The sequence below is a fragment of the Anas platyrhynchos genome, chromosome 1 (genome assembly GCF_047663525.1).
Source record: "Anas platyrhynchos isolate ZD024472 breed Pekin duck chromosome 1, IASCAAS_PekinDuck_T2T, whole genome shotgun sequence".
NCBI lineage: Eukaryota > Metazoa > Chordata > Aves > Anseriformes > Anatidae > Anas > Anas platyrhynchos.
In genome coordinates, this window is record NC_092587.1 from 121884885 (window position 1) to 122006298 (window position 121414).

The 121414-nt window shown below is 40.1% G+C and overlaps 2 protein-coding genes and 1 long non-coding RNA gene across 10 annotated transcripts; 1 reads left to right on the forward strand and 2 right to left on the reverse strand.

Annotated features, from left to right (window-relative positions):
* Positions 1 to 11156: 11156 nt before the first annotated feature.
* Positions 11157 to 18129, reverse strand: DYNLT3 (dynein light chain Tctex-type 3). The gene is made up of 5 exons (XM_027449018.3): positions 17982 to 18129; positions 17523 to 17564; positions 15646 to 15769; positions 14595 to 14672; positions 11157 to 13480 (listed from the first exon to the last, which is right to left on the reverse strand). Exons 1-5 carry the CDS (start codon positions 18009 to 18011, stop codon positions 13404 to 13406), a joined length of 351 nt encoding a protein of 116 aa, XP_027304819.3. The 5' UTR covers positions 18012 to 18129; the 3' UTR covers positions 11157 to 13403.
* Positions 18130 to 32439: 14310 nt separating this feature from the next.
* SYTL5 (synaptotagmin like 5) lies at positions 32440 to 119499 on the forward strand. Of its 8 annotated transcripts, none has more exons than XM_027449013.3 (18): positions 32440 to 32643; positions 59460 to 59944; positions 70593 to 70808; positions 81702 to 81814; positions 83280 to 83412; positions 85165 to 85290; positions 88623 to 88779; positions 90391 to 90523; positions 92361 to 92467; positions 96578 to 96670; positions 100779 to 100844; positions 101761 to 101939; positions 102824 to 102926; positions 105006 to 105167; positions 108111 to 108219; positions 109752 to 109887; positions 112447 to 112655; positions 113245 to 119499. In XM_027449013.3, exons 2-18 carry the CDS (start codon positions 59826 to 59828, stop codon positions 113385 to 113387), a joined length of 2304 nt encoding a protein of 767 aa, XP_027304814.2. In that variant the 5' UTR covers positions 32440 to 32643; positions 59460 to 59825; the 3' UTR covers positions 113388 to 119499. The 8 variants fall into 8 exon arrangements, with proteins under 8 accessions (XP_027304814.2, XP_027304816.2, XP_012949991.3 ...); XM_027449015.3 differs by having other exon boundaries at positions 59464 to 59944; XM_038170763.2 differs by lacking the exon at positions 32440 to 32643 and adding an exon at positions 33522 to 33784.
* LOC119714461 (uncharacterized) lies at positions 55650 to 59044 on the reverse strand. Its single transcript, XR_005261692.2, has 3 exons — positions 58642 to 59044; positions 57736 to 57803; positions 55650 to 56933 (listed from the first exon to the last, which is right to left on the reverse strand). It is a non-coding gene; the product is annotated as an uncharacterized lncRNA (long non-coding RNA).
* Positions 119500 to 121414: the final 1915 nt, after the last annotated feature.

Consider the following 121414-nt stretch of genomic DNA (forward strand, 5'->3'; position numbering starts at 1 on the left):
GGGAGCTGCACATGGTATTCTGCACTGTGGGCAACGCTGCCTGCCACCCTGACCTTAATGTGAAGCACCAGCAAGGACTTCTGGAAGGCAGCGACATGTCAGGGTTGTGCCCGTGGACAGCTGAGGGGAGCAGTGCCAGGGAGGATGGGGATGGCAGCCAGTGGGAGAAGACAGGACTTGACAGAGCTCCATGTTTCACTGACAAGGATTGATTCCCACCCCAAAACTCTTCCCCCACCTTTACCAAGTTCCCAACTTGCTGGCTGCCGAAGTAAATGAGCAACTAGGGCTGCTGGGGCAGAGCTCTGCTGCTGCCCATGCTCGTGGAGGTCTCGGGGCCCCCTCCAGAAGCACCCTCCCTTCCAGTAGGGTCTGAACACCACAAGTGGCTCTCCCTCTAAGGCCGTCCTTTTACAGGAGCCTTCAGTCCTAGCGCGGCCTCTTCTGTAGAGATGACTCTAGAAGAGGTAAGGTTCTTACACAATATTTTGTCTTCCACATGTAGTCGTCTGAACTAAGATGTTAATGAATTCATCAGTGTCCTTGGTTTGCAGGCCACTGGAGTTTGTCTCACTCTTAAAGACCCTGATCCTCAGGGGTGCTGGGCAGCTCCAGTTTCCATTGCTCCCATCCTAATTTTGGAAGCTGGACGGTGGTTCTGGAGGGTGCAAGGCACCTGCTCATATCCAGATAATACATTTGAGACCTCAGTATGCTCTGGGATTCATCTCGCCCTCCTTCCTTCCCTGGTAAACACTTGCAAAATTGCAAACATGGAAAGGAAATCCAAGTTTTCATAAGTTTTAACCTACGATAAGAATGCTACTCTGCCTGTTCACCATCATGCATGTCCCGGGGGAAAACCACCCCGGTTGCAAAATAGGCCTTCCTCTTTTCAGCCTTGCAAGACTTTCTCTGCTGGGTGGGGACTTTCTGCACTTCAGTCCTCAAATGGTGGGTTAAACCAAATTAGAAACAGAAAAACAGCCAAAAAGCTGCCTGTCAAACACAAGACACTTTTGAACAAGCAAGTGACTAATTTAGGGTCTCGTTATGGCACTTTGTCACAAAATCCTGCTCTAATTTGGGTATTCTTAATAAACTAATGGTGTATTTTTTCCATCTTGCAGTGGGTTTTGTTTGCTTGTTTTTGCTGTTGTTTGTAGAACTCGTAGCCAGGTGTAAGCTCTCGCACCTCAAACACACACGTATAAATGCTCAAAGGAAGTTAGTAGCATTTATTAAGATGTTAATGGTTACAAGAGCTCGCAGGATCAAGATCCTCGTGTCTGACTGTGTACAACAGCGACAGCTCCACAGATGCAAACCAGAGCAGTCATTTCTCATGAACCACACGTTAATTTTTGCATTTCACAGAGACCCCAGCAAGCCACTGCGCTCATTTACATTCACAACACACAAGCCAGCCCAGATAAGCAGAAATTAATAGCAGGAGAGTGGAGAAGTCGTGAAAGAATTGCTGAAAGCTTACAAACGCTTTCCAGTTGTGTTCTGCACATCTGCTAACTCCAGCCCTCCTTTTCCACTGGTACTCCTCTGTCTGACTAATGTGAGTATCTCTGCCCGCTCAGCTACCAGCGATTTATCCCCATTCATCCTCTTGTACCAGTTGCTGCTGCTGCACCTTCACTCGCCCACTCCTTCCTGCTCCCCAGCTCTGCAAGTTTCTTGAGAACCTCCAGTTCCCTCAGGCTTCCTGGTGCTTTTGCAAGTGCTCGGGCCCACCTACAAGTGCAAGGAGAAGCACGGGGTGCAGTGCGTGCTATGCATCACGCATAATGTGATCCAGCTGCCACCTTCCCTGTCACTGCAAAGAGACCAAGGCTGCAGCTCTGAATTGCCTAGACGGACAGCTTCTGTAGGCTTTTCTCCACACATTTAACTTTTTAAATTCTACAGTGAAGGAGGTTTATGAGCTGCTCTGTTCTAGCATAGCAGCCTGTGTGAGTCAAATTCTGCACTTTTGCCTCATAAAACACATCTGCATTTAGCCCTGCATTTCATTTGCATTGTTCAGAAATGAGGGGAATGGGGAAAAAAGAACAATACTTGCTCCCATCCCCAACACCCACACACCTCACTGAGCACTATGGTAGAGGGAGGGCAGGAAGGTCAGCCAAGGCGGGGAGTCAGACCATCTCTCTCCCTTGGAACAGACACTTCGTAATAATAAAAGCAGTTCACAAAGCAAAGTGCCCTACAAATAACTCATTGGTTGATTTTGTTTTGGACTTCTTAAAAAACATATGTAGGTCAATTAGTAGTGTTGTGGTTTAACCCGGCAGGCAGCTAAGCACCACACAGCCGTTTGCTCGCTCCCCCTCAGTGGGATGGGGGAGAGAATCAGAAAAAAAAAAAAAAAAAAAGGCAAAACTTGTGGGTTGGAGATAAAAATAGTTTAAGGGGTCAGAAAAAGAAGAGAAATATTGATAATAATAATAAAAGAATGCACAAAACAAGTGACGCACAATGCAACTGCTCACTACCCACTGACTGATGCCCAGCCAGTCCCCAGGAGTGGTTGAGCAAGCAGTCCTCCCTGACAACTCCCCCAGTTTTATTGCTGCCCGTGATGCCACATGGTACAGGATATCCCTCTGTCCAGTTTGGGCCAGCTGTCCCAGCTGTGTCCCCTCTCAGCAACTTGGGCAGCCCCAGCCTCCTCGCTGGCAGGGCAGTGTGAGAAGCCAAGATGTCCTTGGCTCTGTGTAAGCACTGCTCTGCAACAATCAAAACATCAGCGTGGTATCAACATTTTTCTAATCCTAAATCCAAAACAGGGCACCATACCAGCTACTATGAAGAAAATTAACTCTGCCCCAGCTGAAAGCAGGACAGGTGTTAAGACCAGAAAATGCAAAAACACCATTGACCGTGACTTTCATGGCCTTCAGAACAAGTGGACTGCAGAGACATCTTTGGTCAAGTAACTTTGAAACAAAGTGCAGGTGATTCTTACACTGATTTTGCCATTTTACATGCCTGTGAGTTAGAGTGAACCATGAAAAAGTCCAGGGTCTCTATACTGTTTTCTCTTTATATGACTGAGAGTGCTGAAAAAATTCAGGTGGAATTTTCCTCAGCACCAGCTGGGTGCAGAAATGGCATAGGGAAGAACTGGGACAGGGCAATTGCCATCATCTCTTTGCAGCTAAGAGGCCAAAACATCACCAATACCAGTGTTAACACCAAAGCACTTCGGCACAGCAGGAGTCTGGTTTCATATCGCAGCCTTCCCACCTTTCTAAACTGAAGAGATTTCTACCCTACAAGCCCAAGGAGCCAAGGTGTAAGTGAATGCCTCTGCAGGATGACCCAGGGCTGGCAAGATCCCACAAGCAGCTAGTGAAGACAGTTTCTGCTGCGGTTTTACCACCCTCTTGGCCTTTTTCTCATACTTCCCTTTCATCTGTAATGCTAGGTCAAGCCTATTTTCAGGCGGCAGATTCACTCAAGCCCTCAGAGACGTGAACCTTCCTCAGACAGCAGCAAGGATATAATCAGAAAAGGTTGTCAAACCAATTGTGGGAAAGTTTTTTTAGAGCAAATCCCCACAAAAATACAGGTAAAGAGCCCTGTAGGTCAGCAGCAGGTACCTTCTGCTCCAGAATTATTAAAGTTTATCTTGTCTGTTAACAATTCATGAAATACTTTCACTGTACTAGTACTGCAAATGGTTAAATAAATATTTGGATCATTTTCTATCACTGTTGTCTGTCTCACATGTGCATAAAGTAATGCAGTCAACAGCAAAACCTAATGCTACAAGTCAAAATAAAAAATAAGAAGTGTGTAAATAACAGCAACACGGGTTGCAACAAAATGCTATTTGCAGAGTACTAACTGATGCCCAGTCACCCAATATTGCTGTGCTTTCAATTTACAGGAAACACTTCAAAGATTTTAGCTTCTGCCACAATTACTGCTGCAGCTGAAAGTGAGTCCTTTCACTGCTATTTCACACCCTCAGAGACTGGCAGCAAAACCCGTGTTGTAAACAGCTGGGGAATCTTGCCTCAAGTTACTCGTTGTTGTTGTTGGGCTAATAAATGCCCCGATGCCTTTATTTGCATTAATCTGTCAGACGTTCAGCTGGTACCAAAGCAGAAGCCATCACAATGAATGAAGTTACTGTCGGAGGACTGCCAGCCACATCACCGCCTGGGGCCCTCCAGCAGCTCTGCAATGTGTGATGAGCGTTTCCCCAAGCAACTGCTCTGAATATATCGTCTCTCCTCCAGGATAACCATAGGGATATGAGTGCTGGTCTCAGTTTTTCATAACAAGGCCAATACGTCAGCATATTTACAGGATTTAGCCAGTGTTCTTGTTGATTTCTTGCAAGAAGGCAATATCCTATTTAAGTCCTTTAGGTACTGATTCCCTCTGCAGGAACCTGTATGCCCTAAATCCCTCTAGAATGATGTTGGTGGTGGTGAACTATAAGCTATTAAAATTCATGTATTAGTGATAGACTAGAGATAAGATTTCTCTAGCAACATCTGGGGAGAGGATCTTGAGGCTGGAGGAAAGGGACCAGTAGTATTCAGGAAGGGAGTTGAAGAGAGTCCATAAAAGAGTCTTGTCTTGTGAAGCTAGATGGGAAAAACATCAGCCCAAAGCTGTTAAACTCACTCACTCAATCAATAAATGAAATATCTGCATTTCTCAGAGCTAGACAGAGGGTAATACAGCTTACTATGAGGAAGATCTAATAGGTACACTTGCATTTGTGTAAGCAACAGAAACTAGCCCCAAACCCAAGAAAATTATGAAAGTCCTCCTGTTATTTTCAAGTCATTTGCAAAGACTCAGCTGTACCACATTAAGGTTGCCACTTCCCCTTTAGAAGTAACAGATGTTATGTCGCTAATGTCCACAGCCACTTAGTTTGTTTCAAGGTGCTGGGACTTCCCTTCTCCCTCTACCAATGGACGAAAACACTGACCATCACCAGCTAGAGGGGACAGCATCATCAGAGAAAACGCTGCGGGGCCAAGCTAGCAGGTATTGCAGCTTTACGTGCAGTTTTACTCATCAGAGAAAGTGTCAGTGGGAAAGGCTGCACAGGACCAGCTTTGTTTATAGTGAAAATGCCACTGTCTTTCTCTACCCAACCCATTCTCATCTTTAAAAAAAAAAGTAATCAAAACAAACTTTTGCTAATATAACTACCAGCCCTCCTTCTCTTCCATCTTTTACCAAGAAAAAGTATTTTAAACAATTGCTGGTGCTTCCAATTTCACCTTAAACATTCTCTGCCCTGACTTCTAACTCAGTGTGACTCTCAAATTGTGACTGAACTTTTTAAGCAGGCAGATCCCCAGCCCTCTGGTGTTGTTTTCTTTGATGTATCAGTCAGCACCAACATGCTCAGCCATGACCTTTTTCCAAGATCTTCATTTCCCTTTACCTGGTACCAACCACATCAATATTGTCTGGTGTAGTGGGTTTACATGGCAAGATTTTGGTAGCGGGGGGCTGCAGGGGTGGCCTCTGTGAGAAGAGTCCAGAAGCTGCCCCATGTTAGACAACGTTCAGCTCCAGCTGCCTCCAAAGGGACCCACTGCTGCCCAGAGCCAGGCCAATAAGTGATTTTGTTTGTGTCTCTGTGAGAGCAGATAGAAGAAAGTGAAAAACAATGCTGTGCCACAGTGGCTGGGAGACAGGCATGACAACCAGCCCTGCAGCCCCCCAGGTGAGTGCAGCAGGAGGTGCTGCAGGCAGGCAGCAGCAGTTTCTCTGCGGCCTGTGCAGGGAGAGGCCCCTGGTGGAGCAGGCTGTCCCCCTGCAGCCCATGGAGCAGATCTCCACGCTGCAGCCCCCCCATGGGTGGAGGAGCCCCCGTGGAGCAGGTGGATGTGGCCTGGAGGAGGCTGCGGCCCATGGAGAGCCCCCGCAGGAGCAGGCCCTGGGCCGCAGCTGCAGCCCGTGGAGAGGAGCCCCCGCAGGAGCAGGGGGTCTGGGGGGAGCTGCTGCCCAGCCGTGGGGGACCCGTGCTGGAGCAGTTTGCTCCTGGGGGATGGATGGATGGATGGACCCTGTGGGACGGAGCCGTGTGGGAGCAGTGCTTGAAGAGCTGCTGCCTGTGGGCAGCCCCAGGCTCAGCTGGGGAAGGACGGCATCCCGTGGGAGGGACCCCACGGGGAGCAGGGGCAGGGAGAGACCCTGAGGAAGCGGTGGAGATGAAGCCTCAGGGACTGACCGCAGCCACTATTCCCCCATTTCCCTGTGTCACTCACTGGGAGGAGGTGGATGGAAGGAAGGTGTTTTTAGTTTGCTTTTAGTTTCTCACTGCTCTAGCTTGTTTGTTATAGGTAATAAATAGCATTAATCTCCCTATGCTGAGTCTGCTTTGCCTGTGATGATAATTGTTGAGAGATCTCCCTGTCCTTATCTCAATCCTTAAGCCATTTGCATCATATTCTCTGCCCCTTTTCCTTTGAGGAGGGGCAGTGAGATAGCAGTTGTGGTGGAGCTCAACCGCTCAGCAGGGTAAAACCACCACATCAGGTTAGCTTGGGGTCTGTGCTTGACCCCCAGCCCAAACTCCCTGATATCCATGCTACCTGCCCACTAACATGCAAGTTGAGCTGAAAATCAACTCATTTACCAGGTAGGGTAACTTGGCCAGAGGGATGACAACATCAGTGGAGCTGAGTCTGTCTCATCAGGGCCACTGTGATGGCAGATGGCTTGAACTGTGGTGTGGATGACCTCAAGCACAGGCACAGTTTCTCCTGATTTGTCACCACCGCTTCAACCTCAAAGTTACTAAAAGAAGAGCTCTTGATTCAACCCCAACCACCGGCACCACCACCTTCCCACTCACTGACTGCAGACAAAACCTGTAACTCGGTGGTATCTTTGAGTCAGACCATCTAGTATTTCATCTTGTAAGCCTGAGACATGCAGATTATTATTTTTCCAATGTAAGTATGGGGACATGGTTTTCCTATCCAGCTTCAAAAGCCAGGACTCATATATGGGCTCTCATCATCCCCCTCCCTGATTACTGTCATTCCCTTTCTTCCATCTTGCTGAATCTCGCCCCCATCATATCCCTCCCACACACTGCTGCAGAGGTCTTACTTCTAGTCCATCTCTGACAGTTTTACATCTTCCTTTAGGTCTCCTTTCTCCAGTGTGGCAAATACACTCAATTCGCATTAGCTTCACAGCTGTTCATACCCTACCTCCTATTTGCCTTCAAAAGTGAGAGTCAGAAACTCTCAGATCATGACACCATCCTCCCAGTCCCATGTTTTAAACTATGAGCAGGTATCCTTTGATGCTCTGATCACTTTTAAGTTCCCTGTAAACCTCTACAAAGCTCATTACCTGCTTCAAATACTCCCTTACCGCTCTGGCCACAGCTAGGCTACTGGCTGTTTTCAGCAGTTTTCTGGAGACAGTCCAGCTGCAATTAGGAGAACCAGACAAAACCACCAGCCAGCTTCAGAACCAGCTGGGCCTACCCAATTGTTGCTGGTGGGTTGGCCAGGAGGCCCTGTTCTCTCCTCCGCTCTCCTCCCTGCTGCTATGATGTGCAGCCATCTCTTTCCATTTCTGTCCCCATCTGCATACTCTCTGCCCTGGTCCTGAGATGGCTGTTGGACCCAAATTCCTCTCTAGGAACCCCAATTTTGGGGGGTAATATTGCTTCTCTGTGCCCCTAGGATTGTCTGCATCCATCAATTGCCTCTTGTCTTCTCAGTCAATCTGAAGAGCCTTCAGACAATGGATATGCTTTTGTTTTACATGCGAATAACATACAGTGGGGCACCATTCCCAAATTAATGCTTCTAGGTGGAGCAGTGATAATGACATAGTAACAGCGGTGCTACCACTACTGTTATCATTATTATGGAGAACCAGGATCACACATTCCAACTGCTACTGTTCAAGTAATTCTTAAGCTGGATTTCCAAAATGACCTGGTTAATCTGTTTTTCCTAGAGAAATGAGATAGGAGCTACGGGAAAGAACAGATATTGAAAAGGGTTTTGTAAATTCAGCTGCATTTCAGGTTTGGCCCAGTGATTTGGAGTTTGCCTCTCATTTAAATTTGCCCATGAGAAAAATCAAAAATAAAACAGCTGGAGTCCTGTCTTCTTTCTCAAGTTTCTGTTTCAGCTGTTGGCATTTCCCTTGCCCTCTCACATCACTTTTCTTCTTTGCTTTTCTCCATTTCAGCTTTGACTTCTCATTGAGAAAACATCATGCAAATTTTTACAACATTGTACAGCCCCTTGACCAGCTCCAGCAGCTGAATGAAGGAGGCTGGCAATACGTGCACCTAATGCCAAGGCTATTTTTACTTCCCCAACATCTGTTCGCTATCAATAGATATTGCTACTATTGTGGTGTAATACAAATATGTCAGTGCTGTTTCTCTGGTCACGGAGAAGTATTTTTAATGGTAGCAACACTGGGATTAAAAGTCAAATAGAGTTGAACGTGTACAAAAAAGGACCTATGAGGCCAGGAGGGCATTACGGACGGTGTAAAAATAGCTGAAAGCAGAGCACGCAGAGGCGATTGCAGCTCGCAGAGCCCGCAGCAGCTGCTGCAGCAACTCCTGCCTTCCCAACGGGGAAGTGCCCGGGGGGGCTGCTATCTGCAGGCTCGCAGCGGTTTGCAGCCTCATGCTTCCTGGAGGCCATGACAACTTCACAGAAAACACACATTTCGAGAGGGGTGACATAACCCTAACTGCCCGACGCTGTTTTGTAAGAGATCTGCTGTTACGTGGTAGTGCTTTTAAGACTGCACGGGGAGGAGGGAAGGGGGGGGAGGGTTATATTTTGTTATATGGTGACAGGGATCGCTCTCCCCCACCTCAGATCCCCGCGGGGAGCTTTGTTAAGGGGGGATCGGGGCCGAGCCCCGAGGGGAGCCCCGTGGCTGCCGGCAGGGCCCTGTGCAGGGCCGCTGAGGCGAAATGCCGGCCCCACGGCCCGCCCGCCATCCCCTGCCCGCCCGAGGCGCGCCCCCTGCCGGCGGCCGGGCGGGAAACCGCGGCGTGAGGCAGGCGGCGGGCCCGTGAGCGTTGGTTTAGAATTAGTCCTAAAATACTCAAACACTATTTAGCTCTAAGGATCCGTGAGGTCCTTTACATGTCTCTGAAGGCATTTAGTTATAAACTAACAAACAACATCGCTTGAAACCCTGCAGTAGGTTTTATGTGCCGTTTGCTCAGACCAGTTTCAAAGCCACTGTAGAAGCCCATACAGAAAACCAGCCCCCAGAGTTATGGCATGAAATTGGATGAAGTGATGACCACCTCAAAGAGGAGTACCGTGAGCTACAAAAAGGCAAGGGTACCGCTGCTGTTACCTCACCCTCCCACTTCTGCTGGCTTGCTGCAGCTAGGATCCAGATGCAAAATTGGGTTCCCTCCAGTCAGGAGACTTACGTGTACGAATGCTGTTGGAACCCTTGTTTTGATAACTTGACATTGCTGAAATTGAAATAAATAACAAGAGACGAAATCCTAAATGAAGATTATTAATGTATGATCCCTAATTATAAGGGAAGTGGGTAAACAGAAAGGATGAATGTATCTAAAAAAGTACACGTGTTGTGTGTGCATGCACGAGCCAGAGTATATATAGAAAGATTACCCTTCTTTTTGGTGAAAACTGAGTAATTGAATAAATTATCACTGAACTGAATAAAGGTGGCCCGCCCCAAAAACTTCAGCAAACTACAAGTTAGCAGAGAATGTATAATTTCTTCCTGAGGGGGTTGCAAAAATGTTGATGCTTGTTTCTGATTCAACAGGAGCTGTTCAGAAATTATTCTGATCATAGCCAGTAAGAGAACCTGCTGAATAGAAAGAAGGTTGAGTTTCTTGCAGCTAAACAGTCCAACTTGCCACCTTAGGGGCAAGTTAGGGGATTTTAATGGTTTTTGATTCTGAGCTGTGTGGTGTCCACATTGTGAACCTACCTAGCATGGATTACAAACTTTGTGATCAAGTTTCAGACACAGTAAAAAATAAAAATAATTAAAAAAAAATCATTTATTTAAAATCATGTCACTACAAAACTCAGCTGTCTTTCCTTCATTCACTGGTGCTATCTGGCCCAGTAAGCACGTCTGTCTGCTTGACTCGAACTGTAACTACCAGTGAGGTGTGCTACTGTAACCCTGATTCTTGTTTTCAAGTAATTGTAGGTTAGGCTGTTGAATAGGAGTTACATGGAAGCTTGTAGTTGTCACTCTAGCACCATTTTGTTCCCTTTTTAAAAGCCTTTTGTGTAACAAACAAACCTGCTGTCACAGTATTCTTCCCGTGTTTAAAAACAAATGCTCCAAACAGATGAGCTAAAGGCTCCTGTTACTCAATAGTAACTTAGACATACCAGAGTAGAAAAATCTTCAGCGGTGTTAGACTGCTGCCTTTCTTCTTTCATGAGGGAAACAGAGAAACTGTCACATCTACAAGCCAAGGCACGCAGCCCCCTCACCTTGCATAGGCTCCACGGGCTACAGCAACTCAAGTGCAACACAATGTAAATCCCACTACATAATTTTGGAGCCACTCTGCAGCTGGGTTTATCGCTGCATTCACAGAACACATAACTCATCCCCATGATTGCAAGAACTAAGGAAAATATTGTACTGATAGAAAGCACTATTGAAATATTATTGCACTTTTTCATATTCTACAATCCAGAATTTTATCCTTGAAAACAAACTGCTTGGAAAAATCTACTGGGAAAGCACTGGTGGTCAGAATTCATTTTGAGAGTTATATTAAATACAAGTAGTTGTTTGTACCACAGATGATGGGGGAACAGAAAGACGGAAAATTAGTTAAATTTGCTAGAGTATGATGCAGAATGCAAGTACTTTTCCCAGTGTTTCATAATAATCTTTCTGGACTAACAAAAACTGTAACTTGCATCATAATGCCAAACAGTACAAGGAATCAGTATGATCAGAGAAGAGACGTGGGAAATGAATCCAAGTTTGAGAATTAGCCTTTGATTAGTCTTCTCTCTAAAATGCTCACAAAACTTGAATAAATTTTCCAAGTTCTCACTATTGTATAAAAGTGAAGGAAAGTAAGAGAAATACTGTTCTCAGTTGCTATTTGTATTGATCAAGCACACATGAGGCAAAAATACAACTAAGGCAAATCTTTATTTGTTTTTGGTAGAAAGAAAAATGAAGCAGTCTTACAGTTAAGCAGTATTTTCCAAGTTTTTTTCTCAGTGGAAACTTCACCAAGTCTCATCGAACTGATAGCCTTGCTCAGTGCATCGTATTTTCAAGAAAAGCAAAGACACCAAAAGAGTTATGAACAGCTATTTGGAATATTCCTTCTAACCATGGCACCCATTGAACAGGGATAACAACCACAACTATTTTTTACTCGCTCATATCTTATGCTGCATCAAACCTACCAAAGCTTGTTCCAGCTGCTACTCCACTTATATTTTCCACTTTGTGCAATCCCAAACATCAGTGAAACTCTGTCCCCATCCCTAGAAGTGTTCAAGGCCAGGCTGGATGGGGCTTTGGGCAACCTGGTCTAACGGAAGGCATCCCTGCCAATGGCAGGGGGATGGAATTAGATGATCTTTACGGTCCCTTCCAACCCACACAATTCTATGATTTTTGTCAGTTTCACAACTCAGCTCTTAAAAGTCAGGATCTAGTTCAGAAATTGTTATCCTCACCTAAATAATGTTGAACTACTACGCACCTGAAGGTCAGTACAACATACATACACATCTTTGCACTACACCTGCCTGTAAGGCAAAGGCAATGTTACAGTGCTTAGTTTCACTTGCACTTAGGTAAAAGCAGAATTCTATTTGTCTGCAAAGCAAGAGATTTTGAACAGCATTGTACATTACACCTACATGTTCCTTCTACTTGTACTAGCTATGTGTATACACAGTTTAAGCAATGACATAGTTTTCAGTTTGTTCTTTGTACAGGACATTTGCTACATGTCCTCATAGTCAGTTATCAGAAAAACAAACAAAACTGTGTAATAGTGCTTTAATACTCATTTGTTAAAATTGCAGCCTTACAGTAGCTGTAGGTAGTCACCAGTCTCTTCCAAAGACATGCAGTAAGAAAGAAAACATTCTATCCTTGAGCAGCATCTGATAAAACAATGTAGCTGCCACTTAGTGGCAGCAATCATTTAGGCATTTTCGGTATTGATACATCTTTATCATATAACTTGTGCATTAATCAACAAAAAGGTAGGCCCCAATCCAGCAAATACTTGTGTGTGCAAATGCTTTCCTTCCATGTGGAATAGTTCAAGTTAAAACTCATCCAATGAGCAAAGACCTTGCATAAATCTTTATAGGATGGGAAATCTTAGTGCTTAAAACTGAACTGTATTTTTTCATAGGATTAAGGTCTGATTCTAGATTCAGGGAATATAGGAGATACTCCTATAAAGGGCAGATATGTTGCTTCAAGATAAATGGTCTCAAAGGTAACAGGAGCCTCTACAAATGTGCGTGCCTTCTCTTTGAACAACTTACTCCTACTTGGAGAAACATGGGCCCAGTCTTACTGCCCCAGCTCCTGGCTACTCTTGCATTGCAGGAGGAATCAATAAAGTGCTTGTCACAAATTTGTACTCATGGAATAAAATCAGATACAAGTCTTTTCAGAATGCTTTAGGAAGTAATTATGAGTTCAGTGCTAATGTCTGACCCATGACATTCCCTGAACTGACAATAAATATGATCTTCATTCTGAAGGAAAACTGGAATTCTAGTTAGGCCCAGGTATATTGCACCTTTGCCCTAGTGAAGTCATCCTCTGTCTCAAGGGGAAAAGCTCTAACGGATCTAATTTCAATGTAGAAGCTCACACTTGACTGAAGTGCAATGCTTGTGCAATTTCAGAAGCACCAGCACCCAACATGACAGTTAGCTTTGTTTAACCAGACACGAAGCGCTGATCCTGCTTACAGCACATGCACTCAGAGTTGTGTTCATAATTTGTTCCCAAATGCACCACAATCCCGAGAGGTCCTGCTTGCCCTTTGACCTTTTCTTTGATTAGATATTTTATGTTCCTCTTGAATAAAGTGTCTTTGATATTAGCTTTGATATAAATTCTATTGATCTTTGTGGCATCTTCTTATTAATATATTTCTGAATATTTAAATTATTAAACTTGCTTTCTCTATATATAAATATTTTTTTGCTTGATTTCAGATAATTAATCTATGAGAACTGGCTAAGACTATGCTCTCTGTAGAGAAGTTCCATTTGCTACAACTCCTCATAAAGAAAAAAATAAAAATATAACTGTCTGAAATATTTTGCCATGTGTTTGGAACTTTTTTTTTTTTTTAAAGGCTTCGGTGTTGCTTGTTTTTATCTTCCAGTCAGCTACAGGATAATAGCAACAGCAAACACATTCACAATGCAGTTCATTGTTCGGTTTTCCCATCTCACTGTACAAGTTCCTAAAAGAGATTATTACAAAAAAAATAAATAAAATAATTCCGGTCTCTTTATTATATTCATTTTACCTCTAAGTAATCTAAGTCAAATTAGTACAAATAATTCAGCTATGATTTAAGGTGATTACAACTATATCATCATGGCTATAAGCAGACTAAATTCCTCAAAACATTTTCATTTACTTGGACATTGATTACTACCTAACGTGAGCCTCAAAACAATTTGAGAGAACCAAACTATCTCAGTATCTTTTTTAAAAAGCTGGATTTGCAAAAATCCTTGAAAATCTGATATTGAAATTGTCAAGATAATCTCACAAAAAATCAAGAGGAAAAGTCTGGATCCAATACATTCTAGTTTATTTACTTTCTGTATTTTTCCTCTTATTTCAATGTATATCAATTATCAACATATCTTAGCTTTACAAACCAAGAAAACATGAAGATTAAACTACTTGTTCACATAATTTCACTCAATGATTTTTGTTTTAACCACAGTTGACTTTCTAATTCAATCTCTATTTTTAAGTTATATATTGGTATCCTCTTCTAAACAGACCATTCTGAGTCTATGACAGACAGAAGACTATTTTAATCTATTTTCCTCATGATACCCTGAACCTGGGAAAAATGCATTTAGAACTATTTTAGATACACTGAAGAGCATCAAAAGCCTATAAACTACCTGATAGTTAGGCAGTTGAAACACACACTGTAGTTAAACTTTTTTTTTTTAAACCAACTTCTGTTCTCCTTCAGAGTAGCACTGTCTGTTTACAGCAGTCAGATATGTTTAGGACTACATGCTTACATTTACCTTGAACATTTTATTGCCTCTTCAACTGATCTACAATTACTGAAGAGATTTTTTTTTTTGGTTTGTTTCACAATGAAGGCATTTCTACATTTGCTTCGTACCATCTGCAAAGCAGTCACTCCTAATGCAAGCGCTGATTGTTAACAAAACATTTCCCCTGGGATCGTAAACAAGGGTCTAGTTCTGGAAGCTACTGCTTCTGTAAACACTCCTCCAAAACATTCAGCTGAACTATTACAGTTGAGCAACAGGTAGCATTTCTTTTGCCACAACTTTTTTCATCTGAGTGAGGAAGCTTACCATCAGTTGTGGTATCCCAGAAGCATGAGCTTGCTGTGTGTAGACCAGCTCCACTCCTCTGCATCACTGCACAGGTTACTGAAAAATACAGTCACAAAATCAGGACTTTAAAGCAGAAGAGGTGAATTATTTACAATTTCAAGCTCACACTATGATTTTAAATGACTGGCAGTCAGCGTTCAGCTAAGTCAACACCTATTTTGACAATTCTGTCACTCCCAATGTTCTCCTCAAGAACTTGGTATTCATTTCATGATTATCTTTACTCATATAAAGACAATAGCTTTAACAAAATGCTTCTTAATAGGATTATGCTTTTTATCTTTTAAACTGCTTAGACATGGCTCATGTCAGGTGTGCCTCAGAACTGGATTGCATGTGCTGTCCTCACAGGTACAACAGAAGTCACACCTGATGAGAATTGTTTCCCAAAATTACTTTTGTCTGTTCTCTGAAACCACGCTCCAGTGATAAAGCATTTCTAAACTGACCTCTAATTGTTGTAAAACCAATGACAGTCTGAATTCATGACTTTCAAAACCAAAACACAGGGCAAACTTTTGCTATTATATCAACACTCCAAAAAAGGACCAGAGCATTTTGAACCTGCAATTATCTCAATTTCTCTTCTGTGGAAATGCATATAAAAATAATGGGACATGAAGTACCTTACAGAACTGAAAATCTTTTAAATGTCTGTATTTTTAAGAAGCTTAATCACATTAAAATTAACTGAAGATAAAGCAATTATTTCCTGAACTGATACCAAAATACTGATATAATTGTTCTGGGGTTGCTTAAGAGTCAGGGAAGACCATGTAACACCTTAGCATCTTCTGTGCTAAGTGTTGACAGCATCCTTAGCACAAATAAAACTGCTGTAGTTTTACCACAGCAATTAGTAAAAATCTGTATAACAGAAGAGTTCAAGTATCTGTTCTTTGTTTACAGGTTATGTTATTTATTGAATATAGCACTACATTGGAACAAACCTTTCCACAATTACTGACTGTGATTGTATGGGGATAAAAGTATGGTTACTTCTACTTACCAATGTACTTGTATGTTTTCCCAAGCTTTACCAAATGTGTCAGCGACTGTTCTACTATAGCTGCAGTCCACTGGTTGACTTTGTTGTGATTATAATCTGCCTTGCCTAAGACACTTTCTATGCACTGTAATAGAGAAAAAAAAAAGTTACAGTAAATATATGATACTTAAAAACGTAAAGGTTTAAAAGGCCTCACATAATCTGAGAATTTTATCTGGCAATTGGATTACTTTAAATCACTTCAGCTCATCACATATCAGTTACTGAATGGGAAGTAAAATGAGCCTTCTTGGAAAATTATTTTTAATATACATTTACTACATTATTATGTGGAGAAAAATGAGGCTCTGACTGAAAATTTTGTGTAGGAAAGACCTCAGCCATATGCTTTAAGTGCCAAGTTAAGCCACTGGATCCATTTACCGATGAAAATACCAACACATTCCACCATTCTCAATGACTGCCTACTGCAGCTCAGCTTTCAGATGCTGCTGTAATGGAAATTGTACTACCCTAATCAATAATGTCACTAGGGCAGGCCAACCTGTCTGAGTCTCTAAGCAATATACTTGCTTAAACTTAAAGTGACCAAACAACAGAATACCTGCACTATAAATGTAACTCTTAAATTTCATTCTTTACTCCTAAAGAAATTCAGAATTACATGCTGGTGGAAAATGAATTTCTCAATATGAAAGTGTAAAGAAATGTACATCTGTAATAGGTATGTAAAATACAACTATGTTCTCCTTTGATTCAGTAGCATAAATCGTGTGCATTCACCACCCACTAACAGGCTGTGTAAGAGATTTGTGCCTCAGATCCCACAAACCTCAATTAATTCTGATCACATTGTATAAAGCTAGACAATGACTCAATGGAAACAAACATAGAGCAGAAGGTAAGAGAGGAACAAGGATGCTTAGTGATCCCTTCAGGTATTTTGGTCTTTTCCAGAAATGTATCCAATGCCAGAACTCTCCAGCTCCAGTTAAGCCTTAAATCAGAGGTACAAACACTTGGCTTTACTCCCAGCATCAGATGTAAAAATAAAGAGAACCTGTCTGGCCTTTCAAGGCAGGGACAGTTATATAAGGGGTTGAACTGTCATTTACCTGACATCTAAGAGCTTGCTGTTATGACCCGGAGCAGCTCTAGAAATACAATCCTTTCCTTTCCTGACAGGGCAGGTAGGAAAGGACCTGCAGGGTCCCTCTAGAAATTTCTTTATAAAAATGGTATTTCCCTGTAAAACCTGACAATCATCTGTATGCCAAGGGCTCTTCATTACTCACTTTCTAGTTACCTGGCATTTATTTTGGACCATCAGGCTACTCATTCTCAGCCTGCTCTTTTCGTGTAAAAATATATATATTTTTTAAATTGATAGTTAACAACCTCATGTAGACCAACCTGTTGCTCAAGCCAAGGCTAAACTTCCAAGTTTCAGCAGGTTGATGAGGCTTTGTCCAGTCACGTTTTTATAGTATCTAAGGATGGAGACTTCACAAGCTCTGTGCATCCTGCCCTAGTGATTATCTACTCTCTAGCTGGATAAAGGAAAACAAAAAATATAATAAATTTCCCCATGCAACCTGTGGCTGTCATCCCTTGTCTTTCCAATGTAATGCAAACTGTTTCTCCCTTCTCTCTGCCACCTTCTCCCCACTAGGTAGTTGGGGATGGTAACTAGATGAAGCTTAAAGCAGTTCCAAATGAAGCTCTGCATAATTTGGTATTAATAGTAGTTTATGTTTTGTGTAAATTTGAATTTATCTGGTGTGGTTAATTGACAGTTTCTCTTTTCACTGTATTGTGAAGTAAGGGAAAGAGTCTCTTTGAAATCACAACATGTTGGTTAAATGGCTAACACCTACCTCCTTAACTATGTTGTGGGCCTCGTCAGCGTTGAAGATCATCTGTAACAGAAATTAATTATTTTTTATTTCTGACAGAGAAGAAAACACATAATGCAGTTTTAAAGCCCCACTTTAGTCCCAGCACTACACGCCTGTTATTTAGCGTTGTTTTGCCAGCGACCTTTGAGTGGGTCCAAAAAGCTCCTCAGCGTGCCCACAAACCACTTGATTTTGCGCTTCCCACGGAGATTAAAGACCACCACTGCCTATGCCATATGTCAGGATATTCCCCAAAACAAGAAGTTAGGTGGCAAACCGGGCGAGGGCAGAAGCCTCAGGGCCAGAGCGGCCGTAATGGAGGCGGGCGGCTGCAGAGAGGCGAGAGGGGACCCCCGGCAGGGCAGCCCCAGACCCCAGCCGGCACGGGCAGGGCCGAGCCGAAGCCCCAGCCCCGAGCCCCGGCAGGGGGACCCCTACCTCGTCGTTGTGGGGGTGAAAGTCCTCCATGGCCCCGGCACAGGCGGCGGCTGTTCCGGCAGCGGCGGCTCCTCCGCGTCCTGCGCGGCTCCGCCTCGGCGGGGCGGTGCCGGCGGCGCCATGAGGCGGGCGGCGGGGGGCGCTGCGGGGCCGGCGGCATGGCGGGGCGGGGCGGGGACGGGGCCTGAGGTGGCTGAGGGGCTGCAGGGGCACTGCGTGGGCGAGTTGGAGCTCTCCTGCTCTGTCCTGCCCTCCCATGACATATCACGACATATCTCGACATATCATAACATATCATGTCCTGCTCTGCCCTTCCCTGCCCTGCCCGGCTGTGTCCCCGGCGGCCATACAGGGCGGCAGCACGCCTCATCCTGGTGCCTTCGCCATAAAGGCAGTGAAATACTTGTTCCTAGCTCTAATATTATATATATTATATCCCCCTTGTGGTGAACATAAGGAGCTCGAGGCACAGGGCATGCAACAGGAGAAGTTCCTGCTGAGGAGCAATCGTGTTTTTATGCCCCCTCCCTGTTTGTGGATCAGTGCAAAGTGTCTGACACAAAGCTGTCAGTACGTTTTAGTAATGGTGACTTGCAATGAGCGGTTCTTCCACTTTATAATAAAGAAATACTCACTATAAAAACAGGTGTAAAAAAATAGGGTCTTCTCTCTCCCCATGAAGTTGCCTGGGGAACACGAAAGAGGCCTACTATCAGTGCAGATTTTTCAAGTTACGGGGGGTTTATTCTGCCATTTGGGGGGAAGCTCTTTGTTTTTTTATTGCCCCCTCTGATACTGTTCTCGTCTTTCTAAACCAGACTGAAGGTGAGATAGGAGGCCAAGGCTGCATCCTTTCTACTTTCAGTTTTGGTGGCATATATTTGGAAATATACGTGCATAAAAGAGTGCCTCTTGTTCAGTGTTAATTGTACGCTAATTGGAAAAACTCTGAAACATGGCAGTACAGGGGGAAACAAAGCTAAACGTTTTTATATTGCCTTGTTTTGAAGGTGGCTTTCACATTTAATTTTTGCTAATGGGTATAGTAGGATGAGAAGGCTGAACATGAAGAGTAAATCTCTTTAAAAGCAGATCTTTATGAAGAAGCACACATGGATGTAATCATTGGGGAGGGGGGGCATAAAAAAATCTCCTTCAGTATAAAGTTTTTTCTGTGCTGACTTGCACAATATTTTCCTGGGCTTTCACGATATGCAGCTATTACAAGTAAAACAAAATATCTTTTTATGTGTTATTGGTTCAAAACTAGGGATAAAATTTTGTGTTTATTTTTAAAAAAATAAAAGCTAGTGGAAGCCCATGTTGTATTTGCACTGGCAACCAGGAGAAAAAGCTAACAGCACTAAAAAGGACTTAGCCTTGGATCTTGTTCATTTTTTTTATCCTCTGTATTTTCAGAGATCTTTGTATCTTTGACGTGCAGTACACTATCAAATGAAACCAGCTGCTAACCATTTTCAGCTCTCTTTAGAAATACTCAGAGAAATACCTTCTTTGTAACAATCATCTTAGCAGATTCCATGAAAAATCAGGTTCCTGAATGACTGACGTGTGTGTGCATGTTTGTGTTGATGTCCCAATGCAAAAAAAAAAAAAAAAAAAAAAAAGGCCCGTTCTTCCCCCCCTCTGCCATTTACAGACAGAAGGACAGCAGGAGATCTGTCAGGCTCAGCTCAATACCCAGGGAGCTATTAGGTTATAAAATGGCAGAACAAGTTATTAATCCAGGAAGTGTTTACAAATAAACACCCAATGTCACCCCCAAACAGCCAGCACAGATTTATCAAGAGTATATGTCAAACAATCTGATTGTAATCTTTGGGAGGACAAATGGTTTAATGGATGAGGGGGAAGTAAATAGTAGGCATGTTATTATGTAGTGAATGTGTCTTGTTATGCTCTCACACGTAAATTTCACTTGAAGTAAGAATCTATCATCTAGGGAAAAGGTAACCCTAATGAAGGGTTATCAAAGTAAGAGAAATAAACACCAGAAGACCTTTTATTTTTTTTTTCCCCTCCCCAAGAGCTAATCAGCATTAGCAGCAATAACTGGAATCATGCAATAAAAATGATGCTTATGAAGGCTTTTTAATGACAGCATGTTGAAAGAAGTTACAAGCATGTTGACTGACAGGATCAAAATTACGAATACTGAATAGGCTGGAGAAATCAACAAGAAGGAATCTCATAAAAAATAAAAACTACTATCTAAAACCAACATCAAACGCACAGATGCAAAATGGGGACTAATTGGCTAGGCAGTAATGTTGCAGGAATTTCAGTAAATGGGAAGCGAAGTATGATGTTAGAAAAAACTAAATACATTGAAGAATATCATGAAAGGCACAGAAGGCAATTATGTGGTTCTCAGTGTTTGCCAGGCATCAAATGTAATTCTCTGCCCAGTGTGGTGTCAGGACAGAGACACAAAAACAATTCCTCCTGAAGGCAGCAAGACTGAAAGGAAGCTTAGAAAATGTGATTTGTGGAGGAACTGCATTTGGTTTATATCTTTTCCCCAGTCTTTCTTGTAGGTGTCCCAGTGTGTAGCAATTTAGTGAAAAATGATTAACAGGCCAATATATGACAAAAGATAGGACAAGAAATAATGGGTTTAATTTGAACTAAGAGAGTAAGAGAGGTTTTTGTTAAATATTAGGGGGGGAGGAAATCCAAGTATGAGTAATAAAGCACTGAAGCAGACCTGGTTTTGGAATCACCTTCTCTGGATCAATAACACATTAGGTAACATCTACCAGGCATCCAGCTAGCCTGCATTCTCCTTTAGAGAGCATTAAATCAGCTTTTGAGATAGTTATAGACTTACATTTTTTTAGCTTTCATAACAATTGAGTGGTTATTTTCCTCTTCTTTCTTTTCTTCCTGTTTTTTTTTTTTTTTTTTTTTTTCCTGAACCAATTCATTTTTCACCTAATATCAATTACCAAAAGCACCAATATTTTTCCTTTTCTTTTTTTCCTTGGGAATGACTAATGCTATTACTGATTTTACAAGAGTAATGCTAAATTGTAATAAGGAGCCGTACACTTCTTTTCAAGGGGAGTTACCTGATTATGTTGCTCAATTCTTTATTACACTGCTGCAAAATGAAAGCTGGAAAATGCAAATGGCTTGCAGTGTAATTAGTTCTGTGAACTGTGATAGGAAATGTGAAAAGTGCTGAAAGAGATGGCTCAGAAATGCAACCCGAAATTTGAAAGCACTGAAGCCTTTCATCCAAATGCTGAACAGGAGCTCTTAAAAGACTGGAAATAAACAGATCAGCTCAAGACATTTTTTGATTAAAAGCAAATATTTGAAGAAGATTTGGACTGCTGGAAAGAGGGCAGGCTGTGCAGGCTATGAAGATTCACCGCTGCTTGTACAAAGGCAGTAAAAAATGTGAATACCCATACAGCTAAAATTGTATGGCTTCTCTCTCACTTCCAGCAAATTTTTCCTTCAGCTGTTGTAAACATCTTAAACCTTCATCTACCTTAAAACACTGATGTCAAAATCAGTTGAATACTGGTATTTAATTCTTCTGACTGAGTTCCTAAGCTACATGTGGCTGGATGCTGGAGGGAGAATCAGCATGTGCTGCTCTTGTTCTTGCTCTCTTCCTACGCATTCGCTACTCATTACTGCAGGAATGGAGCAGTGGATCAGATGGACGTTTGGCCTGATCTCTACAGCAGCTTTTATGTTGGACAGATCATGGGTACTTGGTCCTAGCTGTAGTTTTAATGATTCACTTTCCTGATTTTTTTTTTTCCTGAGAGCTGTTTTAATGATAGCTGCAAGTGACTTACTCGAACTCCTCCGGAGAGCTAAATGCCCACTCAACAATTGTTTAAAAAGTTCTCAGTGAATTGTCAGAGACATCACTATTTCCATAGCTACAAATGGTCTGTCAAGGCGGATTCTGTATTTTTGGAATCTTCGGGGTACTGGGAGATCATGTTGTGATCATGACTGAGAACATGAGTGCAGTGCAGAGCTTGGCAAGCTGCTTCATGCAGCACAGTAGCAACAACTGCTACAGGTGGAACTGCTGCTGCTGCATCAGCCTGCTGCTGGCTGCTGGTCAGCTCAGCTGCAGAGAGCATGGCGTTTGCTGGCACAGCTGAGTTGCAAAGGCTTGAGTAAAGTGGCTGCATTGCAATCACTTGCTGGCTCCCTTGGAGACTGATTTGAGTTCAGATGAGCTTTGTAATCTGACAATGTACACGGTAAATTTTAGGGTTAACCTCGACCAGCTGACACTGTGTTATATGCATTAAGTATTTATTGTTTGTAGTCTGTGTTTAAGATACACATCAAGGTAGAATAATTTTCCAGTGTTGGTAAGTGTGTGTAGCACCCACTGTAGAGACTTACCCATTTAAATGATCCAGAACAATAATATTAGCATTATGACATCAGATAAATAAATGCATATGACGTTTTAATTCTGTTTCATGGTTAATATTATCTGTATTTTTGGAAGCTTTTTTTCTGTAGGCAAAGTTTACATGATGTATTTGGTGTGAGAGTGAAGCAACAACAGTGTACTCAAGTTAGATTTCCAAGTACATAGAATTTTCTGATGCTACACATTTTTTAAATGTGCAATAACAACATACTTGGTAAAAGTAAATGGTCAGCCAGCTAATTATGTGTCTTCAAAAGAACAAACTAAAAGCACAAACTAAAGTAAATGCTTACCTGCATCATGCAGCAAGTGTTGCTTTATGTGCTTCTTGGCTTTGAAAGTATGGTACTACGAGCTTTTGAAGGAATAACAATTTCTTTCTTAATGAATTCATATGAAAAATGTTCTATTTTTTTTTTTTATGAATCATTTGGTATCAAACAACTGCAAGTTGTTTCGGAGTTTTAGCTGCAAGACTCTATTTCATTATTTAGAATGCTTTAAACTTCAGTTATTTGGTCAAATACTGTCTGTGTAATTGTCTACTTCATGTTCAATATTTTTGGAAGATTAGAGCAAAACTGTCTAGGATATTTCCTAAAATGAGCTACATGAAAATATTAGATTTTCACTGGAGTGGAAATATTGACAGTTTTTACAGCATTTTATTTTTAGAATGTCTAACACCCTTCTATTCTAGAATAAAAAGAATGATTTGGCAAGGAGTTCATCCTAATGTTAAGAGCAAATCTTATGAGAATTTTATGAAAACCCACCCAAATGAGTCTAATTATAAATCTCAGGAAAATTGTTTGCACAGTTTTTTAGAGTAAGTTTGTTAGAGGTCACCACCGTAATTTAATTAAAAATGTTATTTGCACCGAATATGCTTCCTGTCTGTGCTACATCCTTTAGCAACATGAACACAGCAGGGCTTTGCATTCAGCTGCTGCTTCTGATGGCCACCAGGGCTGTGTCTGTCATGGGAATGCTTTTTGCTTTCCAGATACTGATGTGTAGTTGGCAGCATCCTTACTTCATCTCAGGAGAAAGGGAGGGCCTTCCCTCATCTGTCCCCTGCTGAGATGCCCTGGCTGCCAGCACCATGGACACGCTGCCCAGGCAAAACTGTGGCAATCATAAATGGGGCAGTGGTCTGTGTATTTGGTGGACTGGTGCTCCTGTGAGGTGCTGCAACTCATCAACAGGGCGCTGCTGCATCTGTGGCACTTTGTCCTAAAAGAGACCACTCAGAGTTCTGATTTTCTCAAGCTCTCCTGGAGACTCGAATGTGTTCAGGCAGCCAAGAGGGAGTAACCTGACTGGTTTTAAAAGAAAATCCATCAATCAGAGAAACAACTTTGAGGGAGTGTTTCACCTCTGAAGATGGTATGGACAGGGTAGGTCTGAGGCAGACAGACAAAACAGGAGCCATGAGAAGAGAGGAGAAGCATGGTGAGGATGAGACGAGCATTTGACAGCCTGTATGGGGCATTTTGGAGCAGGAAGCCCACCATAACGTGAATTTCAAAATGTCTCTGCTGCCAGCAAATACCTGTGAAACCCACTGGTAAAATGAAAGATGTTCTAGCACAGAAAACAAGTTGCATCCCTTCTTGCAACCTGTTCTCAGCTTAACAAGGGTATCCGTCTTGCTGTTTTGTTGCACACTGTACTGCCACAGAGGTCCCTCAAAATGTCACAAACCCACTGTAATAGGTTTATGTGGAAAGATGTTGGCAGCAAGGGACCTGTGGGGGTGGTCACTGTGAGGAGAGGCCTGGACCTGCCCCCACGCCAGTTCCAGACAGCTCCAGAAGGGACCCACCTCTGGCCAATGTAGAGCCCACCAGCAAAGTCAGTGATGCCTCTGTGAAAGTATTTGTAAGAATATGTAAAAAACACTGCAGCGGCTGTGAGAGAGAGGAGTGAGAGAATGTGACACCAAGGTGAGTGCAGCAGGGCAGGAGGTGCTCCAGGCAGGCAGCAGCAGTTCCCCTGCGGCCTGTGCAGGGAGAGGCCCCTGGTGGAGCAGGCTGTCCCCCTGCAGCCCATGGGTCCCACATGGAGCAGATCTCCACGCTGCAGCCCCCCCATGGGTGGAGGAGCCCCCGTGGAGCAGGTGGATGTGGCCTGGAGGAGGCTGCGGCCCATGGAGAGCCCCTGCAGGAGCAGGGGGTCTGGGGGGAGCTGCCGCCCACCCGTGGGAGACCCGTGCTGGGGCAGGAAAAAGCCTGAGCAGGAAGAAGCAGCACAGATGAGCTGTTAAGGATGGACCCCAACCCCCATTCCCTATCCCGCTGTGCTGCTGGTGGGAGAGGAGGAGGTAGAAGCCTCGGGAACTAAGTAGTGATGTGTACCTGGAAGAAGAGGAGGTTGAGGTAAGGCGTTTTTAGATTTGTCATTGTTTTCCCACCATCCTACTCTGTTCTAAGTGGCAATAAATTACAATTCTTCTCACCAAGTTGTGTCCCTTTTGCGCATGACAGTAGTTGTTAAGGGATCTCCCTGTCTTTTTCTCGACCCACAGGCTTTCTCATGGTATTTTCATCCCCCATACCATTGAGTAGGGGGAGTGGGAGCCTGGCTGGGTTGGAGTCTGTCAGCCCGCCAAGGTCAGCTGGCTACAGCCACAAAGACCCAAATGCTGCTGTCAAGGCTTCCCCTGTAAATCTGAAAGCAACATGTTTCGAGCTGCTAGCTATCTTTGAAAGTGTTACAGAAAAACTGTCAGCATGGTTTTATTTAATAATACTCAGCAATTAGAGGCAGAACACACAGGAGGGTTGACAGTGTTATTTGGAAGCCTTTGAATTTTGACTTTCTCTGAGCAGGAGAGGAAGATACATGCTCTGTTTATCATTTCTTCCACTTCAGTCATGTTTCTTATGATTTGATAAATACACAGCAGTAACAGCAGGAACAACTGAAGAGCAGAAAGCTGAAGCAAAAAACTATTATAGATGATATGACTAGGCATTCTCCATCCTATGTCTTTTTTTTTTTTTTTCCTCCTTGTTTTGAAAGTGATGCCTTTGTTCCAGTAAGATAACAAAATGAGAATATATCTACTTGGTCAAAGGCAATGTACCCACCCTTGGATATTAGGCTCTTTAGGATGTATTACTAGTTTTTTTACATTGATTATAAAGCTTTCTTTATTAAGATCTTTTTACAGCTGTAACTTAGTGGGAATTGCTAATGATTAAAATTTCAAAATAAATACCCAGAAGCAAATAAACTGAACAAGCTTATTTATTTATTTATTTTTAATCAGAAATTGGTTTTAGTTTTAGAATGTTTCCAGAACTATTTGTTCAAAATGTATTGAATGACTTTGTCCTACAAAGCAAAATCCACTACAGATGGTTCATGAACAGTGTGTGATCCCTTTCCTGAAATTCTCAACTCCTATTTGGTTTACATGGCTACATGGGTAACCTTTTAAGTCAGATAAAATCTTTTTGTATTCCATGACTAGAACACCTATCTTTTAAGCTGTTATTTGGTTTTCTAAGGTGAAAATATCAATTACAGTACTGCAGGGATGCATTCCTGATACTGTACTTAATAACAGCAGCTTACAGCAGCTGTAAAATGCTATACTACTAGATGATGAATTAAAAACTATCAATAATCATAGAATCATTAAGGTTGGAAAAGACCTACAAGATCATCTGGTCCATCCATCACCCTCCTACCCATGTCATCCTTTAAACTATGTCCCTAAGTACTAGATCCAAACATAGATAAATTTGCATTTTGGTGATTTTATTATTTTTTGTTGTTTGGAAAACAAACAAACACAAAAGCACCAAACCACATTATTTTTAAGGTGGAGCAAACACCACAAGGCCACAGGACAGCTGACCTGATGGCTCAGTGCTGGCCTAAGGAGCACTCAAGCCTCTCTTCCCTCAATGTTCTCCCTCAGCAGCACAATCCTGCCTTCCCTGGCAGAAGCTCTGGTGCTGCTCCAACTCCTTGCTCTGGGGACGTGTGCTGAGTCTGTCTGGGATGGAGTTAGCTTTCCCTGCAGCAGCCCACACAAGGCCTTTTGTTTGTTTGTTTGTTTTTCCCTTCTCCCTTTTCCCTTTAATTAAATCACCCTTATCTCAAACCTTGAGCTCTTTGTGTCATATTTTCTCCCCCTTCCTCTCTGAGGAGGGGGAGTGAGAGAGCGGCAGTGGTGGAAGTCGGCTGCCCACCCGAGGAAAACCACCGCAGGATGTACCTCACTAAATCAACAGCAACAACTCAGTAGCTTTCTGCCGGTTTGCTGGACTGAGCTGCCTTACTGAGAGGTCTGACAGGTAACAGAGCAAGGGAGAAGGCAGAGCACCATGGAGGAAAAAGTAATGATCAGTGGGTTTCATTTTTCAGTGGCTGCAAGTTGTGGTACTAACATTGCCTTTTAACCAAACATAAACTCAAACATAAATTCTTTTTCCCTTGATATCAGGAGATTATTATTATTATTTATTTATTTTTAATAAACTTTGTATATTGTAATTGTCTATTTGTACTAGAAGCTACTTCAGGCAGCAAGAAATCTTGATGATTCTTGTCTGTCAGAGTTGTGGTTTAAGGTAATGAACATTTACTCCAGCTAAAAAGAAAGAGACATTGATAATACCTTTTTGTCATTCTGGCCAAGACAATAAAAACATCTTCCAAAGTGCTGTCCAACATACTGCAGAAGAGCATGGAAATAAACTTTTTTTTTTTTTTTTGACTAGAGGGCTTCTCTGAACTGGAAATACAGGGACCAGTAGTGCTCTTCATATGCTGAGGCAGGGATAGCCAGAAGACAGACGTGATTGTGCCCTAAGGACTCTAAGCAGCAGAGCTTATTTTGGTAAAAGTGCTTTCTACATGGAGAAAAGTGGATCTCTGCATGGAAAAGTACCAACAGAAAATACTATCTTTCTATAGTGTTCAAGGAAACACAGTTGGGCTGTGTTTGTAAGTCACTTAAACCATGTTGGAAAAACACTTCATTTGAGATGACAGCTCTTCTCTTATCAAGAGTAACCGTGTAAGACTACAACCATGAACAAGCACTTTGAGCAAAACATAATGCAAATGAAAGAAAGACAAGTTAGTGACTCTCACTATGACACTGAGCTTCCGAAGGGTGAAGAATTCTCTTATTAAATACATGGCAGGATTTTTGCTTGATTGTTTTCTGTGAAGATAGAAGTTAGCCTTCCAAGGTGTTTTTCCAAGCCCTGTTTCAAATGCAGAATGCAGCTTTTCACTTCCCAAGCTATTTTCTTGTCAAGGACAAGCTGAACCAATGTATTTGATCTAAAATGTCCTTCCAATTTCTGACCAGACTGCTTCTGCTTATTCTGTATTGTGCAGAACTTTAAGGGTGTTTTTGTTTTTCCCTCTGCATCTCTTAAAAATTCCTACAGTTTCTCTATTAATAGATGATCAAAACCTACTAGGTGACATAAGCTATCTTCTTGCTGAACTTCACAAATATATTTTGTATAGGAAATGGATTGATTTCATGAAATCAATGAAATGTTTCAGTATTTTTTAGGGGCCATTCATTAAAATTATTTGCAATAAAACATTCATAAAAATATAGATATTTACAGATGGATTTGCTAACTGATAGAACTGTAGCTAGCTATTTTGAAGTAAAATGGTAATTAATGTTAGAAGTATCTTGGTACACTTAGGATGAAATTATTTGTTGTGCTACCACTTTAGGCTTTGCAGGCAATTCATAATTCATACATTTTCAGATTCCTTTAACAGTTTCTTCGCTGTTCCCTCATAAAATACTTCTGAATGTCCTGCAGAGGAGCACAGCATGCCTGGATATTAACTTAACATTTCTTTATGCAAGACATCATTCTACGCCTTTAAGTCATTTTGCATAGTTTTTGTTCATGCGAAGAATGCCTTAGCTAATATCAAATATTTGTCTAGAGTAAATAGTTCACTCAGTAATGGAGGCTCTAAGACCATTACGTTAGCTCGTGTGAATTCATTCTAGGCCGTGAGTAATTCAAGTACTGGCTTAACGTAGCACAGTGAGACACCCATAACTGTATTCTTTTATTCTTTTTGTTTTAGATGTACTGAAGCAGGAGCAGACAAATTCCTCATTTTATGGTGTTTGAGAGAGAAAGCTCAAATGTGTTGCTGCATTCAATATGTCTCTAAGTCTGCCTTCTTTAAAAAGAACTGGAGGCACTGTAATTACCCTGAAAAGCTTTTTGTAAATACCTGCTTTTCTAAATCTTTTCACTGGATGAAACAGAAATGGCCTTGTCTCAGAACAGCTAATGACAGCAGTTCCCCCTTTTTCACTTCTAAGCCTGTGACATGTAATTTTGCTGTTCCTGTAGTAACTAACATTAAGAAAAACCCTAAATAATTGCCTTTTCAAAATATTGCTCTTTTGTAGAAGAGAAGGCTTTATTCTTCTTGTAGAACACCTTTTGTATGTCCATCCTGCTTTTGATATCACTTGCTCAGCATGGAGAAGAAGAGAAAGCTAGGAAAATTGTGGATAAGTGGAATGAAGCTTGAAAAATATTATTTTTCTCTCAGAGGAAAGTTTCTTGGCTTTGTAGTAAGAAAACCTCTTTGTGTCACGTAAGTAAAAATGGTAGGGCAAGAAAGGTCAGGAATAAGACTCTGACTTGCAGCCCAATACTATTGAAAAAATAAAATCCAATTCTTAAGAAAGGCAGGTGGGTCCAGATCGGGTGGTTACTTGTCCACACTGATCTCACAAACGTTTCTGATGCACGCTGAAGACACCATAGCTTACAGGGTGATGTGGAATTCCATCCAGCCTTGCATGTCATACACCTACCAATCAGGAATTGAAAAGGAACAGGCTCAGTGTAAATAATATGTGTGCATGTTTTAATAAAATTCGTAAGACATGGCTTATTAATGTTGTTTAAATAAATCTATCTTCTTTTCAGGAGGAATGCCAAAAAAGCCGATGAACAGTCTAAACAAACATAGCGATGCTATTGCTTCTGCAGAAGTTTCTGTATTTCCTGAAGTGTTATTTTGCCTCATTATTCATTAGTGCATCATAACAGACATTTTTTCTTTTTTAAAATTAAAATATTTTCCCTCATCTTGTACTGGCTACAGAGTGAAGCACATCAGTGTCACAAACACCATTAAAAATTGACCAGGGACCCTTTTTTACAGAAATACCAAAAAGTTCATCATTTAAAATGCAGACTGTACAAGAACTCAAACCACTGAAAAAAAAATAATAGGCAGAAATAAGAAACTGCAAAATCAGTAGCTTCTATAACTTTCTGAGCACTGAAAGGCATTGCTGATTATTTATTTATTTATTTATTTATTAATGAAGACCTATGATGGCTCAAAACCTTGAGCAAAGAGAGTTGGTAAACAGCAGTTGTCCCTCTTTGTTGGAGATGCAATTTCACTTCTGGAAAATAGCCCAGGGAATGATCAACTGGATGATGGGAACTTGCACATTTCAACTTCCTTGACCAAACTTTCTTTTTCAAATTTGTCTTGAAATTCTGCTCCTTACATGTATGTTATTTAGGAGTGAAATGTATGTAGTTTATGAGGACCTTAAAGAAAGCTACAGTGAGGTAGGGACTGGGCTCTTCTCCCAAGCACCAAGCGATAAGAAGACAAATGGCCTCAAGTTGCACCAGGGGACGTTCAGGTTGAATATTAGGAGAAATTTATTCACTGAAAGGGTTGTGCATCATTGGAATAGGATGTCCAGGGAAGTGATTGAGTCAACATCCCTGGAGGTCTTCAAGAAATGTGTAAATGTAGTAGAACTTCGTAGCATGACTTGTCAGTACTAGGTTAAAGGTTGAGCTGGATGATCTTAGAGGTCTTTTCCAACCTGAATGATTCTATGATTCTAGTTATCCCACTGCAGCTTTTACTATTAACAGCTATGAGTGATTCTCAAAAATTCCCTTTTCTATCCCATGCCACATGATCTCTTACTCAAAACTTTTTAGTCTGGCAAACTGCAGCAGTAGTCTACTATTCTGATATTTACTGATAGATTAGATTCAGGTGAGGAGAAATAAAAGCTTGCAGAGCACTCCAACTGAAACGCAAGAAAACTAGGTTTTCTTTATTAATGCTATTGAACTGTGTTTAGTTTGTGCCAGTTCTGTGAGTTTAGAAGATGTTGTGGCTGTGTGAACCAGGATATCAATAAATGTCAAAGTTCGTTGATTTCTGCTGTGTGGAGTTAGCAGTTGCTTATCCAGAGAAGAAAACCTACCAGAAAACCACTGTCCCAGAGGGCAAGAGTGTTGCCATAGCACTCTGGAAAAGGGCCGTGAATACTAAGAGTCATTCCTAACAAAGCTGCAGCTAGGGCCCCTAGTGGGGTAATTCCTTACGGTGATGTGTGAGCAACTGAGATTGAAGTCACCAATGAAATCATAGCACAAATACTTTATGTTTCTTCTAAATAGGCCTTGTGGTGTATTTAGAAATCTATTTTCTGTAAGTATGATTTATAAAGCCCTTTGTTCATGTGGTCTGTTACAGATCACGAAGGGCACTTAATAATTATGAATATGGATTTGCATGGGGTGGTGCTACCAGAATACTATGGTTCTCCAGTCTTTATGGACAGCTGCTTTCTATCGCAATGGAAACACAAAAAGTCTTTGATATTTCTCAGAAATTCTCCTTTTACTTGGTTATTCTGGTGGGTATGGCTGTATGTCAGCCATCAGGCTGTTGTGCAAGTGGTTATTAGCCCTTCTTTCCATTCACCAGCCCCCCAAACAGTATTTACAAGCTGAAGCTAAAAAAATCACATAAATCTGAAGCTTGTGTTTTAGTATTCAAAAATAAGAATTACAGAATATATTTGTTTGTGTATCTTTTTTGATACCAATTCACACTGTTATAAAGACCAGTGTATTATGGTTAACACAGCCAAATGATGTACCTGAGCATTTAATTTAGAGCAGATCCATTCAGAGCTTTCCAGGAACAAGGGAAAGAATGCTGGTGTGAGTCTAACAGGCAGCAAACACCAGTTACTTTTCAAAGGAGTTATATTTGTATACCAAGCCAGCAAACATTGTAACTCCTTAGTATAAACTTCGCAACATATGTGTTGTTTGGGTTAACACTAGCACTGTAGTTTCTTAAAAACAGGACTCTAGGAATTTGAAGGTAACAAGTAACATTAAGTCGCTGTTGTGCACAAGCTGCAATTTTTACACTGCAATTTTACATGTGAGAACAGAGCGGGAGATTTTGGTTGCGCGTGACAATTTTTTGAAAGCGATGAATGTCGGCATCATTTCAAAATCAGTTAAAGCTGTGAAAAAGATCTGCTCTTCAGTGTTTTCCTGTGGCCCACCTCTGCATATGGTAGGAGTTTGAAACCCTGTTGTAACACACTAGGCAATACACACAGGTGCAAGTTTCCTTGTCTTTTTTAGGCACCTGCTACATGTGCTCTTTGGGTGCCTGGGGATGCCAGCAAGGGCTAATGAATAGTTTGATTCACGAGGATGAACCCAGATACCATTTTGCGTGGTTCCTTTTGAACTGGGGGATATTTTGTAAGACCTGTAGCCACTTGATAAACCTCCCTCACTCGAACCCTTACAATAAAACTGACGAACTGCTGCCCACAGCCGTGGGGAGGGCAGCTGGACTTCCATTACACATTACGCCCTGCAGTGCTGTTTCACCCCTCGGACACTTCCCTCACCCACCGCCCACAACAGCACCTCTTTCTCCCTCCCGAGCCCATTTTGGGCTCAAAACCCAGCTGCAGACGAAAACTGGGGGCTGACAGCCAGGGGAAGGGGGCTGCCCCTGCCCCATGCCGGCGGCCGGCTGAGGCGCCCCGACATGGCGGCCCTTCCCGCCGCCGAGGGGCGCTGAGGGGCGGCCGGGCTGGGGCTGGCGGCGAAGGGGTGAGGGAGGCGGGCCGCGGGGCTGCACCTGCCGCCGTGCCCGCCCGTCTCCCGTAATCGCAGCTGCTGCTTTTTTTTTTTTTTTTTTTTTTTTTTTAATTTTCTAGATCCCTGGGTTTCCTTCTCTTTCGCCATCCCCGCCGTGGACCGCGTGTGCCCGTCTCTCGCAAGGCGGACAGCGGGAGGCAGCGGGGAGCCGGTCGGCAGGAGGGGCGGCGGGGAGCTGCGTCCCCCATCTCCCCTCATCTCCCTCCATCTCCCCCCATCTCCGTCTCTCAGCCGGGTGAGTGGCGCCCGGGTGGCCCCTCCAGGTTTTGCTTCGTCCCTTGTGGCCCTAAGGGACGTGGGGTGGCGATGGGGGTCGGGAGGACAATCAGTCACCACGACCGGGAGGGTCTTTCCCCACCTAGATGACCCCATGAGAAACGGATTATTGGCTGTTAGATGTAATAATATTTATATACAGCAGTTTGGGTTACTTGGTAGTTGCCCAGCGTGCCCAGCCAAATACGTGCCTCGGCACAGCGAGCGGGGACTCGCACCACGCAGTGGGGCTGGGGACCCTGCACCTCAAGTGACTCGGGAAGGGTGCGGGGAGTTTGGTGGGCGGCAGCCGGGGGTGACCCCTTCACTGGGTGTGGGGACAGGGGAGGCTGCCTGCGGGGTCCGCAGGTATTGCTGCATGCCCTTCAGGTGCCAGGTGCAGCCCACCCCGCTGTAGGAAACATTTGCAGACCCCTTGTCGTTTGGCCTCTCGGAGCATATGGTCCTGGGGGGATCCAAAAGGGTGAGGGAAGTGATCGGCTCACTGCCTGGGAGTGTAAAGGTGAGGAATAATGGGCTTTTAAGTCAAGCTGGCAAAGGTTTAACAACATCCAGTGTTGGAAATTGGAAGTTTGACATCGGGAGACTAGAAAGGGAGTGCAGTTTCTTCAAATAACAACACTCGTTAGACCAGTAATTTCTTCTTCTTTTATTATTCATTTTAAAAATAAATAAATAAATCAAAAAAGCATCCTTGTTTTAAAGTCATGTCTGTTTTTTAACAGTTCTTAGTATGGGGAGATCTTATAGGCTGAGTGTGGGGGGAGGCTGGAACAGGTGATGGTGACAACCCCTTATTGCCTGTTGGACACGTAGTCAGGAGAGCTGTGCTGTCTCAGAGAGCACGCTCTTTATAATTCCCTTGCGTTCCCTTTACTCCCCTAACTTTCTTTGTTTTTGCTCAGGTAACACCGATGGCTAGCTTTTGGCTGTATGTTTGTCTGTGTGTTTCCGAATCAAATTATCCCCCATGTGCAATTACAGCCAGGGGACTCTGTGCTTGATTTGCATCTACGTGATTCCAGTGAATTTCTGACGATGAGAGTTGTTGCCTGTGGATCTGAGTAAGGTTTGAGGAACACATTTTGTCTGGCTTGGAGGTATGGTTATGCTTTCTGGACAGTATCAGTGTGCTTAAACATTTTAGGGAACTTAATATGTTAATGTTTCTAAGCTGCCTTTAGTGCTCTGTGTACTCTGAAGAGATGCTTATCAGCATGCTTTGACTCTTATACATTTCACGGTAGTTGAAGTCCTAAGTTCTTTTGGGATGGAGGAATAATTCAATCAAAATTCATTGTGAAAAGCCTTTTTTTTGGGTTGGTGCTGCATTCCTAGAGTAGAAAGACAGTAGGTATGAAGGATCTTAATAAGCAGTTCACGGTGTGATGTTGCAGTCATCTTGTTTGCATTATCTACAAAACATATTCTTCTTACATAATGCTATTTTTTCCAAATCTCCTTATCGGGGAGAGGTGAGTTTCCTATCTGATGATTAACTCTGTTAGTAAGATTCAGCTTTGGGGAGGTGAGGAGAAAGGGAATCTGCTGACAGAGCGAAGGCTGAAGTCAGCTGCAGTGCAGGATTGCTGAGTGACTGAGCACGCTGTTTTCCCAGTTCTTTATTGCTGCTGCCTTGCCTACACTTACTCTGCCTTCTTATCAAACTTTCTTGATAGCAGGGATTAATGTATTGATGTGTTATCCTGGAGCCTGGTAAGAAAGCAGAATAGACAAGAATGGCTGGAAGAGTGAACCTTGAAGAACAGCATTGCTCTGGATCCAAGGGGAGTAGTAAAAGGTATAGGCATAGTAGATATAGGAAGCTGATACAGGTATATTTCTCTTCGGATCCTTAGAGCATTTTTTCCATCTATTTATGCAGGACAACCACATATACATGTAGTGTATGGCAATGAAGCCTTCTGTTCAGAGCAACCTTGCTCTGCAACAGGAAAGATCTGTCTAAGCTTGTATCTTGGGCTGTCCTGGGTTGTGACAAAGTGGCCCAGTTCTGTGGCGTATCTATTTATTTATTTATTCTTATTGTTGTGTGTTGGGATTTTTGTGTCCCTCCCAGTATGCTGAGGCATAGCTGCAGAGCCAATTGTGCAGGAGCTGAATTTGTCTGTGTGTTCTTGGTTGTGTTTTTTTCCTTCAGTCTTTACCTTGGCCTGCACTTCATAATGCAATTACTGTAATCTGCACCTTTTCATTTTCACTGTAATTCTTCCCTGGGTATGCTTTTTATGTTGCTTAGAAATTTAGAGATGAAACAAAATTCCACAGTGGTTCACACTACGTTCTGCAAATGAGTATTAACAGGAATGTCCTTAAATGAGCTGCTTTTGTTGTTGTTGTTTGTTTGTTTGTTTGTTTTCTTTATTTAAGAGACTAGCTCTGCACCCTCACTTCAATGCATCTCTGGAATATTTATATTCTCAGGGGCATCTCTTGCTGTTGACATGTAAGTTCTTGTTTCAGTTGGTCTGTGTCTTGGTTCCAGATGAATTTGCCATAGGTTTTTTTTGTGTGTGTGTGAGAAATTACCTTTCACTGCAGACTTCTATTGCAAGGAAGACTGCTTTTAGGATTGATTGTATTACGCATTGGGATGACTTGTGATCTGAATGCAGCTGAACTTATTAGTACCTCTTCACTGAGACTCCGCTGGGTTTAGGGTTAGACTAATATCCTTCACCTGTATGCCTTATGAATAGTGGAAGCAGTGGTGCATCAGCAGATGAAAGCAAAACATGTCCACAGCATGAACGTACCTTTTTTTTTTAACGTATATTGTAGAGATGGAGACAGTGTAAGGATTGTACATAGCACCAATGCGTTTCTATGGCTAGAACAGCGGAGTCGAGCTTGAGGGAATTGCTTTTTGTACATATGGTATTGAACTTCCAGGTTGTTATCTGAATACCATGGAAGCAAATGTCCATGACCATGGGAACGTTGTTTCCAAGGATTCTATTATTTGACAGACTTAAGGGAGAAAGCACTGTTTGAAAGCAAGCCATTTGTCAACCATATTTTTCATTTGCAGTTACTACACGACAGGATTGATTGCTTTTTGAGCAACTGTGTACAAGTTGAAGCTGAGCTTGGTTCCTCATTTCAGGGGCATTTCAGAACTATGGAAGAGGTAGGTCAGATTTAAGAAGAGACAATATCTAAAACCTCATTTCCTTTTCTTGAATTTCAACACAAAATTGCTAGGGCTTGATAGGCTTGGGGGGAGAAAAATGGAGGAAAAGGAAATGAATTGTAGTTCTCAGAATATTAAACCTGCTTAAAATAATAAACAGGCTTATGAACTGAAACATGAAAGGTGCTTACAAATGGACATAACTTCAGAAGGATAAGAGAAGTGTAACTCAAACATACTGTCAATTAAATAAAGATCTGGTGATGAGATTACCTTCCATTCATGTTAGTGCAGAAATAGTACTAGCTGCGTTATGGAGTCTGTTAAGAGGGATGGAAGAGAATGAGTTTTATATGGGGGGAGGTAATATCAGAAATCTCATCTTGTGTAGAGTGATTTAAAAGACATAAATATAATGAAAGTGAGTATTCTTCAAAGCAGTAGGTTCAGAGAATTTTTGGAGATAAATAATAATAATAAAAAGGCAATATGGCTGGCTTAAGTGTTATGTAACATCGCAGAATGCGCTTTTTTTTTTTTTTTCTAGCAGTTTTTTGTACACTGACTGTTGTACCTGCAAATTTTCTCACGGCTGCTAACTATGAAGCCGGTTCCTTGACATTTGTCATGCTCTGAAGTTAAGGTATAAATATATGCTTCTCTCCAGGAGTATTGCTGTCCCTTCAATCTATAGATGTATTTTAAGTAGGCTTAGGTGATATACTAGTGAGCACGTCTGTTAACTATCGGCATCTTTGTCTAGAGTACAGCCCTCTCCATTGTTAGTGTAACCAGTGTTAGAGGGTGGAAAAAGAAAGAAGCCAAAGCTAAGGTTATAGTGGGAGTGTTGTATAAACACTGTCTGGTTTTGAAGCTCTCACTCTCAGAAAAATGTGAAATATGAACAAGATGGATGTTGTATGGAGGAAAAAACATTAATGCACTGGAGAATAATGATTCACTAGGTGCAACTGAAAACTAACAAGTGAGAAGGATATGCCTTCTTGGTATTTTCTTTCTGCTCAAAGGTGTACATCCTTCAGTGAAGTGAGTATGGCAGCAAAGAAGGGTGGAGAGGTATGAGTAACCAGTGCAAACACGGGTGTCATCTGGCTTGCACTGCAGTGAGTAAGGAATGCACTGACAGATGAGGGCGTGACAAGTTCAACATGTGGTGGAGCTGGTATATTCATAGGTACTGTACTTTCGTTGGTAAACATTTGTCTGGTTTCGGCTTTTCAAAAACAAGGGCCTGAATGGAGACCATTTAGGTCAATTTAACTGCACGTTCTACTAATACCCAGGGTGTTGGTTTTGCACAGAAGAAATAACACTCCTCTGGATTTCCTGCTAATCTGAATGCCTTTAGGCAGGGGGTTGTTCTGGTTATGATTGCGATGATCTTTTAGAGCGTTGTTCAAATACTAGCATCTGTAGTAAGCTGCAAGTCAAACCTGATCAGCCCTTTTTTTCGTGTTTGAGAAACTGTCTGGTTTGCCAGGAATTTGTAGTTTACCCTGAAGTCACTTTGAATCATGATCTTGCTGATGATATTTCATTTCTGTTACGGAAGGCAGCAAAAACATTTCAGAATGATTTGTGGGAAATGAGTTCTGAAAATCCACATTCTCAAATAAGAATTAAAATACATAATGCAGTAGTTATATATAAAAAATACTTTGAATTGAAATCATGAGCTCAATTCTGATTAATTTGGGGTGTTTTTAATGTTTGTTTTCCACACCATGTTTCCAGCCATAAAAAGACTACGTGTGGAAGTAAAGGCAGTTAAGCATTCAGCTTTAGGCTTGGTGGAGTACTGGTGCATGTAAAAGCCTTCTCACTAACTTAGCAAAGATAGTGCTGATGATTAGATGGCTAGGGTAAAATTGTGTTTTGAGAAGATGAGGAGAAATAAATGTTCTAAAACATTTGTGCTCATTGTCCGCATCCTCCATCTTCCAGTGAGACTGTAGATGGTTTTAGCTGAGGCACAAGCTTGGGTGCAATCCTGCTTCTGATTTCATCAGTGTTTGTATAGCTCTGTGCCTTTTGTGTGAGGAGAACAAACTCTGTTATGATCTGCATTAACAGTAACAAAACTGTAGCAGAACTTGTAAATCAGCAACAAAGTACTGTGCTGATCACTTCTCAGAGTCCTGTCGCTGTCCCCAGAGAGCAGAGCTCAGCGCCTGCCCCTCGGCTCCCCTCGTGAGGGAGCTGCAGGCCGCCATGAGGCCTCCCCTCAGCCTGCTCTGCTCGGGGCTGAGCAAACCAGGGGGCCTCAGCTGCTCCTCATACACATTCACCATCTTTGTAGCCCTCCTTTGGACACTCTCTAATGGTTTCATGTCCTTTTAATACTGTGGTGCCTCAAACTGCATGCAGTGCTTGAGGTGAGGCCGTACGAGAAGGGACGCTTGTTTTCTCTGTTGGGCTGTTGTGTGCCTGCTCTCGCCGTGAAGGTTCTGGCTTTCAGCCACTGAACCTCCACAGTCAGTCATATGGTGGCTTCTGAGGAGATTGCTCTGAGTGGGCTTTGTTAATAGATTAATACCATTATTAAACTTCACCTTAAACCTAACACATTGGTTCAGAGACATGCTAAATGTTTGTAGAATATCACTTTAAAATGTGTAGTAATTTCACAAATACTTCATTAGCCTTCATCGTCATACTCCCTTCATACTTCTCCCTTCGGTTGAAAAAGCATGTTAGAAAAGCAGTAACTATTCCTTAACCTTAAATCTGGGCAAGATTCAGGTGATACTGGAAAGGGAGCTATCAGACAATATAGCATCGATCGCAAGTTTTTTTTCTTCATTTGCATCACTAGCGCAGGAAAAGCAGATCTCAAATTTGAAAACTCCACGAATGAAGAAAAATGAAAGATCTTTAACTGTATGAACTATTTGTTGTGGAATAGTTTATTGTAAATACTGTGCATGGTACATAGGACAATCAAACTGTGCCCTAACACTAGAAGTGATCAGAGCCTAGTTTGGTACTGCTGTCCTCTGACTCAATACAGTTCTTCTGGTTCTGCTTGTAAGTAGACTGCAGCTGGTGTATAAACTTGCACTTACTTGGAACTGCCTTCATTATTGACATTTTCAAAAATTACCCCTTTTGGTCCTCCTGTTCTTGGTAAGAAGAGTTCTTGGTGAAGTATTGAGACTAGGCTGTGATGTTTTTTTCATTGTAGTACTTGAGAGGCAGAATAAGAGGAATACAATGTCACCATGTGCAGGTCTCAAGTAGTTGTAGATGTGGCTTTTTTTAATTGGGAATCCAAATGGCAAAATAGCTGGTAATAAGACAGGGATAACTAAATGGAGGGGAGCTTCTTGTCTTGTTGTCATCGTTGTTTTTCCAGGGGAGATGCTTTTCACTTACATAAGTGCAAGCTGAAGCCAGAGGAAAAATAATTGTTTATTCCTTCTTAGCTTTGGAGGGTTTCTGTCCATCCTGTCTTCTCATTACACCAGGTGAAGATGCTGTGGTAGTTGGCAGAGGATATGCTGGGGACTGTTGCATGCTCTCAGGTGTCTGGCACCTGTGGCTTGCTCCTGGGAGGGAAGAGAGCACAAGTGTGAAATGGGTCAAGACAATGAAATACCCTCAGAAGTTCAACATCAGAGTTTAACTGTAGTCTGCGTAGAGTAAAAGCTGGAGATGTGTTCAGGAAGAATAAATGTGTGTATATTCATATACATAGAAAACCCTAAATCACAAACAAAATTTATTAGATAACTATGCAAATACGTCTTCAGATAGCTTATGCCTGAGGACAGCAACGAAGTCATTCTCAGTTGTTAGTGCATAAATTAAGTGAGGAGACCGAAAGCTTTCTTTTCATTACTGCATATTTTCTTGAGCCTTGCTGTGAATGTAAGATCCCCCATTGTTATCTTTCCACTTACTTTTTTTTGTTGTTGTTTTGGGAGGAAAATCAAAAGGCCAGTAAACTATAAACGATTAAATATGTAACAAGGCATTCTTCTTTCAGTAATAAGTTAATATTTGAATAGCATTTTGTGAAGAAAAGCAGTAAAAATACATATACAAGGTCTTAAAAGTGAGTTTATGTTGGGTTTCCTGGAGACAAGTAATTCGGGCACTCTTTTATGTCATTGTAAAAGGTTTTCCTTTACTGGTATAACCCAATATGCATTCCCAAATAGCAATCTTTAGGAAAAATACAAGCAGCAGGGTTATGCAACATCACGTCTCGAGGGGCAGGGGAGGGAATAAGTAGGCAGCCACTGACAATTAGCAGTCTGTGCTTTGTGGTTTAGAAGGAGTTTTGTTCTACCTCCCGGTGTGTTTGTCCCTTTGGTTTTGAAGGACCTAGTATATCTGAGCAGCTTGTGGTTTGTTTTCAAAGCTACACAGCACAAAGACAGAAACTAGTTCTGTTGAGAGACAATCTGAAAATAGCAGTGGAAAATATGGCTGGGGTTAATGCATTCTCCCTGTTGTGTGATATTCTCCGTTTACCAGGGAATATGGAAAACGCAAAGAGAAAACGGGCCTCATGCACGACTCCCTAAAGATAAGGAGAAATCTTTATACTGGTCAGAGGTGACATTCAAGCAGTTGTTTCTGAACTTGCCAGTTGCCAATTATTGTACTGTGGAATTCTCCTGTCATTAAACAAAGGGTGCACGATCAAATTATTTGCAATGACTGTTAATACACTACAAGTTTTCTGTTATCTGAGGAATCTCACAGTTTTGATCCACCTTATTTATTTATTCCTGCTGCATCTCCTGCTAACACCTGTTGGTGTTTTGCTGATATCAATTCTAAAACAGTGTAGTACAGCATGATTTTGGCTTCCTGCCTGTGGGCTTTGTTGTGCTACAGTGGTATGATCTCCAGTAACAGAAACTCACTTCTCCAACTGGTTTGGTTTAAAACCCTGTCACATAAATGTAAATGCAAGATCAGTATGAGACAATGTATAGGAACAGTAGAGTCCTCATGATGTTCTAGTGAAATTTTGTACATTACTTGACGTCCAGGATTATTTCTCTAGAAATAAACTGAAGTTTTACCAATTACTCTTTTTATAAATGGTTTATTCCTTCATGCATTTGGACACACATGTGCATGCCTCTGCACATCTGGAAAACTTTTGGAGGCTGGTGGAAGAACTGTCAGCTCTCACATTCTTCTACTGAAACCTAAGTTATATGAAATTGAGATGTGTGTGTTTATGGGGGCAGATTTTAATGACAAGCTTGAAAATTAAAGTAGGCTTTTCCAAGGTTTGTGGTATTTCTGGATTAGAATAAAATTTATACTGAAACCCATAAAAATGCGTTTGAGTAAGTTTTATCCTAGGTTGAATTTGATCAGAATGACTGTTGTAATGTTGAATGAAACCGGAAGAAAATAATTGCCTCAAGCTCAAACAAAATCAAAACTTTTCCCATTTCTAAAGCAACAAGAGTCACTCTTCCAACCCGTGACAGAATAGTTCTTCACTCTTGTGTTCCAGTGGAATACTAAGGACAGAATGACTTCTGTACCTAAACACTGTTATACCTTCACTTCTCTAAAAGACTGCATAGAAAAATGGTTATTTATTTATTTATTTATTTAAACAAGGGGTTGTGGTTTGAGGGGGGGACAGGAGGATAGTGGTTACCCACTTCCTGGAGGAGGGCAGTCAGCCAAGCTGAAAACAGCCCGAAGGTATTTTAGGCTTACAACCATTAACCATGATATTTTGCACAGAGATTTCATGACCCATGCTACTGCAGTTTTTTTATGATCTCTTAAAGCAAAACATGAAAACACTTGCACTGGGTCAAGATAAAAAGGTCCAGAGAGGCTGGCACTTCTGTTGAAAGGATGGAAGAAATGGGGCAAATACGGAATAATGCCTTTATTTCCACATACTCCCAACAATTTTATTGTTGAAACACTGCCCCTGTTTTTCCTTATTCAAGTTTGCATCTGAACCACTGCAATTTACAGACCTGATAACAGTGAAAATTAAGACAAGCTTTCTAAGTTCAGTGAAACTTATTACGTTGTGTTGTTCCTATATTTAATCAGCCCAGGGCAGACCACAATCTAAGATTTATGTGCCTCTCTATCAATCTACTCATTTAATTAACTTTTAAATCATTTACAGTTTTGAGACTTAGACATGACTTTTTTTTTTTTTCAAATGAATTACTCAGTTTGATACATAGTATCCCTTCTTTTTGATAACAAAATAGTTTCAGCTATTCAAAAACCTCATTTTCATTGTGTAAGTGCAGACAGAAATGATTATGGAAAAGTGCTCAAAAGATCCTCACTTCTTGTTTGGGTGAGAAGAGAGGTTATTAGTTGGTCTGAATGTATTCTAGGTGGCATAAATAAGAATGCTTATAGATGAGGATGCCCAGGATGTCTTACACTTAGGGTGTTTTCTCATTCTGTATTTTTCTGTTCCCCCCCAAATCAGTCTAAATTTGACCCTTGAAAATTGTCTGTCTTCATGTTATTGGTCACTCTAGCAAGTCTTTATCAAATTTGTATGAGCTATGTCTTCCTTCACAAGTTTAAAATTGTATTTTAATTCGATACATTTTAACATCTTCCACAATAACATATTTCATGAAAGAAAATATCCCATCTCCTGTTCAAGCTTTAAGTCCCAGCCTACAACTTTTATATGAATTAGTGGGAATGAAGATTGCTTCTACTTTGTCATAGATGTAATAACGTGGTTTTCTTTTTCTAGCTCTTCTCAGAAAATTTGGCTGTAGATTGTCCCCAGACCTCAACTTGAGTGCCATGGAAAATTTCATCTCTGATAGGCAACCTGGCAAAGCTGATAGAAAAGCAACCTTTTACAATGGAAAGAACTGTTAGTTTGCAATGGGGAGGCTTCCTGGTCCACTGAAATTCATAGGCAAGTCAAGAAAGAAGGGACCTGATTTGGCACAGAAAATAAATGGGGGACTTCAGTTTGAAACAATGTGTATATTTTAGTGAAAAGTCTGGTAGATTCATGATGTCAGGGAGCCTGGCATCCCTGCATATATTTTGCCTCCAAATAGCCTCCTGAGAGGATAGAAGTGGTGGTTCCTGTACAGCTGGGAGCTGGAGTAAGAAGAACCAGGAGATACGCTGTGCGTTACTGATGGTGAAGACAGTCTCACCTCAGTGCCTGTCTGCTGTTCCTCTCTGGGATTATCACTGTTCATGTTCTTACAGGGTGATAGAGGTTCTCATGAGCAGGGGTAAACTGATCACTTACATGACAATGTCTCAAGATTGATGGTGTTTGAGGGTAATTTACATGAAAATTAGTTGTAAGGCTGGCACTTATTTTAAAAGTTTCTATAATAAATTACTAAGCAGACAAAAATTGATTTAAGTGTTAGAGAGCCACATAACATTAAAACTGTCTTATCCTTAAATGCCTTTAAATGAATTGTAGGGCAGCTTTGCCTGCTACTGCAGGAGAGAATATTTAAAATTGATGAAAACTTCAGAGAGCTCTATATGAGCAGACAAATTGATGGCTGAATTTTGAGAATAGTCTCATGTGATATTATAGATGTAAATGCACATAAGATGAGCGTTATGTATTCCCCAGCATTCTCTTGAATTTGATGGCCCCAGTCCTACTTATTCAATTTTGCAGCAGAACGAAAGATGAGTGGTGCTGAGTAATCTGTGCCTAGCAATTAGATGGTCGATTAATCCTGATTTCTCATCTGCCTCCCCACACTGGAGGGTATCTTCCAGGCTCTGAAAGCATCCATCTACTTCTGCTCTCTTTGCCTCCACAGTAGGTCAAGAGTAATCTTCTCAAGTTTGTCACAGCAGTAAGGTCTGCCACCCAGTACACCTGGGGATGGTGGATTCATTATTAAACCAATTCTAGTCCACACCTAGAGACCTGGAAATGTAACTGTCCCTCTCCTGATTTGTATTCATGGGTAGAACTTCCCTGTTTGCAAACATTTGGACTGTGTAAAAGCAGTTAAGTTTGGTTTCTGTTTAAACAAAGTATTTTACAGTTGCCTGGCTTACTCCCTTCACTAACAAGGAGGAGAACATCCCATGGGTGGGCCTTGTGGTGGATGCTTCCAGTGCACGTCAGGTTGTTTGGAAGGATCTGCTCACCTGTGGACGTCACATCCTCACGGGGGAACACCAGCAGAGATGCCGAGTTATGGGGCAGCACTGTAGTTTTTATCCTCTCTTATCATCTCATCAGCCAGGTGTGTGATGAACTGTTCAGCTACGTTGGTTCAGGAGCTCACAGATCAGGGGAAAGCACTTGTGCTACTGTGATGAATACACGACAAGAAGGAAGCCTACAACAGGGGCTGAATGAACCTTAACAGATGAGATTTGACAGGTCTACATTGCTAGCAATAAGAATTCCCTTCAAAAAAAATAAAAAATAAAAAAAAATAAAAAATAAGGTCACTTGTATAAAGAAGAAACTTCTTTTTTTGTGGTAGTTTGTCACGTCTATATTCAAGCTGTACTGCATGGAGGAATTTTGACTGAGCAAGCCTGGCATAGGAAGCTCCCTGATGGTGTTCTGGATTTCCATTAACATAATAGGCTGTGTTTTGGGGTAACTTTTTGTCCTGATGCAAGTGAAAATAAACAAATAAGCGATTCCTGAAGGTTTTCTGTAGTGCCCGTAGCCCATTTTAGCAGTAGGACATTCAAATCATTCAAATTCAAATCATTCAATTTTTTTTTCTTTGAATGACTTTGATGAGCTACCAGGCACTTGATTGAACTGCGTTATATTGATGCACTCGTTCTTTTTATGTACTGCCAGCAAAGTTGAGTGATGCAGTAGAGAGACCATCCAGCCATTTTGCTCTGACTAGTGATCATTACCATCATGTAATAAATGTATCTGTGTATGAGTTTACCAAATGTACTGGGTAAAATGGATAAAATATCAAAGTTCATCATGTCTTGGTCATGAAAGTCAATGATGTAAAAATAGATTTATTTCCTAGGAAATTACATTTTCAATCTGCATTACTTTTCTCTTCCCTCTGCTGTACACCGAAGAAAGGGTTTAAACTCTAACTGAAAAAAGTTTAAGTTGAATTAGTGTTGTTTAATGCTGTGGTGTTCCCTGCTTGAACACCACAGGTTTCCCTACGGCAGGAAACCTTACTGAGGATGTTCCGTGCAAACAGCTCTGCGTGCTGTGGGCTCTCTTCAAATGTTTGAATTCATACTGTGTTTGACCTATGGGCTGGCATCACCGCGCTGCAGAGGTGCCTGATCAAACAGGCTGCTGTACAATACTGGGCTCAATTAGAAAGCTTTTCCATCTGCTATTCCATGGGATTTTGAAACGTGAAGTGCTTCCATTTCTGAAGGGAATGTTACTAGTGCAGTTAGTTCCCCTTTAAGTCCAGAAAGGAAGGTGTGGGGAGCTGAGGGTTGGCCTCTTCTCACAGGTAACTAGTGATAGGACAAGTAGGACAAGGGGGAATGGCCTCAAGTTGCACCAGAGGAGGTTTAGGTTGGAAATGAGGAGACATTTCTTCTCAGAAAGAGTGGTCAGACATTGGAATGGGTTGCCCAAGGGAGGTGGTGGCATTACTGTCCCTGGGGGTGTTCAAGGAAAGGTTAGACATGGTGCTTAGGGACATGGTTTAGTGGGTGACATGGGTGGTAGGGGGTGGTTGGACCAGATGATCTTGGAGGTCTCTTCCAACCTTAATGATTCTATGATTCTACTAACAATGTTGTCTTTGGATAATGTTTTAAGCCAGTATTTAGTCCTGAATTACCACTGCAGAGAACATGAAGGTTTACAAAAGGGATCAAACTAGCCTCTTGTTGTTACATTTGGTCTGGAGGTTTTTTGGGTTATTTTTGAAGCCATTGAGAAGTAAAAGGTTCACAAATCTTTTACCATGTGTAATTCCCTCAAAAGCTGGTTAATTGGAGGGGAGGGTGTTTTATGCTCCTGATATATTTTCAGTAGTCTGAGGTGTTTCTTTACCAGGCTGTCCCAGGCTGTTCAATGAGTAGATCATTTGGTGAAGATAAAGCTCCATTGTTTGTTAGCTTCTGGTTGTGTTTCCTGCTTTCGAACACTGGTTTGAAATCGTAATGACCATTATTAGTTGGGTTTTACTATGGCTCTGATAAATATTTGCTCTAACTTTATTTTGACTTGATTTGGCTTTTGTATCCTTTTTACAGGCTTGTGAAAGGGTGGAAGCTTTTTCTGTGAAGTGCAAAAAGTATTTTATACTTCAGAGCCTGACATTCAAAGGTGCTGGGAGTCCCTATGTTTATTTAAAATAATATGGGACTGTGGATGCTCAGTATACCTGAAAAATCAGGCTCTCTGTGACCGGAATGTCCAGCCATTGGGATGCATTGGGTTACGGAATTGTCTCTTCCTTTCTTTTCCTTTCTTTCCCTTCTCTTTTCCCTTCTCATGTTGCAGATGTTATCAAGTTAAAGAATTTTGCTTTTCTGTGGAAAAGTACCTTTTGTGGTTGTGTGTTTTAAAAACTTAATGCTCACAGTGAGTAGAATAAAAAAATTTACATATGCTTTTAAGGCATTGAACAGCTAAAAGTCTGATGCTGGACCAAAGGTAGTGTCTGACATTTCATGGCTTAGGGTTTCTTGTTTAAGAATTCCAGGAATAGCATTCATAGTTGGGCAATTGTTTTAAATTTTGTGCATATACAAGCTTAGTTGCTTAGAGTTGGACTGCTGCTGATACTCCCAAGTGATAAAGGCAGGAGTTGTTACAGCTTATTAATTTGGGATGGCGAGATAGTGTTTTTCAAGACGTCTTTTTTGTTTGCCTTCACTCTGCTTTCTGGAAAGGTTACTTTAAGGGGCTTTGCTTAAAGAGGAAAAGGTGTGTTTGAACACACTGATTTGAAATAATGATTTTGAAAAAAAAAAAAAAAGTAGTAAATACTCGAAATCACGCACTTCCTATTTATCTGTGGAAGCTTGCTCTTCTGTTATAAAATAAGACTTTCAGTCTTGACAGGTTCTTCCTCTGCAGCCTCTCAGAGGACCCAAATGGTTTTCAGTAGCCAAATGTCGGCACGTGGAAATGTGGGGCAGTATCTGCTGGTAAGTCTTGTTTTACTGCCAGTGGGATGGGGTCACTTGATCTAGTGGGAATAACTTGATTCACAGAATCATCTAGTTTGGAAGAGACCTCCAAGATCACCAAGTCCAACCTCTGACCTAACGCTAACAAGTCCTCCACTAAACCATACCCCTAAGCTCTACATCTAAACATCTTTTAAAGACCTCCAGGGATGGTGACTCAACCACTTCTCTGGGCAAGATGGAGAGGGAAGTATTTCTCTTGCTCTGCTATCTAGGTTTATCATGCAGGGAGGCGTTTTTTCCAGGCTTTGTTGAAGATAAGCTTGTCTGTGCTAATCCTTCAGAGGGTGTCTGCTAGGCTGAAGAGCTTGAGCTGTGTGTAACAAGCTGATATATTAATAAGTGTTTGAAAAGTAATGAAACCTACCCCAAATCTCTGCGTGAGGCAGTGATTGAATATATAAATCTTATTAACCTTTCAGTATTCCCAAGCAAAAACTGTCCTTATCACTCCTATATACTCCCCGAGGACATCTATCAAACTGTAGATGCTGTACATGATACGTAAAGAGAACTGTCACCATCTGCAAGGAGAAATGCTCAGCTGTGGAACACGGGTATACAGCATTTGAGTGCTGGAAAAAAAAAAAAAGTGACACTTCTGACACTGATAAATTATTAACCGGGCTTCCATAGATGTATGCTTAACTTCCCAAAGCTGCATTGGTGAATAAGGAAATTGGCTTCAAAGGCCAGGTGGTGACGGGCCAATGGTAGTAATTTAGAAACAGGTAGGAGCAGCAGCAAGAGATGCTACTGCTGGCGTCCCCTGTCTGTGCCCACTGTCTTGGAGAACGTGTGCCCTCCAGGTGAGGCCATGGATCCCTTCCATGCTGGCACACTTCAGCTGCCTGCTCTGTGTCCACCGGACCATCTTGGAGATGACCCGTCCCTCTCTGAAACATCTTTGGTAGATTTTTCCTTCCGGAAGTGTTCATCAACCATGCTGTCCATTTCAAACCCGGATCGATGAGGTAGTTTGACCTTCACATAATGATATATTTTAGCATCGTACCAAGTGGCATAAGGTGCATGTATTGCAAGGCAGAAGGCAAAACATTTACTATGCAAAGAGCCAAAGTAAAGCTTGGCCAAAAGGCGGCAGAAAGCTGCTATGGAAAGGTCAAGTAATGATTAATATCCTGCGAGCACAGCTCTGCACCATCATTCTGAATAATTTCTGTTGCCATCTATCCTAAAATCTAGCATCCCAGTAATATGGCACCTGTGCCCACCATGTGTTTTTGTTTGTTTGTTTGTTTTCCCAAATATTATAAGAGTAGTTCTAGGACCAGAAAGAATTCTGGAAGCCCACCTCCGTGTTCCTGAGCTTTTCATTTGTAGTGCTGTTGGAATTACATAGCTTGCTGGGAAGGAGAGAAGTGTAAGCTATGGTAATATATGGAATGTGAAGATAACTGAATAAGGGTGGGTTTTGTGCTGTGTCAGAGCAGGAGCAGCTTCTTGAGGTGTTCTGTGCCTTCCTGCTGTTTGTACAGCACCCGCTGGTATTAGATTGTGGAATTGACTTGATGGGTCATGGCCAGGAGGATATATGAAACAGCTCATGATTTATTTATCTGTGTTCTTCCCTGCAGTCAGCATGAAGTATCAGAGTGTAGTGTGCTTTAGGTACCTTTTACATTTGAAAAATTTAGATGCTTAACAACGAGGGATTGAGGCCTTGGGTCTCAAAGTATTTCTGCAGTGGAAATCTGTGTCTTCGGTCATGTCCTTTAAAGTCATCTTCGGCAGTTATGTCTGCTTCCTTCTACTTTGGAGCACTTTGCACACAATGATCCATTGAGCTGCTTTGAACTTTATTCTTCCAGCTCTGTGTCTGACTGCTACTTGCTGGCCAGTGTTGAAAACTGTGCTGCTGAATCTCCAGTGTTGCTTTATTGTGCAAGCTAGACTGAAGGCAGGCAGTCTGTTCAGCTCTGGCAGCTTCAGCTGCACGGAGAGGTGAAACTGAGGCACTGGCTGTGCTGAGAGGGCGAAGAGCTTGCAAACGTCCAACAAATAATGATCTCAGATGCTCCGTTCATTTGATGAGCAGTATTTTTGGAGAACTCTGTCACTTTTATTGGCTTTTACACAGTGTACAAAAAAGACGCTGATCGTCTAAGCTTCTGTCAGGTAGACTATGTAGCCTTTTACTGAAGCTGTTAATTGGATTAACTGATTTGTTTTCAAGTCCAGACTTCCCACCCATGCTCACTTCGAGGTGGATGCAGTGGGACAATGCACCGATGCATTTCATGACCGGCTTTATTTGCTCTCTGCTCACGAAAGCCTTGTGGCATTGTACATAGAGAAAAAACAAAACAAAAACAAAAACAAGGCAGCAGTCTAAGCTCTTCCCACTTTATGATTAAGCTGTTGTATCCTCTGGAAGGTTTCTGGACAAGCGTCCTTTTGAGCAGCTCTGTCATGTTTTACACTGCTAATGAGTACATTTGCTCACACGTTTTGTATGCCTGCATTTGAAGTAGTCATGCTGCATCTCCTTCGCAGTCAGTGGAGAGAAATGGATGCTACTAGACAGGGGCTCCTCTGACCTTTTTAAAATCTTCTCATGATGAGGTGAGTCATGCCCCAGAAATGCCTGTTTGTCTCATTTGCTTGTGGAGTGAGACTGGGATGACTAGGTCGGAGTCAATAGGAGAGATGAATCTCTTCAAGATCTTTTCATGCCTCTATAGAGAGAACTTGTGTAATCTATGGTTATGTTCAATATCTTTGCTGTGCATGAAAACAAATTTATTTCATTTCATTAAAACCTGAATCCAGTTGCTTTATTAAATCAAATACTATCCACTGTGCATGATAATGGCTGTGTGTTACTATGCTTAATGGACATTGCAGAAAGGAGAACGCTTAGCATCACACTGGCTGAAATAATGGAGGGCTGGATTTCTTACCTCCTGCACAACCACACCACACGTTTTCTCCTTCAAAGCATTCGTGTGAGGTCCGTGGTTCCCTTCTCCATCACCCCAAAACCAAGAGGAGGATTCCCCAGCTTCTCTGGTGGGTTCCCTTCCAAATGCTGTTTTCTTCTTCTCTGGCTCCGTAGCTTGGCTTCAGCCCCTCAGCAGTTTTAGTGCAGCCTTGCCCTACTGCAAAGCCCAGAGATCACCTCATTTTCCTTTATGGAGAAGGAGAAGTCATTGACAGAATATTATCATGTGGACTAGACCTCAGATTGATAGTCCTGAGTTTATCTGCAAAATAAAATGCTTTGTTTGATAAAGTCAAAGCACCAGCTTTGGAGTATTCTTAGTTCAGCAAACTAGTGAAAACATTTGAGATTTATAATATGGAGAAGCTTCTGTTGAGATATTTGAAGAATCCTCATAAGATTCTGCAGAATCTGGGATTTTCTGTTGAGGAGCTTTTCTGCTGGAGGAAAAAAAATAAGGCAAATCTGTTGATATTTCTGTCTATCTCTTGCCACAGCTAAAAGAAATATACTTTATTTTCATACTTAACAAGGTGCTCTGCCAAACAACCCTATTGTTTTTTCATACGTCTTTTACTTCATATCAGTTGAAGCTTCTGTAGTAATGCTGTGGCACAGACCAGCACCCCGGAGATCTCACGCAGTTACACATGGTGGTTGCTGCCAGAGCAGCCTCAAGTCTCAGTGAACGGCAGAGAGGGCACTGAAGGAGGAGGACAGATGGAGATGGGTCAAGGCTAGACCACAGAGCAGCAGCTGCTGGCCTGTAGGAGGTGTCAGTGCCTTTCAGGTGTCTTGCTATCAAATACAGTTGTGTCATACCATAGTATGTATTAGCTTAACTTCTAAACTCATTGGATGGCTGGAGGGATGTGTTGTAAGAAATGCTGGTGGTTAGGAGATTTGCTGGCATTGCTTTTGCTGTCTGTTTCTAGGAGAGCTTCATAATAAAAAGAGATTTCTTGCTCCCAAAGGTCATGCCTTGGAAAAGGGTATTACAAATTTTTAAAAATAAGCAATTAATGGACTTTCTTCAACTTGTCTTAGTTAACCAAAACTCACATCTATGGAATTTAAATTTCTAACTTACCCAGTTATCGAAGAAGACACATGTAAGGTACATATTAAAACTTTGCAGCTGTGTATGAAGTTGTCCTGTTCTAGACTTCAGTTCATTGCTTTATCTTCCATTTCATCACAGAAAGTGTAGGCACAAGAAATAACATAAATGTGAAATTCCGTACTGTATGAATACTGCTTTCATACAAACTGTGAGTAAGCGTTAAGATTGAGATGACTCAAGCCTTAAGTCATATCTTCGTGGGTGATTTAATATTGCACAGATGTTTTTGCTTAACAATAGAAATATATTTCCACTTCCTTCATTCCTTGGTTTGTATCTTTTTTCTTTTTTTTTTATGTTTGTTTGTTTAATTTTGCAAGCTGACATACTGAATTTTATTTCTATTCTTACCCTGGGAGGTATTGTCTTTTCTGGTTAAACACTCAGCCAGGATAGTAAAATGCATTTACTGAAGGATGAGCAAAGCAAAAGGAAAAGATTGCCACCCTGTTCCCCCTCCTCGTGTTCGACTTGTAAGTATATTAGCTAAAGCATACTCCCTAGTATGCTAGAGACTTGTTTATCCCAAAGCTTCATCTAAAGGGTTAAACTCAGTTTTATCCTTTTGTAAGATCTCTAGGAGGTGTGGGCTTATATTCAGAAGTGACTGCTGTACTTTCAACCTGTGGGCCAGATCTGCACTTAATCCTCTGCGCATGTCTTTCCCCTGTCATAATGTACACAAAAAATAGTACAAAGTTGTTGGGTGGCCAGGCTGTGTGTCCTTCAGGGAGTTTTCACTGGACAGTCAGGCTACTTCTTGGATGCAGTATGTAGCCTGACCCTTTGGGGAGCATGGTGAGCCTCAAGTTCTATGCCGAGGAAACAGAAAATGTGGCACATTTACTTAGATATAAATGCTTTCCCACGTTACCTGAAGATTTTTTTTTTTTTTTAAGGGCTGAAAAATAAACACAGGGACGTCTCTTGTTAGGAGCATGGTTTGAATGAATCACTGGCAGTGCTGAGCCTTCCTTGTCACTCGCTCCTGGTACAAGTTAGGCATTTTAATTTACTGATTTCTTTCATGATAAGGTAGAATGCTTCATAGGCTTATTAAGCATTAACATTATTGCTTTAGACATTAAAAACTTAGGGGTTTGATTTTGAGATTTTGTTACAGCCGTATTGGAAATTAAATGCAACTTGAAGGCATTGACTGTGGCTGGAGAAAAAGCGGCAGTCTTGTAGCTAAATATGAGCTTTGCCAAGAGATTATGAGAAAGCTGGAATGGTGCCTGACCTAAAAAAAAAAAAAAAAGCCTGCTTCTGAATCCATTGTTTTTGTTTGAATCTTTATTACTATGAAATCAAACACAGACTAAATGAGTTAAGGAAGCTGAGACTTAGAAAGTCATATGTTTTGGCCTTTCTCTCAGCTTACTCTCATATCTAAAGATCTGTGGAGTTTGGTCATTGTCAAAAAATAACAAAAAACATTTGCCTACTACTTGCACTATGATATTGAGTAAAGCTCTGAGGCTAATCTGTGTGCCATTAACAGAGATCAAATTTGGTTTTCTTCTCTTGCCACTTGACGTTAGCATTTAACAAAGAAGGAAGAGTTGCTTTTCCTTACATTTTATATTTATTCATTTGATGCAACAAAGATTTCCTGGTGTTTCCATACCTGCTGGTTAGTTAGCATACTTGGGTGTGTGTGCTGTGCAAACAGACTGTTGAGAAGGGTAGCTGGTTTTTCTTGCTCCTGTATATGGCGTGCTAGAAGCAGTCTGCTTTTGTTAGAACAGTAAGAGATATGAGTCGGGCATTACCCTCTGAACGTGGTAAGTTTTACCTTTGCTAAAGGTTCTTGATATGAAATGCCTTTTATGTCTTTCTGCCATTTTATGAAACTTGTTAGTAACAGTCCTTCCCATCCTTCTCCCATCAGAGATTTGTATGCAGCTGGGGGCCTCAGAAGAGAGAACTGGACATCGAGCATTGATGGCTACCTAGTAATGCCATCTTAGTTTTGTCTTTCATTTCAGACCCCTGTGTGAATGACCTCAGGCTCTGTAGGACTGGAGTGTTTTAAGCAGCACAGGTGAAATGTGCCCCTTTTCATTTGTTTGCCAAAGTTGGGTACATCAGATCAGAGTCCAACACGTTGTGTTACATCGTGGCCGCACTGGGATTGGAGTTGTGGCCTCTTGAAGATGTGCAAGAGGCAGCAGTGCCATCATACCTCCTCCAGCTTTGCCATCATGCTTTGGGCAACTTCGATTCAATTTGTGGTCGGCATCTTTATGAGAGACAACGCGTCTCAACTTGTCATCTGGTCAGTTACTGCCCACCACACTGTGCTGTGTTCGGCTGCTGTTGGTTAGAGTTCCTTTGCCAGAATGGAAATCCTGTTTGTGCTTGTCCCAGATACTCCTGCGATAGTAACTACCTGCAGCGTAGACCACGTTTCTGTGCTGGCAAAGGAATCCCCACCAGCCAGCAGCAGGTGATGCTGCCTCAGTGGAGCATCATGAGGCGATGCCATGGTCCCCCTGCTGCTGCAGTACGCATGGAAAACACAGCCCCTGTTGCTGAGTCACGAAATGGTTCCTCGTACCAGCTTCTGACTAAGTAAACATAATGGCTTGGTGGCAGGAGTAATTTCCTGCAGCAAGCCTCTTGATAATAACACCACTGAAGAAAAGAGGATGAGTCCTCACCTTTCGTCTCGCTGCCTCCCAGCTCTGCCTCGCTCCCTGGGGCAGGATGCTTCCCCATCACGGGAGAGATGGGGAAGGGAAGGTGTCAGGGAGCTGCCGACCTGCTGCATTCAGGGCACGTGCAGCAGGGACAGTAGCAGTCACTGCGCCCGCAGTGACAAGCGGTGTAGCAGGCTGCAGTGGGTTCACTGTATTTCCTCTGGTTTTATCAGCATCCCTCACAGAGACTCGGTTTCAGGGGTACCACATTTCTAGTTGTCACAAGCAGCTGTGCTAACCATTAGCAAGAGGAAATGGCACATTCTTCCATGCAGCAATGCTGGGGTTTCTCCTCTTTTTAAAGAAGCCTTAACCAATTCTTTTGCTTTGGGGGAGTGAACAAATGCTCTCTGGATAGGCTTGGTACCCACATACAGTAGGGATAGAGAGAGTATACAGTGGATACATAGGATTCAGGAGAATAAAGTGCTCCTTATTGTTCAGCTGTGTCTAACTTTGCAATCATTGTGCTAACAAGTATTGTTTCTAATCCATTTTCCCTCAACAGTAGCTTCAGAAAGGGAGTCTCTATTCTAGAGATACCATTCCCACAGGGATCACAGAAGTGGGAAAAGTACACAAATAGTCCGCTTGAGGGGTTCTTTACCTACTTTCCATGAGGCAAGGGAAAACAAACCCATACTCAAAAGGCTTGGTTATATATAGTCTTGCCATTGTGCCACTTCATTCCTCACTAATCCTTCACTAGTTCTACTGCAAGTCCAGCTGTGGGTCATTGCCTTACCCTGAGTGAAGAAATCAATGCTCTGGCCAGAATTAGATGTAGATGAAAATTAACCCCATCCCATTAGGGGGCTTTGCATTTGTCCATGTGCCCTAATTTGTGATTTAGCATTCACCAAATGCTCTGCTGTGTGAGATCTTCATTTGGCTTAGGATGAAAACAATGACAGTTCCTAACTATCCACAGGGCTGCTTAATAAAACATCAAGGTCTGTTAAAAGGAGGACGTACTTAGACATTGTCAGTTTCTGAAAGTTAGCTGGTTTGTTCTGTTTTCAAGCTTTCAAGCCCTAGGTTGGTTCATATATTCAGCTTTTGTCAGCTGATTTATTCTGAAGAGAGAACAAAAGACAGTGCAGGAGAGGAGCCATATTTTTTGTTAAATCTTAATGTGAAACACAGGCCCGGTCTCCAGTCATGTGTTATCTGAAGCAGGGAAGTCTTAAGTGCTAGAAACAGTATCTCATTTATTTATTAGCTTCCTGTTTTATGGAGAAAGTGTCCCTGTTGTTTCCATAATTGCTATTCTTTTGTGTTATATGTATTTGTTAAACAAAACCACGGAAGGCATGGGAGCTAAACCAAAATTTGCTGCTGTAAAGTAGGTGATGTATTGCATGTACCCATGCATGGCACCTCATGTTACAGTCCATGGAGCAAGGAAGACAGTGTTTGAATTTCAACACATTTTTTAATGATGTCCTTACCATTGTAACGTTAACTAAGAAGTGGGGAAAAAAATTAGCTTATGGGACTGAAGGACCTGTTATTCCCAGATACTGGGATTTTTTTGACTAGGCTACTGTCCACTGAGTCTGCTCTAGTGTTTGTAAGCCAATCTCATTTGGCATGGCAGGCGGTGGTACTCTGGAGATCAACTGCAGTGTTATGTTGTGGCTGTGGGCAATAGCCATCGTTATTCCTGTCTCTCCTTCACTGCCCTCTTGCTGTGTGTTTCTGTGCTCCATGGCTTCAAACCACTGGCACTTCCAGCCACTTCCCCGCCTGTTCCTTACCATGGCTGGGGTTTGCAGTGACTGCCTGTTGATCTGTGGCTCTGAACTGTCTCCATTCACGTGGACGTCAGATCCTACCAGCTTTTTCTACCAGCAACTGCTTTCCCTCGCCCTTACTGGTGCTTAGTTCTGCTCCAAAGTCTACATCTTTGACCCTATGCTCCAAGTGACAAATGAACTAACTTTGGATTCTAAGTTTGTGGTGTTTTCACACTGATGACTAACTGAACTCCAGCACACCACTTTCTCACGCCCCCTCCTCAAAGGAACTGGGGGAGAAAATATGATGAAAAAGGGGTCCAAGCATGGAGATAAGGACACGGAGATCACTGTCCAGGTACTGTCAGGGGCAAAACAGACTCAGCATAGGGAGATTAATTTAATTTTTTTGCCTATTACTAACAAGCTAGAGAAACAAGAAACAAAGAAAACCAACTGAAAACACCTTCACCCCTATCTAATCTCTTTTATGTCCTCCCCCTGAGCACCACAGAGGAATGGTGAATGGGGGCTGCAGTCAGTCCCTGCCGCTTCATCTTCGCTGCTCCTTCATGGTCACTCTCTGCCCCTGCTCCCCATGGGGTCCCTTTTGGAGCCGGCTGGAGCTGGCTCTGGTCTGTCATGGGGCAGCTGCTGGGCTCTGCTCACAGAGGCCACCCCACAACCACCCTGCTACCATATCCTTGCTGTGTAAGCACTGTATTATACACCCCTCACCTCTGTGAAAAACACATTTAGCAATTATCATTAAAAAGTACATTCACTGGCATTCTTCATGCAGTCTTCACAAATTTCTCTTACAACAACAACAACAAAATTCCCCACACCAAAATGAACATAACATCATAACACTGACAAAGGTGGACAATTCCTACACGTTCCACCCACCATCCCTTCACCATGTTACAACACAAATTCTTCACCATTATTATATTCTCTAATAATGTCCGTTCCATGTTTTGCCTGTTACCTCTCCCAATTATTGTCCTTATCTCTTCTCACAGAGGCTGCCCTTGCAGCCCACCCCCTACCAAAACCTTGCTGCATAAGCCCAATACACAGTTGTGGCATGTCACCTTAGTAATTTTGGACCTCATATTTTGGAAAAACCTGCCTCCCCCTGTTGAGGGCAAGATCACCCAGGATATCCAAGGATAGGCTTTATGCTTAGTCAGAGCAAATTTTTGAGGCTTCCAGATATTCTAAGAGTTCTAGCTTCTTTAGAGTTAAATAAAAAAAGCTAAGAGAATATGTCCAGATATCAAGGTAAGTTGCAGTCAGAAGGGTCTTTTGGAGCCTTTTTTCTCAACCCCAAATTCCCAATACCTGAATATATCTTACAAGTTATACTGTTCTTATCAGCCTGCTTGTCATACTGCTGCATTGTTTTCCTGGGAAAAAAAAAAAAAGAAAAAAGTTACCTGCAGGGTATCATCATGATAGAAATGGTGCTATCAGAAGCAATTTTTAACACTTTTGTTGCACTCAGATTCTAATTGCATTGCTCATTCCTTACCCTTAACCTGTTGGTTTTCCATTTTCCAATAGAACTTGTTTTTCTCCATCAAAAAAATAAAATTGTTGGAATTATGCTATATGCCACCTACTCTACAGCTGCAAGGCAAGCTTGCAATCAGAAATTCAGAGCACCCTGACCCATCAAACAACTTAGCTTCTTCTCTGACTACTGAGCTTGGGTCTCCATTCTGTGCCAAAGCCTCATGCCCCCTGTCCCACTGTGATGTTAAGACCTGATTGGGATGAAAGTACTGCTTTCACCAGCCCTTTGTTAGGCAGTTCAAAAAACAAAAAACTTACCCTTCTAGATAGTATAAGTTACACGTTGGATTTCTCCCTTTACTTACAAATAACTTGGCCTTAGGGATGGTATTGAAAAAATGCTATTTTCAAGGATCTAAGGATAAGCATAATGGTCCTTTTTTTTTTTTTTTTTTTCCTTTCTGTTCAAAAATAAGCGTAGAGAAACAAAGTAGAATTTTTCCACGTGTTGTTCATTCCATGACATTTATATGTTTAATATTACAATCTAGCCAGAGTTAGCACTCTGTGGTTCATGTTTGCTTCCCACTTTTCAATGACAGTTAGTCCATAACTGGCAGCCCTGAGTTGTATTTCTGACTTGCATTGACTGTGTGCTGCTTGTTCCGTGACTTTTCTGTCCCATTTTCTTACCTGATTGAAGTGACACCAGTATGGTTCTGTATTGCTGAAATAATCCCAAGATTTATGTTAATATTGTACTGGGGGAGAAATAAAAGAAAAACTAGATGAAAATACATACATTGCCATTTGTGTATAATTTATTATCATCTTCATTCATTTGAAAAAAATTAAGGTTAATTGAAATAGACTTTAGGAAATATCCAAAGAAATTCCCATGCAAGAATACCATAAGGATCTCATTTAAACTTAAATTTTGACTTCTGGTATCCTTTGCTATTAAGTACTCGGCTAACCTGGGGAATAAAGTTAATCAAAACCAAGATTCTGAGGTATATTAATGAAAAACAACACAAGAATTAAATTTAATGCCACTGGCAACTACATTTGCTTCTTTAGCAGTTGTTATGAATGAAAACTGAAGGATATTTTGTCAGATGCCCATAGCCCTTTTAGAATGTGAGCACTGTTGCTCCAATTCTCTGTGCTATTTATCTTTGTCAAACGCTTTCCAAACTGTTGAAAGCTAAGGAAGCAAGGGCTGCCATTAAAATAAACATGTATTGGAAAATGAAGAAGAACGCTAACAGGTTTTGTGACAGTATTGAGCATTGTGGTTGGGCACTCTCCTGTAAATGACAAAATTCTTAAAAGCTGTTTTAGTTCTTCCAGCATTCGTAACAGAAAATAAACCTGCATTATCCATAGCACATGTGCACCTATATTTGCATATAGTCGTATTTGCTCTTACGATAATGTAGATACACTTTTTTTTCAGTGTAAATGTGTTTAATGTTTATATATTACACGTAACAGGCATGTGCTTTTCAAAGTACAGTATCTATTCACATAACTACTTTTTATTATTTATCTTGGAGGTCATGCATTGTTTCAATATGAAACTTGATGTGTACTTACAAGACTGTGAGGGATGGATGTTCCAGCTAGTTGACCAGAAGTTTTAGATGCTTTTTCAAGCAGCTTCCTGGTGACTTTTTCCAAAGAGGGTCAAGCTCAATGCTCCACTGCAGGGTAGGGTGCCTCTTCTATTTTCACTTGGAAGTTGATTTGTGCTTAGATATGACAAAACATACAGAGTGAAGTTTGTCTTACTTTCAGGGTGGCTGCACATTAACAAGTTCTTGGGTTTTGTTGTATTTAGTGGGCTCTTCTAGGACTTGTAATCTGAAACTAAATGTCTACAGTAGGTGGATAAATCACTCCTTAAGAGTGTAAATAAATCACTCCTTCCTGTTTCTCTGAATTGACTGTGAATTGAGCGTGATGGGCGACTTGCTGAGACGCAGATAAATACATGTTGTTGGGCGAGTCTTACCTTCAGTGCAGCCTTTTGAAGTCTCTCCACTTCTTAATTGTTACTTTTCTCTTAACGTGATTTCAGAAGAATGAATAGATCCCCTCCACCCCTGATGCTTATTACTATTAGGATGTAAGTATTACAAGGTGAATACAGTCATTTAAGTGTATTGCAGTAGGGAAGTAATTGTAAATTGTATTGCACTAGACAGAGCCCTCGTGGGAGTATGATAATCATCCATTAGAGTAAGTAAACAACAACATAGCAAACAGGAGATATATGCATTCCCTGAGACAACCTGACAGTGCAAGTAGGCATTCCTTCTTTGGTGGTTTTCAAACTAGTATTTGATTAAGCCTTAAGTCAGACCACAATGGTAATGTCAAGATGATTTCCATTTGTTTCTTTTGCTTTTCAGATAGTTTGAAATAATTATGCCCAGCTGTTTTGTGGCTCCGAACTACAGTTATGCCAGGAAGTTGATTCTGCAGCTGTTTCTGAATACAGACTGAAGGCCTGCGGCGTGCCAGAAAGCATCGGCCAGGACACAAGGCAACCAGGAAAATTACTGGCTTTTTTTGAGGAAGAAGCAAAGGGGAAACCTTTATTTCTTGTGTAGTTGGAAAGCAGAACAATACAGCTTTGACACCTGGTTAACTTAAAGAAGCATTTTTCAAAATACCTTGACTGTGAATCTTGTAACTGGGACACAAAAGTGCCTTTGGACTTGTGCAAATAATTCACTGGAATTGAATTGCTTGGACAGAGGACTCATTGAAAAATCATGGCGAAGCACTTAGAGATCATCAATCTGTCATTTTTGTTGGAACACGAAAGGGAAATGATATTGGGAGTATTGAAGAGAGATGAATATCTGAAAAAAGTTGAAGATAAAAGGATAAGGTAACCCTTTTTACTATTGTTCTTTAAAAAATAATTCTCTGGTGTAGATATTTATATGGCCCTCAGTGAAGATTTTCTAAATGTCTTGGGAGAATGATCAGTTTTGTGAGGTGGCACAGTTAATTAGAAGGCAAAATGTGTTAAAAGAAAGAAAATTGCTTGCTTGTGTGGCCTTCTGTCAATGGAAGATTGTGATGTGTCCATTGCTTCAAAGCAAAAGAGTAAGAAAGCTAATAGACCTCAAACTTGAATCCCAGGCTATGTACTGATGTAGGGAACTGCAAGAAGGCTAGTGATTTTGTCCTGGTAATCATTTCATATAAGTCTAATTTGCAATGTATTGCCTATTCGTAGTTCAAATTTAATAACATTTAGAACTACAGTATTTCTTGGAAAGCTGCCATTCAATTTTCATAAACTTGTAGAAAGCTTAAAATGTAATGGAAATACGGTGTAATGAAATCTGAGTGCTTACTCTAAAAGTACATCCAAATTCTCCTGGTTGATTTTAGTACTACGTTTAAAATCCCAGAATTCTTTTTCATTCTCTCAAATGTTCAATTAGCCTCAAGGAAATGAATATATAAACTGGGTTTCTGCATGGATGCCCTGAATTCAAGAACATCTTTCAAATACTAGAAATGTGTTTCACTAAAATAAAAGATGGTTTAATTTTCCTAGAAATGAAATACTTTATTTTCTAGTAGACATGTTCAGAGTGTCCTTGAGAGCTTAACACTCATGCTGGCAACAAGTGCGAGAATATACAGCAATGGTTTTTGAATTTCCGACTCTGTAGATTTTGCCTGGTTTGGCTAAATTTATCCCACGTGAATGGAAGGTTTTAGTCAGGCTCTTGAAGCTTTGTCCACTGAGAGCAGCTGTATGCGTTGTGTGGGAGGGGGATACTGTGAGGTGTCACAGGGAGCGAATGTGTGTGTGCGTGTGGCTGTACACAGGAGTCCATACAACACAGAGGAAATGTGTGATAACAACCTTTTTCTTTCTCTTGCAGTATTTACAAAGCAGGAAGGAGGAGGGACACTTCATTTTTCACATGGCTTAGATTTACTAATAAGTCAAAGAATAAAACTGAAGGTCTCAGGTGTGGCTCAGAACAAACTGATGGGCGACATAGAGACTTCAGGGGGTGTTAATAGAGCTCATGTGTTCTTTTCTGAGAAAAAAGGTAAAATCAGAGTTGAGAGAACAACGTGTGGAGGCAGTATGAGCTTCAGTTATTTCAGATGATGACTCAAATTCAGTTAGTTCAGCGAAGTACCAGTTCTGCAAAAGTTCAAATGCTTTTCCAGTATGTTGTTGCTGCTTCCCATCACTTCTCTCTGCTGTCCTTTTATCTAGTGTCGGTTCTGAGAAACAGGCTCAGTGTGGATAATGTGCAGCACTTGGTGTCGCACTCGAGGCTGCCAAGCATAATGGATTACAAAGGGAAGATTTCCAGCATTTGCTGGTTTCTGTCCATGAACTCCAAGGCCAGGCTGCATTGTTCTTCCCTTTGATTTCCTAAAAAAAAGCCTTTTAGACATGTGCTGCTGAGGCTTCTTTTGTACAAAACTACTATTTGGGAAAAGATGCAGAGTTAGCCACTGGTTTTGGAAGGCTTCTTCTCTTGAGATACCCAGTCTAAGTGCAGCGACCCTGCTGGTGTGGAGCCCTTTGAACTGGGCAAGCACAGTGGTTTATCTAAATGGAGTGGGCTAAAACTGGTGTGCCTGTCCTGGTGCAGGAGTGGCAAGAAAGGGAATTTCTTCATGATGGAGTGGGCAAATTAATTGTTTAACCTCCTTCATCGTTTGTCAGATGAAGAAGAAAACAGAACACAGGAAAACAGATGGAGCACTGTTTGTTCTAGGCATTGTGCTCTGTTTTGTAATAGGATAAGCATTTCAAAGTAAGTTTTTTGTTTTAGAAGGCACTGGCCTCAGAAACGTATGCCATGTATCAGTCATCTATCAAAGGCTTCGGCATTAAGAGCAAGAGTGTAACAGGTCACCAGCTTTCCCAAACCTCCCAAACCTTTATTTCCTATTATTGCTGTTTACCAGTCTCAAGTGGGACGTGGCAGTAATAGGTGAGTTAAAAGTTTTGTGTGTTTTTTTGTTGTTGTTTCTTGTTCTTTATGATGTCTTAAAAAATGCTACTTACCTGTTCTTTTCTTTTGTGGTACTGAAAATCACTCTGCCAAACCTAGTGAGAACCAAAGGCACTTCTGCAGGACTTGGTTCAGTTAAGGGACCGGTGGCATTAGGGTTATCTGTGCTTCAGTGCAAATGGAAAGAGCACCTTAAGAAAAGGTTGGAAATTAAGTTGAAATGCAATGCTGATTAGGATAACTCAGGTGTTGGTATTAGGCTCATACATAATTCTGGCACCTATATTAACCAGTTGGTTTTAGATTCAGGGCATTTTTGGAGTATTGTCACTGGAACATATTGTGTCTGATAAGGGTGGAATGGAGTCTGTAAATGGCTTCCAAGATATGCAAACTATAAAAGGCTGGGTGGGTAACTGCTTCCTGGGAGGCTTCATAATTTTTCTTTCTGAATACAACTTGGCAAGGATTTCTTTAATTATGTCTCATAAGTATACTTCAGAGGAACATGTGTTGTCTTTGAAATTCCATTTGGTGCAATCTGTTACATATTTTATTGAAGTACTTTTCAGAAGAACAAGCCCTTTTGTATTATTTTTTTTAATGCATTTTTTTTCATTCTGGCAAGATACTTGCTCCTAGTCTATACTGAAGAATTTTTATTTGTCTGCTGTACTCTGAATCTGTGTTGATAACTTTTTATTTTATTTTACTTTATTTTTCTATGCCTATGTCTTCAAAAGCCATCAGGAAAAACAAAGCAACAACAACAAAAAACACAACACAGTAATACCTTGATTCCTCTTAAAACAAACAAACAAAAAAGCGGTATCAACTCCTTACAGTGTCTTTCTGTACAAGTCTCTATTCAGTGTGAAAGCAACAGTAAGTGTAGGAGGATGTCCTAGTAATGAAATTGTTAGGAGTTACATTCACTCTGCTCATGCTTGTGTTCTGGAATGCAGGTGGCTGTTCTGATATTTTGATAAGATGTATAAATATTTCACCTATGTGTGAGAAAAACACAGAAGGCAACGCGTATGCTTTCTGTGGTCTAGTTTTGATACTATAAAAAATGTAATAAAAAAGTAACCCATTTTAATAAATACTAGGATTTAGTTATGTTCTTAAAGTGTGTGTTGTATGTCATGGAAATTTTGTTTGAATATGGATTTAAAGTTGCAGGTTACTTGTGAAAATAGCCTACAGTGTCTTAAATATTGTTCTACTATGCATCTGATATCAGTTGAGTAGTCATCATGACGGTTTTTAAGACAAGATTGTTAGGGTCAAATCATTCAATCACACAGAGCTAAAGTAGCTACAAATAGTGAAATGGAGCATAGTGGGGGAGAAAATGTAGGGTTGAACATCTGACTTGCTGGGAGCAATTTGTATCCAGAGTGAAATCTGCATCCAGAGTATGTCAGTGAATAAACTCTGAACTGAACATTCTTGACTGAAATGTATATTTTTTCCTATTGTTTTACTGGTTTTGAAGTTTTGTTCTTTTAAGACCCTTTTTATGCAAACCCATATGACATCATGAAACAAAACCTAAGCCATTAGAAGGATCTATGTGCTGAAAGGGAGGAGTGCCCTATAGCAGCTGCGTTTCGTTGCATTCTTGGTTTACTTATGTGCCCTGCTGCATCTTCCCCAGCTGTGGTGTTGTGGAAGCAACTGGGTCTGATGGCTGTGACTCTTGGAGCATTTGGAGCTAGCACTTCGCCTCAATATGAATATGCTACCACAGAGCAAACACACGTGACACGCTTGCTGCTAATGTACACTGCTTTCTCACCTTGACTGTGATCCTAGACAGCTTTTAAAATACAAAGGCTCGTGTCACTGTTTACAAAGCCAAGCTGTGAGTTGCCAGGCTTTTAGAAGAGGAGACACCAGTCTAACAGTTGCTGAACTGAGAAAACAAAGAAGGAACATGCCAATTTCTTCCAAGAGTAAGGCCTTATTGAGTAATAGCCTAAATCATTTCCCCAGTGTTTAGGTTTCCAGAAGGTGTACAAAGATTGCATCAACCTCAGTTCTGTATTGCCAAAGAAAGTTGACATTCCTTTCTCTTCAGTTAACTAAAATGGCATCTCCTTATCAGTCAGAAGCAATTTAACATAGTAACTCCATTACAGCATAGGAGAAACTTAGCATGGATACCACCCTGTGGTAACTACAGGCAAATACTCTGGCGATTTTATTTTTTTTCAGTCTGAGTAACAGGAGTGGTAAGTGACTTACCTGCTGATTATATATTTGGACTTGTTTGTAAGCACAAAATGATTATAAATCAGTATATAGTATGGTAGATGGTTTGTGTTTTTTGTAACACTGATTATAAATAATATCTTAAGGGAAGAGTTCATATGTTAAAGCATATTGTTCATCCATATGGGAAGGATGAGAAGAAGGGAAGTTGTGTGTCTGGCATCTGTGACTTTTGAAAAGTGATTTTTTTTTTTTTTTTAACACACTGTTACTCTTTGAACCAGAGACTTTTCAAAATACATGTAAAGTAGTTCCTATTGCTGGTACTCTAAGGGTAGAGGTGCCTGTTTTGCTCTCCATTGTTCTTTATTCTGTTGGTGAAAGAATTTCTGATGGTGGTTAACTCTGATATTCTTATACTCTGCTTGCAGTTGACTTTATTGAGGGTAAGTGAGAAACCAACAGACAATTTGTGCATTTGGGGTGGTGTATTGTTGTTGGGGTGTGTGTGTGTTTTGTTGTTTTAATTTTGGTAATAGTTTTTAGTGGAGAGGGTGAAGAAAGGTCATGAAAAGGTTCATCTGTGGAAGGTGTTCTTACTCCCTTCCAATGTAATTTCAGTTCCCATGCCTCCTTTCCATTCTGCTATTTATCACTCCAGTTCTTTTCCTTTGCACGTTCACTCTTTGTCACCCCCTTTTCATTGTCGCCAGTACACCTCCATACTCAGATATCCTTAAGACAGTTTTTATCATTAAAAAAATCCCTGTTCTATAAGCAAAATGTAGAAATCTTTGCTTGTAAAACAAGTGCCTAACACATTTTAGATACTCAAATGTCTATATTTTTATAATGCAAGGAGAAGCCAATGTAAACTGGTAATAACTCATCATTTTCTGCATTGTCAAAAATATTTACTGTTACTTTCCAGATATCATGTCAGACAGTGAAGGGAATCTGGCTGCATTTACAGAAGGCATTTGGAATCAGTCTGGTGAAGAAATTTCCTTTCTCCACAGCTCCAGGAATTGTTTTTACCACTTTCTGCTCAGAAAAAAAATTAAAAAATCACCTTGCATCTGAGTTAGCAGCTGCCGAGCTCTAGATGGAGAATGTGGGGACCCACTAATGCAGGAAACATAACTTTCTGATGAACAGGTGCAAGATTCATAGAATCATAGAATCCCAGAATGGGTTGGGTTGGAAGGAACCTTGAAGATCACCCAGTTCCAACCCCTGCCATGGGCAGGGACACCTCCCACCAGCCCAGGCTGCCCAAAGCCCCATCCAGTCTGGCCTTGAGAACTTCCAGGGATGGGGCACCCACTGCTTCTCTGGGCAGCCTGTGCAAGGGCCTCACCATTCTCAGAGTAAAGAATTTCTTCCTTATATCTAATCTAAATCCTCTTCTAGTTTAAAGCCATTGCAAAGATTGGAGCAATTTCAAAGATTGGAGCAATTTCATATGTTTAAACTTTTTTTTTTCTTTCCCTGCTTCGGTCTTCAATTATAGTTGAGTGAGAGCAGTTTCTGTTTTTTATTTTTTTATTTATTTTTTTAATGAAATTTTTTACACTGCTCGAACTCTGGGAAATTTAGAATAGCAAAATAAAATTAGGAATACTTGAATTCTGTTGCTCTATATCTTTTAAGTTTTTTTTTGTTTGTTTTTTGTTTTTTTTAAAGGGGGAGGAGAAGGAAGATGCAGGAGCAATCTGAAAAATCAAACTGAGGAATCACGTATTCCATGTTTCCTATAGTGCTTATCAAAAAAAGAAGAGAGTGGGGGCTTGAAAGAAATGAGTTACCTGAGTCAAAGCAAGTAGATCATGCTTACATTGATGACATTTGTTTAAGTGAATGGCTTGAGCAGTACCTGTCTCACCTCGTGGAGCAGTATAACTGTTCAACTTTTCTAAACTTGGGGAATAAATGTTCTCTGAGGTAAAGTGCATTAAGAAAAATGTCTCTCTTAAGGCTGGAGCCAGGAGGCAGTCGGTAGGGAAGGGCCAGGCTCCTTCAGGGGCTGTTTTGTGCCTCTTGCAGGCGGTCGGTGACAGAGCCAGGAGCTGTGACTGCTCGCCGTTCCTTGGCTTTGCTGCCTGCATGTTTTTTTCCTCATGTTTTCAAGGCCTCAGCTTTTCATGTTGACTTTTTCGATGGACCTAATTTGGGATATGAGCCACTTCTTAAATTTGCTGTAGGTTGTCTTCTTTGTCTCCCGCTTTGATAAGTAAGGTATTTTAGACCCCATATGGAAGAGTTCAGATTAAGTCATTCAGTGCTGCCTGGAATACTAGTTACAACAAAACTCTTCTTCAATGCACTTCTGTATTTTGTCAAACAGGAGAGAGATCTTAATATAAATTCACAGCTAGAGGAATGGCAAAATATTCTACTACCCTTGCCAGTAACAATTTTATTCTTAATATCTATCATCCATCAAACAGCTATTGTTATAGACGGTTTAGAAACTTCAGTGTATTATAGGACTCTTTCTCCAATAGCTTATTAAACTGGCTTCTGCAGAGTTTATTTTCTGTTTACTATGGGCATGGACCTATTAGAAGCAGTCTTCAGAGGAGGGCCACAAGGATGATCGGGGGTGGAAGCGCCTCTTCCGTGAAGAAAGGCTGGGAAAGCTGTGATTGTTCAGCCTGGAGAAGCGAAGGCTCCAGGGAGACCTTACAGCTACTTTACAAAACCTAAAGGGAGCCTACAGGAAAGCTGGGGAGGGACTCTTTGTCAGGGAGAGTAGTGATAGGACAAGGGGGAATGGCTTTGGACTAAAAAAGGGTAGATTTAAATTACTTTACTAGGTTAAAGATTGGACTAGATGATCTTAGAGATCTTTTCCAACCTGAATGATTCTATGATTAGGTATTAGGAAGAAATTCTTTACTCAGAGGGTGGTGAGGCCCTGGCACAGGCTGCCCAGAGAAGCTGTGGATGCCCCATCCCTGGAGGTGCTCAAGGCCAGGCTGGATGGGGCTTTGGGTAGCCTGGGCTGGTGGGAGCTGTCCCTGCCCATGGCAGGGGGTTGGAACCAGGTGATCTTCCAACCCAAATCATTCTGTGATTCTCTCATTTCATAATATTACTAGGAGAGGATCAATAAAGATTAATTGTTGTTTAATATTTGAGATTAAAAATGTCTAACTGCATGATTAATTAGGTTCCTTTAAAAATAAGGAGTGCTCAAATGTTGAATGGCAAAAGGAAATTGGATGTTTACGATACAGATGGTTCCCATACTGGGGAGATAAAGGGTATCTATTGGTAAGTCAGGCCAGCTACGTGCCTGATTACCACGTACATACTTACGCACATGCAATCCCTGTTCAGTATTACGTAGCTGGTGCAACTAGGCCGTGGCTGTTACGAGGATGGATTTTTTTCAGATGACTCACCTACTGCCTTCTAATCTTTCTGGCCCTCAAGACATTTCGTTCTTTATTTTCATAAGACACAAACATATTTGTTACAGTCAAACAGTAGTTCAATTCAGTAAGTGGTTTAGGGAATCCCATAGTTCAGATTCAGTATACCTGTCCATACGTTGTTTGCTTGCATTTTGATTTTCATATTTTACATGTTTCAGTGAACAGGAAAGCTGTGGATTGATTTATTTTATTTTGGTTTCCCGATAGTCCTTGAAGGCAGATCTGTATTCAAAAACCAACAAATCACACTTTTCAAAATTCATGGTGTTGGTAGATCAACCAGCATCTGATAAGAATTCGAGATTTTTGTATTGCATGAAAAGAGGAAAATACCGTTGTGGCTACCATCAATAATAACAGGATAATAGAAGCAATGCCTTTGTAATGCCGAAGGAACTCTGAAACATTGATAAGTATTTCTCAACATGTTGCTCTCAAAGAAAGCTCTTGTTTAAAAATCTCTGCTTGTTGGTTTGGGGAGAGAGAGATTTCCTTATTTAAAATTGTAACTATTTAAAACACATATGTTGTGCCCGGTGATGTTTCTTGTTAAGGAGGGACCTGAAAGCTGGGGTGGAGAGTAGGCAGGGAGGCCAGAAAGGAAGGAGTTCAGCGAAGGTTTTGTTTTGACATTAGGTGCTAGGATCCAGCCTGCAGGACACACTGCTAGGTACTAAAAAGATAACGTCAGTGTCCATAGGCTCTCGTTCCTGGATACCCCAGTGGGAAGCAAAATGCCAGCCATCCCTGTAACAAGGCCACGTAGCCACAAATAACCCACTGCTGTCAGAGCTTAGCCCCTGGTGACCTACACAGTGCACTCAGCCTCCTTCACTGGGGCTGCAGCCCGTAATCTTTTATTGGCTTTGTTTTCACAAGGTCTTTTTCTTCCTGACCTTTTCACTGATCCTTAAGTGAAACTGGTAACCAGGTGTTTTAAATCTCTCTTGAGGTATGTGTGGAGATGGTGAGTCCAGTTAGCTGCAGTGCTTCATGGCAGAGGGGCCCTGGAGGCTGGTGGCAGTGCATGAAATAGGGGAGGAAAGGGATGGGGAGACAGCAATACCCAGCTGCATAAAGCCAAGGGAACTAAGCACTGCTGAACTGGGGCCCTGGAAAGGGGATCTTCTGGGGTAGATTGGAGCATGGAAAGGGTTTGAAAAGGCAGAGGAACTTGAAATGAGAGAGGTTTCGACAGAGGGAAAGTCAGGAGAGAGTCTGAGGTGGGCAGGGATGTATTGAGAAAATTGAGAGGATAATAGGAGCCTGGGGGTTGAGTGGACAGAGCTTCTGCTGAGGTGTGTTGAGAGGACAAAGCAAATTTGACCCCATGCAGGGTGTAGGTTAGCAGTTGAGGATAGTGATTATCTCCTCTGCTGTGCACTTGTGAGACCATAACTGGAAGAGAATTTCCATCTGGGGGCTCCCTGGTACAAGAGAAATGCTGACACATTGGAGCGTGTTCAATGGAGGACCATAAGGATGGTTGGAGCCCCTTCTACGTCTTGTAGGCTGAAGGAAATGGGTTTGCTCAGCATTAAGGCAAAGGCGAGACCTGGTGGCTGTCTTCAACTGCTCCTCTCAGGCCTGTAGTGGAACAAAATTGTTCTGGTCTCCACGACAGTAAAAGAACAAGAAGCATTGTGACCAATCTGGAATATGGGAGATTCTGATTAGATATTATGGAAGCTTTTTTATTCCACTCCTTGTTTTGTAAAGAAAATCATACAGTTGGTCGGACTGTGGGACCGGTGCCCAGAGACATTGTGTGCTCTCTTCACTTGGAGTTACTCAAGGTTCGTTTGAACAGGGCCTTGAGCAACCTGTTCTTGTTGGCCATGTTTCAGCTATGTGACCTCCAACCTTAAGCACCAGTTTAAGCTATGTGACCTCCAACCTAGATAGTTCTGTGGGTTGGGGTGTGAGGGGTGAAAGCTCAAGGCTCTGGTGTGGGAGGGAAAGCTCTGGAGCAGAGGTCAGGAACTGAGGTACAAGGAGTTGTTAGTGAGAGGTTTGGGTTATGACGGAGTCCTGCTTAAGTCCCTAGATATTATTATTGTTGTTGTTATTTTTATTTGGGAATGTTGTAGTAGTTATTTTTCACATAAGGTTATTTTTCCCTTAAGGACTTGACTTATGCACCCTTGAAATTACAGTCTATAAAGCAGGTCTTAAATGCAGATACCTTTATCCTTCAGGGTCAGTGGTTGGAACTGGTAGCATTCAAGTTGCGTTATTTAAACTGATATTCTCTTCCCCCCCCCCCCCCCCCCCCTTTTTTTTTTTTTCAATTTAGTGGTGTTATGCTGTGATGCTACATCTATTTAGGTGTTTGCTTTTGTTTTCTTTCAAGATTTGAATGGCCAGTGCAGAATTGCATCTGTTTTCCTAGCTAACTCTACTCTGGCAGAGTATTAAATGCACACCAGTTACAGGAAAGATTTTCTTTTTCTACCGTGGAAGCACAGAATAGTCCCAGTTTTGAGCTGCAGTCAACCTGGGCTCAGCATGACTTGAATTATTGATGAGGGACAGGCAAAGATGGTTTGCCAGTGGTTCAGAACTGCTCAGCTATCTGCACACCAACCTCAAGGCTGCATATTTTCCTCTTGGCTTTATGTCTGAGAGGTTGAGGATAGATGTATTCTTCTTTGCCACGTATGTGTTAGAAATACAGTTAATATATAAAACACAGTTACATTGTCCTTATTTGTGTCTTGTAGTTCTTAGTGCTAAATCTTAATCGGTTCGAAAGTTTTTACAAATCACAGGAAGATGGAAATGTTGCTTGATCTCCAAAAGGTTTCATCCTAATACCATACAAAAATCAGATGTATCTCCAAATTCAAGCCCTTTATTTTCTTTCTTCTAGGAAATTGAAAAATGAACTTCTGGAAGTGAGAAGGAAAGGTGGAAATCGACACTGTCAACAGGACAACAGCAGAGTCTGTATTCGCTGTCAGAAAAGCCTGGGCTTAATCTTTGACAGAGGAGACCTGTGCCAAACCTGCAAACTTAGAGTGTGCACTAAGTGTCGTGTCGTGGGAGCTGATGGGCACTGGAAATGCTCGGTGTGTGCTAAAATTGCGTAAGTTGTGCAGTTTTTATGGATACACTTAAAGATTAATTCTCTGTGAGTAATTTTACGCTGGTGTTAGTTCTATCTCCTCTTAGCATACAAATATATGCATAGCAGATAAACAAGGTAAGAAGCTTTCTGGTGTTTTGATTTGCTGCACTATTTTGCAGTATCTTTTTTTCTAGTTCCAAGTTAGTTTCAACTAGCTTGCTTTCTAAAGAAAGCTGCAAGCATCACATATACTAGGTCGTTGGTGTGCAGTGCTCTGAAAATCAGTTACAAAACAGTGACAGTCTATTCACAGTAAGACAGAAATGTAAGAATCTTGTAATTGAAAATTAACAAAACAAAATTAAGAATAAGCGAGGATGGTACGTTCTGACTGATGTGGTAGGTGGATTTGTAAAGAAAGAGATGTAAAAATCGTGAGTCCAAACATTTCAAGGCATGGTTTTATCCTTGCTTTTTCCTGTGTTTACAGTAACTGAGCATTTCTGCATAAAGGGAGAAGGGTGTATTTACAATATTTTTTCCCCTGGTTGTTTAGAATTAGAGAGAGTTCTCAAGTAAGCTGTGCCACGGTGGGAGGTAAAACAAAAGGAGGTAGATTAATCTTCACATTTCTCACTGTTAGAATGTTAAGTATGGAGAATGGAGGAGGATACACAGTGCTGAAAAAGCATAGAATTGGTATTTTAACACAGGATATCAAATGAATAAACAGAGATTTTATATGTTCAAAAATATGTGTATTTACGTCATATATACTTGAAGGAATATTGCCCTTGATTGGGATAGTAATATGGAATTTCGTAGCTTGACTCAGCAAGATAACCACGAAGGAAAGGAGAGGTGTATTGTGCAATAGGACTTAGTTAAGTATCGTGATGTAGGAACTGGATGTTGTTACATCCATGAGGGAATTACATACATCAGGAAAAGATGTGATAAAATAACTATGTTAAAAGGGGAAGAATCAGTAATGTCACAGAGGAAGTGGGGTTTTTGTTGTTTGTTCATTTTTTAAAGGATATCAAACTAATATCAGGAAGGTAAAGCTTTTTGTAAGCTGTATCAAAAAGTGAATCCAAAATAGTAGTTATGTCAGACTTTGGCTACATAGACAGTTAATGAAGAATTAACGCAGCAGGACATGGAATTTAGGGTTTGTGTCCTCTAACTTCAGTTTTAGAAGGCTAACCTCTAAGGGTTGTTAGATGCCTTAAACTTCTCTTGCATTCAGTAGGGGATGCAACCAGAGAACAAGAGAATAATGTTTCACCTCTTTTAAGATGAACCATGTTCAAGTACTTGATTTTGTGAAATGTTGAAAAACTACTCCTTGTGGTTTGCTTCAGTCAGTTCCTGAGGTGACCTGAGTGTTGTGCCTTTCAGAAATGATGGGGCTCAGGTGAGATGACAGAATGGAGAATGGCAAATATAATGCTGTTCTTTAAAATACAAAGAAAGGAAGAACAAGGGATTTGTTGGCCCTGTCAGATTACCTTTAACTTCTCTAAAAAAACTGAAACATCATGACTGTCTGAAAGCTGAGAGAAGCTGACAGAACGATGAGTAAGAGCTGGCTCAAAAACAAATAATGTCAAAAGCAATTTAATTTCCTTCTTTGATAGGATGACAGACCTCATGGATAGAGGAGGATCTGTAGATGTCTTATAATTTGACTTTAGTGAACCTTCTTTCATACTGTTCTCAAAAGCTCATAAACAAGGGGGACTGTGCCCCAAAATAAATTATGTCAGTGTGATTGCAGTCCTGCCTGGAGAACTACGAAGCTCTGTTCTCAGAGCGTTTCATTATCAAAATAAGCAGTGATACAGAGCAGAATTCTCATCTGGGTTTTTACTGGTCAGTGTTTTAGTTTAGGACTTAGATGATGCAGCACATGAGTTTACCAATTACATTTGCTGGTGACATGAAACTGTGAGGTGTTGCAGACATGTTGAAGGACTGACTTGGGATTCAAAATGATGCAGTTTAGAGAAGATATTTGAAGTAAAAGTAAATGGTGGCTCCCTGTGGGCATGTGCAAGTACCACTTGGGCAAAGACAGCTGCAGCAACACAGAATGAGAAAAATAAAAATAGCTTATGCAGCTGTTCCTTAAGAATGAATCTGGATGTTGTACTGAATAAAAAGCTGAACATGAATCAACAGTTTTCTGCCACTGTGGAAAAGTCCTCCATCACACAGGATGTAAAACAGAATTACAGTCTACAAAATACATGATACAGTCTTGTTTTGTTAGGAGTACTTTGCCCCATTTTGTGTAGCTGTGGTGGTTTTAATTGGGTGGGCAGCTGAGTTCCACCATGGCCGCTCTCTCACTCCTCCTCCTCAAAGAGGAAAGGGGAGAAAATGCAACACAAAGAGCTCAAGGTTTGAGATACGGATGATTTAATTAAAGGGAAAAGGAAGAAGGAGAAAGAAGAAAAAAAGGCTGTGCAGAAGCACAGGGAGAGAGGAAGAATATTCCTCTCTACTTCCCATCGTTGGGCGATGTTCGGCCATGTCCTGGGAAGCAGGGCCTCAATACATGTAACAGTTGTTCAGGAGGACAGGGCCTTCCACCACGAGAACCCCTCTTTGTATTGCTGAGTGTGACCCCACATGGTATGGAATATCCCTTTGGTCGGTTTAGGTCAGCTGCCCTGGTGATGTCTCCTCCCCATCACTTGCCCACCCCCAGCCTGACGGCTCTTGGGGGCTTGGAGGGAGTCCTGCTGCAGTGCCAGCACTATGCAGCAATAGACACAACACTGGAGTGATATCAGTGCTGTTCTAGCTATATGAACAGAGCAGAGCACTGTGTGGGCTGCTGCAGGGAAAGTTAACTCCATCCCAGACAGACCCAGCACAGTAGCACACATCATACTGGTCAACTGAAGAAGTTTCAGTAGAAAATAAAGATCACAAGCCTAGGACATGCTGTGCACAGAGTAATGAAGGCAGTCAGAAATGTTTGGCGTATTCAAGGAAAAAAAATGAAAATAACTGAGTTTTGAATGTACAAAGGCAGCTGCATTGTAGATGCATGTAGGCTTTTCTATATACTGACTATGGATAAGAAAAGCAGTGAGATACTTAAATTGCAGTGAAAAAGATTAGGTTAGGTGGTAAGAAAAAGAATTATTGATATAATTTGGACAGGTTGCAGAATCTTGTTTTAAAAACCGGTTGGTTAAACTTTTTTCAGGAATGATGACATCAGTAAAGTACATCCTGTTTTGTGGCTGAAAAATGGATAGGGAAACTTCTCAAAATATATGCCACAGCTGTTTCTCGTGATTGTGTTGCATTCTGTATGCCAAGCAATGGTCCTAGCAATCATGTTGGAAACCAATTCCATTAGAAGCCTGCATCTAAGTTATTACATACTGTGGAGTGATTTGTTTAAAGTGCTAAGGTATCATTGGTGTTTGATATCAATACTAAATTGAAATCTATTCCTGTCCTTTCTTTTCTTTCATATCTAGTGCTTTTGCAGGGCCATAATGGAAGTTAATGATCTCTAAAATGCTTTTTATGCTCCTAGGAGAACACAAAGAGATTATCTTCTGTATGGACAGTGTAGAGGTGAATGCTGGAGACGGGTATTTCAGTTAAATCTATTCACTGTGCATAACTCTAGTTTAAATTCTTTCATTTCTGCTTTCCTCTGTCTCACTTAAGTGAGAAATGCAAGGAAAAATGGGATTTTTAGGTTTTTTGAATTACATTTGAAAAAGGAGTTGATTAAGTGAATAGAAAGAGGGCCTTTAGCAAGATCGAAAGGCAGAAGGCAAGGAAAAGAAAATGGAAATCGTGTTAAGAGATTCTTAGCTATGTTTCATGAGTAGGAAATGAAAGACGGGAAGGAACAAAACTTAGCTATTTAGCATTTATTTGGATATGGTGTGAGTCTGTTAAACTCAGTTGTTTTACTCTATTAGTGGCTTTGCAATATGTGAATGCGTGCTAGGAATTTTTTCCTTTTTTTTATTTTTTTTTTTTAATTCATCCTTTTCTTTCAGCAACCTTGATGAATTAGGTTCACATTGATAACAGCATAGACACTAGCACCTGATATAACATATGTATGTTGTTGTACATGCTGTGAGACCCTTAAAAGACACTGGGAAGGATTCATGGCCTTGATGAACTTTTTCTGGTTTTGGTGCTATACTAGTTCTTGGTTGTTCTGCCAAAATTGTTCCCAATAATGTCTTATTAACTTCCACTGAAGGTGATGGTGGTAGCAGTAACTGGTACAATACACTATACAGACATCTCTTTTACCTGCAGGAATACATTCAGAACATTTCTGAGCTCTTGGAAAGCCTGCTGCGTTTCATCTGGTGTCACTAAAGAAATTTGGATACTGGGTATTGAGTGTATTTAGCAAAAAAGTTGTTGACAAGTACTGCAGGATTTGCTGGAGAAATCCCTTGAATTACACAAATAATAATCCAAAATTGTTGCTGAAACAAATAATATCAAGTAATAAAGGAAAGTGTGGATAATATCAGCCAGCTTTTGTCAGTTACTTCATTTAGTGCATGTTGATCTTTCCTCAGAGCATCTCAAGTCCTGCCTGTCCACTCACAGGACAGGAAGTTGGGATATCTGTAGTACAGCATGTTCTGTAACGTGGCCTGTGATGAAGTGTCATCATTGCTTTAACATTTACGGTAGGTTTATGTCCAGCTACCAAAAAAAAAAAAAAAATATCTGAAAAAAAAAAAGATGAAGGCAAATTGCATGTATGCTGAATTTGATTCGAAGATCAGGTCATTTCAAAATACTTTTTTTTTTTTTTTTTTTTAAGGGTGTGTATTATTTTCTGAACTAATTAAAAAATTGCATGATAGCGTGATGGTAGCTGAAAGACTAAGATACCAGTTGGTTTAATACTAAAATCTCTCTCTGATAATTTTTCAACAAGTGTCTTTGGCCACAAGCAACTCTGAATTATCTCCTCACTGCCAAATAATATTTAAAACCTGTTTTCTCCTGTTTCACTAAAGTCATACTTGCTTGAAGAACACCTTATTGTGATGGAGAAGTTCATTGCAACACAGTAATTACATTCAAAAACACTTTCAAAAAGAGATTTAGTGAATTTGAGGAAAGAAATTGGAACATGAAAAGTGAGAGATGTTTCTCAGGATTTTTAAGGATAATGGACTGAGGTTTGTATATAAATTGCCTTACAATTTCCAGTTACTAAAGAAGGATATTCTTGAATGTACATAAAGAGAATATTACTGTTTTGTTTTTATTTTTTCCCATGAGAGTTGTTACCAGAATATAAAGTTACAAGATGAATCATTCAAAGGTCAGGAAAGGTTAGAGCTAAGTCTTCTCCCAAATTCTAAGGTCTGCTGTCACTGAGAGAATAAGATAGTCTTTATTAATAAGATGAAATGAGATGTTGTAGTATTTAATGAGGCAAATCGAACCTGTATGCAGTGATGCAGTTGATGAAAAAGAAAGTTTTCTACTCTATTCCCTGCATACAAGAAACAAAAGTGGTCATCAGTAGCTTTCAAACATAGGTGCTAAAAGAGAAACTTGCCATCAAGGTCACTTTGTTCCCCCTTCTTAAAATGTGGTTTGTTGGTGTTTTAAATTTAACTTGAAAAATGGTCAGTGATAGATTGAGGGAAATTATGTTCTTTGAGCAGTCTGCTGACAAACCAATTTTGCATCTCAATGCTGTCCGTATTTTTCATTATGAATGTGTCTAGATATCTACAAACAATTTTAGAATTATTCAGCAAGATAAAATGCTTAGGTGGCCTGAGTTATTACAGCAGAAACAAGCAGTAATGGGAAATTTGTCTTCATCCTTGAAATAATTATGTTGTTTCAACACGTCATGAAAATTCATCAGTATCTTAGTAACATTTATGCACATTAGGAGCCTGATAATAGATACTTCAATTGTTTTAGAATACAAGTGTTCTTCAGATTCTCCCCTTTCCCCCCAAAACCAAACAAAACAAAAACTTACAGGCAAGTTTACCTTCTTTTAATAGGGTCACAGATTTCTATTTATTTAATAAGTCTCCCTAATTAATGAGAATACTCTGAAATTAATTTATGTTATAGAAAATATTCCATTCAGTTGAATGCATGCAAAGATGGGTGTGTATGTTTTGGTGTATTTATTTATAGGCTACACTTTATCCAGGCTTTTGTCTTGCCATATTTTCCAAATTTTTCTTCCCAAAGAAGAAGTGAAACACTTGGACAAGGGGAGACGGAAAGGAATCTGGAGTGAATCTCTTTCCTCTACTGTAAGTGTTAGGTTGGATGTTCAGTCACTGTTTGACCAATGTTTGTTTGTTTGTTTTCTACAGGGAAAAAAAAAAAAAAAGAAAAGAAAAAGATTAAAGTTAAAAATTGGAACTTTCCATCTTAAATGGAATTTTTATAATTAGATGTTTAATGATAAAGTGTCTTGCAAAAATGAGAGTGCATGATCACAAGCTGAGTTCTTGTCAGGGACACAGTCTCATAGAATCATAGACTCATTAAGGTTGGAAGAGACCTTTAAGATCATGTGGTCGAACTGTCATTTTCCACTTTGTTTTAAAACAGCTGAAGGCGTACGAAGATGCATCCACATTACTGTGCTCATGATATGCTACACTGAGAGCTTTCCAACTACAGCTTAACTATCAAGACCATTTATTACTGAAAACTAATACCCACGTAATCATCCATGCTGTAACCCTACCTGATAGCCAGAGTAAGAGCTATAGGCTGAATGAGACAAATGGATATGAATGCCAAGTAGTACTTTCAGCTTAAATAGACATACTCAGTTTATAAAAGCTCTACCATTGGCTTGCATTAGTCTAGTGGATGGTCAGTCAACACATGCTGCAAGCAGCTTTCCTGTAGTACAACATACTTGTACAAGCCAACATTTTTCTTAATTTGTGCTTCCAGAAAACAGTTAAAGAATTTGCATTAATTAGCTTTTCTCTAGAGTCTAAGGTCTACCCATCTAAATTCCCCACTTAATCTAAATTCCCCACTTCATCCAGCTCTTTGGAGTATCATTAGGAACATAATAGCTTACAAGTTAAATAGACTCTGTGGACAACTTACCTAAATATAGAAGTGTTTGAGTTCCTGCATAAATTTAGCAAAAAACCTGTTGTTTTCTAGTGAGTATCCTAAGAATGCCCCAAACTCATGAGTATTTTATAGTATTTCATTCCACAGGTTATGTTCTGTTTTGAAACTGAGCACTGTGTTGGTGAACTTAATCTGCTTATTGGGAGATCATAGAGGAAGAAGAAGCATGGAACCATAAAGTAGTCCCTCTCACATATCTATATGAGAGCTCATTCGTTAATTAATGTATATAATGACTTCACCTAATATCTTAATATCTAAGGTATTTTGTATTAAATATAGCTACTTCCATGTGATTCTCTTCAAAAATTTCCTGGCTGTTTTTGTTAGACTGTTTTTTTCTTTTTTTTTTTTTTCTTTTACTTTGCATGCTACATGCTAACTGAAAAAGGAAAGAAAATGCAGATATATACCATGATTACAGTCAGCATGGAACTCGAACCCACTTTAAAAACAAGAGAAAACAAACCTGCAAACACTGGTTTTATGTAATGTTGTGTATATGCCATTGATTCTCTTCCCACTAAAACAATTATCTAGATGGAAACGGTTCATTTAAGTTCTGCATCAGAAACAGGAGAAAGATTTGCTCAGTAGGAGAGACAATAATAACTATAAATGCATAAAAAATAACATTAATGTAAGATGGTTAGGTCTCATTCTTCAATTTTTGTTTCAGAATGTCAATGCAGTTATGAAGTTCAAACCTCAAACCAGAAACTAGGACAGTCATTTAATCTGAATTCATTTCCATTTGTGTAGAGCACAAATTATTTTTGTAGTATTCCCAAAATATGTGAGTGATTAAGATGATATAAACACTAGTCTTTGTATGAATTGTTGAGCGTCCATGAAGAATATATATACACATATCCCAACCAATATTAGTGTGCTAGAAAGTCAGAAGTACAATGCTTTTTCTTTCACCCCCTTATTTCATTAGAAGTGGTAAGTGGTATTTTTGTAGAAGTGGTCTTGGAAATGGACATTTTCACAAAAAAAATTGGGAAAAAAAAAAAAAAAAAAAAGGACTCCTAGCAGAAGCTGGGGACCCAAGACTGAAAGTGATATTGGTGATGATAAGGACAAAGGTCTGATGTGAAAGTTGAGGCCTCTAGGCTTGCTCCGGGGAACACTTGCAGTGGATGGCTATTGACATGTGTTTTTTTTTTTCCCCCTTCACTGTGGGTAACGAAGTTGGGTAAAGCTCTTGTCTAAAGCAAAACAGTTCTCCCTTTATTTGCTGCTTCATGCCACAGCTGTGTTGTGCCTCAGACCTGGTTGTGCTGGTGGGGTTGGAGCAGAAGGGGCGCAGGCCTCCTCGGGGCAAACTTGCCCGAGGAGCTGGCAATCTGAAGGAGTGCATCACTATTCACAATGCAGTATTAACTGCTTAATAAGATCAGCCTGCTGAAGGAGGTTTGTAATTCATTTTACCATCATTAGCTGAACCGCACGTAGTCCAGCTCCATCGTGGTACTGGCTGTCACAGCCTCTAGTGCCCACTTGGACCTGCACAGGGGATGGCTGACACCTTCATCTTCTTGAGGGACCTGTTTGTGTTTGTCACAACAGGCAGCGATGGCCTTGAGCTTCCTTGGCTAAAGAATAAGAGGGCGGCAGCTGTGTAATTAGAGGCTATTTGATGGCAGTGGGCTACAGCCTGCAGAGGGAGATCACTGAGAGTAGATGGCTGATTTATCCTTTGCCAGGAAACACAGGAATCAACTGTTGTTGCCTGAATAGGCTAACCGATCTGGTGTGGCTTTTGGAGGCTGCAAAGAAGGCAACTGTGGGGTCAGTCGTTACTTTTACAGGCAAGAGAAAGTCCTTCTCCACAGTCATTCCTCATGGGTTGGTGGGACCATTCAGGGCTGGGTGTGGAAATAATTGCAAGTTCCTGTTTGTAAAAGACTGTGGCTTTGTGTGGTGCAAGCTTCCATGCTTCAAAACCCCTGATCATAGGTGGTTCTGAGTATGGAGAAGGATGAAAATGCTTGCCTGGATAAGGGGGTGGGGAATATTCTTTGTCAAGCTGAGCATTGCTAGTGAGACACTAGACATAAATAAGATCTGTATCCAAGGGGAGAATGGCACTTGGGGAGCTTTGTGGTCAAACCTGGCAGTAACTGAGGAAAAATGAATCAACCACTTACACCATGTAAACTGTCATTTATATTGTAGTAGAATGTGATGTCCTAGTCAAGGCTATGACAGATTTATGTTGTGATATAAAGCAATAATCTTGCTGTAAACCTCAGCATAAAAATAACTGCACAGAGAAGTGTGTGGTGTAAATGAATTGTGAAAATACACATTCTGCAAACATTTTTCATACAGCGTAGATTCTAATGCAATGAATCCTTTCCAATCTATGTATCTTTAAAATAAAATAAAAAGTATTTTAAAAATTCTGTGTGAAAATGTAGAGATTTTATTTAATGCCTAACATAATGACTGTCTGATTGTGATGATGACAAATTGTATGTTTTTTTGTCATTGCAAGTCTGCAACAATGAGATAAGACAATCTTCTATTATCTCATTTGTGCACATTTTGTATTTTGATTTTCTTTTAGAGGAATGTGAAGGTGCATAATTTGTTAATAGGTGAGGAAGAACCAAGGATATAACGGTAGTTTTTTAGCAGTGGCAGAATACTATTCTATAATTTTTAGTATTTTCCCAAGTCAAACTCTTCATTCAAGCAAGGAACTTAATAGAGGAGATATTGATCAGTGCTCTAAATCCATCTGCATTAATTTTCATGCCCAGAAGACTAGATGATTTCTTTTCTGGTATTGGTTTGTAACTAGTTTTTCTTACTGAGCATAAAGTAATCAGGAACATGCCTGGAGCTAAAGTTTTTTTTTTTGTTTGGTTGTTTTTTTAAGTATTCATTTAGCTTTTTGCTATCAATTGTACAGAGTGGGGCAATAGAAGTGGTGATGCTTTCGCATAATGAAACTCATTCAGGGAAAGGCTAGCAATTAGCATCAAAAACATACCTATGGAAATCAGCAGTGACAATACCAGATTATTTTTGGTGAATATAGGCAGAAGAACTTGAAAATTTTCCAGTTGCCTCCAGTAGAATCAGCATTATCCAAAACAGTAGCAAAACAAAATTTCATTGCTCTGAAGCTCAGACATGTAGCTAATTCATAACAGTGCTGTCGTGAAGAAACCGTATATATTGTGGCAACATATGAAACTTGGAGTACTGGATGAAAAATATGGATGAGCTTGCAGCAAACTGCTGGTATATAACCAGACTGGGTCAATGAACTGTTGACTTGGGTGGCAGGTTGTGGTTTTTATTTTTTTCCCTCTATACATTGTGGTTGTTTCTACAGCTCTTACATTTTTGGAGATGCTGAAAACTGTGAAGTTAGGTAGCTCCCTATCCAAAGGACAAGGGAGATAGTATGTATTATCTTGTCTATCTTTTAATCTTTTCTATGGAAATCTGGTAAATGTGGTTGAAACACTTTTTACTAAGTAAATTTCCATGTGATGAAAATTACTTTTAATTCACAAAGCAAAAGGATTTCTTCTGCTACCTGTCCTCCTATCTCAAGCTTCTCAGTCGGTCTTTTTACTCCTTCTTTTGAACTGTGCAAATGGTGTCCAGAGTTTGTGAAAATAATGGGTCAGTGATGAAATATGTGGGTTTAAGCAGCAGTTTTGGTTGACTAAGTTTGTTAATGTGCACATTTCCCTGGCTTATTACTTTTTTCTCCCCATATAGACAGCTAAGGATTGTGACAGGGGAATGGTTTTTTGAAGAGAGAGCCAAGCGCTTCAGACAGTCAAATCTTGGAACTGATGTTGTCAGACAGTCTATCCTACGCAAATCCCCAGGTAGGGACCTCGAGAGAGAGATTTGTTGTATATGTTTAATATAATACATTCAAACCTTGTTTTCAGAGTGTTGTACTTGTGTTATATTTCCTTCTTCACTGTAGAAGGTATAATAAATACTTTAATCTTAATTTCACATTTTGGTATTACTATGCACTGGTTTGTGAATGATTAGTATATAGGAGAGGTAAGCTATAGATGAATGAAGAAGTAACTCAGTGGGGCTAGAGAGCTGCTGAAAATCTCACTCTCCTATCAGATGGACACCATTGTTCAGCTGCAAAGCCAGAAGCAGAGGCTCTTAACATTCATTCTCATTTCTTGCCAGGAAGTTTGGCTGTATGCAAAGATCTAAAACCAGCCGTTTTTCGTCTTTGCCTCTCTTATTTGTAATGGTGATACATAAAAAGTATGATTCCGTTTTATTTATTTATTTATTTATTTATTTATTTAAACTCCGAATAGGAAAGATAAATGTTAACTCCTGTGCTGTATGCTGCAGCACGAGCTACATCCAAACTACTTGGAAAGCCAAGTGAGAATGAAGAGGTACCTTTTACCCAGATATCTCCAATAAATTGCACCTGCAAATTAAGGAACAGAAAAAAGTCCATGGTTCTGAGTGAAGCAAGCATACCATGGTTATGAGCTGCTGTGGTACCTTGCCTGGTATCACAGGACCACTGGTTTAATAAACGAGAGGTTTTTTTGAATCCTGATGATTTTCTCTTCACGTAACTACCTCACTCTGAACACAGAATCTGGTATTTAGGTAGTCTATTTTCAGAGGTATCATTCATTAGTTTGAGTAGGAATGTGGTAGTTACTGGAAGTTTTTAGGGGAAGGACAGGCTTACTGCCCTTGGAAAAAATTCTGGTGCAAGTATACTGATTGGCAAAATGCTCATCTTTCTATTAGTGTGCTTCAGAAACTGTCAAACTGGCATGTGTCTAATGTTCTTGTTTTTTTGACACTATGCAACCTGTCAAATAGGGTATTTTGTAATTTTTTACTATATGTTTACATTTGATGTACATAGTTGAAAAAAATAAGCCATTTTTTTTCCCCACATTTTGTTTCCAGATGAACATACATTTTAATTAAGAAAACATTCTTTCATTTAACACAGAAAATGCTTTACTCTGCAAAATCGTATATTGGGTCCTTTGGTTTTTAACTTCGTTGGTAAATTCAGAAGCATAGTTCAGCAGTAAAGCTGACAGTGAAAAACATTTCAGTAAAGCTGATAGTGAAAAACATTTCAAACTACTTAAAATTTAATTTTCCTCTATTAAAAAGAGAAACCAAAGCCCTCCCCAGCAGTTTTTGTATGATGGTTTATAGTACATTTTAATTTAGTATTGAAAAATGGAAAATCTATTTTTGCAGGTTGTTTGATGTGAGCTGCCTTTATTTGTACAAACATTGATTTTATTTTATTTTTTCTTTCCCCCTCCACTGAAGATACAGTTTCCAGTAAGGATGAAGAAAGAACATTCGCAGATCAACCCCAAGAGAATGAAGAAAAAGGGCCAGATATATCAACCTCCTCCGTAACTGGGCATAAATCAGTCTTTGGAGGACACAGAAAGATAGGGTAAAGCCTCACTTTTTTTTTTTTTTTTTTTTTTTAACTGATAAATCAGATATCAGCTGCATATGTTGGATGGATTTTCTTTTGAGTCTCTCCAGCATTCCACATCAGTCCCAAATTTTGCAGTTAGAAACAATCTTCATTTAAAATCTGCTTACTATAAGTAAACTGCTGTCTCCTAGGAAATGCAGCCGTAATTACCCTTCAGCTATAGAGGTAGCAGAAAAAAGGCAATTTTACCCTGTGATTTTTCCTGTTTATACTTTGAAGCAACAGTGGATCTCTAAAAGCAGTTTTGCTGAGGAAGCAAACAAAAGAAACAGTACTTGAAAGGCCTGTTTTGATTGATTGATTTAGTTTACAAGTCATGTTTTCCTTTTGGCTTCCATATGTGCAAATTTAGTCTAAAAGTCAAGCAGTGCCCCTTTATTTTGAATAACCAGATATGTTGTTGGTCACTTTACAGACTGTGATGTGTGTAACGCCAGTTAGGGTATGCCCTTAGAGGACATAACAGATGCAGTGAATATATGGTTTTGTGGGTGGTGTCTGGACATAACTTGAGGCTATTGGGTGAGTGGAAAGGAAGATTGGAAGAATGTTTCTGTTGTGGCTGGAGCTATGGATCCTCCCAAACATAGAGTAGGTAGATAGCTTTCTACACCTTTTTGATTTTTGAGGAGTTCTGGATATGGAGTTCCTTGCTCTAGTCGTTTGACTACACAAGTAATTTTTCTCTCTTTAATAGTGGGAAAAAGAGCATCAGAAAACCTCTGCCTTCTCAAGTGAAGGTGAGGAAGGAACTGGTTTAGGGAATCTACTCTAGTGGAACCTTGACGTTGCTCTAAATCATGCTAATCAGTAGCAATAGTGAGAGTGCAATAAAATTTACTTTTCTAATCCTCTTTTAATTTAAATTCATTGTACAGATCTAGTAGTCATATTTACTTATGAAAAACAAACTTTTTTATTGTCTGCTATTTATTTTAGTGGTTTTCAGCATTTTTTTTAGTTTGCAGCCTGAAATGTGACATTCCCCATAAAAGTAATCCTACAAGATATAGGCCACTTCTCTCAGAAGTAATTAATTACTTCTCTTCCTTCCTTGCTCCTTCTTCCTCACTCAAGTTCCATGCTCATATATCTCATGAGAGGATTTGCTTTAGCAAAGCCAGTTTGGGACCAACTTCTGACATATAGTGTCATGAGAAACCCTACCACACTATTGTTGTTTGTAAGTCTGTGAAACATACTGTTACTTTGCAACACCTCCTTTCCTTTCTGGCTTTTTAGACCACATAGTGCAGGGTAAGGGGGTGACATTATGTTTCTGGAAAGTAGTATGTTTGGGGCATTGCTGTATATAATTGTAGAAACCGCAAAGAGATCTTTAAGGGAAAATACACATCGTGTGATTTCCTACAAGAAAATACGCACATTTGATCAAAAATCCTTTGCTGTGTATATTCTATACAAATATGAGAATTTTCACAAAAGGCACTTTGGTTCAAGGCTGGAAGTCACCATGTTTTGATGTCCTGTCTGTTTATTGTAAATATAATATTGCTTTTGTTTATAGGAATCAGCTTGATATCTAGATTGGGTACTTTATGGACCATTATATCCAGAGTTGTTCATAGTTCAGACATGAAATGAATAAAAAGTGCACTTTGTGATATTTCAGCCAGTTTGCAGTTTCTGGGAAAGATCTTGTGACATGTAAAACATTATTTTTTTATTCCCTGTTTTCATCAGGAAGCTAATTAAGGCAGTTACCAAAGGAGAAATTACATATACAAAAGATGAAAGTGGAAGGAACATAGGCTCAGAAGCTGAAAGCCGAAGTCTGTGCAGTGGCAAGTCAACACCTTGTTCTGAGAGGTAAGCAGCAGAAATCTGTTACAGTTTATGGTGGGGTGACCTAAAGGGATGCTCCAGTCCCCAGACATGCTTTGGCTTTGAATGCCCAGCGTGAGTCCTACCTGAGAAGCAGAGCTTATGTTAATAATTAAAAACAAACAAACAAAAAACTGCTGTCCATCCCCCTTTGTATTTTTTTCTTGCCTTATATTTGCATGTTGATTGCTGTCAGTGTTTTGGGTTTTGTTTTCTGTTGTTCAATTCAACAAGCTGTGCTCGTGGTACAGAACTGAGGCCCTTTGTTCCAAAGTTTTGCTTTTGTAATGACATGTTAATTGATTGTAATTTATATTTTCTTTTTCAAAGGCTCTGTTTGCCCTTCTTTTTCCAAAATTTTTGTCACAGTTATTTCAAATAGAATTCCATTTATCATTCTTCTGGGCCTAATCTCTGTTATTGGTTCTGTCAACTGCATTATAAAATGCTACATGCAATATTCCTCTCATGTCCCACTTCCAAAATGAAGGCAAAAAATGTCTCACTTTCTTCTTGTTGGATAATCTATACGGAATATAGACCTATACATGTTGGTGAGGTGTACACACCTAGAAATTTTACAATCTAGATTTCTGTAGAGGGATGAAAATTCCTGCCTTGTATATGTGTGGTTAAATACATAATAAGATATACAAAGATGCATGCTTTAGTTCTTCCATTGTTAATTTATAGAGCTGAGTAGTAATTATTAAAAATAACAAAAAACTTTCCCAGGCTAACCTCCTTAACTCTTTGGAGTTGAAAGTTAAAGGAATATAACAGTATATTGTGACACTGCAGCTGTCTTAGATTTTTTTGCATATTTTTGATCTTTGTAATTGCCCTCATCTTTTCGCTCTGCCAAAACTGAAGTATTTCACTTACCATCAGGGAGACTGAAAAAGAATTCTTATTCTTTCCTAACGTTTTGGTTTAAGAAAACCTGTACTGAGCTGTGAACAGGGAGGCCTGGGCCATGAGTTCATCTCTTGGACTTCTGTTCCAGCAACAATGTTTACTGGTTTTGCAACTGAATGAACTAGGTGGTTGCATCAGGATGCTTTTTGGAGGAATAGTATAGGAATTTCAGACTTGTCTACACAAGCACACTGCCCCATCCATCATGCTGAGGTCTTGTCTACCACATGGAAATGCCTGGTATAGTCACCTTATAACAGGTTTTTTCTTTTGTTGTCTACTTAATATGTGCATAAAATAAGATCAACCTCTCTCTAATAGCAGACTGGAACAAGAACAAAAGACTAGAGAGGTCTGTACAGTAGATTTGATGCTCAAGTGATAACTGATAACTACAGAATCCCTTGTAACACATTTTGAAAGCTTTTTATCCTGGGTCCAGTATGACTTCTGAACACTTCTGTTGATTTACATTAGTTTACAGAGTGAGGAAAAAAACTGTAACAACAGCTTTCATAACAGAAAGTCACAACAATCCATCAAAAGTGGTGTGATGTGCAATAAAATTCATGTTTTCAACATTTTGGCTACTTGTCATGCGCTGACAGGTTTAGAAATAAATTTAGTGTAGCTAAATACAGGAGCTTTGACAAAATATAGATGACAGTCAGGAGCCTTGATTTTCTGACTTTACAGCACTGAAAGCACATCTTTGTGTGAGCAGATAGGATTAAAATTCAATCAAAACACATTCTTTAGGGTTTGTTGATCACTGATTCATCAGATTAAAAAGTAGCAGTGCATGTATGTAAAGTGCACATGCGTAGGAGTGTGTTTATTGTGCATAATCTACTATTGTTAATACAATAAATTGAATAGCAATTGCTTAAAAGGTTACTGTATGTTCACTAAGGGACAAAATATGGTTGTGCAACATCAATAGACAGCCCTGGTGTTTGCGGTTTTCCTCTGTATTCCTTTTTTTCAGTAACTCCACTGATGTGAATTCAGCAAATTCAGCATCTGTGTTCACTGTTTAGTGTAGTGGTGAGAGTTGAACATATTTTCTCAGTTCAGCAATAGTTCTGATAAAAAAAATTCCATTGTGGTAGATAAGATTTTTACTGGAATTACCCTAAACATTATATGACAGGCTAAGCCAAGTGAACGTGAAATTCAGATGTTGTTTAGCACAATGAAGATGCCTGCAGATCTGAAATATTTATTAAGCAAGCTTATTTTTGCTGAAAGTGTGCTTTAAGTTTCAATAGCATTTTTTTTTACAGCAAAATTGCAGCACCCCTATCCTCTGATGCTGTATTTTCCATGTGGTAAAGACTGCAGTTCCTGCCTCAGTTGCTATTGACCTGTAATTGTTTGAAGCAGTAAGTAGGAGTTCATGCAGAACTGTTACTGTCTTGCAAGACTCTTTGAGAATTCTCCAAATTAGGAAGAAAAATGAAAATGGCTGAACTGATGTTTGCAGAGAAAGAGAGAAAAGTGGATTAGCCAGGAAGTTCTACTTTTGCTGCAAATCAAATTTGAAATGAAAATAGAACTTCCACTGGGAACATTAAAATACGTTTAAAAGTAATGTTCATTGTTTCAAGAGGCCAAACTTATAAACACAAAACCAGCAGCCTATACTTTCTAGCACCAATTGTCCACCTAGAGTACTTGATATTTTCTAATAGAAAATGTCCTATGGAAAACAATCTACCTGTTGTGGCATTAGACAGCAAATGGATTCTGGTATGCTGATGATAGATTGTTTTTTGTCACTTTTACTGACTAACAGGAAACCTGGCAAAGAGTGTCATACAGCTTTCCAAGCTAGTTGAAATAATCAGCCAGTTTAGGTCAAGAGTCGTTATCACAATACAAATAGGACAATGCTCTTCTATGCAGGAGTGAGGACAGTTGTTTTTCTGTAGAGGAAGGAGAGTGTACAGCTGAGGAATTTAGACTCTGTGGGGTTAGTGCAGGCAATACCATCAGCTGCAGACATGGCCAGAACTATCATGGTCTGGTAGTTTTCCTTCAAAAGGAGGAGCAGCTTGGTGGGAAGTGTCACACAGGAGGCCTTGTACCTACTCTTGGGATGTGAATGGAGCATGAAACGAACACACAGGAATGCAGCTTCTGCAGCCCAGAGGGCAGCCTGGACAAGAGATGCCTGCACAGGCTATTTACATGTCTGGCAGAAGTGCTGAAAATAGGTGTAGGTATAAAGTAATTAATTCACCCTTGCTTATGTTTGTCTTTCCAGGTGACCATTTCCTTGCAGTGGATCACAGTTCATCCAGGGCGATGTAATTCTAGTAAACTGTTTTAATCACTGTTTTATTACATGGTCTGCTAAAAGCAATAATGCTTTATTACTCTTATCTCCTTCCCAGAGGGAGCACTCTTTCGCTGAACAGCAATGATACAGAAGCTGCCGCAGGCCATCTGAAAGGGGCTGTGGGCCCTTCAAACAGAAGCAGTGTTTCCGTATCTACCCTCCCGAGGTCTCTAGTGCTGAGCACACACAGCATGACTGCAGATTATAGCAGGGTAAGTTCACTGATGTAGGACTGACACCAAATACAGCTATACAGCTGGCGCCAAACAAGATGGTCTGGCTGGTATCTGCCCTGTTAGATCAATTTGTAGCTCAGGAGGGATAAGCTCAACAGAGAAGATTTTGTTTCTTCCTTAATTCTGTTGGGTCCAGTGAAGTTATCTACTAGAAGAGAATTTGTCACGCTCTATCAGTGGTGTGGTTTGTGGTTTGGCAGACGTTTTTCTTATGTCTAAAAATTGCTGCTAATGTCCAGAATTAAATAATAAGTTACAGATTTTCAAGTGGGAAGCACAAGGGGTGGGAGTAAGCATTTTTGGCACTGCAGGGTCTTGAGTAAGTGCTGTGACTAAGGATGTGACTTTACAGCACATAGGGTCCAGCGTGCTCCCACTGACTTCCAAAGGAAGGAGATCAGCACTTGTAGAAAATCAGGCCATACCAATTTTAGCTTTTTTTCTGGATTTGGACACTGGACTCTGTGTAAATTTTGGCATAGCATCTAATATGCACTAGATATTTTATCAAATTGAAAGATGGGATTCCTCTTACTTGCTGTTATGTCTCTAAGGATGTGGATAGCCATGTCTGAGTCAGCATCCTTGGCTGATTCATAATAAGCAGAAGGACGTGGCTCACCTCAGCCAGAAGCAGAAGCCGTCTTCATTCCCGGACAGCCTGCCAGTTTGCCAGGCAGCTGTTCCTGGCTGTGCGCTGGGTGGGGCACCCTGAATGTCTTTCAGTCACCGCTCCTAATAAATCAGGATCATTCTAGAGGGTTGTTCAAGTTGCCATGACCTAAGTGTACAAGGAAAGTCAAATTTATAGTCAGAGGTAATGCCTTTTATCATTAATGCTTGGACAGAAGTAGATGAGCCTTTTTGCTCACACCCTCATTGAAAGAGCACATCCATTTTTTCCAGCTTCCAAATACTTTTTCTAATATATTATCCTTCCTAAAAACAAATCAATATATATGAAGGACAGCTTTGGGAGCTGTAAATATGTTAATACTTGTTTTATTTATATTTTTCTTGGCACACGGGTTGACTTGATTTCAGATACATTAGATCTGGTTGAAAAAGACAAATCCATTTAATTTAGATTCAATTATGTTGTTAGCTATTCCTTTACAGGAAGGCAAAAAGCCATAATGATATCAAGCATATTAGCTTTATTTAAGTAGTTATGCTGGCATAATTTAATTAGTTCAAGTCCACTTAGTTTTACCCCGTCTTAAATTATTATGCTAGTATAAAGCCAATAGTTTTTATTTTTATTCTTTTTGTTTCCTCTAGTTTCTAGGCTAAGTTAACATCGAAAGGATTTGTTTTACTTTCCTTCTGTCACTTCTGATGTGTTGCTCTGATTCTTCTGTTGCAAGCACAGGAAGTACACATGAATTGCATATTTGTACAAATTTTATTCATGATCAGTGCTAAGCAACACAGATTAGATCATAATCAAGATATATTCTGTAATACTGTAATTCTGTAAAGGAGCTTTGGAGTTCTGTGAATTAATAGAAATGACGCTTTTGTAGACTGATGGTGAATAAATTTGCTTTTTGTATTGATGGGATATACATTTTTTTTATTGGGCAGAACACTGGCTTAGGAAATGGCATGGTTATTCCAGCAAGTGAAAGTGTACCTGAAGATTTAGTAAAGAAGCAGCATAGGAGGAAAGCATCTGGAACACCTTCCATTGCAGTTTCTAGAGTATCTTTGTCATCAGGCAAGTATTACGTGTTCCTTTTTTTTTCTGCCACCCTTTATCATCTGAGGATATTTCCTATTCTCACAGCTCTGCAATTTTTGTTTGTAATTCATATTGTACAGTAAAATGTGTTTCATATACTTGTTGATATTCCTTCTGCAAATTCTTCATTTTTACCAATGAAGCTTATGCCACTCTTTTATATTTTGTGTTTGAAAAAATTGAAAATAATGTTAGCATAAAGTTAGTATTTGAGTGAATCACATACTCTTAGTTTTGTTACTAGATTTAATTCGTGTTTGCACTTTGTTAAATCATTCCCTGTGTGGTCAACTGTATAAAATACTACCAGTGTGCAATCTGTATAAAATATTGCTATGCTTCTTCAATTATGTTTCACACCCACTTTGCCCAGAAACAGATAACCCTGAGAAACAATGAGCTGTCAGAGAACAAGTCCCTTATAGCCTTCATGTCATTTCATTTTTGCACATGATGCACTGAACTGGTTGATTCGGCTGTTATTTACCTCGTTTCATTGGAGGCTGTTAGGGAAATGAGGCTTGCACAGGAAGGTGCTGTCAGAGCCACTTTGCAACAGTTGCTGGAGATCGTCCTTTTTCTACCTGAAATAGGAGGCAGGAGTGCCATGCACTCTTTTGTTTTTTACTCAGTCATCTCCTTCAGGCCTGAAAGGTGGGTTCAGATTTATAGCTTTCTCTGTGAAAGACAGCAGAGCTTACTTGGTTTCAGCTGAATTTAGCCCAAAGCAGAAGCCTAGTGGTGTATCCCACAGAGCTAATCAAAGGAGTTACATTCTTCACCTTAGATTTTTTTTCTACTTGAAAGCATCAGGGTTTCTTTGAGAATATGGCATTATGCAACTCCCGACAGGCTTTACCGACTACTCCTTTCTTTCTGAAAACATTGATTCTCCTGTTTCTGCTGCCTTATAAATTAAAGGGCTTCTTAGTAATTAAGAACTGGCCTCATGTTACCAAAGCAGATAAATGCTGAGCAAAATTGCAGACATCCTGGGAGCATGCCTCAGACTCTTCATGGTCTTCTTGCTGGAGGATCTTAAAGGACATAAAGCTCAGGAGAGTGACCTTTCCTGTCATGTCTGCTATAGCCCAGGTAGAGAACAAACAGTTGAAACTTCACCGATTCCTACCTATAGGATCTAAAAATATTCCCTTCCCTCACTTTCTTTCTCAATATCTTGAGCAGTGCCACAAAATATTTTAATGGGGGAGACTAAGGACATATTTCTACAAGACATGCAAAATCTCTTATGCCATTAACTATGGGATGAGAGATTTGTAGGGCTGAAAAAACTTGTGTGGGATTTGAGACTTAATTACTTTGTCCTTTTCTGCACAGGGAACAAACACCAGTGATGGCAGAAGCACTTGCTATGTCCAGCTGTATCTCTAGCTGCTTAATTCTGAAGGAGATGGTGGAGGGAGTTTTGGTGGTGGTGGGAGATGTGATCATCACTACAAATGCTTGGACTGCAGGTTTTGCAATATTCCAAGCTAATAGGTCTGATGGACAAAGTCAAAAGCTTGATTTATAGTGTTGTCTGTAAGAGACAATTACATCAGAGAACAGTGCAGGGTAAAAAGTGTTGGCCAGAAGGCCAAGTAGCATCATAAAATACATTTTTCCATTTTTCATCTTGACGTTCAGTTGTCATAGAGTTTGTGACTGATACTTGCAGAAATACAGTTTTGATTTTTTTTTACTTAAAAAGAAAATTTGAGACAACACTTATAAAAGAGTGTCAAGATGAAATAGAAAGAATTTTTAATACAAATTATAATGGACATTTTCATTATTTTTATTTTTCTAGACCGTAGTCGATCTGAAATTGATTTGAGTGAATCTTTTTCTGAAGGAAAAGAGGATACCCTGAGTATAAGAAGCAAATCTGTACCTAGTGCCTTAGATGAGGACCTGGTGAGTTTATAAATATATGAATGTTTATCTAGCAGAAATCCTGTTTGTAGTAATTAAAAAAGTAATTAAAAAAAATAATTTGGGTAATATTTAATGTATTTTTAAACAGCTAAACAGCTTCCTTTTTTTTTTTTTTTTTTTTTTTTTTTTTTTTTTTTTAGCAGACAAAGCTCCATCCTTCTTTTCCACCACTGTTGCTGATCTCTTCCTGTTTAACATTTTCTCCCATACATTTTCATGCCTCTTTCTATGTATTCTGTATGGACTGCCTTTCCTGAACTGATTATCAACTTCCCCCTCATATTATGCATATATTCAGGATACACAATTTGCAGATGTGCATCAATTCCATAAAAAAAATACCAGCTTGTTAAATATGCATGAGGAGAAAAAAGGAGTAATTCAAGTATTTCTTCATAGTTTGTTTTGAAGTTTCCGAATGTGTGTGTTTTGCTAAAAAAGAAAGAGAAGAGAAAAAAAAATTACCTGCTGCAACAGTAATGTTTTGTCTGTTTTCATAGTACTTCCCTACCTATCTGATCTTTTCAAGGGGGCATTGGCCATGGGGTTGTCTCCCTTTCTTGTAGCATTTGATACTTGGAAGTTGCTGGAAAAACACATGTTGGGATTCCCATCTATTTTTTGGTTTGTAACCACTCAGCGAATTTTCCTGCAGCACTGCTTTCTTTGGATTCATTATTTAGGAAATGAAAAATCCATTCCTATGTGTCAGATTTATGTTGAAATAAACTTTCAAAAATAAATGTTTGGGGTTGTAATTTAGTAAAAGGTTGTGTTCTTTATTAAGAAGTTGGGAAAGATGGAAGAAGAAAAGCATGCGATAAGAAAATAAAAACTTTAAATATCTAACATTGGTTTCCTGCTATAGTTGTACAGAGCGTGATAGTTATCACTCAGGGATTTTTCTGAAGCAGAGATCAGAAATGCCGAGTCCAGAGTGGTTTTCTGTTCTTTGATTTTTGTCTTCCTTGTATTCAGTGTTGTTTTTTTTTTTGCTGACTCCAAGTGCAATTTCAGATTGCATCTCAGCAGCTCTCCAACTCCTTTGGTAAGAAGTTTTTTTCTTCAGTGTTACCATGGTTTTTTTTAGGGTAGCTTGATGCGTGGGACTCCTTCAGTGTTTGCCTTCATTGTCATACCTTCTGGCATTCACTATGTTTTGAGATGAAGGTTGAACTCCTGCTGGAGTTTAGGTGTTGTGGTGCTCGATTTAAGAGACAAAAATGAGGATGTCTGATGAAAGTAATAACAGCTCCTTTGGTCTGGGAAAAGTTATGCCTTCCTTCCTCCTGGCTGGCTGGTGGATGCGGCCGAGGTCCTTTAGGCTCTTACTCCCGGGTGATGGGAGTTGGCAGCAGTGGTGTGGGAGGTGCCACATGTCAATAGGAGAAGCAGATTGCTGGAATTTGTCAGCTGAAAGGGTTGGAAAAGCCTTTTAGCTTCTTTGCTCCCAGTTTTATCAATAAAACCCCTTAAATTTGCAGAGAAATGATCTGGAGGACTGAATGGGTATTTTCCTTCTCTAACTGATACTAGTCTTGGTAGGGAAAAGGGACAATGCTCAGAAACCCGCATGCTGTGGGAAGTGTTTTTCAAGGAGTACAGGGAGACAGTTAAACATAGGGCTGCTCTCAAGAGCGAGCACCTTATCTAGAAAGGTGTGTGCCAAATTCCTGACCAAGTAGTGTTCATTACATGCTCAGCTGCTGTATTAGAAGTAATCGGATAATGTGCATTTTATAACCCCCCGCTGGAGACCTCGAGATTAATGTCCTACCAGCTCTAACTTTAATAAGCTTTTATAAGCTAATAACACTAACCAATTATGTCGCTGCTGTTCTGTAACACCTCCCGAGAAGCATAATCACTGTAGTGCAAAATGATTTAAGAGCTTATGTTAAATATTAGCCATTTGTCTTTATGTTATATATGTGGTTGAAGACAAAAATCGGTGATCAACTAGCTGTCTCTGTGAAGTGCTGTCAGTATTTGAGTGTCAAAACCTGAAACACCCCAGTTTAAAGTTGTTACCTTAATTTTTTTGTCCTGTATTTAATTATACAGCAATCAAATTGTAGCATTGTTTATTTTTAAGTCCACGCAGTATAAAGGAAAAAGTTTGGGATGTATTACCAGAATTGCTTCTTCCTGATGTATTGGCAGGAACAAAATCAATGAGGAGAGTAGAAGTGAAGTGGTTCTTTTGTTTGTTTTGTTTTTGTTTTATTTTTGTTTTTGTTTTATTTGTTTACTTTTGAAGGGTTTGGCAACCTGTCTCCCCAGAATAGTTTGCTGCATCTCCATGGACTTTTTCCTTAGAGTATGAAGTATCCGTGACTTTTCTTTGTTCTGTGGGGTGCCGTATTCAGAGCAGAAAGGAAAGAGACCGACAGAGGAGGCTCATTGCAAAACATGAAGCTAAGAGGATTTTTTGCTTCCGTATGTGAATTTTGGTCCCAAATAAAGTGATGGCTTGTCCTCATTTCCTCTTGCTCAACATTAAATATGCACAAATGCAATTGGAAAGTAGTAATAGAAAATTTTGCATCGCTTTCAGCTGGTTTTATTTCAGTACAGTCACTGGAGGAAAGGAAAAGAGAAATAACAGCTAGCTTTATGCATACTAATAATGAACGGTCTGCAGATCTTTACAAAAATTGTGACAGTTCAACTCTCCTGCAGCATTTATTTTCTGTTCTTTTTTTTCTGATTAGCACAGAAGTCCAAGACCCCTTACTTCAAATACACTACATCTCTGCTTAGTTTAAGGGAGGGAGAGAATGAGTGAGCAATAGTGAGGCAGGTCACCACATGGGACTTCATAGCTGCACAGCAGATATAAGGGGTTTGAACATTCAGTTTCAATTAAAACTGAAAGCAGGCCTCAAAATACCTGCCACAAGGCTTCAGGAAACCTGAAACTTCCAAGCTACTTTCAATAGGATGACAGCTGTCTGATTTTTTTCATGTAACTTCAAGTTAACAATCCTATTAGGACTGTCAGTTGGACTTTCAGTTTCATGTTGGGTTTTACTTTAACGCTGTGTTTGAGAAATGAAAATATTTTTCCCTGGATATAATCTAAAGGTGTTAGAATTCAGTGTTATTAAAATTAAAGCATATATATGAAGGTGTGCAGTTACTGATTTTTCTGCTGTTTTTATTATTGAAATAGTACATGAAAGTAATAATTATAAAAAATACATCTGTTACACATCTGTTTTTTTTTTTGTTGTTGTTGTTTGCACTTCAAAGATATTCAGTGTGTATGATGTCAGGACAAGTTTCTTTCCATGTGGTTTGACAATAACCTGGGACTTTCAGCCTTGCCTGTTAGAAAGCATGTCCACGTTTGTGATTGTGTTTGTAGAGTCGTCATCTGTCACCAAAGATAGCATGGAAAGGTGCAAGTGTAATACTAACTGTGAGCTTGTCTGTTAGTGTGTGAGAGCATGACTGATATAAATGTAGACAATAATCAGAAAGCTGGATCACTGGATTGTAAAAATAAATCCAATAAAAACATGGAACCTGGATTGTAACCACATCAGTCATCTATTGGTGGTAGCTTCTGACTACAAATGGCTTCAGGTAAGCCAGTATCAGTGATCCCCTGACTGGTATCAGAGCTTAATTTACTGGTTCCTTTTGTTAAGATTTGAAAAATGCTGACTATGTCCCTCTTAACATTTCCAAACCTAAACTCCTGAATGCTAATAGCACTAAGTAAAATAAGGTAATTTGAAGGGGATTGTTAGCAGGTGTGGAAGTGGATTTTGTTTATTAGTACAGTTATTGGGCATACAGAGTTATATGCCTACAGAAGAAGTCAGGAAACACGCATGACATATTTTTTTTTTCAGTTTTTAAGCAATCGAAACCTGAAATCCTGGTGACCTCTTTTCCCTTTCTGCTATGTGCAAAGATGTGGAAAATGTAAATCTAAATCCCTCTAGAGATTAGAATTTTGAATGCATCATGTACCATCTTCCTGAAGTAGAAAATACATGAAACAAAACCAATTTGGTTGACTAAATATAGAGCAGAACACAATGACTGAATTCCCTGTTGTTGTTTTTTGTCGTATAGGATTACCTAGATGAAACAGAAGAAGATATTGATGACATAGTGGCCTCTCGTTATTCAAGGAAACATGGACATCTGACAAATGCATTGTCAAGAGTAAGTTCCTGAGTGGAAAACAGATGCTTTTTCATCTTATGTAAGACTATTCTTCCAAAATGGAGTTTAACGTCATACCACTTAGCAGCATTCTGTTTTATATTTTAGTAGTTTTCTTAACAATTTATAACAGATCATTTTTCATCCTGCACTTGAGAAACATCCTTTAACTTTTAGATAGTTTTTCTGACTCTTATATTTTTAATGCTATTCAAAGCTAAGATGCTGTTCTGCAGAGCACATGGAAAGCAAGAACCATGTCGTGTTTGCAGATTTCTCTACATATTCAAGTTACTACCAAGCTGATATTTGGGAAGGCAAACCATAGGTGTTTGCAGTATGTGACTACTCAGTTTTGCAGAGGAGCACTTAATCTTAATTTACTTGAAATGAAGAGAGCAAGGCTGTGGTGTGATATGCCATCTGATTTAACTTTCTAAATGTTAAGTTTCTTGGGACACAAATAGTTGTTTGTGTATTTGCATGCATGCCATTTCTGTCCACCCCCCAAGCCTAGCTTCTCCCATTCTCCATGAGATGTTGGGGAGGGGGGGGGGGGGTTGGATTTGTGACAACTTTTCTATTTCCTGAAATAATTGTATTTTTTTCTGCCATACTTTTTTTTTTTTTTCCTTTTGTCATGCCCACAAACTATATAATGTAAATCATCTGTTCGAGTCGCATGGTTACCTAACTGTTGCAGCTTAGTGTTGGTCTTGAAAGGATGGTTGCATTTTCAGGTTGTTACAGGTGCTTGAGATGCAACAAAAGTGGTGTAACAAGCCCTCTGTAGCACTTTTTACAGTCTGTTATTCACTGGGAAAGAAAATAATTGATAAAAATAGCCTTTAACATGCTTATAAATACTTGCTGTGTTGCACATTTCTGGGGCCTGACATGCAGGATGTGAACAACTCATAGCATCTTCAGTAAAGTCACAGAGCCCTCTCTGGCCACTGCTCTTCATGCCTTGTGCTAAGAATAGCTCTGGTGAGCACACAGAGTACCAGTAAGCTGCAACAAACACGAAGAAGGTGAGAGAGTTCAGGAGGATGAAGAGACCTGAGGAGTTTCATGCTAAAAGGAAAGAGATAATACAGTCCATGACATTAATCAGTGAGCTGTCCTTTCTAGACTGTATCTGCATCAGTCTCCATGCAGGTAACACCCAGGGAATGCTCATTTCAATTCTCAATCCCAAAGAGATGGTGTTGGCTGAACGCAAGCTCAGCTTACCTGGGGAGGAGAAAGAGCTGAGAGAATTGCCATTGAAGAGCATTGAAGAGCATTGTGGTATTTTAGATCTGACCATGTCCAGACTGTTTTCCGTTCTAATTTCTGTAATTCACAGAAACAGATGCAACAGGGATGTGTGGCACCTCGCACCAAATCAGACCTGAGCAAATGTAGCTTTTTTGGTATTGGTCTAACATAACCCACTTTCTTGAGGTTGACTGTGACTCACTGTCTTCAGTCCTTGCTGGTCCCATTGATTCTGTAGGCAGAATTATTTTTCTTTCCTTTGAAAATTAATATGAGGGTTGCAGGTGCTTAAGTGCTTTCTCAGTTTAGCCCATTAACTGAGGGACGGTGTTTGGAGACCCTTCCATCTGCGTGCTGTAGGTAGTGCTCTGCATTGGGTTTTGTCTGTTTCTGTAGATTTCCCTTCGACCATTTTCTTAAGCAGAGCACAGCTTTTCCTCTGCTGTAGGTTTGAGGTAATCTCAGATCTCAATGTTCTTGTTTCTTTGTATTCACCCTGAAATGAATGTTCATGTCCTTGCATCCTATGCTAATGGAGAAGTTTTGAATGGCAAAGCTGCTGCTCCCTGCTGGAGCAGGTCAGTTTTACAGGTTCTTTGTGACTTTCTTTAAGTGTGTTTTACTAGTTATTCCCTCTCTCTCTTATTTTGGCCTTTTCTCTGCTTGTTGTATGCCTTTGAGCCTTCTGTGTTGTAGAGAATTTTCTCTACATTATTATGTCACATTGAAGTAATGTTGTTAATTAAAAGTAGGTTCTGACTGCATCTTTTTTTATTAAATACGATAATTTGAAGTACTGCATAGGTATTCTAACAGTGAGCATTTGAGGTTAGAGGTTATTGAGGTTATTTGAGGTTATTTCAAGAGGGTAAAGACACTTAAATCTGCCTGTATTGTGTGTGGGCTAAAAATGGGAATGAAAAGTGACACTGAACAGGAATTGCATCTCAGCATTAGCGTATTGTTGCCTGCGTTTACCCAAAGCTAATACATGAACTTTGTATTGCGTTTTCCCTGCATCCTTCACTGATTCCTCTCCTAAACACATTAACGTGTTGTTGTCAAGGACCATCACGTCAGTAAATCTGAGTTTTTCCAGTGTCTTACTGCACCGATAAGAGATGCAAAACAAATGTAATTCTTAGTGAGGGGCTAAAGCGAGGCTCAGCAACCTCCATACATGTATGTAGTGGTTGTTTACTGTGAAAGTGGAAAATAGGTAGATTTCCCAAGGATATTGCATTTAGCATGTGTAAAGGCCATTGTAAATGCCACAGAACAGAGTCTGTGGGGAAAGAAGTCAAATATGTCAAATATTTCTACTGAATATATGTTGTTTTGTTTGTGGATTTGTTTTCTGAATGTAATTCAGAAATTGCATTTGCATAAATTCTAGCATCAGAGGTCAGCTATTTGTTTAGAACTGTTTGTTTGTTTTCCCGGTCATTGCCCCTTTACTACCAATGTACCTAAAGATAAAGAAAAAGAATACTTGGATTCAGAAGAATAACTATTCTAATAACTATTCTCCCTCCCCATGTTGGTGTAACCTTGTTAGTTTTCTGAGGTGGGCACAAGCACTGTTATTTTCCTGTTACAGGGATAATGTTGGCATTTTGTAGCATATACTGGGATCTTTGAGTTCACTAACAGTGCCCAAGGATACCCATTTTATTTATGCTAGAGGTGGGAGTGCATAAATGGTAAAGGCTGAAATTTAGCTTGAGGCGTGATAAGAATAGGAAGAAATATGACACATTTGTCAGTGTGTGCTGCTAATTGTCCTGCAGTCTTGTTCACGGAATCTCAGTCGACCATACAATGTAATAAAAGAGCAAGCTTTATTTCTTCTTCTTCTTCTTCTTTGTTGTTGTTGTTGTTTAAAAGAAATTATAAAGAAAGCTAGCCCAAATTAGAAAAACAAACAAAAAGAAAAATACAAAAATTATGAAATTTTTGCTGTTTATTATTTCTACATTATGTATGAAATTAACATTTTTGGATTTTTTTTTTTTATTGTATTTTTTAAGAATGATTGCTTGTTTAGTTTTAAAATCTCCCCTGCTGTTCACCATGTTGACACAAGCCTGCTTATCACTCCAGCTTTCTTTGCTGCTGAGTCTTTAGACAAGATGGTTGGAGATTTGCATTGTCACAGACCAGTTCTTTTTGTGTTGCCCTTCCTTTCAACTCTGTCCTTCCTTCCTCCCTCTAGCTGCTAGGGAACAAGGTAGCCCAAGATGTAGTTAATTTCCCATGAATTCATTAGTTAGACTGCCATAAATTGCTCAAATGAGCAGAGGGGGTAAATGCTTTCCCCATCATTCTGTTACCATACTTTTTTTTCCCCCAGAGTGACATGTTTAAACATGTATATGTGTTTTTTCACATATCATTACAAACTCCACAGAGAAACTACATTTTTTTTTTACAAAGGGACCAACTCTGCAATATATGAATGCTCACCTTTTGATGAGATTAAAAAAGAATTAAGTTCATGGGGACATAAATGGACGACATCCAAATACAATCCAATACAAACCCAAATTTGCTGAGTTGGTGTTCTAAAATACTTTTTTTTTTTTGATACAGCAGATACTTCACTTCGATTTTATTACTTTGAGCCACGTGCCCTTCAGTGCCCTTCAATACTTGATGTATATAGGAAAGACTTTGCATTTCCTCTGATTTGGTCATGCCTTTTCCATTTCTCTCACTATAGCTTTGCAATGCAAACTTTATTTACCTGTCTGTATCAGTAAAGCTTTTTCACTGCACTTATTCTTTCCTATTACAGCTACCTAATGCTCTTTTCTCTTGACCTTTTCCACTGCCTTCTTTAAAGAACTTCCCAGAAGCCTCTGACAGAAAATGGACCTACTTAAATGTGCCTGAAACAGATGGTGATACTGTGAGTTCTCCTCAATCCTCTGCTTAGCTTTGAAGGTTTCTCTCTTTTATCCCTCTGTGTTCAAGACTGTGCCTGTCTGTCTTGCAAGCTTCCTGTGTGATAGGATTTATATGGTTATGCATATTCTTGAACAGTCTTGCTCAAGGACTCAAACCAAAATGTACACCAGATTTCTAGAATGCCTTTGGTTCCAGTGGTATGCACATTGCTCCAATTTTCTTTAAAAACATTTAGTTCTTTCCTGATTGTCATCTTTTGAAAGAGAATATCCACATAGCAATATAACATAGGGTATCAGTGAAAAGAGATTGGGTTGCAATATATTATGCCACAGTGGAAAATTTTGTGGGATTTTTGCTAAACCTTTTCTGGCTTTAGGAAAATTGCATAAACAATGGATATCGGAAGTTTGCTTATATGAGAGATTGGTGTCACTTTAACCAAACATGTTTTTTATCATCTTCATTACAGGAATCATCCTTATAACCTTTTCTAATGGTTCTGTCAGCAGTTATCTCATGAGACTCAGTAAAAATCAGGTGGACAGTGGAGGCAGTGAGGTCATTTTTATCTGTTTAGAACTTATGTGAGCTTACGGTTTATGTAGCCTGACTGCTCTTCAGCTCGTGCATGAATTAAATGGCGGTAATTTAGATTAAGTCATGTTTATAAATAGATTTGAGTCCCGTGTGTAAAAAACATCAGCAGTCTAGACATTTATGCTATTTATGCTAGTTGCAGTTCCTACTCCCTTTACATCAAATAGACTCAGGTAACATTTCTCTTCTATCCTATGTCTCTTTTCATAGCAAGTCCTAACAAGGGAGACAGTATTGCAGGGTTGTGGCTGAATGAAAGAGCAGATTCGGGAAATAAAAATTGTTTAAGCTTCTAAGTCCTTTCTCTCTCCCTCCAGACAAGCATAAACAGCATGCTGAGCGTATATAGTGAAACTGGTGACTATGGTAACGTGAAGGTCAGCGGTGAAATCCTTCTCCAAATCAACTACAGCTACAAAACAGGTGCCCTCAACATCTTGGTGAAAAGTTGCAGAAACCTGGCTGTTGCAGATGAGAAAAAGCAAAGGACTGATCCGTAAGCACAGAAAATTCCTTTTTAGGCCCCGCTATGGCTGTCCTCTGACACATTGCTCTCTGTAGTCATCAGTGATGTAGCCTGGGGTTGTGGTACAAACCTGGGAATTCATAAGATCCAGTTGCTACAAGCCAGCATTTGGGTGATGGTTGGTTTTGGATTCCCTGTGGGAAATGCATTTCCAATATATTCCTTAGGGCAGCATGGACATATTCTGGGGAAATAATAATAATACTTAAATTATCAACCTGTTTGCTAGCAATCTCTGCAAAAGGACAAAAAATACGAATGCATAGGGAGACTGAATTGATTTCTTACTTTTAGAAGCAACACTGAAGTATATGATGGTGTTTCAGAGGGAGGGAGGGTAATAGCTTTGTGGTTTTCATGCTGTGAATCCATAGATTCACTTTGCAAGGACTGTGTTTTGTGAGAGTCTTTTAGATTTCCGAGTATTCTTAGTTTTCAGAATATAATGTAAACTCTTTCATAGTTAGAAATTAATAATTTATATCTCTAATCATGTCTGTTATATGTAAGGTATAAAGTTTTTAATTCTCCTGTATTTTCAGTGTATGTGTTGTCAGATGTAATCAGTCAATAATCATATACTACAAAAGCTGAAGTGCTAGGAAAGCTTTCTGCAAATTAGTTCTGTAAATTAATTTAGCCCTTTTGTTACTCGGAGCCTATCAGAACAACATCGCAATGTTTCTAGATAAAGTCCATACCTTTCCATGTTTCACAAAGTCTGTTACATGTGTGTGTTGTTTAGACTGCAAAAATTAATTTCCTCATATATTTTACTGATGCAGGAATGGCACATCCTTGCTCAAACTAGTCATTTTCTATTCCTTGCTAATAATTTACTACTTGATCTGCAGATATGTCAAAGCATACCTCCTGCCTGATAAGTCCCGCCAAAGTAAACGCAAGACCAAAATTAAAAGCAACAGCACCAATCCAGAATTTAATGAAACGCTGAAGGTGAGAACACTGTCTCTCTCATGGGCTGTGATGAATGTCCTACTTGTGCTCACAGGCGTTTTCTGTAAGTGCTCCAGTATGGGGATTAGACCTTGGAAGTGATGCCTCAAAGGGAAGGTATTTAAGCAAAACATCTAGGAATCAATCCTATGAGTTTTAATTTCTGGTTTTCAGCATTGAGGAATTGTTTTTGTTTGGTTCTCCCCTCTACAGGTAAAACTTACATTACTTTCCACAGATCTCTTCCAAAACTGTTGATGTTCCCATCTAACCTGAGCTCAGAGTTCTTATACATACCTTAAAGATTTTGAAAGCCCTAAGTTACAACTGTACTGAGGTAGAACTAGCTTAAAAAATCCTGTCTAACTGAGTTCTAAGAGAAAATAACCTTTAGCAGTAAAAGCTCTTTGATAGCTAGCAAAGCTGTTGTTGGCATTTTACTGTGTTCCTAAAAAGCTGATTGAAGTGCATTTTATGTTGCAAAAGAAAATGATAGACTACTGCCTTGACTGGTAGAGCCCAAGTGCCCGTGATCTTTCCATTCTTTTCTCATACCCATGTCCAGCCTACAGAGGCTGGAAAGGTTTTGTGCTCCTCACAAGCCGCTTATTTATCTGCTTGGCTTTGTGGTGTAGGGCGGAATGGTAGAGTGTGAATGCCCGGCTCACTGCCTGGCACCTGGACCACAGGCTCCTGGTGATTCTGCTTGCTGTCAACCAACAAGAGTCATCCCAGCCAGCTGTCACGAAGCCAGAAACTTTCCTGTATTATCCTGAAAGACTCTGAGGGGAAATTCAGTGATTAAGTAAATAAGTTTCATATAATAGATGCTAATAGATGTTCCTTGGCCAGTGTACTTGACCTGACCTGGCTACAAAACTATTTTGCAAACTTACACATACATGTACTTGGTCTGGCCAGGCTGCTTTCCAAGGGAGAGTATCCTGCACAGCCTCATTTTTAAACGGTTTCTAGTAAAGTTAAGATTTGCCTGAACTGGAGGGGAAAAAAAAAAAAAAAAAAAAAAAGTGTTAGACTCTTTTTAGCAGGGAATGTAGTTAGCACTGAACATGTTTGCTAGTAGGGAACTGCAGGAATAGGACCTAGCAGCTTGCTAAAAATGCAGATTGTGTCAAAGAGGGCTTACTTGTATTGTTGATAGGTAAATGAGAGCTAGATCTAGTTGCTGCAACTGGTATTACCATTAAAAAAAAAAAAATACATCTATATCTTCCATCTTTGGCTTGTATTCTAGTATTGCTGAATAGTGCAGCTCTCACAGTTGGCATCTAAGATATGAGCATTGCAGACATATCTATGCGTTAATACCCTACTTGTGTGGCTAGCCAACTGACTTGAATGTTTCAGCTTCTGGAGAACACGTCTATGTCCAGACATTGTTCCTGAGAACAAACAGAAAAGAAGACATCTGGATCTCCTCAATTAACACTAGAAGAAGGGTAAATTTCATGGAATTAGTAAGCCTTTCCCTGAAAGCAGAGCAAGAATTCCAGATGTTTATAATTTTCTATATATTTGCTAGAATATGTTGCTACCTCAGAGGAGTTTTTAATAGCTTTCAACCAAACTGCATGAAAGGTGCTACTGAGACATTTTGGTGAATGCTTTGCAGATACGATTTTACTTGTTTTCAGAATAATTTTTTACAAGTTACAAAGATAAAACTGAATAGGAGAAGAAAACAGTGTACAGCAACCTCTCTTTAGGGATGAAAGATCCAGTGGGGCTTCTTACAAAATAAACTTTGGTGTTGATCTACTTCTTTTACATAAGCTATAAGGAATTAACGGGATGATTGTTTTAATCATAATTATTTACTTTATAGCCATAAATACCCAGTAAGTAATACAGAAAAAAAAAAGAAAAGAGGTTTAACAGTTCCCTGTGAGATTTCTAGCTATAGACAGCTTATTTGCAACGAAAACAAATTTCTCTTTCATGCTCCATTTATTAACTGCTGCGGGTTTCATGAAATTTAGCTATTGCTGTAAAAGGCTCCATGGAAACTATTATTTGTGCTTATTCTGAGGGTTCTTTTTTCTGTTTTTCTGTTGGTAGTATGTCATCAGTCATACACAGCTAGAAACCAGGACCCTGCAGCTTTCTGTCTGGCACTATGACAGATTTGGACGCAACAGCTTTCTTGGAGAAGTGGAAATTCCATTCGATTCCTGGAACTTTGAAAATCAGGGCGATGAGTGGTTTGTGCTCCAGCCCAAGGTAAGGATTTCCAGGGGCCAATGAAACTGCTGAGAAGCAAATTTAGCAAGGCTTAGTTATTTTTCCTTTGGAACACGTTTGTAAAATGGTGACTTTGTGATTGTCAAATGTAGCAATAAAAATAGTATCTTTGTGTTTTATTCAATCAAAACCCACCATTCCTGAAGTCTTCATGAAAACTTTTTATCTGGTTGGCCACTTGAACAAACAAAACCCAGCACTTTAAATAATATATAAGTTTGTCTTGCAACAAACTGCAGAGGAAAAATGAACTTGTAAAGAAATTGATTTATTTTTTTTCTTCCAGAAAATAGCAGATGAACCAAGGAGCTTCTTTGCCACTCCCCCCTATCCAACACTGAGCAGTTCAGTAAAGCAAAAGACCCTTCTTGTTTCAATTCAATATGTTTCACACTTTTCAGTGGTAACAAAATGACTTATTAAGCTCTTATTCACCATGACTAGGAAGGTGTAAGATGAGGCTTCTCATCAGGCAAATCAGTTGGTTTATGAAATAGGACTTTCACTGTACTTAGCTAAGGATAGGATGACTTCCGTCTTTAAGGCACCCCCTGCTTTGGCAAAGGTGTTTATTTTTGGAAGAGATTCAAAGAGCTGTTGTAAGCTCGAGGATTAAAGGTTTCTCAGTTGCTTGCTTCTGCAGCAGCTGGAATCCCTAGGAATTTCAGGGGCTTAAATTGCTATTTCAGAAAGTTTATTTTTCTTGTTGTAGAAAAATTGAAGATTGTACTGCAAATGACGTGGAGATAGACTCAGATGACTCCTTTGTTCTGTGTTCATTATATTTAAAGAAATATTATATTTAGGGTTTAGGAGGGACTGTTTGATTTGTGTCTTATCCTCAAATGTCAGATGAGTCTGATTGCTTTATAATTTCCTGGTATAGCCCTTTTTGGTGCTAAGCCATCACAAATTTATACCTCAGTAAATAATTAGCCAGAAAATACATAAGGAAACTGGCCTCCTTTTAACACTCAGACACCTCCTGCTTTAAAACTGGCATGGAAGATCATTCCTAGTTTCCTCGTTGAGCTTTATTAATGAGAGTGACCATCAGCTTTTCCTTCATAGCCCAAAAGGGGGATGAAATACCAGGAAGAGAAGGTGGCTAATGAAGACAAAAAAAACTCCAGTCAGTGCTGTGTCCAGGCGAGGGTTATACTATCCTTCTTGGATAACGTGGAGAACTTTCACCCAACTTGCATCATGTAGTTTGCTTTTGTTGGGTCTATGCTTGGGGTAGACTAAATGTCTGCTGCGCCTCTGTTGTGTCCTTGGCTGGTGTTGGATGTTGCTCTTATTTAGTACCAAGCATTCTACCATGGTCGATGTATCTTGTATTTGTTTTGCTTACACTTTGTATGCAACATTGGTCTGAAATTGAGTGTCTTTTCATGCAGTAATCTGTCTTCTCCGTTCAATCTCCGGGGGCTTTCTATGGGTGGTTTCTTTTAATCTAACAGGAAAGAAAAAAAAAAAATGTCTTGAGACAGTCCTGCTCAGGAAAAATAGTAATGATGTGTTAAGCATTTTAGCCATTCCAACTGGAAGGTCTTGTCTGGTTATTTCCAAAGCTGTTAAAAGGACTTTTAAACTTTTTCTTTTTTACCAAAGAAAGCAAACACAAAATTGGTCTTGTCTGCTTCCTACATTGTTACAAATTATGTTTCTGAACTTAAAATGCTGCTAAGATTGTTGTCTGGCAAAGATAATATTGTTCCTGAAAGATAAATTATTGCATTTTGAAATTTAAAAAAAAAAAAAAAGTACAGGTTAGCATACAAACAAGTTACATGCTGTTCTCCCATATGAATTGCATGATATAGAAAGGAATGGCAATGAAATGTTCCCTGTGTTTTACTACATTGCTTTGTTTTATCATGAATCATTTAGCTGCCTTAGTGAAAGTGTTGGAGACTTAAGACCTATTTTTTTCTATGAGCACTGCGTGGCCTGTTTTCAAGAGGAATATGGTTAAATCAGAAAATAGTTCTGTGGTTAAGGAGGGGAGCAGAGTCTAGAGTCACGGTATATGCGGCTTTGGAGAGGGGAAGGTTGGCAAATTGTTCCTGATGTAAGAACTTATGCTGTCATTTGTCTACCAGTAAAACAGAAAAAATAATCCTTGCTGACTTTATGGGAAATTTGATGCTAAACCTACATAGTTTAGGCCCTAAATGAACTGCCTAACTAGCAAGATTTAAATGATGATTTCTTGTTGTTAAAATTATTCCACAGCCATTTGCTACAGCTTTTATTTTGTCCTCTGTTGTAGCAACTGGCATCAGTCACTGGTGCCATCGTGCTACTTCTAAAGACTATTGTGTGTTGTTTCTGGGCGAAATTCAAACATTTCAAAAGAAAAGGAACCTGAAATATTATTGGGTGGAAAAGGACACTGAGAATTACCTTAGTTTTTAGTTTTCTATTTCAGAGCTGGACTCTGCTCTCTTCTGCTGTCATAGTTCCTCATATCTCTATTTCAACAGTGACTCAGGAGTGACACTTCTAAAATAAATGAAACCAATTATGGATTTAAAACCCAATTGGGGTAAAAAAGGCCATCAGAATGTCAGCTTAAATTAGCTACAGTTTATTTCTTGAGAAATAAGTTCGAGTTCTTTGTTTATTTGTGTCACTCATTCATGCTAGGTCTCTCCTTCCTGCTTTTGTTCTCTGCACTGTGTCTAATGCCATGTAGCTTTGTTCTTCTGAGAGCTTGAACTCTCTGATTCATAAAGTTTTCTAAAATGTGATTGTATTCAATCTGAAATGTTAAATTATGTGAAAGTAGGAAGATAAGTCTTGATATATTTAAGAAACATTTCAAACAGTATAGGTACAATAAAATATCAAATGGAGAAAGTGAATGATTAACCTTAGCTGGATTTATGGTTTTTTCATTATTTTTTTTCCTTTCAGGTGGAGGTTGCAACAGATGTTGGACTTCAGTATAAAGGAGAACTGACAGTTGTTTTACGTTACATTCCCCCAGACAGAAACCTAATGCTTCCTCTAGGGCAGTTTCAAGGTAAAGCAAACATTAATGGTAATTTATGATACCATCCCCCTGAGTATTAAAAATTCTCAACTAGTATGAAGTAATGGAATTAGAGAAGATTGAAATTAGACTTAAATATATTAGTTGTCTTTATCTGTGTAACTTTTGAGTCGTGAGTATGTTTCTCTTCCTCTATCCTCTTCTGTTACATTGGACCTAAGGAGAGGGAAGGGAAAGAGGAGTGTGCCATAGTCAAGTATTGGTGCATCGATTTGACCTAATTAAAAAATGCTCAGACGTTAGTTAATATGATCAAGGACAGCCACATACAAATAAATCTTCTAAATTGTAGTCTGTGTTCTTTGTTCAGCTGGCTACATACAGTGTATAGCTGATCAAAGTAACAGACTTCCCTTAGTTCCTCTTGCTTAACTGTCTATAACTTTACCTATCTCCTCATTTTAAGTCTTTTTCATGCTTCTTTAACTTCTGTTCAGTTTTGCCATATTACACTTCTAATTCAATCCTGTAAAACGTTATTTGAATTGTTTAGGGCAAGCCATTATTTTCATTAGTAGTGAGCAATGGATAATACAGTTACTTACTCCTTGCATTGTAGTAGCATGAGGAACAGCAATCATCTAAAGAGAAATCAGTCACTGGATAGCACCTGAGATGTACCAGGTACAGGTAGTCCAAGAAGAGTTCTTTCTTAGTGACAATATTGCTATTTAGCATTAGGATTAGATAGGTATAAAAGATATTTTTTTATTTTTTTTTCTTTCTTTTTTCTTTTCTTGATAAATGATATTCCCTCTGCTTGAAATAATCCCAAGGTTTTTTCTCTTGAAAGCTAATCACTGTCTGAAAAGTATGGACATACACTGCATTTTTTTAATTAGTAACACTTTAACATCACTCTTCATCCTTTTTTTCTTCTGATGTTTCCAGTCCCAAACAGCGTGCATGATCCCTGATTACACCTCCCTTAGAATCCACAGCGTCAACAAGTACATGTGTCCTCATGTAGCTGTTCAAATGCGGTAACATGTCAGTGAGCACCGTGTCCTTTGCCATGGAGTATGAGGAGAGGAGCAGTTTGTCCTTACAAAAGGAATATACACAGTATATTTCTGCATTTTAAATTTTGGGACAGATGTTACATACCTTGCTTGTGGTGTTGGACTGCTTTAGCATCAGAGATGGAATTAGCTTCTGAAAAGAGAGCAGGGCTTACAGGATGCGCAGTTCTTTCTGTTCAGCATAGTAACACACCAATGATTACATTCAGAAAGGACTTCAGTTAGGACATCCAGTTGTTTGCAGCAATGGATATCTGGTTATACAGTCAAGTTCTTTATCAAATATGGAGTGATTTTCTGCCCTTGCCTTTTCAGTTTCTATACCCTTGACAATAAGGATCTGTTTATAAGAAATGTTTTAATCCCATTGAAGGAAATGAGTGAAATAATCCAGCCAAGAGAACTTAGATGTCCAAATCAGTTTTGTAGTGTATAGTTTCTGATTATGATAACGATGTTGCAACTCTGTTGTGTATGTAGGAAAGAAGAGCTTTAAAAAAGGAAAAAAGGGAGAGACTCATCTGCCATCTGGGGGTATATTAGAAGTCCTCATCAAAGAAGCTAAGAATTTAACAGCGGTGAAATCGGGAGGCACATCAGACACTTTCGTGAAAGGGTCAGTGTTTTTTTTTTCCTCTGCATTTTAATGGCTGTACTTGAAGAGCATTTTGACTGATCCTATTTTATTCAATATGTCTGTATATATGTGTGTGTGTGTGGGGGGGGTGTCAGTACTGAAAAGCAACGGGCCCTTTGAAATGGTATGGCAAAGGATGCTGTTGGCTATGGGCAGAGAGGTGTGAGTTGTCCTAGTGGTTAAATACCAGCATGTCTGGACTCAGTCAAGAAAGAGTATGTAATCTGTACCACCGACTCCATTCAAACATATGTGTTCAGTGTGCTAAGGTGCACACTGTTATAGAATATAAACAAAACACTTTCACTGAGTTGGCAGAGAAAGGTAGGTGAACATTGATGATTCCTGAACACGAGAAGATGTAAACTGGGGTTTGCACATTGGAGATGACACCTGTACCGACAGTGACATTTACATTTCCAGCAAATTGAAACTATATGTGTGTATATATATATGTATATTGACTAGGAGAAGGAGCCTTGTTTTCAGGAAGAAACAAGTCTGTTTGGATTCCTCATAAAACTGCAAATAGCTTGATGGCTGCTCCATCACGCTGAGGTTCTTTCTAGTGGATGTCAACTGAAACATGCAGAAAGAGAAAACTCATGTGTGTGAGGAAAATCTGTTCTTAGTCAAGTATAGAAGAATGCTAAATGAGAAGATTTTTCTCTCTTTTACAATAAGTATATTTTTTTTGTGTGTTTAATTGGGAAAGATCTTTGTCATGCGGTACATTTTCAAGGAGCACGTTTAAGTCCTAAGGGTTTCTAGAAAGTCTATCACTGACTTCAAACACTGTCTTAACACTAATTGTGTCTCATTGTTAACATTTAATATTCTTTGACAGAAGACATTTAAAAACTCTGCTCTAATGGCTTTGAGGTTTGATTTTAAAGATGCATCATTCTGAAAAATGTAGGGTCTGTGTCACTTGTATGCCTATATGCAAGTATATATACATATATATATATATTATTAAATATATATTTGCATCTTCTTATTCAATAAGCAGCATTTCTGTTGGACAGTGAAAATCCAGACTATTGAAAATGCTACATGTAGGACATACTTACATTTGAATAAAATGAGCATATTCCTGCATACCTCATCATATTGGATTTTTCATAAATTAAGAAAATAATGAGTTTGAAGCATTTTTCTTTGCCAGTTTTTGGTCTCAATGCTGTTTTTCAAAATTGCTGATTTTTAGATATTCTCCAGTTTATCAGTAATGGTTTGAGTCTCGTTTACTAAATAGTGACCGTACAAGAAATCCTGCCCTTGACTCCTAAGCAAAGTTGAGACTTTGTCTTAATTTTTAGTGTGCTTCGAACAATCACTAAGCTCATACACATCATATAGAAAAAGTTTGAGCTATTCTTACTATGTATTTGTTCTCCTATGCCATCTCTCTTCTGTTACATGTGAGGGCATTTCCTTTTATTGAAAAATAGTGGGTCTGATCTCGCTGTGGCTTTTTTCCACTTGGATCTTGCAACAGGTTTCATGGAGAAAATGTTTTCAAAGCCTTTTTATGTTAGCAGTAGCAACGTGTGGCCAATAATTCTGTGGAGTATTTTTAGTTAGTGGCATCTGCTCTTGCTGACATGGATTATTCAGTGTGGTGAAACAGGCGTCTGTTTTCCTGGGACTATTGATTGGTTGTCTGTCGTGCCATGGCTAAATGCATAACAACGTCGCCGTGAACCCATAGAGGTACAGCAGTAGTCTGATCCGCACAGCTAGTTTGAGACTAAATTAAAGTAATTTAATAGCCTGCTGCAGTGAAATAGCTCATGTTTGTTCTCAAGTAAAAGCCTGGACAGGAAGCCTGATTGAGGTCTACTGATATAATTTGTTTGTATGCCTGACCCTTTAATATTCATGTGCAACTGCATAGCTACTTTATTAACATTGCTGAAAAACATGAAGGTACAGACTGTGAAAAAGACTGAGAAAGTACAGACTGAACTCTGATTTTGAAACCAGAGTATTATTTTTTCTTAGTTTCACTAAGGGAATTCTTCACTAAAAAATCAAATGTGAAAAAGCATGTCAGGCTTTATGGTATTAGTGTTTCTGCTCTCAGCAGGGTGACAAGCAATTCAAAGTACTGGTGCTAAACTTCTGAAGTTCCTTCTTTATCAATCTTTTTTTTTTTTTTTTTTTTTTTTTTTTTTTTTTTTTTTTCCCTTTCTGGAGGACCAGCTTTGAGAGGAAAGCTGGACAAGGTGACTCTAGAGGTTCCTTCTGGCTAACGTTTTTATGATTCTGTCTGAATTTAGTCTCACTGAAATAAAAAGTATTTTTATAAAAAATGAAAGGTATGGGACAAGGAGACGTAATTTCATTTTCTGATAACTGACATTGTAACAAACTGAGCACAACTGCATATGCACTTCCGGTATACCCTTAATTTAATTACAGTGGGAAATGGGCTCTTGATCTTATTTGAGATCTCATCACGATTATTATTCTTTGTTGATATTATCTGACATCCTATTGACATATTCAACTTTCCTTTTCTATATGTTCCAGATACCTGCTCCCAGATGACAGCAAAGCTACAAAACACAAAACTCCCATAATAAAAAAGAATGTGAACCCCCAGTGGAATCATACATTTGCTTTCAGTGGCTTGAATTCCCGGGATATACATAATGTCTGCCTAGAGTTAACTGTGTGGGACAAGGAGTCACTCTCCAGTAATATTTTTCTGGGAGGTGTCCGTTTGAGCACTGGAAGCGGTAAGGTCCCATCTAACTGGTGATTGCTTTGCTTATTTTGCTCTTATCCTGCTCTTATTTTCCCACCCCAAGTGATTCATGTACATGAGGGATAGAAACGTTATTGAATGTGTGGATAGTATATGCCAATTTGGAGAAACTGGAAAGGGAGAGAAGGCAACATGTCATCGTTATAGAAGATTTAGTTCTTTCCTTCATTGAGTGAGACACAAAAATGTGGTGCCCAATTGCACTTCTGAGCAGCCTAGAAGAACCAGGAATAGCTTGGAAGCATTTCTCGGAATCCTGATGAGGAGGAAGAAACTACTTTTAACCAGCAGCAGCCTTTCTGCTGACAGTGGGATGATCTGGAAGAGATGTGAATCCTCAGTTAGGAGAAGGTTGCTTGTGGTGCAGAGTGGGGGGGTTTATGTGCATCTATCCATGTACCACAAAGGAGTTGAATAACTGGTACTCAGTGGGAGCAAATCCGTACATAGGCAGTCACGTAAAGTGCTTGCCATCTTTCTATAGACTGTTGGAGTGAATGAGCAATATTAAGTAACTGTTTGCTAATATGCCAAAACGGTTTGTGTTTTGCAATTGCCAGGTGTAAGTAATGGCAAGGAGGTTGACTGGATGGACTCTCAAGGAGAAGAGCAGCACCTCTGGCAAAAGATGATTGACAGTCCTGGAGCATCTGTGGAGGGGATATTAATGTTGAGATCCAGCATGGGAAAACGTAGACTCTGAAAGACTCTCAACTACTGAGGGGTACCACAGGTACTCCTGATTTCAGTGGTGTTCAGCTCCTCGCACTTTGCCTATTGGAAAGTGGTGAAGGGTTGTACTCTTTGCCTTGGATATTAAGGCTCCAAGTGAAATTTTAATGCATTCTGCACTTTCATGCACATGTTTTTAACCCAGGCTTCTTGGACAGATTATGTTTCTCCTGAAGCTCGTGAGTATTTGACCTTGTACAGAGATCAGGCTGGCTTTCTCTGTCCCTTCTGGTTACTGGTGTACAGATGATGAACACCTCTGCTGGTGGGGGACATAGAGCTAGCAACTGTCTACGTAGTCATTTAGTAAGTAAAGTTTGCTTTACATATTTCCTCCTGGGTCAAAGATGGCCTAGAAGACAGTAGTGATACAGTACAAGCAGATTCAGAATGAGTCTGTGCTTTGTTATTTGCAAAATGAGAAGCCATAATGTTCTGAAGGATAACAAACAACATTTTTTTTTCATGTTTGCTTTTTGGGCTATGCAGTGTGCAGGAAGGCAGGCTTGGAACCAAGCAGCCCTCTAAGGAAAGCCAATGCACTCATCATTGCACACTAGAAATAGTCAGCAGATGAAGGGGTATAAAGTGCCAATGTTGCAGCATTCTCTGGGTTATTTCAGTGCACTGTATATAAGGCAGGTTTGGTTCAATGTGATTAAAGAGCCTCTAATGAAAATAAATGATAACAAATCCCTATAAAATTTCTACAGCTATGTGGTATTGCCATGTTTTTCATTCAGTTGACAACTCTAGCCACGATCTTCCAATGTCATTGAACAGAGGGAGTATGTTCACATGCCTGTCGCACCTGATGAGTCGCTGAGATGAGACACATACTGGTTTGGGGCATAAAAAAAAAAAGTGGAGTTTTCTCTGAAGGGACTGGGATCCTGTAGGTTTGGGCCAATTCAGACATTAACCTTATTAACCACAACAAGTGTTCAAGGGTAATTTTGCTCTTTGGTTTCGTAAAGTGATCTTTGTATCTGCTTAGATCTGTCATCCTCTGCAGACTTAGTCAGGTCACTTGTGAAGAACATGCCGTTTTGTATAGTCATGGGCTACTGCAGCATTTAAACAGCAGTAGTACCGTAATAAGAGAGGATTATAATCTCTTTCAAGGACAGCACAAGTCTGGATAAAAATATAACTGCATCACACATAATTGCTCAGGGTATGAAACAAAGGAAGACTGGTAAACTGAATGAAAAGTCCTCTGAATCTTTCAGAATTGGAACATAGCTTACTATTTGAATGGGTAAATTAATCTATAGCTACACTTATCCCTTATTTTTCTACAAATGTTTCTCTTTTGGAAGTAATATCTTATTAGTACCATGGAAACAAATTTGAATATTTGTAAACATAATCCTTACATAAAATACTGATGAGGAAAAAAAAAAAAGTTTTCAGAGGATGTTTCATTCCCTGTACATCAAAACACCAGGGTTTTAAAGATTTCTGTGAAGAATCAAGGCCATAAAATCTTACTTGTTTGAGAGATAGAAATGCTGTTCTTCACAATGTAGAAATCACAGGAATTCTAGATGGAACAACATATGGAGAAATGATAACTAAGTGTAGGTTAAGATTTTATCATCCATTGCTGTTCTAGTGTATAGTCAGTAAATGTGCTTAGAGCTGAATCCAAAATATTAACATTTAATATCCATTCCTTCCCACTGCTCCCCTCTTTCCCTCCTCTCCCCAAAATATACTATTTTTGGTTTGAGTGGCTTGAAACTGTGGGGAAGTTTGCAAGCAGTCTTTAAAAATCCCGTTATTATTAGATACATTTGGTTTATTTATTTTTGTTAAAAATAGAATCTTAGCTTTAATAAAAACAGATTGATTTCAAATATTTTTTGGTTAAAAATATGATATGCTATTGGAGGTAATGCTTTTGCCCAGTTTGATACCCCCCAGTTTTTAGAAACTGCCAAGTCATCTTTGGAGTTTCCATAAAGAAACTCAAGTAGGGAATCAAATGTCAAGAGTTGTTCCAGTTGATTTCATGTTCCTTCTTCATCTGTTCTTCATTTTCATCTGAAATCCTGGTCAAATTGGGCAACGAAGCGAGCTTACTTTAGTTTTAGCCTACTTTTCATCCTATGCCACAGATGCTGTGAGCTGATGAAGTAGAGCACAAATATCAATCACATTTTATGACCTTTATTATGGTAAAATAAAGTTTCTTTAAATAGACTTTTTCTATCAGCATCCACAAAGTGAAACCAAACCTAACTTCTGGCACCTAAACTCTGTCTCTGTTTACAGAGTCAGAGCCTGAGTTGTCTTGCGTGTTTGCACCACAAACCAGAATTTATTTGGGGAGTAATAATATGTTGATGTGGAGCCACATGCTTGATTTTTCACTTGCCGTAAGTTGATTGAAAAAGATAAAGCTTGTTAAATCTAAAGGAAATGATTCTTCAGGGTAAAATTCCAGCTAGGCTTATAGAGGAACAGCAGGGAATCTGATGAGTTGTTTTTGTTTCATTTTGATGTTGAAGCTGGGAACGCGGTAACATAAAAAATCTTCTGTGTTGGACCCCACAGTGAAAACCGTTCTTCCACCAGATTGAAAACCTTAAAATAGTTTGGAACTGAACTAAACCTCTTACTTAAAATGGTGCATAAGCATTTATCTAATTTTTGATGGGTATTTTCTAACCTTCTAAGCATTAGTGTTGTAGTTACTTCTAGTCTTGCTTCAAAAGGAAGTAGTCCATGCTTTACCTTTAGCTTCTGCCCAGTTTACTCCCATTTTTAGGTCCTGTGTTAGAGTTTATAATGAATGTACTCACCTGGAAGGCATCACATGGCTCATTCATGGGCTTTTGGAAGAGCCAAAATTTCTATTTTGGCCTGCATCTCAAAGCATAGACCAGGCTATGAATGGATTCTAGGCATCACCTGCAGTTCAGCATATGAGGGGAACAATTTCAAGTGGGTATTTATTTCAGCCAAGGCAGTGCTGTTTGCGTTGATAGGATTTGGAGTATGTACAGTGAAATTACCTCTTAGGTTGGCAGTGACAATTCTACATTATGTTAACATGCAATGCATATCATGCTCTGTCTCAAATGAGCCTCAGAGAGATGACGATCATTGGTGTAAACACCAGAGCAGTTTGGAAGGTTTTGCTATTCTGTGATGTTATCGACGGGAAGCATTTGATTTGTGGAAAATGTCACATTTAATTATCTCTCTTATATCCTTGTTCTCATCCTTTGCAAAAATGATTTATGGTTTGGAAAAAGCATGAGATGATTAACTGCAGATGTGATTTCTTGTTTCCCAGATATTTGAACAAATTGCCTGTAATTGTGTGTCATCGTGTACCATGTATTACTAGGCTGCACAAAAAGATGGAAAGCCAGGAGTCAGACTAAAACCTTCCTTATGTATGTATGTTTGTGATATTGAGGATGCATGGCTGGTTTAAGGCCAACTTTTAGGAGAAAATAGCCACAATTCTAACACTGATTCATAAACTCCTGTCCTAAGTAATTAGACACAGAAGAGCTGATGCTTCGAAAATATTTCTCCACGCAGACTTGAATAACTTAAGATGCTTCAATGGAGAAGAAATTTTCTCTACACTGTTTTTAAAAATGTGACACATGATGCATGTTACTAGCAATGGAACTACAGGGCTTTCATTGCTGTCTTCTCCCTCCTTGTGATTAGATTCTGAGGGTTTGACCCATTAAAGAAAAACAAAAGTACAACTTTGGCTGTAAAGTGTTAAGTAAATCTCTTGACAGTGTAGTTGTTGCCAGTATCCATCAGGAAGAGCCAATGCTGAGGGTTGTCCAAGCCCTGTTATCTAACTTGAGTATCTCGACCTGTTTTCTGGAAGTTTCCCAATTCAGCTTATCAGTTATACAGGGTCTTTAGGCTTCTAAATGTTCTTGCTTACATTTTAGATGCTACAATAGATTAAAATGGCCTCCTTGTCTCCTCCACCTCCGTCGTATTACATTTGAATGAGGGTGGGAGGAAAGACAGTGAGGCTATTGCCATCTTCTTGTGCTGATCAAAGTGCCATTGCCTTCTTTAAATGCCTTTTAGACACTGCATTTTGATTTTTCTTTCCCAGCTGGATGCTTAGCAGATGGTTTATGAGAAAAGGCAGTGGGATGGTGAGTACGTTTTGACCATGATGATAGAATCATTAGGGTTGGAAAAGCCCTCCAAGGTCGTCTGGTCCAACCATCCCCCTACCACCAATGTCACCCACTAAATCATGTCCCTAAGCACCATGTCCAGCCTTTCCTTGAACACCCCCAGGAACGGTGATGCCACCACCTCCCTGGGCAACCCATCCCAATGCCTGACTGCTCTTTTTGAGAAGAAATGTCTCCTCATTTCCATCCTAAACCTTGTGTGGTACAACTTGAGGCCCTTCCCTCTAGTCTTATCACTAGTTACCTGTGAGAAGAGGCTCCCCCCAGCTCCCCACACCTTCCCTTCAGGTATCTGTAGAGAGCAATAAGGTCTCCCTGAGCCTCCTCTTCTCCAGACTAAACAACCCCAGTGCCCTCAGCCGCCTCTCACAGGACTTGGGTTCCAAGCCCTTCCCCAGCTTTGTAGCTCTGCTCTGGGCATTTTTAATTTTTTTTTTTTTTTTGATATATATATATATTTTTTAATTTATTTATTTTCCTTGTTAAGCCCTGTCAGGTGCAAGTGTCCAAGGCTGTATTCTGCAAATATGAACTAAACTACAACAGCAGAGCAGCCATTGAGCATCCACTGGTTCCAATTGATAAGGTGAGGTAACAGGAGGGTTGCATAAAGACTGGCATTATTTTGGCTTCACAAGAGGTATGCACATTGGCCAACTTCAGACATGTAAAGCCTGTGGTTTGCTTGAGTCGATGAAGGCTCCTTGGATCTCTTACACCTTAAAAAAAGAGCTGAGTCCTGTCACCACAGTTGCCAGTCTGCGGGTTCACATGAGACATTAAGGGTTGTACCTTAATCCTTGCAGGACCTTTTCCTTCCATCCCTCTCTTCAGTTCAGCAACCCTCAACAAGAAATTCTCCACAGATTCTGTCAGTATGTTAAACTAGGACTCCATGTCCCACCCAAACATGGATCTCCAGTACCCAGTAGTTAAGCGATACCTCCGCTTACTTTCACCTGTATGAGGTAAAAACTGGTATTATCCTTCCCTAACACATGATGTTGATTTTTGATGGACAGAAACAGCCACCTCCATGTGTACTTTATAAACACTTTTGGATACATTTTTTAAAGATGATTTTAATTTATTTATTTTTACACGTGGAAATGTGACCGCTTGAGAATCCTAGAGAACTTGCAATTAATTGTACGAACATACATGCAATTAATTCCAAAATAAGATGCAGCCTTTTATTTGCAGAGATGTCTTTTACCTTAACTCAGCCTGAGATACTGAGAAGCCTGCTAGCAGAACCTTACCACTGTGTCCCCTGAATTTCCTGCCAAGTGATTTCATGTTTGCAAATGCCATTTGGTAAGTGGTAATAATTCAGTGTTAATTATACCATGTATATTGACACTGGAAAGTGAATCTCAACTTGCTTTTCAGTGTTCTTTAGGTTGCTTTTGAAACTCACCCCTGCTATATATTGGCCCCTTATTTAGATTACCTATTTTGACAGCTCTGCTTTGTGGCAATAACACGCCTGTGTCTGTGTACTACTGCTCCTGAGAGTTGGGTGTGTATTTTTGAGGGTAGCTCTAATTGTCAGGGTTTGCTTCAAGCCAACTGTAGTCATTTGTTGCAGCAAATAGAGAATATCATGCATCCCTCGTGCAGCCTTTGTTCTGCTTAAAATCTGTTGCTAGCTATTTGTTTAGTTATTCTGCTGGACTTGAACAGAAGTAGCAGTAAATGGCATCGCAGTATGTTAAGTTCTGCCCAAATCTAGACAAAACAGAATGTTTCCTGCCCAGAACATTTTTGTACTGTGCACTGTATGTTCAGTTTTGTGGACAAAGATGGCTGGTAATACATTTGCAGCTGTTGTCAAGATTATTGTTCTATCTTTTCAAATTAAAATAATGAAACGTTGCAGTGTCACGTCTCTTCTAAAATTCATTGCAGTCAACTATAAGCATGTCTTTCAGGAATATCCCATATTATCTAAATAAGGTAAGCACATTGCTCCATTTATATTATAATAACAGCAGAGGCCTGGCATGTCTGCAGAGATGGGACTCCATTGATAGTCTTGCCCTCTGCTGTTTTTGTCTTCACTTCTACAGCTTACATCATTTTTATGTTTATTTTTATTTTTGTTTCATAAGCTTTAAATTTATTTTCTAGCTAAGAATATTGGAAACACACTCTTTTCCACCTTGCTAGAGAATTATTTTACCTGTGCCTTAACCTCGTGCTTTCAGTTCCTTTCCTCCATCTCCAGACCTCCTCCCCAATGTCTATCTAGTTCAAGCTCCTGCCCACCTGGAAAATCCAAGCACCGTCCTTGCTGTGGACGTGCAGCCCCACAGCCACTGCCAGGGGAGGCTGGGAACGAGGTGAGTGGCTGGAAGTGCTTGAGCACCAATATTGCATAACCCGAGCTCCATTATTTCACTGCCTTAATTTAAAAAGCGGATTGTGATTGTAAGAGTATTTAAATGCACTTCAGGTTACTTTTTAGCCCCTGTGTTTTCATTAATTATGCTATGCCGTCTGACTCATGCTTTTATGTAAGTACTGAGCTGTAACGAAACGACACACTGCAGTCATTTAGCACAGAGCTGCACTGTGGGGCTGCAGGGGTCGTCGGTGCTTTCATTACAATGTGAGACTTTCTGTCCCGGAGGGGAAGGGTTGAGCTTTAAGAATCAGGCACATGCAACTTTGACGTTAGTCCCTGCCCCTGTAGATGTGGAGTGGTTGTGTGGTGTGCGATGGCAGGGATTGTTCTCATCAAATAGGTGGATCCTTGGGTAGGACTGGGGGAAAATCAGGCCATTGGAGAACTGTTTGGGGTCATGAGAAATTGCTGCCTCCTATAATTTTTTTTTTTGGACTTCAGCAAGGCTTTTGACACGGTTTCCTATAGGATCCTACTGGACAAAATGTCCACCATACAGCTAAATAAAAACATCATACGATGGGTGAGCAATTGGCTAATGGGCAGGGCCCAAAGGGTTATGGTGAATGGCGCTGCGTCAGGCTGGCGGGCGGTCACCAGTGGGGTCCCTCAAGGCTCCATTTTAGGGCCGGTACTTTTCAATATTTTTATAAACGATCTGGATGTAGGAATAGAAGGTATTTTGAGCAAGTTTGCTGATGACACCAAACTTGGAGGAGTTGTGGACTCGAATGAGGGTGGAAAGGCCTTGCAGAGGGATCTGGATAGGTTGGAGAGCTGGGCGATCACCAACCGCATGAAGTTCAATAAGAGCAAGTGCCGGGTCCTGCACCTGGGATGGGGAAACCCTGGCTGCACGTACAGACTGGGCGATGAGACGCTGGAGAGCAGCCTAGAAGAGAGGGATCTGGGGGTCGTGGTAGACAGCAAGTTGAATATGAGCCGGCAGTGTGCCCTGGCAGCCAGGAGGGCCAACCGTGTCCTGGGGTGCATTAAGCACGGCATCGCTAGTAGGTCAAGGGAGGTGATTGTCCCGCTCTACTCTGCGCTGGTGCGGCCTCACCTTGAGTATTGTGTGCAGTTCTGGGCACCACAGTATAAAAAGGACATGAAACTATTGGAGAGTGTCCAGAGGAGGGCTACGAAGATGGTGAAAGGCCTGGAGGGGAAGATGTACGAGGAACGGCTGAGGGCACTGGGCCTGTTCAGCCTGGAGAAGAGGAGGCTGAGGGGAGACCTCATCGCAGTCTACAACTTCCTCGTAAGGGGGTGTCGAGAGGCAGGAGACCTTTTCTCCATTAACACCAGTGACAGGACCCACGGGAACGGGGTTAAGCTGAGGCAGGGGAAATTTAGGCTTGACATCAGGAGGGGGTTCTTCACAGAGGGAGT

Coding starts and splice junctions, on each gene's coding strand:
- SYTL5 (XM_027449013.3), top strand. CDS start 59,826: ATGGCGAAGCACTTAGAGATCATCAATCTGTCATTTTTGTTGGAACAC. Junction 85,291..88,622: donor TCAACACCTTGTTCTGAGAG/GTAAGCAGCAGA, acceptor TCTCCTTCCCAG/AGGGAGCACTCTTTCGCTGA. Junction 112,656..113,244: donor CCGTTTGAGCACTGGAAGCG/GTAAGGTCCCAT, acceptor TGCAATTGCCAG/GTGTAAGTAATGGCAAGGAG.
- DYNLT3 (XM_027449018.3), bottom strand. CDS start 18,011: ATGGAGGACTTTCACCCCCACAACGACGAG. Junction 17,565..17,981: donor TTCACCCCCACAACGACGAG/GTAGGGGTCCCC, acceptor TTTCTGTTACAG/ATGATCTTCAACGCTGACGA. Junction 14,673..15,645: donor GAAAACATACAAGTACATTG/GTAAGTAGAAGT, acceptor TGTATTTTTCAG/TAACCTGTGCAGTGATGCAG.